General features: G+C 30.8%; 9 protein-coding genes and 5 long non-coding RNA genes across 15 annotated transcripts; 7 read left to right on the forward strand and 7 right to left on the reverse strand.

Moving 5' to 3' along the window:
* Positions 1–8,063: 8,063 nt before the first annotated feature.
* Positions 8,064–108,077, forward strand: LOC128293851 (uncharacterized). Its single transcript, XR_008283965.1, has 2 exons — positions 8,064–8,121; positions 107,733–108,077. It is a non-coding gene; the product is annotated as an uncharacterized LOC128293851 (long non-coding RNA).
* LOC108454053 (uncharacterized) lies at positions 18,228–20,592 on the reverse strand. The gene is made up of 4 exons (XR_001866661.2): positions 20,384–20,592; positions 18,985–19,493; positions 18,688–18,874; positions 18,228–18,593 (listed from the first exon to the last, which is right to left on the reverse strand). It is a non-coding gene; the product is annotated as an uncharacterized LOC108454053 (long non-coding RNA).
* LOC128293852 (uncharacterized) lies at positions 23,439–23,859 on the reverse strand. Its single transcript, XR_008283966.1, has 2 exons — positions 23,780–23,859; positions 23,439–23,654 (listed from the first exon to the last, which is right to left on the reverse strand). It is a non-coding gene; the product is annotated as an uncharacterized LOC128293852 (long non-coding RNA).
* On the forward strand, positions 23,556–25,084 carry LOC108456206 (uncharacterized). Its single transcript, XR_001866877.2, has 3 exons — positions 23,556–23,678; positions 24,010–24,442; positions 24,524–25,084. It is a non-coding gene; the product is annotated as an uncharacterized LOC108456206 (long non-coding RNA).
* Positions 26,412–29,733, reverse strand: LOC108454619 (uncharacterized). Its single transcript, XM_017753141.2, has 6 exons — positions 29,575–29,733; positions 28,381–29,029; positions 27,976–28,297; positions 27,769–27,899; positions 27,610–27,677; positions 26,412–26,854 (listed from the first exon to the last, which is right to left on the reverse strand). The coding sequence occupies exons 2-5, from the start codon at positions 28,947–28,949 to the stop codon at positions 27,632–27,634; spliced, it is 1,068 nt and encodes a 355-aa protein (XP_017608630.1). The 5' UTR covers positions 28,950–29,029; positions 29,575–29,733; the 3' UTR covers positions 26,412–26,854; positions 27,610–27,631.
* LOC108456806 (amino acid permease 6-like) lies at positions 46,892–50,736 on the forward strand. Its single transcript, XM_017755489.2, has 6 exons — positions 46,892–47,243; positions 47,320–47,553; positions 47,655–47,748; positions 47,837–48,051; positions 48,150–48,295; positions 49,905–50,736. The coding sequence occupies exons 1-6, from the start codon at positions 47,132–47,134 to the stop codon at positions 50,562–50,564; spliced, it is 1,461 nt and encodes a 486-aa protein (XP_017610978.1). The 5' UTR covers positions 46,892–47,131; the 3' UTR covers positions 50,565–50,736.
* On the reverse strand, positions 50,588–55,981 carry LOC108456805 (RNA-binding KH domain-containing protein RCF3-like). 2 transcript variants are annotated; one of them, XM_053029414.1, is made up of 9 exons: positions 55,760–55,981; positions 54,120–54,826; positions 53,484–53,915; positions 53,141–53,395; positions 52,365–52,685; positions 52,220–52,281; positions 52,018–52,129; positions 51,780–51,935; positions 50,588–51,111 (listed from the first exon to the last, which is right to left on the reverse strand). In XM_053029414.1, exons 2-8 carry the CDS (start codon positions 54,801–54,803, stop codon positions 51,792–51,794), a joined length of 2,010 nt encoding a protein of 669 aa, XP_052885374.1. In that variant the 5' UTR covers positions 54,804–54,826; positions 55,760–55,981; the 3' UTR covers positions 50,588–51,111; positions 51,780–51,791. The 2 variants fall into 2 exon arrangements, with proteins under 2 accessions (XP_052885374.1, XP_052885373.1); XM_053029413.1 differs by lacking the exon at positions 50,588–51,111 and adding an exon at positions 51,175–51,684 and having other exon boundaries at positions 55,760–55,980.
* Positions 62,838–66,014, forward strand: LOC108454783 (inositol-tetrakisphosphate 1-kinase 3-like). Its single transcript, XM_017753355.2, has 10 exons — positions 62,838–63,212; positions 63,739–63,820; positions 63,916–63,948; positions 64,463–64,583; positions 64,655–64,747; positions 64,826–64,945; positions 65,015–65,191; positions 65,276–65,331; positions 65,410–65,494; positions 65,580–66,014. The coding sequence occupies exons 1-10, from the start codon at positions 63,049–63,051 to the stop codon at positions 65,666–65,668; spliced, it is 1,020 nt and encodes a 339-aa protein (XP_017608844.1). The 5' UTR covers positions 62,838–63,048; the 3' UTR covers positions 65,669–66,014.
* Positions 72,106–72,625, reverse strand: LOC128293850 (uncharacterized). The gene is made up of 2 exons (XR_008283964.1): positions 72,497–72,625; positions 72,106–72,376 (listed from the first exon to the last, which is right to left on the reverse strand). It is a non-coding gene; the product is annotated as an uncharacterized LOC128293850 (long non-coding RNA).
* Positions 72,682–74,568, forward strand: LOC108455298 (uncharacterized). Its single transcript, XM_017753877.2, has 2 exons — positions 72,682–73,322; positions 73,467–74,568. Exons 1-2 carry the CDS (start codon positions 72,697–72,699, stop codon positions 74,191–74,193), a joined length of 1,353 nt encoding a protein of 450 aa, XP_017609366.2. The 5' UTR covers positions 72,682–72,696; the 3' UTR covers positions 74,194–74,568.
* Positions 81,234–86,778, forward strand: LOC108483943 (ergosterol biosynthetic protein 28-like). Its single transcript, XM_017787498.2, has 4 exons — positions 81,234–81,460; positions 83,652–83,858; positions 84,598–84,646; positions 86,522–86,778. The coding sequence occupies exons 1-4, from the start codon at positions 81,346–81,348 to the stop codon at positions 86,643–86,645; spliced, it is 495 nt and encodes a 164-aa protein (XP_017642987.2). The 5' UTR covers positions 81,234–81,345; the 3' UTR covers positions 86,646–86,778.
* On the reverse strand, positions 84,774–86,635 carry LOC108483941 (protein IFH1-like). Its single transcript, XM_017787496.2, has 2 exons — positions 86,497–86,635; positions 84,774–85,558 (listed from the first exon to the last, which is right to left on the reverse strand). The coding sequence occupies exon 2, from the start codon at positions 85,525–85,527 to the stop codon at positions 85,069–85,071; it is 459 nt and encodes a 152-aa protein (XP_017642985.1). The 5' UTR covers positions 85,528–85,558; positions 86,497–86,635; the 3' UTR covers positions 84,774–85,068.
* Positions 90,905–91,747, reverse strand: LOC108485827 (EPIDERMAL PATTERNING FACTOR-like protein 2). Its single transcript, XM_017789676.2, has 3 exons — positions 91,399–91,747; positions 91,272–91,303; positions 90,905–91,180 (listed from the first exon to the last, which is right to left on the reverse strand). Exons 1-3 carry the CDS (start codon positions 91,487–91,489, stop codon positions 90,935–90,937), a joined length of 369 nt encoding a protein of 122 aa, XP_017645165.1. The 5' UTR covers positions 91,490–91,747; the 3' UTR covers positions 90,905–90,934.
* Positions 108,078–110,910: 2,833 nt separating the features above from the next.
* On the forward strand, positions 110,911–115,457 carry LOC108483923 (endo-1,4-beta-xylanase 1-like). The gene is made up of 8 exons (XM_017787467.2): positions 110,911–111,397; positions 111,477–111,533; positions 111,790–112,136; positions 112,229–112,388; positions 112,485–112,828; positions 112,952–113,129; positions 113,359–113,895; positions 114,101–115,457. The coding sequence occupies exons 1-8, from the start codon at positions 111,341–111,343 to the stop codon at positions 115,214–115,216; spliced, it is 2,796 nt and encodes a 931-aa protein (XP_017642956.1). The 5' UTR covers positions 110,911–111,340; the 3' UTR covers positions 115,217–115,457.
* Positions 115,458–137,419: the final 21,962 nt, after the last annotated feature.

The raw sequence follows: 137,419 nt of genomic DNA on the forward strand, positions 1-137,419 counted from the left end.
AGCATCCACATAGCTTGCTCCAATATACCTCCCTTTAAAGGCGGTTTTGAACAATTCCCGTGTTACTTGCTCAATTGGGGTACTCTCCTTACGGTGATCCACCATCGGTATGCCTCGTCACGTAGCGGCGACACGGCTCCTTTCGACTTTTGCTCCATCGAAGCGATCTAGGTAAATCCATGATCCGATTCTGTTGCCTCCACCAATATTACGCCACATTCGGGGCCACTCCAGATACACCCCTAAATACCCTGCTCCGTTGGCTTGAGTCGCTCCGATATAGACCCCTATTCACCGTCCCAAGATTAGCTCCACCACTCTTTCTAAAACCCTTAACATGGCTTGGGATAAAGCGTCATCCCCATGACCCGATCATAAGACCCAGTCTCACATTACTTATGACACGGTGGCTCTCTCGGTGGCCTATGCCCCGAGGATGAAGATTCACTTGCACCTTTCGCGACCACGTCCGCGGCCTCGTCCACGAGCTCCTCTAGTACTCATATCGAATTATCTGATTTACGAATTTTATGAAATTAGTATAACGTTCCATTGTTTATTAAGAAAATGTCTTATGTAGATATAGCAGTTCAAGGATTTTTCGTATCATCGTAGCCTAGCTACGTCTCATTCCTACTGATTACTACTCTACCCTAGCTAAAGTCTCATAGTAGGGTCTCAAAGACTATTCATAATATCATATCAATATCATATATTGTAAGGAAAATATACTTACAGACTTGGTGTGGGGATTCAAAGTCGCCACTTCTTTCTCCGATCCATTTAAAACTCAAAAAGCCATATTTTTGCTTATAGAGGTAGAAATTTAAAAATTTTGATTTGAAAGCACCCTTATTTTGAAACTCTTGTTTAAAACATAAAAACTTGTACCATTTTAACAAATATACTCATAAAATATCTTTAAAATGAACTTTTCAAAACCATCTCCAAAAATACCCTTCTTAGGCCTAAGTTTTCAAAAAATTTTTGGACCCGATCCACAACCGAGTTGTTGCAACCTAGGCTCGATACCACTAAATGTAACACCCCAAACCGGCCAGACGTTATGGCCGAATCGACGTGCCACATTAGAGTTGAAAACCCACGCCCGTTTTAGTGTTTTAAAACCATACATTTTATTGAGTTAACAAAGTGTATGGAAGTCGGGCACCGTGTAGATATCCGAGACAGAGGAGGTGAGCCATGAAGGTCGCTTAAGTACCAAGCTCTTTAATTGGATCCAATCTAGACATGCCCACAACCATAGCCACACTTTGTTATATCGAGTTTAAATTTGTTTAAGTGGGCGTCTTTGATAAATCGATTAATCGTGGTGTTGAGATATTTTGAAAACAAGTATCATTTTGAAAACACGCCCTAAGTCTAGCCCATTTGAATAATTATTAACCAATTTTAAAGTTATTAAAATTAAAATAATTAGAAAAGAAATAAAAGGAAAGTTAAAATTGGCCTTATTACAACCCAAAAATAAATAATAATTAAAGGAAATTAAATGAAAACCAACACTTATTTAAAAGCTCAAAGATGATCACCGTGGCCACTCAATCCTCTCGGCCCAAGTCCCCACATCAAGGCTCACTGCAAGGTTAAGGAAAGGGGGTGAGTTTGGAAACTCGATGTGGAACAAGCCCCTTCGAGCCCAAAATAATAACGACTGTTGGGTCTAAGCCCAAATCCAATCTCAATCATGCCTTTGGGCAGTAGCCCTTTTCATATTTCATATTTCATAATATTGGTCAAGCCTTTTCATATTTCATATTCTTGGGTCAAGCCTTTTCATATTTCATATTCTTGGGCGAAGCCTTTCAGAAATCAGATGGCCCTTAGGCCCATTTCAATGTCACATATAATTTCAATGAAAGAATGCAACCCATTTGGGAAGACTACTCAACCCACCATCCGCTACTCTCCACCGTACCAACCAACACACCATGTGGGATTAACTCGACCCACCCCGCCAAACTCTCTCGGCAACATAGTTGCTTTATCATATAACTGGAGGCCTAGCCTCTTTTTAATAACTCGGGCAAAAGCCCTTTCAATAAGCGGGGCATAAGCCCTTTTGATAAGCAGGGCATAAGCCCTTTTCACTTCCTCCATCCATATAAAACCCAACCCAATGCATTTATGATTACCTCATGTGCATATCATACATTTCATGTGCATATCATACATACCATATTTATCAAAATCCCATGTATTAAAATCATACATAAACTCAGAGGTATAATGGTCATTTTTACCAGGGCAAAACGGTCATTTTCATGGTATAAGGGTAATCTCATAATTTTACCAAAATTAGGGTTTCCATGTTCATTAACGATTACTAACAATCCATGGGTGCAAACAGTGATTCGGTCCATTTTAGCGAAATCGAGTTATTGGGCCTAAAACCCTAATGGGCCCTACTTAGCCAATTTCGTCATCTAGGCCCATTTAGCCTATATTCCATAACGGTTTTAACAGTCTTATCATGCCATATAACAGATTTCCGTTTTCTACCAATTTTACCCAAATGGGCCGAAAGCCCAATGGGCCCCACTTGACCCTTCGAGGCCCAACTTACCAAGAACGCCAAAAATCACATTCTTACCGTTTCCATCGTTCTCGATCACCGTCTCATCGATTCTAACTAACTAGTGAGCGTTAAGCTTGCTCACAAGTCCTCGAAATGCCAGAATTTCGGTATTTCTGCTTTTCGGCATTTTATCGCTTTAAGTTATAAAAGGGTTCGTTACACACCTGATTTGCGATATTCCTTGACGAGATCTCCTATGCGATTTCTCCTATAATCAATTGTTAAATAGATTAGCTCGCAATAATTGAACCAAATTAAGAACTTTCCAATATTAACACTTACACATTCTACCACCATCCATAATGGCCTTAGGCACCTTACCTTTGTCGCGATTGATGACTAGGCCTAGCTACTCCGTGATCCAAGCTACTCCAAATCGACACTACACCTTGCTGCTCCTTCAATAAATAAACCAAAAATATTAAAAGAAGACCCCATAGAGTCTATGCCCATATTCGACCATCTCCCTAAACTTGGAGTTTGACTTTTGACCAAAGCTACACTAGGAATTGTTTAGAGTTTGAACACTTACCATAGTCTTTCTCCTCTTGAATCCGGATGCCTAAAAGGTAAGGGAATCGAACGCCAACTATTGAGAAGGAAGAAAAGGTTCTGGTCACAAAGAATCGGTACCCTATCTTCATTGATTCGACTTTTTATGACTTCGGCAAAAATAGAGATAAAGGAAAACAATGGTGAATGAAAGGAAATAGTGGGCTGATTTGAAAGAAAGAAAAGGAAGAAAATTGAGTAGAAGGGAGGTAGATTCATTGGAAAAGAAAGAGAGAAAAGCTACACACCAAAGAACAAAATCGGCACAACTAAGACCCTAATGCCAAATTACTAACCTAATACCCTCTGCCGAAAATCCCTCTCCAAACTCCCTTATTCACCAACTCTATCTCCATATCACATCCCTAAAATCTCTCCCTTATCCCTCCTTAATTTATGCATTTGACTTGATCCAACTCTCTCCTCTTACAGAATCCACTCAGGTTCCAACACTTACCCTTCCTGCACAAAAATAAATACTCCTATTTGCCAACACAGGGAATCGATCCCAGGTCTTCCCCCAACACTTACACGCCACCTTTAAAGCTCCCTAGTGGCGTCACTTAGCCACTTTGCTAGAGGATCTTTTTGTGATACACTTTACCCACAACTTAATATAAGGGCACCTAGCCAGAACCCCTAACTCCTAAGTCCAAAATTTAAAAATTCCACCAGGTTTTGGCCAACTCATGGGCCTTCCATAAGCCTATTTACATACCCAAATTATGAATTCCATCATCACCTACCAAATTTTAGAAATTTACTTAAAATATCAAGAATCGCGAAAAACCCGAAAATCAGGATGTTACATGAACTCTGAAAGAAAGAACGACAATGAATGTTCCTTCGAAGAAAAGAGTGAACAGAAAGAGGAAGAAATGTAAGCAGTGATTTAGGAAAGTAAAACCCTAAAAAAGAAAATAACAGATGCAACTGACCAGAAGAGGTGCTCCCTTCCCGTTTTACTATGCTTCATCGTTCTCCCTTCCCGTTTCACTATGCGCTTCGTTGTTCTCCTTTCTCGTTTCAACAAAGTATTTTTAATAATTTCTAAATTCTTTCCACAAGCATGGTCATCACGTGAAGCGCCAAACATCAAACAATCCTTTCATGATCATCTTTGCTTGTATTGAAATTATTCTTAACCAAATCCCAAATTTTCACAAGCTTTCAAGGCTTTCAATCCTTATTGCTGTCATGTCTTTTACTTATGCTTCCATTGGTCTTGGACTCTCCATTGCTAAAGCTGCAAGTAAACAAACAAAACCAAACCCTTTCATTCATTTAGTTTCATTATGTAAAACTTTCATGTTTATCTGATTGTTGTTTCCATGTGACATCAACATCAAGGTGGGGGAAAACATGTAAGGACAAGCTTAACTGGTGTACAAGTAGGGTTTGACGTGTCAGGCTTTAAAAAGGTTTGGAGAACTTTTTGGAGTTGTCCATTAATGCTGCCCGGCATGACTCGATTCTGGCGGAATGATACGGAACATAACTGTCAAAACCATTTTCAAATCGAGTTTTGGCAAATGAGAATCGATTTTAAAAACGAAAACGGGAGTCGCCACCAATCTTTTTAGGTGTGATTAAATCACATTTAAAACATTTTGTTTTAAAATCATTAGTTTTTGTCCACGAAATAACAGAACGGGTTCGAGAGTCGGTTACGTACGAGGAAGGATTAGCATCCTCGTAACGCCCAAAAATTGGTACCTAATTGATTATCAAATGTCTTTAATGTCGAAAAAAAAAATTTTAAGATGTAGTCCTTTTTAAAATATTTTAACTTTGAAAATTGAGATTCACTAGCATCAAAGTATTGACATTAAGTTATCCTTTTTTTGAAATTCCTATCTCGAAACAGCAAAACGCTATATCTAATAAGTTATGACATATTACTTTGAAATTCCAAGATAGTGGCTTGCATTTAGAAAACCTCTAAAAAAAAACTTAGAAGGGTACTTAATTATTCGAATTTAACGAGAAAAGTGGCAACCCAATAAGTTAAAGCACTGCTTTCTGAAAATTTCCAAACACCAAGCATTGCCTTATTTACAAAAAATCTTATTTCGAGGTAACAAATAAATGAATAAAACGAATAAAAAGACAATAACGAATAAGCTAGGAAATATTCGAGATTAAAAAACTAGTAATAAATAAATAATCATTATGTAAGACTAAAGAACGATAGTATGTGAAGATAATAATAATATTAATAGTAATATTACAAGTAACAATTTTGGAATGATGTGTGAAATTATATAAATGTATGTGAATATATAGATAAGTAAACAATATATATAGTGAGTGAAGAGTAAAAGGTAAAATAAGTGTATTTAAAGAGTAATTGGTAAAAATATAATAATAAATAATAGTAGTAATATCGTAATAGTATTAGAAATATACGATATATAATATTGAAGGTAAATACATAATATATACATATTAAAAATAATCATAATATTATAAACAACTATTAATAATACTACATAAATAGATATATAGTAGTAGCATATACATGATATAGTTAAAAATATATAGAGTAAGATAATATGGGAAATAAAAAATATATATAAACGATATAATATTAGGGCATATGCAAAACAATAAAATACAATATTAAAAGATATATATATTGTATACATAATATAATATTAAAATATTTACATGGTATATACATAATAATGTAAAAATAAACTATTAGTAATATTATAAATATATACATATAGTAGTAATAATAATATAAAGGTATTTCATATAAACAGTATGCACGTGAAAAAAAAAGAAAAGAGAAAATAATAATTACAAAAGTATGAAATCAAAATAATATGTAAAAACACATTTATTCTAAAAGAATAACTGAAACTTAATTGAGAGAAGAAACAAAATCCAAGAGATAACTTACAAGTAAAACAAATTATTGAAACAGAATTTTGGGCTAAAATTAATGCGTATAAATGTCCAAGATCTAAAATTAAAATGCCCCAAATCTTAAAATACCGCGCAAAGGGGGCAAATCGAAATAGCACACAGACTGCAGGGCCAATTTAAAATAATATAAAAAACTTAAATATGGCCCGATTGAAGGCTAGAACAAAGGAGGGGACCAATTGCGTAAATTACCCAATTAAAGGTAACATGCATGGTCCCAAGCAAAAGTGATTCCACTCCCCATGCTACTTTATTTTATTATTAATCAAAACACTCCCCATGCTATTTTGTTTCTTTGTTAATTAAAACTATTTCCCCATACTATTTTGTTTTATTGTTAATTAAAACTACTTCCTCATACTATTTTGTTTTATTATTAATTAAAACCATACTTTATTTTTTTTTTTATCATAAAAAAACTTTTAAAAAAAACAACAAAAAAGAGTTAAAACATCACCCTACCACCCTACATTCATTTTTCAAAATAGAGAAAAGGCTCTCAACTCTCTCAACCCTTCCCCTCCTCCGGTCATCGGACCAGCCATCAACCGTCACGCCGATCACCGGCCACCGTGGACGGCGGTCGAAAAATCTTCCGAGACCTTTTTTCGCTTCTCTTCTCGAGTAGAGCCCAGATTTGGGGTTAAAACGACCTAAAAACCTTCAAAAATTAATAAGCACCCTAGAACTCAAGAATCCATTCGGTTTCAGGCCACCGATCTTCGGCGGTGGCTTTCTCGATAAATCCACGATATTGAAAAGCGAACACCGGTAAGTTCCTTCCCTCTTTCCCTTTTTATATTTTTTTGCAAGTTTTTTTTGTTAAAAATATTTGTAAAATAGATAAAAAGAACGAATAGAAAGAAGATAAAAAAATAATAAATAAATAAATAAAAATAAGGACAAACACCTTTTGAACTTGTTTTCTCCTTTTGATTTCTCCCAAAAATCTCTGTAATACAACCCCCTCTAATACAATCACTTCTCTCCAAAATACAATCGATTCTCCCCCCATGGCACAAGGAACATAGGGCTTTTATATAGCCCAAAATCCAAAGAAAAAATACAAAGAATTTTATTTTTTGGTGTTTTTCTTTGCTGTCCTTTTTTTTGTCTTCTTTTGCAGGTATAGAGTGGCGGAGGCAAGTGGGTGTGCTGGTGGCAGACAACTGATAGTGGCGTAGGTGGCCAAAGTGGGGTGACGACTAGGGTTCATCACCACTTTTCTTTGCTGAAAATTGCTTAGGTTTGGGTAGTTCTAATTTGAGCTAGTTTTGGGTATTGGGTTTGGATAAGTTTAGTTATTGTAATTGGGTAGTTTTGATTTTTGGGCTGTTTAACACTGTAAATGGACTTAGAATTTGGTTATGTAGATTTTATTTTTTGCTTGTTTGCTTGGGCCAAAAATTCAGTCAAATGAACAGCATGGTTAATGGCATCACTAAGTTTTTGCGACTCATAAGCAATGTGTCACGAGCATTTAATAATGCCTTAACAAGCATGACCTGTTTGAGATCGGTAGAAGCCACTTGATCCAAAGGTTCGTCAACCACATAGTCGAACTATTAGTGAATTAATATTGATTATCAAGGATAACAAGAAGCTTAATTAAAGCAATACAATGAATTTCTCTTATTACCCACTTAACCCACAAGAAAAAGTTCCATTAAAGCCATACCACTTAAATTAAGAATTGGAAATGGATATTGTAAAACCCAAATTTTGCCCGGGACCCAATAAAACCAAACCCGAATTAAACCTAGCCTATTATCCAGTTACAAGCCCAAACCCAATTTTGGCCCAACCTAATCCCAACCCAAACACAAAAAAAAAATAAATAAATAAAAACCTTGGCCACCTACTCCACCACCTTTGTTGGCCACCCACCTTGGCCACCAACTCCACCACCCTTGGCCACCTAAACCACCCCAACCACTCCACTTGTAAAATTTGGCTATAAAAGCCATTCAAGACTTTGTTTTAGGGGGTGGGTTTTTGGTTTTTTTGGAGAATGATTGTTCTTTGTTTTGGAGGAGGTTTTTTTGGTTTTTGGAAGTGTTTTTTGTTTTTTGGAAAGAAGGTTGTTTTGTTTCTTGGAAAGGCTAGTTTTGGAGATTAATCAAAGATCAAAGCAAAAGAAGTTTCTTTTGTCTATTCTCATCTTTAGTTCTTTGTTTGTTTATTGTTTTCCTTTTAATTTTATTTTGTTTTTTATACGAAAGTAAAAATAAAAGTAAGAAGCTTACCCATATTTTCATTACCGAAAAAGGTTTTTTGAGGTCCCATCATTGTACTGTGGCAATCGATGTGACCTGTGGGGGTCCATGATCTGAAACAAAAATGGGACCAAATGGATTTAGAAAAGAGGAGAAAGAGAGTTGAGAGTTTTGTTTTATCATTTTATTATTTTTACTATTATTTATATTATTATTATTATTTCTCATGTATATATTATTATTTATATTATTATATTATATATGCCATCTTCATATTTATTTATATTATTACTATCATTATTGTTACTTCTATTATTTTTATTTCTAACTACTATTATTATATATATATATGTATTATTGTTTGTATTATTATTATTATTATCACCCTATTGTTATTACTTTACTTTTGTATTCTAATATATTATTAATATTACTCATATTTTCATTATTTTTGCTATTACTATTATTATTATATATTAGTGTATATTTTATGTATATACATATATATATTTATATATAGTATTGTTTTTATTACTTTAATTTAATATTTTATTATATTTGCTTTTTGTATTTCTATATTTATTATTATTATATAGTAGTGTGTATTTCTATTATATACATATATATATATATATATTTATATATAGTATTATTGTTTACTTTACTTTAATATTATTCTTATTATCATTATATCCAACCCAATAATAATTCTTTCATAAAGTAATATTCAGTATTTGGTAATTCGAGACAATCGTGCCCTAACTTATTGGGTTTCGATTTTTCTCCTTTAACCTAAATAACGGAATACTCTTTTAAATCGCGACATGAGTTTTGAAAATGCTTATTCTCGAGATACGATGTGTTGTGCCCTAACTTATGGGTATGGCATTTTGTTACCTCGAAATAAGATTTTTGCAAGTAAAGGCAATATTCGGTGTTTGGGAATTCGAGGAAACGTGTTTCTAACTTCTTGGGTTTCGATTTTCCTCGTTCACCTTAACTAACTGAATAACCTTTTGAAATACACGAATTTTTATATAAAAGGCAAGCTCGTTCTCGAAAATTCAAGATGTCGTGTCCTAACTTACTGGATGTGACATTTTATATTGTGAGACGAGAAGGTCCTTAACATTTGAGCATTTTCTTTACAAAGAGGGATCGTATTTTAAATTCTTTTAAGTTTTCAAATTTTCGACACTAAGACACTAATTAATCAACTAGGTACCAATTTTGGGCATATCGAGGGTGCTAATCCTTCCTCATGCGTAACCGACTCCCGAACTCATTTTCTAATTTTCGTAGACCAAAAATTATCGTTTTAGTAAATCTTAACTTTTATTAAAATGATTAACTTAAGGTGATCCGATCACACCTAAAAAGATTGGTAGCGACTCTGTTTTCATTTTTTTCTTCTCCAAGTCGATACAGTTTTTCAAAAAATGGTTACGACGACTTGACGACTCCACTGGGGACTTTTATAAGAGAGTCAAGCCACAAGTTGATTAACTTTTCTTTTTTCGAAAATTGAGAATTTGGTTTTGATATATGATCACTTCATTGCGTTTCACCCGTTTTTCGTACTGTTTTCATCATTTTATTCCTATTTTCTTTAATCGTTTCAAGTTTTTATGCATATATCTTCTCGCATTGCATTGCATGACCGTTGTGGTCACACCCTTAAGTGGGAGTGAGAAACTACGCCGTGAGGTTTTCACCTCCGTGCGGGATAGTGGATCACTTTGAATACATCCGTACCTATGGTTTCGTGAGATTTTCATCTCCGTGTAGCCATAGGGAAATGTATTCTCCTGAATTGAACTCGATTCAAATGAGCCTATAATGGGTGAGGATCGAGGAATCTGCTGGTTCAGGTACCCTTACTCTAAAACCAAACCACATATAGAGAGACCTAGGAGCCCACCCTAGGTAGAGCCACTCCGAACCCCTAGTGGTCACCCGAATTGCTATATTTGTTATTTATTTATCCTGCACTAACGTGTTTTATTTTTATTTTGTTTATAATTGCATTACATTACATTATCCTAGGAAGGAGGCGTTGATTTATATTTGATTGCTAAATAGAACAGTTTGTCATAAGAAAACAATTTTTTTGATAAAGTGGATTATAATACGGTTGTCTAAATATGATCCAAGTGAACATATGAAAGAAGACTGATAGCCCGTGAAGAAATACAAGACTTCGCTTCATTGCTTGAAGACAGAAACTGACAAAGATTATTCGAGAGCCGTCACATCTTGACCTTCTTAAAGGAGCTGACAAGTATCACAGTAATAAGTGAGCAACGAGTTGCAGCCTGGATCGAGCAAAAAAGGAGTTAATATAGACATCTCTTGGAGAATTCGTCAGACTCGACCACAAGATCCGAATATGAAGAGGAAGATAGGTGTCTTCACTTGGAATACAAGAGAAAAGCCGTATATGTAGTCCGTTTTATGTAAAAGAATTTGCTTTCTAAAAAAGTTGTTCTAATGAAATTAAATTTAGAATCAATGGCTTCTTTTTTTTTTTTTGCGTTCATGCATTTGCATTACATTACATCAAAGAAAAGAATGTGTTGATTCGAAATTCAATTCCTAAATAGAATAGTTTGTCATAAGGAAACGAATTTCTTAATAAAGTAAATTATAGTCGACCTTTGAATATAGTCCAAGTAAACACGATGAGAGAAAGTGGTAGTTCACGGAGGAATACATGATGTAATTGCGAGATTCAAGCCAACAAAGGCATGACGAGAAAATAGGAAGTCCACGAAGAAATACATGACTTGATTTAATTGCCAACGAAGATTATTCAAGAATGGCACTTTTAATGAGTATCATGGAAATAAGTAAGCAAGAGATCGAGGCTCGATTAAGCGACAAGGAACTAGTAAAGGCATCTTTTAGAGAATTTCTGAGATTCGACCATGAAGAAAAGATCGGCGTTTACAGGATATAAAAGGCAATACCGCATATGTAATCTATTTTCATGTAAAAAAATATGTTTTCTAGAAAAGTTATTCTAATGGAATTGAATTCAAGATCAACATCTTCATTTCTTTTGCATTCATTCCATACATTTGCATTACATTGCAACATTTGCATTAAACTTTCACTAAAGAACCCTGATTAAACAAAATTATTTCAGTTAATCTGGAAACCAACGAGAATCAAGCAACCGAACACAGCCACTATACCCACCGTAAAACCAAAGCAATGGACCAGAGATTAGAAAGGATAGAACAAATGCAAAGGGAGATGCAAGAACAATTACAAGCGCAGATGCAAGAGCAACTGGCTAAGATACAGCAAGATATGAGGGACCATATGTTGGAGTCCTAGAAAAGCATGATAGATCAATTAACTCGTTTATTGGCTGGCGGATTAGAAAAAGGGAAAAGCCCTTTGATCAATGCGGGAGAAGATAATGAAGATCTTACCTACCCTCCAGGTTTTACCCCACCTCATGTGCCCCTGCAAACCGAGGCACCTCTTAGAAGGCCATCTGTTACAGTGAGGCCTCAACATGGGCCAGTGGATGCTGGAATCCCTATAAATTTCCCATCTGGATTGGGAAATAATTTGAGTGATAGCTCGATCAACCCTATTACTCCTGATCTGGATTTAATAGAGAAGGAAAGAATGGCCACTGAATCCTCGAAACAATTGGAAGATCGTTGCAGGTGGTTAGATGAGAAGTTTAGGGTTTTAGAAATACGGCAATCATCGGAGGATCGATGCCAAAGACTTAAGTTTGGTTCGATTTGGTGCTTCTTCATAAATTTAAGATGCGAGTTTGAAAAGTACAACGGACTACTTGCCCAGACGCGCACATAACAATGTTTTGTAGAAGGATGATCGGCTATGTGAACAACGATCAACTATTGATCCATTGTTTTCGAGATGACCTAATGAGAGCAAGCGGCTAGGTGGTACAATCGGTTGAGCGTGCAAAGATCAGTTCATGGAGAGATCTTGCACGAGCTTTCATGCAACAAAGATAACCATGTGGTGATATGACGCCAGATAGGATCACACTACAAAATATGGAAAAGAAGCCGAGTGAGAGTTTCAGCAAGATGCACAACGATGGAGGAAATAGCGATGCAAGTCCAAACCACCTCTTTTGGAGAAAAAACGACCATGCTCTTCATTAATACTTTGAAGGCCCCATTCATCACCCATATGATTGGGAATACTACCAAAAGTTTTTCTGATATGGTAATGGCAAGCGAGATGATTGAGAATGCCATAAGAGGTGGCAAGATTGAAGTTGGAAAAACTACCAAGAGGTCAGTTCCAAAGAAAAAGGAGAATGAAGTAAACAGTATGAGCTCATACAATAGAGATCACTCAAGGTCAATAACTGTCAATCAACCAAAAGTGACTACGAGGGGGCAACAAGGTTCGACAAAGCAGGAATTAAGTGTAAGGCAAAATTTTGAAAAGCTCCAATTTACGCCAATCCCAATGTCATATAAAGAGTTATATCAAAATTTATTTGATTCACACGTGGTGTCCCCATATTATATAAAGCCGTTGTAACCCCCATACCCCAAATGTTATGATTCAAACGCTCAATGTGATTATCATGCGGGAGTATCGGGGCATTCAATAGAAAAGCTGATCGCCTTCAAGAAGGCGGTTGAAAGACTCCTCGAGATGGGGATTGTGAAGTTTGATGACACCCCTGGTACAAAGAGTCTGTTACCAAATCACGATGATAAGAGCAAATGATTAAAGGACTCTGTCAAAGATGGAAAAATAAGAAGATGATTAGTAGCATCGGATCCTGAGTAGAGAAACTTGTGAGGCATTCGTCCTTACAAACCTGGAAATATTTTGAATGATTAGTCTGTAGAGGAACCTCTTGTAGTTTTTAGAGCTAATCTAGAGTAATATTCAAAACACGCTTGTTGCTTTAAGCCTGGAAGCAATTAAACCCCTTTTGTGAAATAGGCTTGTATCCTAAGTCTTTATTTCAATAAAATGTATCTTTTTGAGCAAATATTCTTTGATTTCATCTCATACGGTACAAATAATTGTTCTTAGATTCTTTTGTTATTTGGAATTTATTTCAAATATTCATTTATTCTTCATTCATGATCATACCATACAAATAATCATCCTTAGAATCATTTATTTCTTTGGAATCTGCCTTCACGGGTCCTCGAGATATCAATGATGTGAATATATTGTCATTGACTCGAGTCTCCTTTTGAGCGAAATATGGGCCTAAAGGGATCTCAACACTCTGAAGATGATAGAGATGTAGACTACTCTCTAATTTGTTAAAGATGGTAGAGTAAGATGAAAACAGATCATCTCTTACAAAAAAACGATGAGCAGTGAGGCCTATGACAAGAGAAAGATGCAAACATCGAATCTGCATTACCACAAAGGCAAAGCGAGGCGTCATTGAGTCACTTCCTAGAATTTAAAGATTTTTGCATGATTATATCAAGATACGCACTGCTACTAAGACAGGAGGATGTTGCGAGGTTTTGAATGACATATGTTAATGGTTTTACGATGGCGGGCTAATCATGAGATTTGGGTTCTACTGGCCCACCATAGAAAGGATTGCATCAATATGTTGTAAATGCCAAATTTATAGAGAAAATTCATGTGCCCTTCATGTGGGGCATGAAGGTTATGGGCGATCTCTTTGAAAGCTTCTAACCAATACCGATTCGTTTTTGGGGTCATCGTTTACCCCGAGAAAAGGATAAAAGTTGTTTCATATGCCAATGTCACTAGGTCGACAGTCATCAAATTTCAAAAAAAGGGGTGCCAATAAAGAGTGCCAGAAAATCATGTCTAACACAGCTGTACAATGTCAAAAGGTCACAGTCTGTTTAAAGATTAGGAGTTATATGGCAAAGGCAAAGGCAAAGCCAAAAAAAAAAACACAAAAACACGAAAACAAAAAAAAACAAAAATTCTAAAAAAAAAAGAAGCAAAAAAAAGAGAGGCCAGGGCGAAACCCCGCAAATGGAGCCTTGAGACTAAAAGGGATTCGAGTTGAAAACCCAAAAATGACAGCTCAAATTTGGATCAAAATGGGGCATACATTAGTCTTGCTATGCCTGAATTAACAATGAAGAAGTATACTACATCTTGGGACATCGAAAAAGTACTCCGGATCCCCTAAACACATATTAAACTCAGAAAGGTCCTCAAGAAGTTGGTACAGAAAAGCTCAAGCTGCGATATCTGGGGCATCTAGCTTCCATTTTGCCCATTTTGAATTTGTTATCTTTGATTCTTCTCAAGATATGTCCAAATAAATTTTCTTCTTATTGCATTGCTATCTTTGATTAAATCATTCGTTTTGAGTTGATTTCATTCTTATTGCATTTGCAATCTTTGATTAATTTATCCATTTCGAGCTATGGTCATAATCAATTTCCTTCTTGTTCATTGTTTTGATCTTTTTCAAGCATTTTGCATTGAAATAATGATTAATGGACTAATAACACTTTCACAAAAGAAGTTTTGCATATTACTCTGGAAGTTTCTAAATAATACAAAAACCTGAAACAGGACTATTGTTTAGAACTCACCAAGCTTAAGGGTTGGAAATATTATCTCTTTGGACTCTTTATTGGTTGAACCAAAAGACAAGACATTTCATCAGTGATACAACCTCGACAAATGACGAGTGATGTCAACCTAAGTGTAAAAGAGGTCATTCTCGAGAAAAGAAATGATACTTTGCATTCATGTACATCGGTCATTACACCCGAGAGAATAGTGTAACATATCAAAGCGATTGAAGATGATACAAATACTATGCCTTTGAGTTGCGGCGGAATGGATGGAAGAAACCAAATGTTATTCCTCCGAAATTGCGAGAAGAGGCACAAACTTTATGTCCTAAAAGGTGCAGTGGAAGGGACTCTAAAATTACAGTGGGGCAAGCTTTCCGAGCAAAATGTGATTGTTTCTTTGACTTTTTCATCAAGAATACCGGTAGAACATGATGCCGGTAATGTCGTCGCGATAATGTCCTAATGAACAACGACGATGATACCTTAAGCCTTTTAAAAAGGGCTCATGACATTTCTACATTCATATAATAACACATCTAGTTAAGAGCATTTCATTCATTTCAATCATAGCATCCTAATTATTTGACACATTCATAACACATCTAGTTAGGAGCATTTGATTCATTTCGATCATAGCATCCTAATCATTTGACATAAGCATAGATATATGGGCCGATTCTCGGTGATGTCCCTAGAATCGGTGAATTCACAAGCCTTAAGCCCTTAAGCAATAGGGTAACAGTGAAGATTTCTGATCTTAACCCCTAGCGGTAGGGAAGCAGATCGAAGACGAAGGGTCTTAAACCCCTAATCGGTAGGGTAACAGATCAATTGCAGATCTCATCTCCTAAGCAAGAGGGAAACAGATCGAAGATGAAGATCTTAACCCTCTAGCGGAGGGAAACAGATCGAAGATGATGGGCTTTAACCCCAAGCGGTGAGGGTAACAAGCCAAATTTACAAGCCTTAACCCCAAGCGGTAGGGTAACAGTCAAGATTTCTGATCTTAACCCCTTAGCAAAGAGGGAAGCAGATCGAAGACGAAGGGTCTTAAACCCTAATCGGTAGGGTAACAGATCAATTGCGATCTTATCTCCTAGCGGTAGGGAAGCAGATCGAAGATGAAGATCTTAACCCCCAAGCGAGAGGAAAACAGATCGAAGATGATGGGCTTTAACCCCAAGCAAGTAGGGTAACAAGCCAAATTTACAAGCCTTAACCCCTAGCGGTAGGGTGGCTGGTCAAGATTTACAGATCTTAACCCCAAGCGGTAGGGAAGCAGATAAAAATAATGGGCTTTAACCCCTAAGCGGTAGGGTAACAAGTCGAATTTACAAACATTAAACCCTTAGCAAGTAGGGTAACAGTGAAGATTTACAAATCTTAACCCCCAACCAAGAGGGTAACAGGTTGAATTCTGATCTTAACCCTTAGCGGTTGGGAAATAGATCGAAGATGATGGGCCTTAAACCCCTAAGTAGTAGGATAATGAGCTAAAATTACAAATTTCTTTTTCCACGAAATGGCATTGGAGCACTAAAAGCCACATGAGATCTTCTTGAAGTTTGAAGATCTTTTCTTCTGAAATGGCGTTAGAGCGGCTAAAAGCCACAACAGATCTCCTTGAAGTTTCAGCAAACCTCTTCTTCCAGAAATGGCATTGGAGAGGCTAAAAGCCACAGCAGATCTCCTTGAAGTTTCAATGGAAGAAGATCAAAACAAGTCTTATCTCCCTGAAGTTGCAGAGAAGTAGGACCAAGATAGCAGATCGACATTCACGTGCTTACGATGAAGCGGATCGAAGATTTCGACATGGCATCCTGTGCTTATAGGGAACAAGTTGAAAACAGCAGATTTGACATCCATGTGCTTATAGGGAACAAATCGAAAATAGCAGATCTGACATTCCTGTGCTTACAGTGAAGCAGATCAAAGATTTCAGCATGGCATCCCTGTGCTTATAGGGAACAAATCGAAGATAGCGGATCGACATTCACGTGCTTACGTGAAGCGGATCAAAGATTTCGACATGGCATCCACGTGCTTATAGGGAACAAGTTGAAAGCATCGATTTTGCATCCACGTGCTTATAGGGAACAAATCAAAGATAACAGATCGACATTCACGTGCTTACGAGAAAGCGGATCAAAGATTTCGACATGGCATCCTGTGTTTATAGGGAACAAGTTGAAAACATCGTTGGCATCCACGTGCTTATAGGAACAAGTTGAAAACATCGTTGGCATCCCTGCTTATAGGGAACGAATCGAAGATAGCAAATCGACATTCTGTGTTTACTGATGAAGCGGATCAAAGATAGCAGATATCGCCTTCACGAGTTGCGGTGAAGCGATTGAAGCCGTCAAGAGGCCATTTTAAAGAAGATCAAGAACTCAAGACTCGGCGAGCCACGGCAAAATTGGTCTTTTGTAGTCTTTGCTCCATTCTCGTTACGATAATGAGCAAAGAAGGCAACTATAAGACCCAAATTTTGCCCGGGACCCAATAAAACCAAACCCGAATTAAACCTAGCCTATTATCCAGTTACAAGCCCAAACCCAATTTTGGCCCAACCTAATCCCAACCCAATAATAATTCTTTCATAAAAGTAATATTCTGTATTTGGTAATTCGAGACAATCGTGCCCTAACTTATTGGGTTTCGATTTTTCTCCTTTAACCTAAATAACGGAATACTCTTTTAAATCGCGACATGAGTTTTGAAAAATGCTTATTCTCGGAGATACGATGTGTTGTGCCCTAACTTACTAGGTATGGCATTTTGTTACCTCGAAATAAAATTTTTGCAAGTAAAGGCAATATTCGGTGTTTGGAAATTCGAGGAAACGTGCCCTAACTTACTGGGTTTCGATTTTCCTCGTTCACCTTAACTAACTGAATAACCTTTTGAAATACACGAATTTTTATATAAAAGGCAAGCTCGTTCTCGAAAATTCAAGATGTCGTGTCCTAACTTCTTGGATGTGACATTTTATATTGTGAGACGAGAAGGTCCTTAACATTTGAGCATTTTCTTTACAAAGAGGATCATATTTTAAATTCTTTCAAGTTTTCAAATTTTCGACACTAAGACACTAATTAATCAACTAGGTACCAATTTTGGGCGTGTCGAGGTGCTAATCCTTCCTCAAATGCGAATCGACTCGAACTCATTTTTGATTTTCGTAGACCAAAAATTATCGTTTTAGTAAATCTTAACTTTTATTAAAATGATTAACTTAAGGTGATCCGATCACACCTAAAAAGATTGGTGGCGACTCCTGTTTTCATTTTTTTTTTTCTTCTCCAAGTCGATACCCGTTTTTTTCAAAAAAATGGTTACGACAGATATATTAAATTCTTAAAGCTTAAATTATCAAGCCTCATGAAATTCATACAATCTACTAACCAAAACCTACAATTTCCACCAGTCCAATGAATAGACTAGATCCACAAGAAGGTAATAAACTTTGCTCTCATGCACACACATTGCACGCTAGATTCCTATTCAGGTCTCTAGAGGGACTAGTTTAATATAAAATGCCAGAATGCAGCTACATTTCAAAAGGTTTATAAGTTCAAAATAACTTGATTTCTAATCTTATGACGAAGTGGAAGCATTAGAAGAAAAAACAACAATTTCACCAAATTACCTTCGTATTGGACGACTCTTGCAGGTGTTCTTACGGGAGCGTACTCATCAGTGTCCCATCTAACAGTAAGCTTCAGTTGATACCATCTAAGCACACAAGAACCAGAAGACAATTCATGTGTATAAAACTTGAAAATAAACAGAAAAATGCAACAAAAAAAAAAAAAAAGAAGCCCCATACCCTTGCTGGAAAAGATCAAGGTTATGAAACCTATGGATGTAAATTGCAATCTCCTGGACACTAGGAAGCACAGACACGGGGAAAATCCCCTCGTACCAGTGTCGTACTGGTGTCCGACACGGCCGGATACGTACAGGACACGCCTTGAAGAGTGTCAAAAAAGGACACTCCCGGACTTTACTTTGGCCTGAATCAGAAACGGAAAAAAAAAACCCATATACAAGAATAGAACTTTAGTAAACAGATAAAAAGAACTTTAACATTTAATCGTGATAACTTATGGGATTTTTAACATACCTGATTCACTTATATGAAGATGATGATGCTGGTTTTTTTTTTTTTTTTTGCAGAGAATGAAATACAGAGCAAAGGTAAGGATGGTAAATGAGAAGGGAAAAAAGTGGTAAATGGGGAAGAAATAGTTAATGCTATGTAAGAAAAAAAAATAGTTAATGCTGTGTAAGAAAGAAAAAAAATGTCCGTATTATATGTCCGTGGCCATGCTTCAGGACACTATCCAACATTACTACCGGCTGTACTTCAGCCGGGTGAGGCTTTGCATCTGGTAACTTCTTCGCTTGTAGACTTCTAATAATCAAACCGATTAACCACCCAAGACGTCGTAACATATGTAATCAAGTATCCACAAATCTCGCATTCCCTCTTCGTTTCTCACTCGTGCATCCTCCTCAAAAACTGAATCGATACGTGTCTCATAGAAATCATCGAAAGAACAAAGCAGCCACACGTAAACACTTCACTGATCCATGTCTTCAATTCTCTTGATACCAAACAAATGCAAACAGCTGCAAACAAGGACAGAAACAAGTAAAACCATAAAAGCAAAACAAGGACTGAAACAAAGACTGGTATTTTAGCACACAGCTCAAAGTGCCAGATGGTTACAGCAAAAATAAACCAGAAATGACAAAACCCACTGAAACAAGTAAAACTATAAAAGCAAAACAGCAAAGCAAAACCATAAAAGAAGCAGACCAAACATTGTATTATGAAACGTCCTTTAATTCATGGAATTTCCAATGAAATGGTATCTTCAAATACAAATGTTAAGCAATTTATGAATCTAACTGTAACAAGTAAAAAAAAAAAGGAAAACATATCTAAGAAAAAGAAACAAAAACTCTCCTTTTGAAAGAAATCAGAAAATGAAGATGTTTAGTTAGCTTATAAATGATTGGACAAGCAGAGGACTAAAAAGGAAAAAAAAATGTTCATTTAATTTAGAAACAATAAATCAAAGACCCCAAAAATTTAAAGAAGAATCTTGCATGACCCAAATATTTATAAACTCATATTAGGAAAAAAAAAGCTTTAGAAAGGCTTCTCATTTAGTAGCAAAATAAACACAATAAAGAAAAAAAAAACTTTAGATTTAACTTATGAGAGTAAAAAAAAAAATGATTTCCCACAAATCCAACACATTAAGACAAAACTGAGAAAACCCAGAATATATGTATCCCAGATGGATTAATAGAAAAGCAGAAATTTACCAAAAACTCTTCATTTCTTTAGCAAAACACTCACATAAAACCTTACAAAAGACAGCAACAAGAAAAACCAGGTAAACATATGAACCACATTGCTCATTTTAAAACCAAAAACCCAAAACAAAAACAAAAAGACAAAGAAACTTTGATACAAACAATATATATATATATATATGTACGTTTCTTACAGGTTTATGTAGCTTGACTTGATCTGACCAGATCTTGAAACCCTCTTGTTCTTCTTCTTCTTGGGTTTTCTTTCTTTACAGTTTCTCTCTCTTCTATCTTGTTTGTGTCTAATAGCAGACAAAGTGTTGTGTGTGATTTTCCTTTTCTTTAGCTATCTCACTGATACTCTGTTTTCTTTATTTTATTTCTATGTAGTATTGAATTGTTGGTTATTTATAGGGACTGTTTATTTGTTTTTTCATTTTCATTTTAACAAAAATCAATTAACTCGGCTATTCATTTTATGTTGATTTATATATAAAATTTCATTTTATAAATTACTAATAATATTATCTAATTAGTATTATTTTATATTGATATATTATTTATTAAATAAAAATTACTTTTTAGTAATGTTAGTTTTGCAACCCATGTGACATTAAATACGTATTTTATATTGACATGACATAATTTATTTTATATGTCACTTTAATAATATTTTAAAATTTTAAAATAATTAAAAGTTAAAAAATCCACAAAAATTTAAAAAAATATGAATTGTCATTTCGCCATTATGTTTAAAAATTATATATAAATTTTAATTTGATTTAATTTTTACAAATCACGAACAATATTAATGAATTAGCACAATTTTATATTGATATATTGTATTCACAAATAATTATATTAATCCAATATGACATTTCTTTAAATATATATAAGTGAATTAAAATCGATATTTCATATATACATATAAATTCAAATTTTATGGGTATAATTACAATAAATCAAAGTTGATATATAAAATTGATATTTACACAAATTTTTAAAAAATTGCTTGAATAACAATGATTTGTGCTCATTGATTCTAATCTAGTTAACAAATTTGTAGGAAAAGTAGAAGAATAAGTAAGATGGCAGTACATTATTAAGATTAATTAATGTACTATTTGAATTAATTAATCAAATCATAGTTAGCACTAAGATATGTTCTAAATAAGTGAAAAGCCAGAAATAAACTAGATCATGCAATTCATCAATGCTTCAATATTTAATGTTTTTCATATTATAAAATACATCATCATTTACAATTTGTTTTATTATAACTGATTTTTATTTTTATTATAAAACACAATCTCATATTTTATTTTACTTTGGTAACCTTGTGGAGTCTAAACAAGGTGGGGTTTAATGGTGGTTGACACCGTAATGAAAATTGTCCAGTCTTTGTTCAGCCTCAACCTCCCCCATCTTTCTCTTGATGACTATTTGTCGGAGAGACTCACATAAAAGTGACAATTTAATTTAAAAATAATATTGAATACACAAATAATTATTTTATTTTCCTCTTTTTACTTTTTTGGGAAATATCTTTTAGCTTCTTTTTTTTTTTTTTTTATAATTTCCATCAATAGTATAACACATATATTGTGCTGAGCATGAATTTGTGAGTGAATTCGAGATGGACAAAGACAATAAACATTATTTAATGTGGTTCGATCCTTTTAATCTATGTTCATATTGTGATTTCACTAAAACTTTTTAGTAAAAGAAGCAGACCATAAATGCGCACATGGAAACATAGTTTTTAAAAGGGAAACAACCATTCCAAAAATAGTAAAGGCATAGTCTGTCATCATAACTTCAAAGTAGAATTGTAATATGATAATGCTAAAACTGCTACTAAAACACAATTATTTGCTTTAAAGGCTGCTATTTACTAACAACATTAGCATATTCAAAGTTCAAATCCTATGAAACAGAACAAAGAAACAACATATTTGAAATTATAAACAAAATTAAACTACTTTATCCAGTATAGAACTGTGCAATTGATGATCAAAATACAAAATATTTGCCTTTGTTTTTTAAATTTTTCTCTTTTGAATAATAACAACTGTAACGTTTAAAATGATATATTTATCTTATTCGGGCATAATATAAAATAGATAAACATTTAAATATAACGTATAGTATAATGATAATGCAATAATACAAAACGACTAAGTGGGGTAAAATATTAGAATAATGAATAGCAAGTAAATAAAGGAATACTACAACAATAATACAATAATAATAATCATATCATATGAATAGTAACCCAAAATAAATAAAATGAGAGATGCATGACATGGAAAGGCCAAAAATAATAAAAGAAATAGTAAAATAACAAAATAAATAAAATAAAATTAATAATGACACTAATAATAAAATGTGCCAATAAAAGCATTCGTAAAATATATATATCGATGATAATAGAATAATAATAATAAATAAAATAATACTAATAACAGTAAAGGCAAAAGAAAAGAAAAATGAAAAATGAATATACGATAAAAGAAAAATAAAGACAATTTTAAATATTAAAGAACCAAGAAGTAATAACTAAGTACATAAGTAAATAACTAAATAAAATAAAACTATAAAAAATAAAATAAAAATATATAAAAATAATAATCTAGGAAGAGCAGAAATTATATAACAAGGACTAAAATGAAACTTAAATAAAATTTTAGGGGAGAAACCGGGATAAAAACAACATATGGGACTAAATTGCAACATACGAATGAAAAGTAGGGACCAAACCGGGAAATATTCCCTGTCCTTAAGCGCAGCATTTCATCTGGCAAGTCGAAAGACTAAATTAAAAATGAACTAAAATTGAATGGCCAAATTTAAAAGAAAAAAAGAAAGAAATTAGGACTAAAATAAAATTCGCGCAAAGGAGAGAGGACTAAATTAGGAATCACTCCCTATCCCCAAAATGACGCCATTCTCAAGAGGACTACAATGAAATAAAACTAAAATTATAGGTAAATTTAAAATTTAAAAAAAAAGAAATGGGACTAAATTGCAATAGACCATAAAATCCGAAGGACCGGGAGTAAAAATAGCCCATTAGTCACGGAAACATGGGATCTAGCCACTTTCGAGTCTGATCGGATCGGGTTATATCAAAATGACGCCGTTTTGGCGTTTGAAATTGACTCCCAAAACGACGCGGTTTTGCATAGGCTATATAAATTAAAGTTTTACAAAAAAAAAATCATTTTCCTTTTATTCTTAAAAAAAAAAAGATGGCCTCTCATTTTCTCTCAAGCCTTCTCAGTCCGGCATAACTCCGGCGAAGGCTCTGGTCGCTGGGCCACCGTGACGGCCGCTGATTACAGGCGATGGCGTCGCGCCCCACGATGGCCGAAAAATAAAAAAACTTGCTTTTTTGGGGTTTTTTCGGCTTCCCTAGTTTAAAGGTATCATCTTTCATCAGAGATGATAGACCTAGGCCACTCACTGCGGCAGAATACGAGGAGTCAGGTGAGTTTTTGACCCCTTTTTCCTTATTTTATGTTTATTTTTAAAAAAAAACGCAAGTAAAAAAAAATAAAGAAGAAGAATGAAAGAATAAAAAGACCCACCTTTTTATATTTCTGATTATTTTTCTCTATTTGTATATTCGATTCTCTTTTTTTTGTATTTGATTTCTCTCTTGTGTCTCAAAATACATGGTCTGTTATGGCCTCTTTTATAGCGGAAGTTACAAGATTCTTTTTTGTTCTTTTTACTTTTGTCTGCTACTGCTCTTTTGTTTTTTCTTTGTTGTTTGTTCTGCCTTGCGTGTTTCACTGTGTATAGGATGTTGTTGCAGTAAAGAAACTATGGAGCAGAACAACAAAAGATTCTACTTCAGAAGATCAGTTGATTATAAAAAAATGCTTGAACACCGAGGTCGAGACTCTCGGAAACATAAGGCATAAAAACAGGGTCAAACTATATAGCTACTTTTCGAACTTCGATTGCCATGTATTGGTTTACGACTACATGCCGAATGGAAACCTTTGGGATGCTCTTCATAAAGGATGGTTCCATTTAGATTGGCCAAACCGACATCAAATCGCACTTGGGGTTGCACAAGGCTTAGCATACCTTCACCATGGTCTATTACCACCTATCATTCATAGAGACATCAAATCAACCAACATCCTACTTGATATCAATTACCAACCCAAAGTTGCCGATTTCGGAATAGCCAAAGTATTGCTCTACAATCATAGCAGGCACATATGGTTACTTAGCCCCTGGTAAGACACGTCATGTTATTTCAAATGTTTTTTTTTTCTTTTTGTTGTTGTTGAACTTAATGTGATTGTTGCTTATGACAGAATATGCATATTCGAATAAAGCGACAACGAAGTGCGATGTTTATAGTTTCGGGGTGGTGTTGATGGAACTAATAACAGGGAAGAAACCAGTGGATGCCGATTTCGGAGAGTATAAGAACATTGTATATTGGGTTACAACAAAGCTGGATACAAAGGAAGGGGTAATGGAGGTCATAGACAAGAACTTGTTGGGGTCATTTAAGGATGATATGATTCAAGTTCTTAGAATTGCAATGTGTTGTACATGTAAGACTACATCTTGACATCCGACAATGAATGAGGTTGTTCAATTGTTGATTTAGACAGACCCTTGCTTAATAGATCCTTACAAGTTTTCAACAAAGACCAGAGAAGCATCAAATGTCACAGAGAACCAATCAGAAGAGGTAGAATCATAACAACTTAAAGCTTTTTCTCTTTTGATTAAATTTTGCTGATTAGTGGCTTGTAGATTCTCTCTTTCCGTTTTCTTCTCTTGTAAGGACCTAAGGAATTTAAATCACTATAAACTGCTTTATGGCAACACACAGCATGTATATGAAATCATTGCATAGCTTCCAATGGCTTTGTTTTCTCTGTATGTATGTATGTATGTATTACATAACATCATCCTCCGATCTTTTGCACTTTATTATCCTTCAATGCCTTCTTTTATCTCATCAAAAGCAACACACAGATTTAGAAGGTACTATATGCTTAGATGCTAAGAATTCTATAATAGGAGTCTGGACACGATGCCCCATTTTTTCAAATTTAGACCAATTGATATGCCTCTTGCTGGATAGTACCTCATCCTCTATAGCCTTACTATATTGCCACCATAAATTAGGAAAGCAACGTAAACATTTTTTATTTTCTTCTACTCTACATTCCAAAGTCTCCAAATTTTTCAAGACATTCGTTGCATCGGTCAGCCAATCTTCTACATATTTCTCGATTACTTGAGTTTGAGTATACCTTTCAGCCGTTTCAACAGTATTTTGCACTCGAGCTTATTCTGTGATCAGACTTTGTCGTTGATCATTGAGGTCTACAAACAATTTTACGGAAACGAAACAAATGTCGAACACCCCGGTCAACTGGTGTCGCCAAGTTGTTTACTATCACTATTCCCAGACTATTAGAAGTAGAAACGAGACAAAAAGATGCAGCCATCTGAAAACGCAAATCAATGAGACATATTTAATTCAATTATTCCAAACAAAGTCCATGTTAAATATTGAGCTGGAAAAATAAATGAGGGAGGGAGAGATTATACCAAAGCCCAAAGTAATGTTGCTGCTGGGCTTAACTGAAAAGGCTCTTTTTTTTTTCTCTGGTTCATCCTACTAGCAAAACAGAAATTGAGCGCCGCCACAAACGGAGCGAGCAGAGTGGTGGTGCTGGTATTTGGTGATGGAAGTTGAGGGCAATGGTGATGGGTTTAATAATGGGTAGAGCTTCAGAAAATGATAGTAATGTGGGTGTGTTGGTTTTCGTAAAGTAATGGGTTAATGGCTATGGTGATGGTAAGGTATGAGGGTTGAAGATGATTTGAACAGTTAGACCGTGAAGGGTTTGTAGAATTTGGTTTAGCACTGTTGTGTTCGCTGATTGAAGATTGGAGACTCGTTTTCTCCTTAGCTTAATCGTGAAATTTTGGCTTATATTATTTTATACAAATCGCAAAGAGCATCTTGATTCGTTTTTACCAATTGTATACATTTAATGTTGGATTTTGCAAGTATCTAAATCTGGTTTCGGTGCTGAAAATGGTAAAAGATTGTTTTCACCATTAAGTACTGAAGTCTGATTTCAATATTTAGAGTAAGAAATTTCTATCAAATTAAACATCAAAATTAAGTACTTAATTGAGATAAAACAAAACTTAAGTATCAAATTGAAAACATTTAAAATTCAAAGGAATCCAATCCAAAATTTGTAATTACCGCATTCAAAACATAGATTGAAATAAATCCAGATATTCTTGTGGGAAGGCTAAGTTGAGAAGCAACCACTCTACCTACAACTGGGAGATGATTAGGAAAACTAAACCACTTGGAGAGCTAGGTATGCTAATCTACCAAGCCCACATTGAATTTTCAAGTATTCGAAGTGTATTTTTCTAAGTCCACCATACACCCTATACTAAAATTAGGCTAAACCACCTACCCACTATTTACATGAAATAAAATATTAGATTTTCTTTTCTAAATATAATTTTTAAAAAATCAAAAACCTAATCAACCCTTAAATATCTCTAAATTTCTAATTCGACCCCTCTTCTTTTGCTCATGCTCCAATTTAATCCTTCTCTACTTCTCTTTGAATTCCTGCATCCGAATTTCGTTCCTGACAAGATTTAAACATAAAATTCACCAATTAACAGGAATTAGTTCAAGAATAAATTGATTTGTACACGTAAAATATACAAAATAAACATGCTATCAGAAGTAAATATCAAAATCTTTTGTTTAAATGTAAAAGTGAGAAAACAATAACAGCATTATGAAAAGAAGACCCTAACTGATTGAAAGACTTCCAAAAAAAAAAAAATGTGCAGCACCAGAGATCTACATAAACAGAAATTACATCAATAACATGACAAACATGACAGGAAACTGCCACTAATCCAAAGCAACTAACATTACACTACAAATTAAATTCATACAAAGGCTCCAACATGATTTTATTATGCACTTAGACACAATAAAACATATTTGCGATTTGGGTATAAACCAAAACTTAAAAAAACAAAACAAACAAGAAGCCAGTCATATATACTGACAAAATTCATACAAAAACAAAACAAACAATAGGCCAGAATTCACCCCTACTTTCATATCTTCGTACTATACATTGAGAATCTGAAAAAAAAAAAAAAAAAGGACAAGGAACAGAAGAAAAAGCTGAATTCTTCTAAATCGGTCTACCTAACAGTGAGAACATAAATAGAAATGCTTCCACAACATCATCATGCACTGCATATGCATACAACATGATAACACCTTGAACCATAAATGTGAAATTGTACATGCACACTATATATGAGCTTACACAATATTGAGGCATCTTTAAAACTTGTTCTTTTTGTAGTTTTAACTTACTTTTCTCTGCTTTGTCTATGTGTCAGTATCGGTATTCAGAAGTCAAAGGTTTGCGAAAAACTCGTTTCCTATGTCAAAACATTAATATAACATTATTCATTTAATATGAATTACAAAAATAAATTTACAATAATTATAAAAAATTTATATATTCCTTACAGTGCTTCACGCATTTCGGGTTGATGCAAATCTTCCAAGTTGCATGCATACTTGATACAACAGTCAAATAGATCGATAAATAAATTTGGCAGGGCCTCGCTCAACTTTCTCACGATCCTAATCTTGCCAATCTACAAAAAAAAACAATTTAAGTAGAATTTTGAAACAAAACTAAATAGAATATTATCAGAAATATCGAAATCTTACTTTTCTTTCCCCGCATTCAATTGCATAATTATTGTAATGCCAGAAAACATTTGAGCAGAATCGTACAACAGCAGCAGTCCTCGAGACATTGTAACTCATTTGACTATGGTAATATACTTTATACAGCACCCGTTTGTTATACAAAGCACGTACCCAGTGAATCAAATTAGTACTTGCAAACGTAGTTAAAGCATCATTACAAGATTCAAGCTTAAATACTTCGCTCTTTAGGAGATAATCCAGACTGATAAGAAACCGATACTTATCAGCGTCCCCCCAAATAAAAGGCGAATCAAGTAAGCACCTAGGGCTCACGTTTTCCCTGTCAATGTGGACATAAACATGTAAGTAAACCTAAAAAAACTATGAAATTAAAATAAAAATACGAAAGATCAATCAACTTACAAAAATTCAGAATTGAGATAATGAAGAAAACATCTCAGTTCAGGAGACAAATTGAAACGATCATAATCTGGCTTATCTGATCCGAACGGGTAATTTATGATGACGTCCATCAATTTTTTAAGCTCTTCAATATCATCATTCATCTTGCTCTTCGGTCCATCTAAATTGGGTAAAACTTTTACCCGACATTCAGAACACTTCCTCGTAATAAACAAACATTTAATTGGGTTTTCCGTATAAATGCTTTGACAGCTACTTCTACCTGCTTTTCTAACCCAAATACAGGCAGCATCTTGAAATATCTCTACAAAATCTCTCCTAATATAACTAAACCAGCTAGCCCTACTCCTCTGTGAACGCCTACGTTCCCAATTACTCTTCTGTTTGTCAAAAAATTCCATTACATTTAAACAATCTTCAAACGCAAGCAGCCATTTCTTTTCATGATATATGATTTGATGACACCTGAGTAAGTCATCATCATTGGCATACTTAACTAAGAACTTGTACATTCTAAGAGCTGCTGTCTCATCTTCATAAGGAAGAAAAGTTGGAAGGAATTTCTTCATTTAAAAACTTTAAGACACCCTTATACGTATCTAAATTATAAACATTGATAACACAATGTGGTGCATCCATAGCTGTGGGCCTATAGCAAACCAGAAACAAAAATCACTATAGTATAATATAAATTTGTTGAACTGTTATAATAATTGTGTGTCTATTTGACTGAATAAATAAGATGTTATCATAGATAAACCCTAAACCCAATTGACTAAAATCAACATATGAATATGGCATTACTACTGAATAAATAGGACTATCATATAAATCCCATTCTAACCCTTAACAATTAACCATTTTTCTAAACACTTAAATCACATGTAAATTAGTATGAATCTCCAACACCCTACATCAATGGCAGAAAAAAAAGTTCATCGCTTTCTAATCCATGAATTACACTCCTATTCTAGGGCTAAATAGTTAACTCCAATAAAGTTGAAGAAAACTAAAATAACTGGGAATTCAAGCTTTGAGACACTTTAACACTGAATTCAAAACTTAAAATCCATGTATCTCTCATTCAAAGACTTAACCAAAGAAACAATCTTTAACAATGACTTCAATATAACGTTAAACATTAATAAAAAACAAAACGATGCATTAAGTGATTGAAGAACGAAAAGAACTCACCGATTAATCAAGAAGCAAAAACCCAAAACCAAAAATTGATTTACTGACAGCTTCGAGGACAAGTAGGATTGAATATAGAAGAAATTGAAAACAAAACAGTTTCTTCTGAATTTTTAGGGACTAGGCTTCTATTGTATTGTTTCATGAACCGTGCTCGAGCGGTTTATTCCGGGTTATGGGGCTTTTTTTGTTTTTTATTAAAGGGTGAGACCCAGCCCATAAAATAAATTATATTGGGTCACAAAATTAATATGCCCATTTTCTTGTAAGTGTAAATCTATTTTTACTTATTTAAATCCAACTTCCAAAATTAATGGAAAATAATTAAATATTAAATTTGTTGATTTCTTTTTATAATAGATATTAGAGGACTAAATTTATTATTAAGTTAATAAAAAAACCACATTAGCTTTTCATCACTCGTTTAACAACTAAAAAGGTAGTGATTAAAATATTTAATTTCTTTGTTTCTTTTATAATTTTTGACTGAGTTAATATCGATTGAGTTATGATACTAATTGAATTATAGACTTAAATATTAATATATGAGTAGGGATCCACTTATATCCCGTATATTTTTATATAATTATTATTTTAATAAAAAATTATTGAATTTATTGATATAATTGTCCTTGTCATGAAAGTAAATTTTGAATTGATTTTATATCTCTATGATATAGACCGTATGTATTAATACTTATTGAAAGGTTAAATTTTTTTTTTTGCATAAAACAAATAGTTACAAATTTTAAAATTATGTCCAATTTGACATGCATGATCTATATAAATGAAATATAAAATATGATAGTTGAATTGTTAAAATATTAACATGGAAGAAAAACGTTTTATCTGGAAGATTCGATTCTAACTTCCTTGTGCAAAAAATGGAGAAGTTGGTGAAGAAAAGAGTAAACAGAAAGGGGAACAAATGAAAGGAGTGATTTGGGAAAGTAAAACCCTCAAAAAGAAAATGACAGATGCAACTGACCAGAGAAGGTGTTCTTCCTTGCCGTTTCACTATGCTTCATTGTTCTCCCTCCCCGTTTCACTTTTGTATCTTATATAGTTTTGGGCTTTTTTAGTTTGTTTTTTAACAGGCCTAATGGCCCTTTTTTATATTGAAAAATAAAAAAAATTATATATAAATATAAAAAATATCATACAATCACTATTTTATTTCTTCACAATCTTTTCATCAATATATATATATATATATATGTATATATTTCTCTATCAACCGTATATAGTCAAAAAGATGAAGGGTGAACAAAAGTAGTGTGGATGACATCCAATAGAGAAAATCGAGGCATTAAATAGGGTAATAAATCATTATTTAAGGAAAATAATAACATGAGAAGTTTAAAATAATGACGACTCCAAAATAAAATAATAATAATGTAAATAAATATTTATATTTTACTTAAAATGATAAAGTCGAGTTTTAAAGTTATGATGTGTTTTTTATATATTTTATATAAAATATAAAAATGTAACGATAATAATTTTTACAAAAGAATGATTTTTTCTTTTTTTATAATTTTTAACTGAGGTATCAATTGACTTATGATATTAATTGAATTATAAACTTAAATATTAATATATAAGTATAGGTTCACTTATATCCCGTATATTTTTGGATGTTTAATATTTTAATAAACCAACTGTTAAATTTATTGATATAATTCTACTTCTTATAAATGTAAATTTTGAATTGATTCTATATCTCTATCATATATTAATACTTATTGAAAGTTTAAATTTATTTTTTTACATAAAACTAATTTAGTTTTACACGATATAAGTGGATCATTGCCGTTAATATAGATATAATTTGATTTTAAATTTAAATGTCGTAAATGAAAATAACATTAAAAAAATATTTTCCGTTTAAGGACCTAATCCAAAATAATTTCAAAATGAACCAAGGTCAAAGAATGTTATGAAATGAACCAACTTAAAACTTTTGCTTGCTATTCGAGACTTTTCTCATGTTATTTGTCAAAAAGTTTCACTGCCCATTCTGGACCATTTTTCAACTTATGATCTTTTATGGGTTGAAACTAAACTTTTTGATAGCTTGAAATAATATTAATAAAGGTTTTCTTAAAGTGTTTAAAATATTATTTAATATTTTAAAATAATCGATAAATATTTTAATTGAAGACCCTAATTATTTTTTACAGTGATTTCTTAAACTGTTTAATTTGACTAAATAAATAAAATGTTATCATAGTTACTCAATCGATTATGTTATAATCAACATATGAGTATGTCATTACTACTGAATAAATAAGGCTATCGTACAATGTAAATAGATACAACCATTTGGATCAAAATAAAACTAAGTCTTTATTAAAATAAAGAAGAAACCGTGCTGATTAGCAAGCAGAAAAATTGTACAAAGAATATTACTCAATCGAGTTCTCTTCTTTTCTCCCTGGAAGCCTATGCCAGTGCCCTAGTAGTGTCTTATAGAGTCACTGTCCATTTTGTTTGAAAGAAGTATCTTTCTTTAATCTGTCCCTGCTCCTAATGATAAACTATTTTCCATGAGAGATTCTTTCTTTTTTACTTCTAAACTGACTCTCTCTAAGCCAGCTCGTTCAAGTGCTTACGATATGGTGACAGTTAGATCGTGAAAGTACCTTGGATGATGGTCTTCTTGGTGATGGTGATGCCTACTTGACTGGATAAATAAGATGACTATATTATAATCAACATATGAGTATGGCATTACTATTAAATAAATAAGACTATTGTATAATCATATAATGTATATAGATGCAATCATCTTAATATAAAAAAACTACTAACAAAACAGAAATTGTACTAATTAGCAAGCAGGAAAACTGTTTGATTGAATAAATAAGATGTTATCATAGGTGCTCAATTTATTATATCATAATCAACGTATGGCATTACTATTGAATAAATAAGACTATCGTATAATGTAAATATCTAAGCCAACTCATTTCAAGTGCTTTCATTCGCCGCAACAAAAAATATGGTGATGGTAAGGTCATGAAACTTTCGATGATGGTGATGGTGATTGTTGAAAGCCAATGCAACTTCTAGATAAAAACTAAGCTTACCATTTAAGAGATATTTTTTTTGGAAGATTTTAGAATATATATAAAATAAAGAAATAGGGTATTATCTAGAAGACTAGATATTATACATAACATTCTAGTTATTAGATATTTGTGAAATTAATGGTAAGGATGTTGACATCTGTCAATAATCCAATGGTCACTAAACTCTATAAATAGGGATCAAAGCTTTCATTCATGTGATGATGAAAAAGAGAGAAGTGTGTATCATATTGTAATTGTATCATGTATTAATAAAAGTGTTCTCTTATCTTGTAATTATAAGCCTCGATTAAGCCTTAGGTTTTTAAACACTTAATGAACAAACACTTAATCTGGTATTCCATGAAAATGCATTTACAACTCTTTTTTACCACATTTTCTAGCCTAAATACGAGCAACATTTTGAAATATCTTTACAAAATCTCTTCTAATATAACTAAACCAATTAGCCATACTCCTCTTTGAACGCCTAGGTTTCCTCTCACTCTTCTATTTGTCAAAAAATCCATTACGTTTTTAGAATATTTGAATGCAAGCAACCACTTGTTTTCATGGCATACGAATTGATGACACTTGAGTAAGTCATCATCATTGTAATGCTTAGCTAGAAATTTGTACATCTGCAAAGTTCCCGTCTTGTCTGTATAAGAAAGAAAAGTTCTTTGCTTGAAAACTTTAAAACCCCCTGATACGTATATGAATCATGTTCCTTGATAACACAATGCGATTCTTCCATAGTTGTGGGCCTGCAGCAAATCAAAACAAAAGTGACTATCGTATAATGTAAATTGATTGAACTATTATATAATTGTGTGCCTATCAATAAATAAGATGTTATTATAGATGCTCAATTGAGTATGTTATAATCAACCTATGAGTATGGTATTACTACTGAATAAAAAAAATTATTATATGATCGTATAATGTAAATAGATGTAACCATCTGAATCACAATAAAACTAAGTTTTGATTAGGAAATGAGAATATCAACAACAATTTGATTATATTTTATGATATATATTCAATATAATAATATTTATTATATTTTAATATAATTTTAAGTTTATTTTATTAACTAAATCAATATTTGTTTATAAACAATGGCGTTAAAGGTTTATAGGTTTGAGAATGGAGGCCATTCTCCAATGTGCCCCTTTTTCTAAAGATGTCATGCTTTAGAAATATATGTTTATTATTTATTTATTTATTTTACAGTCAACATAATATCTAACTTTAGCATATAAAATTTCATCTACTTTAAAATATGCCCAATTTGAAAGTATTTTTTACTTTATATGTTGAAAAACGTGAATGTTTATAAAAGTTATTATAAAAAAGTCTTGGTCAGTATTTATTCTTTTAATGAATTTATAAAATACGAAAGATTAATTATTTAGCTTCATTCGATAAATAATTTAAGGAAAAAATATGGATTATAACATTATCATATGTCTTTTAATTATATACTAGCCTTTATGTTCTTGCTTAGGATTTATAATTTTTCATTAATTTATTCCATTATTAATATTTTAATTATGAAAATTTCATTTTAAATATATGATTTAAATAATAATGTAAAAAATGTTAAAATGAATATTAAATGAAACTCTAGATAAACTTACAAAAATTTATTTTAATATATATTTAAAATTTTATAAACAAATTATATATATACCATAACAATTTAATATTTCAGTGACATATTTAAGAATTTTCCATTTGTTAGTATAAAAAAGTTACATTTACTTATTAATTAAATAAAAATTAATTAAGGATTTGAATCAATTAATTCAAAAATAAAATTCTCTATCATGTATTAATTATATAATAAATATATTTTTAAATAATATTATGATTTGTTTCATTTCCTACTTAAAAAATATGATGCTCTACGTATACCTTGTTTTAACGTAAAAGGACTAATTTTTAATAGTAGAAATAGATAAAAATTTTAACAAAATGATCAGTTTATTATTTCATCTAACGTTACAATGACTAATTTGTCTATTTTTTTAATAGAATGGGCAAATTATAATTTGACTCATAATACAACGACTCCGTGATACTTTTACCACACATTTTACCGTTTACCTTTTTTTCTTTAGTGATTAAATTTTAAAATATATATTCACTACTTTTTTGGTTAAATTATTTAGTGGATTCTTAGGCTAAAAAAAAAATAGTTTTTTTAATAATAAATGTGAGTAATTTAGCCAGCCTTTGTATATTTAATTTTGAAGTTTTGAGAAAAAATTAGACAACTTGAAAATGCTAATTAAAATATACAAAGATTAAATTCATGTACAAACAGTTTTTTATTTTATTTTATTTTATATTAAAATTTAATGTTGTTTGTAATTTTATCTAGGTTAAAATATGTCATAACTTCTTGTATTTTTAGAAGATCTAAAATTTAGTCTCTATACTTTTCAAATTTCAAAATTCAGGCTTAACTATTAATATTGCTAATTTTTATGTTAAATTAAGGTTAATTATAATGTCATTTTGTTAATTACATAGCTATCAAGTAAGTATTTTTATATTTCAAAATTTTACATCGACCAATTTAAAAAAATAATAGAATTAACAATTGGACATGAATTTTGAAATTTGAAAAGTATAGGAATTAAATTTTGAGAATAAAATATAAAGTCTAAATTTTAAATTTCCAAAAGTATAGGGACTTGTGATGTATTTTAACCTTTTATCTATTTACTTCAAAATTAAATGCATAAGGACCAAAATGGTTAACTTTTATAATAGAATGACTAATTTACTTTTAGCCCTATAATACAATAACTCACCAAGTAATTGAACCCAATTTTTAAAAACTTGAAATTCTTAAAATGTACTGTGATAACATTAAAAAAAATCAAATCAAAAGCAAAATCTTTTTTCATGTGCCAAAATCATAATATAAGCTTTTCTCATGTGCTAAAAATAAAGAAAAACTTGTCAGAAATTAATGTTTTTAAGTACAAATGTCTAGATTTGTCTGAAACTCATGTTGTTTAAAGTACATCTTCACATATGTTGCACATCAATTGATAAAATTATATTTTGTTTTAAAAAATCGATATTCACATCATTCTATCATTAAATTCCGTGATAAAATGAAATCTCACCGATCATCTAAATGAAAATCGATATAAAATCGCACAAGTGTTTGATAACAAAATTTCTCAGATTAGTTTGGAATTAGGTCTAAAGCTAATTGGTTCCTATCTCTGCGAAAAAAGATATGCCAAAAAGATGCAGTTCCAAGCACCAAAGGTCGAGGACAAATGTGATAAAATCATAAAACAAACATGGTTTAATTCTTCTCTCAATCCCTGAACTCTTTTGAACTTTTGAAATTTAATTCCTATGCTTTTCATTTTCAGGATTGATTTGGTAATTAATGTTTAATTGATAATGTTATTAATGGGCATTCGTTAAATTTGAATATATGACATTTTAGGTTAAAATATGACATTGTAATGAACTTAGATCTAACAAAATAATTTTAATAATGTTAATAATTAGACATTAATTTCGAAATTTGAAAAATAGAGAGACTAAATTTCAAATTTACAAATCGTACAAGGATTTATAACATAATTTAACTGACATTTAACATTCAAAGTTCCAAATTTAAAAAAAAAAATCGAATTGATAATACATATTCAAATTTACAAAAGTCATTTAACAAAACAAGTGGTTAGAAGTAATGGTAAGGTACACTGCACTCCCAAAGGGAGAATGTAGGTTCAAACCTTGGAAACAATATTGTTAGGAGGGACAGCCACGAACTCCGAACATGAACATTCTTAAATCAAACAAATAGAATGACTACCTTCCCATAAGCATAGGGATTGAATTTCAAAAGTTTAAAGAATAAAGGGACTAGAACCACAATTAGCCCAATTAATAAATTAAGCACAAAATTAAAGCAAAAAAGAATCTGAATAAATTGGTCCCTTGTTTTTTTTTTTTTCTCCATTTCATATTATATTCGCACATTAAAAGAAATTAAATACAATATCATGTAGAACTAGCTATTCAAATTAAAATGAATGATTATGAGCAAAAGATTCTTATTGGATAGTTAGTGGTTCAGTCTAAAGGGTCCTCCACATGAGAATCTGTTCTTCCACAGTATTTTCCTTTTCAAGTACAGTTTTATCAATATCCAAATTTATTCATTTTTTAATGGATAAAATAATTTTATTTATGTTATCAAAAAGAATAATAGGGCTTTTGCCATCGTCTTTTATCTCCTTCATCCTTCCACAATATCAATGCCTATTCGGAAGTCATGTTTTAATTATCCACGCAAACTAGGGATGGCAAAAAATTCTTCAATTTAATGGAATTTCTTTTTGAAAATTGTGTTTGTGAGAGTTTTTTAATTTTGATTTGGTCTGATCTTATAAGAGTATTTTTTTATTAAAAAAATCAAGTTTTAGGTGCGACGGGAAGGACTTAGGTAAATTCATGTCGTTTCGCTTTGATATAGTAATGTTTTTTTAAGAAGTCATTTAAACACCAATTTAATTGAAAAGAAAATTAAAGAAAATATTTAGAAGAAAATAGATTTTATTATAAGGTTATATATGTTTGTCAAGTAAGTGGTTAGGTTGGGTTGTTTAAGATTCTTTTGGTGTTTGTATGATATTTGGTGTTGGTATTGATTATATATATATATATATATATTTATAATGTGGGTGTCACATAATTTAATTTATTAAAATATCTCTCTTTTTATTTTTTGGGTTTATTGAAATTGTTTTCCGGTTACATAGTTACAACAAGCTATATCAATTGAAAGAGTGAAAAACTTGAGATAGACACGAAAGTTGATTGTGCAGCAAAAAAGCTTCTTACATTCCCACGATCTTACTCAATGAATAATACATTATCAATTAACAGTTACAAACAAATGTCTTCTCTTTGAAAGTTTAGTTACAAACAATATGAACAATTGCACTAAAATAACTTCATCACAATTAATAGAATAAGTGATCTCAATCATGTACTAAGTGTGACCATCTCTCTTTTTCTCTGTACTTAAAGAAAATTTTATCATGTTAAAAGGTCTTCAAAAGAATCCTTATTTAAGAACAATTTGCATTAAAATAAGTTCCTCACGATGATATAATGAATAGAATAAGTGCTCTCAATCTTGTACTAAGTATGATCATATCTTTCTTTCTCTTAAAAGAAATTTTATCACGTTAAAGGTCTTTAAAAGACCCTTTTGTTTTTTTAACAATTTGCTTACAACAATTTGCACTAAAATAAGTTCCTCACCGTGAATAAAATAAGTACTCTCAATCTTATACTAAGTCTTATCATATCTCTCCTCTTAAGAAAAATTTATCACATAAAATGTCTTTAGAAGAGTCTTTATTTGATTTAACTTCTTCAAAATCAATATCTTTTTAAATAAGGTAAATGTATCACACATATTCTCCTCGTTGCTACAATAGCAATACCACCAATTGAGCTAAGGCTCAAATGACCAACTAAAACTCTTAAAAACTATTTCTACTTAATTCGATCTCTTCAATTTACTACTCAAAATTTTCCAGAAAACTGTAACTATTATTCAAATTACAGAGATAAAAACATACCAACAAATAAGGCAACTTGCACAATGTCCATTTGCAACTAAAGTTGCATATGAGATGTATAACCGGCACTAACAATTTTATAGCTATTGTTTAAGTCTTAGTTTACATTAATCCCAAGTTCAAACCTAGAAATCCCTTCTTAAAAAAATTGCTTTTTATATTTTTACTTAAATTTATACACACTTTTTATATTTTTTATCACATTTTCTTAACTTTATAAGACATCGCGTACAAACTTAATTTAAGTTTTGTAAAAATAAATATAATATAAAACATTATGTAAAATTTCGTAATAGATTAAGACAAGTCAGTGTCGAGAACTATAGCATTTAAAGATATATATATAAAGATCAAATCATATCAAATTAAGACAATACGATACAAGAAAAAACCGATAACTAGCCCTATAGACATCTAAGATAAAATCTCCTATCTTAATACATTGATATCTTGGACACACCCTATTGACCTAGACAATGTAGATCAACTTTGTACAACTAGATTGACATAAAGTAGATGTGAACTAGAATTGAAAGAAAACAGAAAAGCAAAAATGTTTGATGACAAAAAACTTTGAGTGAGATCCTGTCATTGCAAAAATCAGGTCCCTTTGTTACAATTATTCACATAATAAAATATAAGTTATAATGTTGCTTGGAAAATTCAGTTTCCTCCTTTTGTTCTTTAATTTACATATGACCACACACCATTTCACATCTTTATACTTGAAAATGTGAAAATTCATATGATAGAATTTTGAAATAGGTGTTTTATATGAATATAATTAACTTTATATGTTTTTAATTTTTTTTTTTAAAAAGTAGTGAGTGTTTAAGGATAAAGTTATCAACGGTAAAGGTATTATGCAAATATTTGTATTAGGAGTCAGATTATATTTTGTTTATTTTATTAAAAAAAGAACAAGTTAGTTCTTATATGTTAGATCAAAGAGCAAATGGGTCCTTATGTTAAAATTTTCATCCATTTCTACTGTTGAAAATTGGTTCCTATAAGTCAGCATGAGGTACTCGTGGCAAATCATCTGTAACTATCTGATTATTTTGTTTGCTACCCATTTTTTAGTAAAAGGGGGCAAAATTCAATGTGACTCCCAGTATAAAGGCCTCCATGATACTTTTATCAATTACACAAAAGTTTACAAGTATAAATACATGTTTGAGTAATCACTTGGTGTAGAATCAAACTGTTATAACACAAATTAACTGAAAACCGAAACAAAAAATCAAACTGTTACAAAACAAACTAAAAATTAAATCAGTCTAAACTACGAACTAACTGATTGAACTAAAACCTACACATAGTAATCGCCTGAAACCTCATTCATTTTAATTTAACTTAATAAATCTCAAACCTATATATTTAAAACCCAATACCTATGCCTTTACTAACTCAACCAAGAGTTGATTGGCATCATTAACATTACATCACGAACTAGATTAAATTATTATCATTTTGGGTCATCTGAAATGGAGCTTTAAAATGTTAATTATTATATTACTATAAAGGTACCCACAGGATATTTTTCATGGTTAGGACAAAAATGATGATCTGTCGGAAAGGGCCAAAGTAAAATAATAAAAATAATAATGAGATTCGATCCATCGGGTTAATCGATTGAAACAAAAGCAAAAAAGCTGATTAAAAATCCATAAAACCTGAAGTATTTTGAAATTATTTTTACAAAGTTGGATCTTTTTAAAGTTATGTTTTGGTTTATTTACATAATTGTTTTATATATAAAAGGGTTGATAATGCCTGATGTCCTTACACTATGGTTGATATTTTAAATTAATCTATATAAATTTTAAAACATTTAAATTAAGTCATCATCGTATCAATTAGGTTTTTTTTGTTAGCGTAGCCATCAGGTTAGGTATTAAATATTAGTACAGATCTGATGTGGAACATATTTTAAAACATATTAATAAAATGTTTAAGACATCTTTACCTATTGCATGAATAATTTAGACCTTTTGTAATAAACATAGTTACATGTAAAATCTAAGTTGTCCATATAATAGATACAACCGTGCTCAAATTTTATTTCTGTGTTTCAAATATGTTCCTATCATACTCGAGCTAGCAGTTAATGTCCTCGTTAACAACTTGGTTAATGGAAGCATCTGATTGATATGATATACTTGGAGGACTAAATTAGAATGTTAGAAAACTTAAAGAACAATTTAAAATTGGCATAATGTCAAATTTGGCCATTAACCTTTCAATTATTTTAATCCATTAAACAAAAAAATTAATCTATTCAACTTTTGAGTTGACCAATCTTAGCCATTATATTTTTTGAATTTTAAAATTTCATCCCTAACTCAAATAATATCAATTTAATCCATTTGGTTAAATTTTGTTATTAGTTATTATTTTAGTCCATATTATTTTTGAATTTTGAAATCTTGGTCTTAACTCAAACAACAACAATGAAATCCATTAATTAGCTTTTTTTAGTAATATGTGGAAATAGAAAGTTGACATGGTATAACACGTGTAATAATATGTTTGCCCTATAAGATTTTGGAAATAGTAAAATTTAACAACTACCATTTGTTATTATTGAAATTTCAGAATTAGAAATGCAAAAAAATTAAAAATGACCAAATTAAAGTATAAAAACTAATTCCACAACTTATACACAGTACAAGGACTAATAATATAATTTAACACTTTAAATATGGTTACACACCTTTGAGTTGATCAGAAAGTTTAAATGTTTGAATACCAATTAAAAAATTAAGCCATAGTTTAGAGGATTTGGTGAAATTAACCTTAAATATGATCAAACCGTATGATTAAACTAGTTTAATCTTGTTGAGCAGTTGAGGGAGACCAATTATTTCTGCTAACTCAACCAGTATCATGTCTTCTAAGTACTAATTTATATGTCATAAATTTGGAGTTCAAACTCAACCCAAAACGAGACATTCACGTCTACTTGATAGGTGATCGTAGACCCATGTATGATCCTCTTTGTGAATCAAGCTGCTCATAATAAGTTAGCTTAGGAACAAAACCAATCATTATTGAAGGTTCCATCAGCTGCCCCGTAAAAATTCAATTTTCAATTAGGTTTTTACCAGCTTTGGTGATAACCATTAGGGTTAGATACAAAGGTGCGCTAGCTAACTAGCTCATTGCCGTCGCAATCCAGAAATGGTACGTCTCTCACTTAAAAAGAGGACCCATCGTTTTCATTTACATAAAACCCCCCCATAAATTTGTTTGGTATTTGATTAGATCCACACATTATTATTATTCGACACCCACATTTATTGGTCTTTGTCATCTAATATTTGTCCTTGTGCCTGTGACTTGCCATTTGTTGAAGGGACCTTCGAAAAGACAAATTTGTCGAATTATTGCAAATGGTGAGAAGAACTGAGAAGCTGTCTTGGTGATTTATCATGTGTCTTTCGATAATTGTTGAATTTTGCCAACATTATATGCATATATGTATGTGATGCGAGAAATATGACGGTCCATTATTACATTCCATGAACCAAAGTTTGTAGCAAATTTTAATTAAATGTACAATTTAGTAGTCAAAGTAAGACTCAAAATTTCAACAATTAGTGAAGGCGTCACTTAGTCAACCCTTTTCATCATCATTATCGTGTCGAGTTTCAATGTACCGTAATTGCATTAAACTCGAATTTGATAAAGCTAATCATAATTTTTTATTAAAATTAAATTATATTATATTTTATTAAATAATGAAATAGTAATTTGATTGTTTTTTAAAATTTAAGCGGATTGTATTAATAAAGCTGGTATGATTAGCGAAATAATTAAGTAAATAGAGATTAATTTTGATCTAATATATAATGATCGAGTTATCTATTTTTGAGTAGATGTAATAAAATACAATTTAACTCTTAGTACATTGATTTTTATAGTACTTTTACCCATTTAACTCTTTTTTTTTATTTACTTACTTTAATATTTGTGTAACATCACGATTCTTAATCTTTAATTTATTTTTTGACACAATGCCTAAAACTACTTATAACATCTCTCTAATCCTTAAATAACAGGATAATGTACTTTAATGCACTGAAACTTACATTCTCTTATTGTAACAATAATACTAATATCAACAGAACTAAAATTCAATCAACACCATTTAACTTTTATTAAATTTAGAATCAAATTGAACTGATGAATCATAAGTAAATTCATAAACTTAAATCCGAGATTTTATTTAAAAATATTAAACACCTTATTACGCCACCTAACACATTTGATTATTGAAAGTCAAATTCAAAACTTAAATAATCAGCCACTTTCCATTTCGTTTCAAATACTACTCTGCTCTAAATAATTGAACTTAAAGTGATTCCGTGAGCAAAAAATGTTTAATTTTGAATTTAGTCCCCCAGTGATGTGGATTTTTCTTTTATTGTCATTCTGTCATAACCCAACAAAATTTAAATTCTGTTGAACCGATAATAAATTTTATATATCAGTTGAATGTTTTAAGAGTTAAAAATATTATAAAAATAAAAAAATTAAATTTTAAATTTCAACATAATAAAAGAATTAAAATAAAAATAAACCAAAAAATAAGATACGATAAAATAAAGTTTAATATAACAAAAAAATTTATAAAATAAGTTGATAATCAATTGAGATATTAATAGAAAACAACGTTGAATTGAATTTTAATAAAAATAAACAATTAATTAAGCTCTTGAAATTATGTTTCCGTTGAAGCCCTTGTCGTCATTTATTTTGAGCTAATTAGAACGATGGTGTGGTAGCTAACATGAGAGTTAAGTTGGAAATTGAGCTAACTTTTTTTTTTTAATATCAAGTTTCTATATCTTTTGACATTATAAAAAAATACTAACAATGTATGCCAATAATGTATGCCAAATAAATATATACAAATATATCTATATCTAAACTTTAATTTTTCTGACTTCATTCTAAATGTAAAATAAAAATTTTAAAAATTATAATATGCCACATCATCAGCCCAGTCAATACAAAGTTAACAGCGTCCAAGCCTTCAATGAAAACATAATTCCGAAAACTTTACTGATTGCTTATTTTCAATTAAGGACTCAGTTGATTATCAAATTATTTTATAGGGACTTTTCCATATATTAAACCCTAAGATAAAATAAGAAAAAAACAGCGTCGTCCCTCACACGTGTGAACACAAAGAAAGACAAAATGATGACCTTTTGTTTGAAAAATGTTGTCGTAAGCCCCCAAAAAAACTCTTTTAAATTTAATTACATTGACCGTTAACATTAACCAATATGCGGCTACCGGTAACCCTTTTTTTTGGGATAATTATTTAAAGACCCCTGGCATTTTTTTTAAATAATCTCATTATAGATTTTGATTATTTTTTTTTTACAGAATGTCTAAAACTATCTATAGCCGCTCCCCAACTCATAAATAGGAGGACAATGCGCTTTAGCACACTCAATCTCACGTCCTCTTGTATTGACAATAATGTTCATACTAATTGAATTTATACTCGATTAAGACCCCTAATATTATTTTTCAAACAACATATAATAATTATAAGTCAAAAGAAAGTATTATTAGTTTCAAACAACATATAATACAAAATTCCACTAATTTCTTACTTCATAATATTTAATATTAATATTTTTGAATTTTAGTACAAATATTTTTCAACCTTGTTTGCTTGAAGTAAAATTGAAGTCGGTTTGAATCAAGTCAATAATAACAGCCTGTCCTTTTTCTTATTAATTCATTTTTTTTTCAAAATATTGTCCACTTGAAGAACATTTGCTTTCTTTTTCGTTTTATATTATTTATTTATTTATTATTGAATCAATAATTCAACTGATTAAATTATATATATATATATATATATGTTAAGTTTGACCATCAATCTGATTTTTATTAAGGGAATATAATTTTGATCCTTGAACTTGATAATTAAATTTATTTTGGTACCTATACCATTTTTGTCCACATTGTCACTTGAGTTTGACAATTAAGTCCATTTTATCTTCCAAACTTGAAAAATTATAAATGTTTGATTATGTGGCACTTTCGTCACTTGAAAATTTAAAAATTTATATAATTTTTTAGGTGATGACATGGTACAATCTCAAAGTATCACATCCGGTATTTTCATTGGTTTGACCATCACAAAAACAATTAAAAATTCATAGAACTCTAAAAAATTAAGAATAAAAAAAAACATTAAACTGATTTAACCTATTCAATTGCTGATTTTTGTCCCAATTTCAAGTAATTTCTGATTCAACCAATTCAACTCATCTATTTCGACTGTTATACAAATTAATTTTCAGTCCAATTGATCCAATCGACTAATCCTATCAAGTTCTAGTAACACTAACCACACCACTAAATTTTGACAGAATCCAAATTCAAAGACTAAAATAAATCTAGCTGCTAAATTCAAGGGTCAAAATCTATATTATACCTTTTATTGATTATAACATCTCACCAATAATCATAGCGTATGGTTTTAATTAATGTGTTTTGACCATAGGTTTATTAGATGGGGATGTCTCTTAATGTCTCCTCCACCCTTTTGTTTTAAATTGATCAACACTTCATTTAAATGGAAATACCATATGTCATATAACTAAAGGTTGTCCAAATTCCCAACCATCATGGACAAATCTATTGCCTCATCCTACTTTATAACTTACTACAATATTCAAATTCTCATTTAGTACACCTTATCTTAGATTCAACCAAATTCCCAAACCTTAATCAATATTATTAAGAACTAGAGGTATAAATTTTTAAAAATTAAAATATAAATTTATTTTATTTTCAGAGAATGATAATCAAAAGCCAATAAAATTATTTGTCCTTATTAGAATCGTCCCTAAATACAGTCTGACATGAATACAGTTTGTTTGTCCTCAAACAAATTTTTGAAGGCACTAAAATTAAACTATAAGCTTTTTTATGGTAGCCTCCCTAGCTTCCCCTAAATATGATACTTATATATAGCCTTTATTACAATGGTTTGCGGTGGAGCTAAAAGGTTGCCAAATTCCATGGCTCGGTAGCATTCATTGGAAAAAAGAGGCTAACATTAATTAAAGTAATTGGATCCAATGTATATGAAAATAAATTAAAAGAAAAAGGCAATATCTTTCACTCCCTCCAACATTGGGACCAAGACCACTCCTTTGACAACAATAAGAATTTTGATAATAGTTGTATATGTTATTGTTCCCCATAACTTATAACGTGAAAGAAAGATTCACATATTGTAATTATAAATGATAAAACTCGAATTTAAATTGTTATTATTGAGTTAGACTCAACTTATTCATTTTATTTGTTAAGAAAAAGACTCACACATGGTATTTATTGTTTCAGTCTATCTAATTCGAAGTATCAGTTTTTACCAATATGTTAATGAAATATTATTTTCTTCATCTATAAAATTTAAACTCGATATTTTATTTAAAGGGTATTAAACTTATTATCATACGATCCATAAAGTGGTGATATTCTGAAACTTTCTAGTAAGAACGGAATGTTTTTGATTGAACACAAAATAGGTTTAAAACATTGAATTATAAAACTTGCTATATTTATATAGATCACTTGGAAGGTGTAGGCTAAAAGGCTTAAAGAAAAAAACTTGATGAAAGCATATATCCATTAGAACCGTTCATTTCAGCACTTAAAGGCATAAAAAATTTTGAACTTTGCTTGCATCTGATACCTCTCATCAAATCATCCATCACATGTGGAGGGGTCGAAATCAAATTATTTTTTTCTTCTTAATTTCGTGTGTTTTTCATTGTCTTTGTGGGTAAAGTTGGCACTACTCTAAACCCAACATTTTGCAACAACAAAAAAAAAAAAAAAAATTGGGTGTCACAATGGATGGTTACCATGTATTACGGATTTTCCACATAAACTTTAAAGTGTGTGGGTTCTTGAGTCTTGTAGATAGAGAAAATAATGATGAATCTTCTGATTATAATACATTCATAATGTAGATGAAAAATTAATTTATGGAAAGAACACATTTATAAAAGAGTTTATATAAATAACAATTAAGGTTTTGGTTGAATGAATGATACAATTTACTTCGAAACTTGAGGGTATTCACGTCTTTTCTCAATTGAGTTGGTACCTAATTGATCCGTGACTCCAACTCAGTCGGAAACAATTTACTTTGAAAAGTGAGTACTTTTGTCTTTTTTTCAACTAAATTTATACTCAATTAATATATAATACCAATTCAATAAAGGTTTTATAATAAGGATAGACACAATTCACTTTAAAAATTGAGGTATTTTCATCTTTATAAAATAACGAAAAACTTTATAAAGAGAAAATATTTTATTTCTTTTAACTGAATTGATACCCAATTAAATCGAAACACTAACCTAATAAAAAATTTATAAACATATAAATATAATTTATTTTAAAAATAAAAATTATTTTATTTTATTTTATTTTAAATTGAATTGGTACCTAATTTACTCAAAAAAAAAAAGATAAATTTAAAAATCTAACTGGATTAAGGAATTTTTAAAGAGTGGGGGACCCCAAAAACCATGACCATCAATTGTGCAAGATAAAAAACACTGCCAATAATTCTCATCCCCCAGTCAGTAGTCTCCAACCAAGCCTATATATGCACACGGATCATACCTATGTATGCTTATCATCTTCTTAAGAAGCCCTTCAGAAAAATAACCCAGTTTTTGTTTCCCATTTTCATTGTACATTTAACGACCCTTTCCTTCAACATATATATAATACATATATACACACACACTCTTCTCGTCATTATAAACAAACCCCAGCTTTAAGGCAGAGAGATATATGGCCAGAGAGATGCAAAAGAACACCATGTTCATTGAACAAAACACTGGCGACTATGAAAATGGTGACCTTCAAAAGAATTTGGATGATGATGGTCGAGAAAAAAGAACTGGTATATAAATTTTTCTATCTTTTTTTTTTTATGTTCTTTATTTATTATTTTGATGTGACTTTTTATGGGTTTGAAGGGACTTGGGTTACTGCAAGTGCTCATATTATCACAGCTGTGATTGGGTCTGGAGTATTATCACTGGCATGGGCGATTGCTCAGCTAGGTTGGGTGGTTGGACCGGCGGTTCTTATAGCTTTCTCCTTCATCACCTACTTCACTTCAACCCTTCTTGCTGATTGTTATAGAGCTCCTGATCCTGTTCATGGAAAAAGAAACTATACTTACATGGATGTTGTTAGAGCTTATTTAGGTACATATTATATCATCACCATTAATATTTATCTCTTTTAAGCTCAATTAAATCCCAAAATGAATCTGGGTTTTTCCCTTTTTTTTGGTTTGTTTTTGAAGGAGGAAGAAAGGTTCAGCTTTGTGGATTAGCTCAATATGCAAATCTTCTTGGTGTAACCATTGGTTATACAATTACAGCATCAATTAGTATGGTGTAAGTAAAAAAATTTTGAAAGTTTGGAAAGTGTTTGAAAAAATTCCACAGTGACCATGATTTTTATATTTGTTTTTGTAAATTTCAGGGCTGTGAAAAGGTCAAATTGTTTCCACAAGCATGGTCATCACGTGAAGTGCCAAACATCAAACAATCCTTTCATGATTATCTTTGCTTGTATTCAAATTGTTCTTAGCCAAATCCCAAATTTTCACAAGCTTTCATGGCTTTCAATCCTTGCTGCTGTCATGTCTTTTACTTATGCTTCCATTGGTCTTGGACTCTCCATTGCTAAAGCTGCAAGTAAACAAACAAAACCAAACCCTTTCATTCATTTAGTTTCATTATGTAAAACTTTCATGTTTATCTGATTGTTGTTTCCGTGTGACATCAACATCAAGGTGGTGGAGAACACGTAAGGACAAGCTTAACTGGTGTACAAGTAGGGGTTGACGTGTCAGGCTCTGAAAAGGTTTGGAGAACATTCCAAGCTATTGGGGACATTGCCTTTGCTTATGCTTACTCCACCGTCCTCATTGAGATTCAGGCAAGTATATACACGCACATATATGACTTATTAACTCTATGCAACTAGTTATATGCATTCATAGTGCTGGTATGTAGGTGGCAATGTTCAAGCATATTGCTTTTAACACACGTATGTATACATATTTATTTATTTAGATACAAGTAACATGGAAGTACTGTGGGAATCGGTCTTTTTTTTTAAGTTCTATTCCGTAAAAATTAGCATAACTGATAATATAAATAAATAGTGAAATAGAAGAATTAGTTTTTAAAAATAAAAATAAATAAAAATTTTAATAAAATAATTAATTTATTATTTAATCTAATATATAGAAACTATCTTCCTCACTTTTTAAGTATAAAACTTAAAATACAATTCAAATTCAGTACAAGGATTTCATGATATTTTAACCTATTTAGGTATATAATTAAGTGCTGATGCATGGATGTTGAAATGTGTGCCTGATAATGTCAAACGTCGGCATGAAATCACGGTGGTTGAAAAAATAATAATTCATGGTGGGGGTCTCTCATTTTCCAATTCTTATACATGAATTGAGACCCTATCAAAAAAATAATTGCTTGTTAGGTACTTGTGGTATTGATTTTTATAATGTTTTTCATGTCTGTTTTGAAAACTTACAAACATCATGTGAAGTTATCATACGTGTAAGAATCTAAAAAGATTTTATATATAATAATAAAACAAACTGAAATGAAAAGGAAAACTTGAACCTTTCCTTTCGGTGATGGTCCTCTGTGGGGCCAATTTGTAGTAGGAACTAGAAATTGCAAGTTGTATTTTTCAGCTTCAATTTTCAGAAATGGAGGCTTATGAATAATTATTATCATATTTATTTTGGTATAAAAAGTTTTTTATATATTTAATAAAGGGTAGAAATTAGTAGGTTTATAGAGATCCTATATATTAGGAGTCGGATTGTATTTTATCTCTTTTACTCAAAAAATAAATAAATTAATCTTTATACGTAACATCTAAAAGCAAACAGTTAAAAATTCTATACATTTTTACTGTTAAATGTTGGTGTGGTTGATGGAACAACTAAACAATGACACTTGGCATGCCACGTGTTCCCTCATATTAGTATGGAATGATTAATTCAAGCAAAATAGATGAAATTTTTAATAAAAGAAATTAAAGAAATTTTTTACATGGATGGACTAATTCAAACAACTAAATAATAAAACGCCATCACTTAATGGTAGAATAGTCTAATGTATGAAGATTAATTTATCTAATTTTTGAATAAAAGAAACCAAACCACAGAATTCTTTATAATACTTTTAGGAATAGGAACACTGTAAAATGTAAAAAGAATCATTTCTTTTTGTTACTGTAGGGCTATATGAAGATTCCTATGGACCATCCATATATATGGTGGACCTTAAAACTAGAACCACTGATTCCATTGGCTTTTTGTATGTAATCTTTCTTTTTGTGTTCTTTGTGAGTCATCAAAAATTATCATCAAACTATTAGAAAAAGATTGTGACATCGAATCTACATGAAGTGTTTCGAATTCTTCTGTCCCATCTCATAAAATGAAGGAACTACTTCTCCATATGCAGCCTCTCTAAAACTACTTTTTTTCGTTTTGTAATTTCAGGATACAATAAAAGCGAGTCCACCAGAAAATAAGTCAATGAAGAGAGCGAGTGGTGTCGGTGTCACGACCACCACTTTATTCTATGTACTTTGTGGCATTGTTGGATACGCAGCATTCGGAAACGATGCACCAGGAAATTTCCTTACAGGGTTCGGTTTCTACGAACCCTTTTGGTTAATCGACTTCGCCAACGTCTGTATTGCTGTCCACCTTATTGGTGCATACCAAGTTTTTGCCCAACCGTTATTTGGGTTCGTCGAAAGCCTGTGCGCCAGACATTATCCCGACAACAAGTTCATAACCCGCGAACACGCTATGGATGTTCCGTTCTGCGGCATTTACTATCTCAACTTCTTCAGATTAGTATGGAGGACAGCGTACGTTATAGTAACAGCCGTGCTAGCAATGATATTCCCTTTCTTCAACGATTTCTTGGGTTTGATCGGAGCTGGTTCGTTTTGGCCATTAACAGTTTACTTCCCGATCGAGATGCACATTGCGCAAGCAAAAATACCAAAGTATTCATTCAGGTGGGTATGGTTGAAAATACTAAGCTGGGTTTGCTTGATAATATCACTTATAGCAGCAGCTGGATCTGTTGAAGGACTAATTCAAAGCCTTAAGACATATAAGCCATTTCAGACTCGGAATGAGGAGTAATCCTTGCTTAAAGGTTAGGTTTATGAAATACTTAACATTGTTCAATAAGACAGAGTTTGCAGTAAATGTAATTTATTGTTGTCTTCACTTATGTATTCCATACGCAAATCTGCTTGTTGTAGTGTGGTTCCTTTTGAAAGAGAATAGAGTAACCAATTTTAATTTGATACAATTTGATCCGTTTATTTCTATAATGTAATTAGTTATTCCGAATATTGGCATGAATTTTCATCATATTGAAATAAAGTTCTCTTTTTTTGACTGGAATAATTAACAGTGTTATCTATTTAAATTAACTATTAACATTATACGGATTAAATTATACCAAATTAAAATAAAGGCACTCAATCCCAAATTCAAACATAATAAAAGGACCAAAACCATAATTTAATCTTTTAAAGCACCATTCAAAGTCAATTATGGAGGAAATGTTAAAATATGTCATAACTCCTTATACTCTTCAAAACCGTATTTTAACTTTCATGTTTGTTTGCTAAGTAAAGAAAGTTCTTTTAAGAACACAAATTAAACACACGATGGTAGCATCCTACAAACAAAGAGTTGCAAACATCATTCCGTTGTAATCAACAACATAAGCACACATTTAAGATTATTTCCTTAAAAAGGAACTTTGATAAATACAAGGATCAAAATGCACAAAATTCATAGTTTAAGTACTTTTTATCATCACAGGACAAAACAGTAATTTCCAATAAAGGATTCAGACTCAATGGCCGATGATCAAATTAGCCATGCTTTGTGTTAGAGCAGAATCATTGGCAAACACTCAACGATTAAAAATAGTTATCAAGGTAAAAATCAAAGTGCCAACTATTACGAATTCAAACAAAACAAGCAATAATGCTCGATGATGCACCGGAATGTTACTAAAATATATTACGCATTCACGGTATGTTAAATAAAAAATCGGGTTTCCTTTCTCGACTGTCAAAGAACATAAGTACAAACAGATCAGCTAGTAAAATTCTTCAAGTGAGATTGAAAAGGAATGTCATTTCCCTAAGCCAATTTTAAAATAAGATTCGGCATTCTCACAAAAACGGTTAAATAGGAATCCCGACAATGTCCAACCAGCATGATCATCGGATTATGCGATGAGCTTTTAGAACAAGGACCGGATATCAAATCAGTAATCATAACTTGTAGTAAGTGATGAGGTAGAATCAACCATCGAATATAACTGAAGATGATTACCTTATTATTAATTCAAGTAGATTCGGTCTCACTCATCACAAATGCCTGTATTAAAGACTGAGCTGCATGCGTTTGTTCGGGTGTTCCAGATATTGTAATTGCAGTTTCAGTTGCTGCAGGCTTGGGTTCGGTAATTGTAATTTTCGCATCAGAAATCTGTGCATTGGTTTTAAAGATAAGCTCTTTTTTTTTTGGCTGCATGTTAAGTAAAAACGAAGTACCGGATTCATTAACATACCTGACGTATCTGTTTTAAACATGCGCCATCTTCTCCATAAATTATAGGAACAAGGGAACGAGGAACAACAACTTCAATAGTTGTGCTTGTGATAACAGCCGGTTGGCTTCCTCTACATAGCCATAACAAAACAGAGATGTTGCCATTAGAGGACACGTTGTAAACTAATACATTACTAACAGAAAAAGTTATATTTGTTTACCCTCCAAAACCGGAAATTCTTCGGTGGGGTGGTCCAGAGAAATCTGGCATGCCTAAATATCCCTACAAACAAAAACAGAGAACGTAAAATAAATTAATATCTAAAACAAAATTGTCCCATAATTTCATTTTTCTATAAGTTTTACCTGAGGACCCCATGGTTTTCTTTCGGATGTATGAGGAGGCATGCCTGGTCGATGAATATTGCGCATAAAAGGAGGCTCATGTGGGTGAAAACCACCATGTGGAGGTGGTCCACCAAAAGCATCAAAATGATGAAAAGGACCTAATCCCGGAGGTGAAAATTCTCTCCTTCCCATAAACGAAGGGAATGGGAGTCCTTGGTCCATGAAACCGGGATTCGAAGGATGGTTAATAGAAGGAAACATATCACGAAAGAAATGATGTCGCAGCCTAGATGTTATTTGCATAATAGCATCTCGAACAGTTTCATGATCACCATTAATCTACGATAACAAAATAAAGAATCAAAGAGAGTAAAAGAACAGCTCCAAAATTTCCAATTTTTAAATCTTAAGAGAAGGTATAAGTACCATGGAGGCCCCTGTACTAGGAGATAGGTTGCATTTTGCCCCCTTTACTAAAAAAATAAGCAAATTAGTCCCTGTACGTTAAATCTAAAAGCAAATTGATCCTTACTGTTAAAATTTTCATCGGTTTGTACTGTTATAGACCAGGTAGTAACACATGATGTGCCACATTTACCTCATTTTGACTTACAAGGATTAGTTTTTAACAATAGAAATTGATGAAAATTTCAACACAAGGATCTATTTGCTCTTTAATCTGACATATAGGGATTAATTTACCCATTTTTTAGTAGATGGGACAAAATGCAATCTGGCTCCTAGTATAAGGACCATTATGATACTTTACCCTTAGGAGAAACACGGAAGCTAACCTGAACAACTTCTTCACCTTCGGAAGCACACTTTGGAACCTGATCCTTTCCCAATATTCGAATATGAGCCCCAGATGACTTCCTCATTTCAGCTATAATGGCACCACCTTTGCCAAGGAGACAACCAATTTGATTCGATGATACAAGAAGCCTAACCATCATAGTCTTGTCCTTGCTATCAGGCATAGCCCTAAATAACCTACCGAGTACACGAAGAACTGCATCTTGTGCAGGTGATATCCTATCATCTGGGTGCTGAATTTATTGATTAATCATCAGTCCAATAAGAAAACCACAATGCTAATAACTTAAAATAATCATGCAATTGAAGACTAAATCATACCGCCGGACTAGATACGATAATTACGCGGTCCTCACAATCAGGAATAGCTTCCACAACTTTGATATCACAGCCTGTTTCTTGCTTAAGAGTCTTAATTATTGCTCCGCCCTTTCCAATGACAGCACCAACTTTGTCATCATGACACAATAACCGGAATGTTAGCATTTCCAGAGAAGGCATCATTCTTCCAGGCATATGAGGGGGAAGAGGTGAATGATGCTCAACATCCCGAGGTCCTGCAGCAAAGGGTGCTCCCTGAGAACTTAAAGAATGGTTTGGTGGTGGGTGGACTTCAGGCCTAGGACCAAAAGAATGGGATGACTGGCCGGTTGTGTTGAGAGGGAACGAGTCATGATCCCGAGGTGGATTTTCTATTAGCTGTTGAGAAACAGATTGAAGAGCTTTCCGAACTGCATCAAACTCCCCAGTAATCTGTAGCAAAACCGCAGAGTATAAAGTCCAAGTAAAAGTCCGTAATAAGTTACCATGATACCTAATGTGCATATTTAATCATATGGTAAAACATAATATAGTAGAAACAGCACTATAACAATGCTCAAATCTCAAAAAATTGCTCACAGACTGTGTTAGGTATTTGTTTTTAATAAGCATAATATAGAATAAAACCTAAGGTACCTGAACTAATTCATAGGAAGCTGAAGCACACGCGGGAAGTTTGTCTCTGGGAAGAATTCGAATTTGTGCCCCACTGTCGGCAGACATTTGCTTAATTACACTGCCACCTTTACCAAAAAGGCAGCCAACTTGACTAGAAAGAACAAGCAACCTTAAAACCATTGTGAAAGACTTAACAGTTTCGGTTTCTTTATCAACTCCATCTGAATTTCGCTCTGTTTCAGCCATTCTTTCAAAAACAAGTAACAAAGCCTCCTGCACGCGGGAATTTTCATTTACAGATTTTAAAGCCTTAGCATTGTTGTTTTCATCATTTCCTTTTTCTTCATCACTCCGATTGCCTGCATCAGCTCCGTCACCACCATCCTCCTTTCCTTGCACTGTACCAACTTCAGTATCTTTATCAGAAGATCCAGAACCCATGATGGCAATTACTATCTCATCACAACCAGGGATAGCCTCCTCGATTTTGACATTTGCACCAGTTTCTTGAAGAATTTGTGATATTAAAGTGCCATCTTTGCCAATGACACTAGCAGATTTAGCTTCCGGACATAGTACACGGAAAACAATACCACCGGATGAAATTTTAGATTGGTCTGACTTTTGCAACTTTCTTTTCCCATTCAGCTCTGAAGGGTTCCTATCGTGTGGTCTCTTAGAAGGCGTCAATGGAGCAGACATTGTTGAGGGGTTAATTCAACTACCTATTTCATTCAAATGCCAATAAGAATTCGACAAAACAAAAACATGATCAGAGTTACCAAAACACCCATGTCGAGAATATCTCAAAATCATCAATTCCTCATTGTAGGTCCACAGCGGCAACAAAAACGTGATGGGAAAAAGCCACAGGTCTGTTTTCTTTTCCCATTACTCGACTAAAATAACAATAACATCACCTAAACCCAAAGTTCACCTTAAAAGAGAAAATCAAATGCATAAAAAGGAAAATGAACCAGCAATCTCAAAATTTTTCCATATAAAGAAACGAAATCAAATATTTATAATCTTAAATGCCCAAATTTAATGTGCAAAAAAAAGAATTAAAACTTTTAAGTTGACCAAAATGTAGTAAAAGATCAAAATACAATTATAAACTTCTGATTTGAGAATACAACTTATCATGTGCTTATTAAGCTTTCTCCTATAGCTCGACTATCTTTCTTCGACATTGCATCGTTCCGGTTCTTTTTAATGCTAACAATCAATCTAGCTGTAAATAATTTAAGCTGAAAATTAAAGTTACAAAGCTTGAGTCTTGAGAAATAGGATCAATCCCATTCTGACCCTTAACAATTACCCATTTTTCTAAACACTTAAATCACATGTAGATTAGTATGAATCTCCAACACCCTACATCAATGGCAGAAAAAAAAGTTGATCGCTTTCTAATCCATGAATTACACTCCTATTCTAGGGCTAAATAGTTAACTCCAGTAAAGTTGAAGAACCTTTAAATAACTGGGAATTCAAGCTTTTGAGACACTAACACTGAATTCGAAACTTAAAATCCATGTATTCTCTCATTCAAATAATTAACCAAAAAAACAATCTTTAACAATGACTTAAATATAACATTAAACATTAATAAAAAACAAAACGATGCATTAAGTGATTCAAGAACGAAAAGAACTCACCGATTAATCAAGAAGCAAAAACCCAAAACCAAAAATTGATTTACTGACAGCCTCGAGGACAAGTAGGATTGAATATAGAAGAGATTGAAAAAAAAAATAGTTTCTTTCGAATTTTTAGGGACTAGGTTTCTATTGTATTGTTTCATGAACCGTGTTCGAGCGGTTTATTCCGGGCCTTTTTTCGTTTTTTATTAAAGGGTGAGACCCAGCCCATAAAATGAATATGCCCATTTTCTTGTAAGTTTAAACGTAATTTTACTTATGTAAATCCAACTTCCAAAATTAATGGAAAATAATTAAATATTAAATTTGTTGATTTCTTTTTATATTTAAGATCAAATTTATAAAAATATATAAATATTAGAAAACTAAATTTATTATTAATTTAATAAAAATCCACATTAACTTTTCATTACTCGTTTAACAACAACTAAAAAGCGGAGTGATTAAAATATTTAATTTCGAAATTTTAAGTGATTAAATTAAAACTAATAGTTAAGTAATCAAAGGCATAATTGAGGGACTATTGTTGTAGTTTATTAAAAAAAACCGAAAAGGCACTTGTCCACGATAGATTCTATTAACAGCAATTGAAAAATCCTCCTTATTAACGTCAAATTAGATCCTCCCATAAGTTTCTTCTAAGCAACCTTAGTTGCCTCAAGGCTATCGGTCTAAATTAATATGTGGTCATAGCCTCGATCAACTAAAATACCTAAACCATTCAAAATGTCCCAAAGTTCATGCTCCAACACTGAATAATATTTTGGTCTTCTTTTTATGTCATTTTGCAACATTTTGTTTTACTGGTTTACAAGGTTTCCTCATCTTATTCAATAGAAGTTTTTGCCCTTGGAATAATATTTTTGCTTTCATAATTTCACAACCATAGATAGATATACTACAATTGTTAGAAACACAATGTTAAATTTAGCTCCTAACTTTTACTTGTTTTATCATTTTAACCCTTTCTTTTTTTTTACATTTTGGCCCTAATTTTTCAAATTTTAGTTAAATTTTCTTTTAGATGAAAATTTTGATTACATTATTAAAATTTTATCAACATTGATATGATAACTTACATGTCAATTCATGTGTACTTTAGAAAATCCATAAAATCATTAAAAATATCTACGTTAATAATGAAGTAAAATAGACCATTACACGGGCTGTCATCTCAACATCATTAAAATTTTATTAATTTAGATACTTTAACTTCCCAAAAGGTAATTGAAATGAATTTTAAATGTTGAGGGCTAAAGTGATAAAAAACACAACGAAAGCAAAATAAGGATCAAATTCATCATTATGTCTTTTTTTTTAATTATATATATTTAGGTTAAAATATATTTCTAAGTCCTTGTATTTTTATATTTGAACGTAATTCCTCTATTTTATTTTTAAGAATATTTTTTTTACTTTTTAAATTTTAAAATTTAAATTCTACTTATTTACTTATTTAATAATCATATAATAAATATAATATTTGTAATAAATTTGAATTTAACGATAAATTCTAAATATACTATATATATATATATATATATAACATTACATCAATTATTTCCATGTCAGTTCTCACAAACAAACAAATAATAAGGAAATTACCTGGAAACTACTTGGATGCAACTCTCACTCTCTACTCTCTCTTTTTTTTTCATATACTAATTTAATTGTGCATAATACATTAAATTTTAATCATAAAATTGCTCAACTTGATTTATCCTTCCATTCATATCAATTTTTATATATATATATATATATATATATATATATGTATATTTATAAATCATGGTTTGAGAATAAACATTTTTAATATATTAGAAAATGAAAGGTATAAAAGAAATGAACAAAATTGATTCCATAAGTCCCTCCCATTTAGTGGCAACTTGGGTTTGAAATTTTGTTGTATCTCAAATTTAAATATAAACATAGAAAATAATACATATATCATATTAATACTAAATTACGAAACATTTATAATGCCGGTGAAAAACACCCTTATAATAATATAGCTTACTTTGTATGTAAAAGGGTATTTTAGTAGTTCTCAATTAAATTAGTGCCTGGTTCACTCATGACTGGATCTGTTCATGGGTCGAGTCACCTGTCTAGGCCTGAAGACTTACCCAAAATTTTGAGATGATTTGAACAAAAATATTAGGCTTGAAAATTGGACTCGGGCAAAAAAAAAAATTTAGGACTGTTTAAAATATGGGTTGGACTCGAGCTTGAACATTCAAGATTCAAGCCCGACCCAGCCTAACCCATTTTAAGGTTATAATATTTATATAATATTTTTTATATATTATGAAAATTAGAACATATTAAAAAATAAACTTATATTAAATATATAATAAATACTACTACAATGTAAATATTAAAATAATGTTAAGATGACTATATAAAAATTTCAATAAATAAAAATGTATAAAATTATTAAATATTAGTATAAAATAATATAAATATTTTTTTTTAAAAATAATATGGGCGGACTTAAAATGTGTTTGGGTTAGTCTTTTACAAATATGGGCGGATTTGAGTAAAATTTTAGGCCCAAATTTCGGGTCAAGCCGGGCTTGGGCAAGCATAACATATGTTAATATTATGCTTAGGCTCGGCTTGCCCCATGAATACCTCTACTCGTGACATCAACTCAATTATCGACTTAATAAAAAATTTCTATGATTGATTCTTATTGGTTTTATGTAAATATATAAAAGATAAAAATACCTTTATATAACTTACTTCATATGTAAAAGGATATTTTGATCATTTTAATTAAATTAATACTCAATTAACTCGTAACATTAACTCAATTAACAACATAATATACAAAATAGTAAAACAGTAATTCACCTAGATAAAAAATAGAATAAGTCACATATATGGAGTAAGATATTTATTAATGATTGAATCATGTGGAAAAGACAACTAAGGTGAAATTACTTAGAATATGTGTCTCATATTTTCCAAAAAATAATAATTAAAAAAAATAAGGTGAAAAAGAAGTTTAATGTGGTCCAATTTTTTCCCCTTATTTTTGTATTATATGATGATGTATTTTAGTAAACGTGACATTTTATAATGCTAAAACAACCATCCCATCATTTTCAAAGGTTTTGCCTCATTTTACTTGGAAATTGATTGAAACAATCAAATATTTTTTTTTGCTATTTTTGGGTACAAATCTCCTATTCTTTTTTATTGCAATTCAACCCTTTTAATGTGTGTTTTTTAAATTCATCATGACATTGATGGGTTTTTTTTCTTCTCTAAAATGATTATTTTAAGAAATATATATATATATATATATATATAAAATTAGATAGATTAAATAATATTGAACAGTAAGTATCATTAATTACATTAGATTGTAGCACACGCGGTATGGTTGAAATGGTAAAATAAAATTGTTTGAAATATAATATCGTAAGTTTAAATACCATTATATATAAATACAAGTTAAAAAATGAATGAAAATATTATTTATTATATTATTCTTTTGAAATTAAAATAATATTTTATTTTATTTTTAAATTTTCAGAATATATTATTAAATTTTAAATTATAGTTTCACTATAACACTTCTACCATCATAAAAAAAGTATATTTTTACCGATATTTCAATAATATAAAATTATGACTTGCTTTGCTACTACAAAATAAATGTCTTAATATTTAATTATTATTTTATTCAATTTAGTAACTAAAAATAAAAGAAATATTATTATTTTATTTAAATTTATAATTATAATTTAATATTTTATTATTAAATAACTTAAAATATTTTAATTATATTCAACATTGAATAATATTATTTTATATTAATTACATAAAATAAATATATTATTTAATAACTAAATAAAATATTTAACATTAAATATGTGTAAATTTATATATTTTATAATAATAAAAAACAATTTTATTGTTTTAATAATTTATTTTTATAAATTTTAAAAATTAAACTAAAATTTTAAAAATTAAAATATATTTTTAATTTTATTAATTTAAAATTTTATAAATTACAAATTAGTCTGAATTAAATTCACCAGGAAAGTTGACAAAATATATAAATAAAATATAATTCATTCCACGTCATGAATCATATGATTCTACCCCAAAACTCCATCCATATTTGTTAATAAATACTATAAAAAATTATTATTTTATCGTATCTGTAAAAGGCTTCCATATCTAATGCTTATCCAATGGTCAATAGGTGTATAACATCTTGATTTCTTCAATCCCACAAATATTAAAATATAATTATGGATTGAATCGGATCGAGATTCGACTTTTCGAGTCAATCTAATTTAATTCAAAATTTTATTTTATTATTTTAATAATAATAACATATCAAAATATATTTTAATTAATATTTATAGAATTTATAATTAAATTTTAATTTAAATATTTTTATTATTTATATTTAAATTCCGGTCAAATTAAATAAATCTAAAATATAAAAATTATTGTTTAAATCCGACGTTAAATTTAAATTGAGCCGAATAAATTACTCAATTAGTCTAACCAGCATTATAAATCAATGGGTTGAGAAATAAGTTTGCTGGCTCCTCATTAGGTTGATTTATATGCATTATTTTCATTTATTATTTATTCTTTGTTTTGGTTATAGTTGTCAAAGCCACTTCCATCAATTTTCAACTAGCTTTTATATGATATATATATATATATATATATATATTATTTGTGTTTTAAGTTTTTAATATAGCTTTCAGATTATGTTATTCTAAAATTTTATCACACGTGTAAGTGCATGAGAATTATAGATTTAAAATATAGATATATGTTTAAAAATAACATATAATAAATAATAAAATGTAAAATTTGAATTAATAATAATAACATGTATGCAATATGTATGAAATTAAAATAAAAACCAATCTAACTTGTGAGTAAAAGAAATTTGAAATAGATAAATAAATCATTTTAAAATATTAAATCTACTCAAATTATTTATCATGGCATTGTTATTTTTCTATAGGACGTCAATAAGATATCAAGATAAAATTCAATATTAAAAATATATTTTTAAAAATTAAATATCGAATTGACTTGCGACACCAACGCAATCAATGACATCAGTTCAATCGAGGGTTTTATTAATAGTATAGATATATAAATTTGGTGAGAAAAATATTTTAAACTAAAAGTTAACCTTTTAAAATTTATTTAAGATTATCCTTGGTCAAGCAACAAATAACTTGTTTATAGTTCCATTAAATACTGCTTCAATTATAAAGTATGTTAATTTTAGTTATTTTATTTAAAAACTATATAAAAGTATGAAAAGAATAAAAAAAAAACTAATGAAGGGTATAATAGTAATTTTAAACCGATTGAGTACTTGGTTAACAGTTTGACCATTAAAGGCGCTAACATGACAAACATGGCAACACAATTTTATTAATAGAAGGGCCTAATTGATTTTTTTTGTCATTAATGACTCAATAGAGTGTTTTTTTAAGTACTCAATTGATTTTTAAAATTTTTGCTAAATACTTTTTAACCCTTAAGCAATTAACTAATAATATATTATGTTATTTTTAAGTAGAATTTCTAAAAGATACACTAATAGAAATTAAGTATTGAGTCTTTACTGCTAAGTTTTTATAAGTGATGAATTTATAATAGAAATTTGTTTGGTAAATTAATAAATATAAATACGGAATATAATTATATTGTTTGATAAAAAATATTATTTGTTTTTAATTTCAATATTATTGTTTTGGATAGTTTTAGATGAATGACAAATATGGTAATTTGAACATTTCATTAAAAAAGATAATTTATTTCAAATATTTAATAAAATAAAATCGATTTAATATTTTCTACATTAAGTAATAAGTAGCTACCTACCTACTTATTTCATTGAACATTTTTCATCGAGATTTTTATATTAAATGAAAAATTAAATTGATTATCAAACAAATTTATTTAAAATAAAATTTTAATAATTTATCACACACCCTAAATTTATTAATCTTATATTAACATGCTATCATATTAATTAACATTACTTTTATTATCATCCATTAATAATACTAATAAAATTGTTACTCTAATATCGATTTCATAATATAATTAACAATAGTAAAAATACAAGAGAAATGTAAAACCCTAATAGTAGCATGATTAACGTAACTTGAATCCAGATTAAATTTAATTCATACTGCTAATATACAGGTTAAAAAATACTCAGATTTTCAAATGATTGATTTAATCAATCAAATCACTGTTCTTATCAAATCCTGGGTTTTTTTTTTTCATCAAAAGAATTTAAAAGAACATAGATAGCACACGTGTTCTATCCGTTTATATTTTCATCATATTCTTATCTTTTATGGAAATTAATATTTTTTTAAAATAAAAATTAAAATTAAAAATATAAATAAAAATAATATTTATACATGAGGTTATTATAAATCAAACCTTATCCATGAACTTATTATAACTCTTTGGATGACCACAAAATACACATTATTTCATTTTAGGAATTTAAACTTTTATTATAATTTTATTATTTTTAATTATTTATTCAATAATCATGTAACGAAAAAGTAAGGCTACAATCAATATTAATTTAATATTAAGACATGTTAATAATTGGACTTGTATTTTTAAATTTAAAAATAAAATAATTAAATTATAATTATATGAAAAATATAGGGACTTATAGCATATTTTAACTTTTTTATTAAATTTGAAAGGTTTAAATGTGTTGTTAGTTTATATACTTGTATAGAATTTTAGGTTTGGTCCTTATAATTTAAAAATTAAAATTGCTTGAATTTATCGAAATTTATCAATTTAACGTGTTTATTTTAATTAATCATATATTAAATTGATAAATTTTTATAAAAAAAAGGAAAGAGGATGATCTAATTTTAACTTTTAAGTACAATGACTAAATATTAAATTTTGTAAAAGTACAAGGATTAATAGAAAATTTTAACCAATTTGAAAAAAAAGGTCGGTCCAAAATTTTACATTATTTAGAAAACTAAAATTAAATGATTTGCCACGTCATAAGTCACCCTTACATATCAAAATCAAAATCCAATGATCAGATAACCAAATCAAACACGCGTCAATACCGTAAGCCAAAAGGCAAGCGAAACATACAAACAAAACTTCGTAAACAAAACGCCTATTTATACAGTACGCCCCTCCGATTTCCCATTTTACACCTATATTACATATCCCCCTCTTCATTGGCATTTTTTTTCTCTTTATTGTAAGCTCTGAATTTCTCTTTCACCCACATGAGGCTGAACGACGAGAACGACGAAGAAGGAGGACCGAAAACGATGTCGCACTGCTCCATCGGACACTTACAACAAGAGAAAAGCTTTGTTATTGTTGGATACGCTCTTACTTCTAAGAAAGTTGAGAGCTTTTTAAAGCCAAAACTCGAAGGTTTAGCCAGGTGAATAAAGCTTGGGTTTTTAGTTTTTTTCCCCTCTTTTTGCTATTTGAAGGCTTTAGCCATATTGGGTTTTGATTTTTTTTTCTGGGTTGATTGGTTTTTGGAATCTAATCTGTGGATTCTAAGAGTGGGAATATGCTCTGCAGTTTGATGTCGTTTTCGTTTTATGGTAAAAAAAGGGAATATATATTGAATAATATTACATCAAACATAGTAGTAATCAGTGAGTCAAAGTTTTTTTTTTTATATTTAAATTTTATGGTATTAATTTGAGATATTTATATGTTAATAGTATCTTATTTGGACTTATTTGATTGTTTTTAATATTATAGGGATTAAATTGGTCCATTTAATAAAAGGGGATTTACTTGATACAGTCCCTATAATACAAGCACCTCCTAGATTCTAACCTTTTTTCTGTTAGCTTGATAAGGGGAGAAGCTTGAATTTTATGGTTGATATGAAGCCCTTTTTTGCTGTTTCTATCTTTTTGTATAACTTTGTATACATGTTGAAAATGGTACAGGAATAAAGGGATATTGTTTGTTGCAATCGATCAAAACAGACCTCTTTCAGATCAAGGTCCTTTTGATATAGTATTGCACAAGGTTAGCATATATATATATATTTGAATCATCTTAAACAAGCACCCTAATGCCTTCAAGGTCTTGCACTTAATGTCATCCATTTTTTTTTAATGCAGTTGACCGGAAAAGAATGGCGCCAAATTCTCGAGGTTGGTCTGAATTCTAGATCATATCATTTTTTTTTCTCATTAGAATGATGGATGTCCTGGAATGATCATGTATGAAGATGATTTTGTTTGTGTTTAAAACTCATTAATGGCTAACTATATAAATTAGGTCAAGACCTTAAGCACCTTATGTTTTTTTTGTAGGAGTGTTTTGCGAGTGTTGAGGTCTAGTCGTTGTGAACTTTTTGTATGCTGAGCCTGTATCGGTGTTTAGGGGCGAAGCAGGCCAAAGATGAATCATAAATTCTTGGGGGCCAAAGTGTAATGATAAAAATTTTATCATTATACTAACTTACAATTTCATAAACTTCAAAGGGACTAAAAGGCATATTTACCATTGTGTTTTTTTTTTTTGGGGGAAGGCCACTACCTACCCCTTGTCTACTCCCCTGTCGGTGTTTCCTTATATGGCTGCTGTCTCAAGGGCTCTTTATTTGCTAGTTACACATTAGTGTCGGAACAATTCAGCTGACATTCTTTTCCCTCTTAACTACAGGAATATAGACGAACACATCCCGAAGTCACGGTTCTCGATCCTCCGGATGCTATACAACATTTACACAATCGTCAATCGATGTTACAATGTGTTGCAGATATGAATTTATCTGACACTTACGGTAATTTGTGCTAAACTTTTTGTCGACATTCACATGCTGATGTAAATTAATATTGATGTTTTACCATGCAGGAAAAGTTGGTGTTCCTCGACAGTTAGTCATTAAAAGAGATTCGTCATCCATTCCCGATGCTGTAACCAAAGCTGGGTTGATACTACCCCTTGGTATGTACCTTTTCAGCTTTGCTCCTATTTTTTGAGGCAATTCTTTATTATCAAAACTTACGTATTTATCTTTTTCAGTTGCGAAACCATTGGTTGCCGATGGAAGTGCAAAGTCACATGAACTATCACTTGCTTACGATGAATACTCTCTTCAAAAACTTGAACCACCGCTCGTTCTTCAAGAGTTTGTTAACCACGGTAAGCAATGGCAATTTTTATATGGACTTATGACTGCAGTACTGTTTTCTAACTTTAATGTCCGTGTAGGAGGTGTACTTTTCAAGGTTTATATCGTTGGAGAAGCCATAAAAGTAGTGAGGCGGTTCTCTTTACCTGACGTAACTAAGAGAGAACTCTCGAAAAATGCCGGTGTTTTCCGTTTTCCACGTGTTTCGTGCGCCGCAGCATCCGCGGATGATGCCGATTTGGACCCGAGTGTGGCTGGTATTTTGTCTCACTGAATACCCTTTCATCTTTGCTACTTTTACGTTGGTATTTCTTAACATACGCAATTCCTTCTATTTGCAGAGCTTCCTCCTCGCCCATTACTCGAAAGACTAGCCAAAGAACTTCGTCGACGACTGGTAGTTTTCTAACATAATCCGATCCTATGGATTACTTTTGATACCTTTCTATATAATCTTTTCTTTGGTTATATACAGGGTCTTCGGTTATTTAACCTAGATATTATCCGGGAACATGGAAGGAGGGATCATTTTTACGTCATCGACATCAACTACTTTCCCGGCAAGTGAAACTTCTATATTATATAAGCATCATGCTCTCATTTTGTTTCTGACTCGAACTGCAATTTTCTGTGGAAATATTACAGGGTACGGGAAAATGCCTGGGTACGAACATATATTTACGGACTTCCTGTTAAGCCTCGTGCAAAGCCGATACAAGAAAAGATCGGTATAGTAAGTAAACTCTTGGAAACCTTAAAGAATCGAAATGTTAAAAAAGGGATGGCACCTAATGGTGTTTCAGAATCATTGATCATGAATGGAAAGCATTGAATGATGATTCCTGTTAGAAACTGGAAGAGGATGCCATTTTGGAAGGTGTAAAAGATCCCAACATGTAAATCATCGGAGCCGGTCGGCTTCTCCGGTTCCAGGTTTTATGATGTAAAAAAGAAAACAGGTGTATTTGTTGATAGGCATTTGATGTATTTGTTAATACACATTGTTTTGTTCATTGTAACATATTTGTCTTGTAGAGGCAGTTAAGAGCAGTTGATTACATGTTTTTTTCTTCTTCAAAATTCGAGCATCTTTAATACTTGACGATTTAATCATTTATTCTAATCTCAAATAGTTCAAGTAATTTAGTTTTTATTTTGAATTAAACTCGAAATTTGAAAGAATCTGAATCAAGTTTTGAGTTAGATCTTCGAGTCTTGATTCAACTGATATCATAAAATCGAAAAATTAAAATTAATTAATTAAATAATCAAAACAAATTTGAGTGGAAATTTACACATATACCTTATTCAAATTATTTGATCAGATTTACGTCATATTTAGTTCGAGATATTTAAGTTTTAATTTTAAATTGTTTGATTAAATTGTTAATTTTTGTAATTAAATCAAATTGAATTGAGTTTGAATTTAAATTGATCAGATTAAAATTTTAAATTTGATTTAGGTTAACTCAAGTTTGAGTTTATAATTATCATTTTTTGGGCTCGGGTTTTGCATTTTCACTTTTGGTTTTACCTTTGTACTGGGCCTTAATTTTCATTTTGTTTAACGAGATTCAAGTACTTTGGGCCTCTAAGTTCATTTTCAATTTCTTTTTGTTAGTACTTTGGGCCTCTAAGTTATCATTTTCAAATTCTTTTTGTTAGGGGTCTCACTAATCTGTATTGGGTACTTAAGTCTTGATGTTTGATGGGTTTTTGTGAAATATTGTGTAATTTTGAACAGTAGGACCATCAAGTAGGGGAATGCACATATCAAAGACCGCTTGAAAGCCTTGCTGGTCTATATGTGGTATCTATAATAAATGAGGTGTGATGCTGGAGTTGTTTATCGTCTTGTTGGAAAGATAGAGGTTAGAAAGACGTAAATTTCTTTTGTCACATGGAGAAACAATTATAACAATAGAATATGCCCATTTATTAATTGGCTTTTTGGTCAATGGGCATGTGGTAATCAAAGCTAGTAACATTGGTGTAAACAACAAGTGCTATCGATTGTCGGGTACTGTTTCATTTAAGAATGAGGACAAGAACGAATTACATGGAAATCATATGAAAAACACATAGTTGGAAAAAGCTTGTCAAATCAACCTTCCACCACATTCAACTATGGAGGAGATGAATCGATATGTCAAAGTTTTGAATGCTTTGGATGGATCAATATGACAACAATGTTCATATTAAGTATCTTTTGTTGAAAAATATATGGAAGGTGTGCGTGATGGAATTTTAAAAATTTTAATGTATTTAAGTTCGCTTTCGTAAGTTGATTCCTTTTGAATTAAATTATTATATAAAAACGTGTAAAACATATAGTGAACCGAGATATGACACTAACAAAATAGTTTCTTTATATAAATTGAATTAAAATAATAATTTACACAAATATAGAATAAATGAATGCATCATACAAACACAAAATATAGAATAAACCACATATTTAGAATATGGATGTATGCAGGGCATAATGTTAATTTCAGTCCCCATTGTTTACATCTTTTTGTTAATTTAACTTATATATATTTTAGTTAAATTTAGCACTTAGTTTTTTAAAATAATTTGAATTTGACCATAAACCTTTTAAAAATTTTGAATTTGATCATCAATTTTTTTTAAAAAAAAGTCGAATTATTGTTTTGTTAATAGGAATACTGACTAAGAAGTCAATTTCAAATATGACAGCTTGCATGACAATTCACATGTACTGCTATCTTCTTCTTTTTCAAAACTTCTTATCATTTTTATTTTACAGTTTTTATGTTATTTTGTTAATGTGATATATAAAACAAACTGTGTCATATCAACATAAAGCATACATAGATTGTTGCACAGGTTTTTTTGAACAATCTCATTATAAGTTTCGATCATATCTGTTTTTTTAAACACAATACCTAAAATTTCTTATAACCTCTCCTCAACCCATAAATAAGAGATTAATGCATTTTAGTGTACTCGAACTCACATCCTTCTGCATTAACAATAATATCTATACCAAATAAGTTAGACTCAATCGACTTATTATTATTATTGAAAGATGCCAAATGTTGAAGCAAGAACTTTTAAATGTAATGTATTATGTACAACTATAAAGCTAGTTGGGTTAATTGTGAATTATATAGATCCACTATATTTAATGAAATCATTATTTGATTTAAATTCATCATTATGGGTTCCCCAACCATATTAATACCTTACCTTATGTCCCATCCCTTAATTAATTCATATATTTTATGTTTCTTTCAATTAGGGACAACAATGTAATATAACATGGGCGAAGTTAGAATAATTTTTTAGAGGGTTAACTGAAATTTTAATTTTTATATTCTATATTTTTATAATTTTTAAAGGATTAAACTATATTTTTATAATTTTAGAGGGCTAAAGTACAATTTTATCTTTATTAATTTAAAAATTTTAAAAAATTTAAAGAGCCTAAATAACAATTTTCCATTTCAGAGGAAGCCGGAGCCCTGCCAGTCCCTTAGATTCGGCTCTATAACATAATAAATCTTTGACATATGTTAAACATACATTGGTTATTGCTTTTATTTATTTATTTATATATCACAAGTATTTAAGTATAATCTATGTGTAATTATGAAACAAAAGTTGCATATTTTCATAACATTTATTTAATTACTTGTAAAAGTATAAAACATAATTTAATGACTTATAGAAACTTTATTTAAATTGTTGATTGAGCTTTAGCTCAATTGGCATAGGTATTGTTGTCAATATAAAAAGACGTGAGTTCGAGTACACTAAAACGCATTATTTTCCTATTTAGTTGTTAAAGTGCAATTTCGTTATATATTAATTTATAATTTCTCAATTTATAAAAGAACTCAATTGATTTTTTTAAGAGGCCAAAGCCTCGACTACCTCAAATTTGTAGGTAAATATTTAATTAATGAAAATTTATATTTACATGTATTATTAAAAAATTATGAATATAATTTCAATATTTTAATTTAATTATTTTATAAATTTAAAATGTAATTTAATATAAAATATTATCTTTTATGTTTAAACATATTTAAAGAAATAAAATTTTCTTATGTGTTATGGAGAGTACAAAACTAGTATATAATATATTTTTAACCTATTCGTTTATTATCTCACGAGCATGGGAGAAGAAATGCTACATATTAGAGGTGTTCATCAATGAGTAATTTAATTTGAGTTTTTATTTTTAACTTTATATTGGTCCGATTTGGTTTGCTTTACTATTTATTAATAATAAAAATATAAAAATATAAAATTATTTTTATACTTAAAATCAAACTGAAATATATTTTTATTATTTTAAAATAGAAAATGAGTTTTTAAATAAACTAGGGTTGAACTTTTTTTTTTACAAATGGATTCTGACCCATTTTGATCCATAAACATCTCAATAGTGTATCCATAGGGTAGATAAAGGTGTTGGTCTCACTTTGGTTAATTTAATATATAAAAAATTTACATACTGATACTAACAAATGGTTGGTTGTCTTGATGAGGCACATTGTACTGATAAGGGCAGACTCAAATTCAAACATTGAAAAATAATATTTAGATATAAATTTTAAACATAAATTATAAAATGAATATGGAGTAAAAAATATATTTTTGATTTTTTAAAATTAATAAAATTTATATCTAACTGTAATAAAAAATTTATGGTTGCCCTTTATAGGTCCCTCCTTTCCAAAAATAATAGAAAAATGAATTGTTTTGCCCACTGTCAAATTTATGATTTAACCTAGGAGTAGGAGACTTCATAACCCAAATTTTATTACTCCCAGGATGTACTTGAAAAAAAATGAAAAATTTCTTTTACAAAGGGAATGATTTAGGATGGTCTAAAAATTGAAAAAGATAAAATTGAATGACATTTTATATATTTAAAAAATTATTTACATTATATATTTGTTATGATATAATTAGAAATGATAGAACTTAAATCATTTGATGAATTTGGAATCGATTTATTTTGAATTGAGTAGAATTCTTTCTTTTGAAAAATAGACAAAGGGTGAGGTGATCTTTTTTGTTTTTTAATAGCGTGTATAAAATGGTTTTGATAATTGTTTATCCAATCCCGCCTTACTTAGTAATATAAAATTATTATTTTATTATATATATATAATAATTAAAAGATAAAAATAAAATAATGTATAAATATTTACTAGAATTTAAAATTTTCCTAAAAAATGAAGATAAATAAAAATAAGATGAGATGAGATTTGATGATTAAGCATGAGATATGTAATTTTATTGAATACTATTAAAGGAAAATCATTTGTAAGATAAGATGAGATTAGTGAATACTAAAATTGGGAAGATGACATGGGCAATGACAGATAGAGAACAACTCCCAACGCCCACGTGTCCGCACCATGAAATACTCCCTCTAAAATCAGCAATTAATAATCTCATCCAATAACCAGTAGATAAAATCAACCCCACCCAATTCCAGATCAGACGAACCCAAATCTTTCTATCAAAAACCCGGGTCCCAACTCATGAATCATAATCAAAAGTAATATTACGTTACGTAAATTAAATCTTAATTTTATTGGTATAAATATTTTTATTAATATTGGAAAACGTGATTTTAGATGTACTAAATTACATTATCATAATAGGATTAATAAAAAATTATACAGAAAACTCACTCTTTTTACCAAAAGGTAGAAACAAATGAGTTATTGATTGAAATTAACGGAAGTTTAAGTTTAACCCTAATTATATATATGGGTTTTTTAGATTTATTTTGGATTTAAATTTATTTTTATAGATTTTACCTAAAAATATGAAAAATATAAAAAACATTTTGTTATTTTATAAAAAAATTGTTTTTAATTATTTATTAATTAAATTAGTGTTCAATTGATTTATAACACAAATTCAATTAAATATTTAAATATAATATATAGTGAAGTATCTGAATTTAACATTTTATATTTACTTGGTACTTAAATAATTAATTTTTTGTGAATTTTTTATAACGAGTGACTTTAAATAAGTTTATCAACAATTAAATTAGTAATTTTAATGATTAATATTCTATATTTATATTTTCATAATATATTATAAGTTCTACTCATATCTATTTTTTTTATGTAAATCTTAAAATTACTCTTAACTTCTTTTTAACTTATAAACAAAATGATAAAGTGATTCAATACACTTAAACTTACGTCATTTTATATTAACAATAATATCAATATAAATCAAATTAATATTCATTCGATAAATTTGTTAATAAATTTAATCCCACTCAAGCATTTTGTTTTTGCATAGAAGAAGTGAGATTCCACGTAGGTGGTGAGAAATGAAAAGAGAAAGGAAGGATATTTTCGTCATACGACTTAAAAAATATGGAGCCTACAATTTTAGTTGGTCAGGTGAAAGGGATAGAGAGAGAAAGAGAAGGAGCTCCCCCACCTCATAAGATATTACGCTTTGGGAAAAATTCAAGAAAGGTCCCTATACTATACATTTTTGACAAATTTAATTTCTTTATTATAATTTCATCATTTTTAGTCCTATAATTCGGAATGTATATTTTTAATCAACAGATTAATTTCTTTTGTGAATTCCATCAAATAATCTAAGGTCCTTATTTTAAAACATATGTGACAGTCATATAGATATATATCTTGGTATTTCATGTATAATTGTACAATTATTTACCACTTTTTTTTTTTTAATATAAAAAATCCAAATATGCAAAAACTAAAGCTGAGCAAAAAAATAAAAAATTGACTCAATCGAGGTATTTAGAAGTTTTATAAAATACAAATTAAAAATTGTAGTTAATTTAAATTGAATTAAATTCTATTTTTATTTAATTTGTAATTCATTTTATTTTTATGCTATAAATATATATTATATTTAAAATAGTGAAAATAACTTAAAATTCTACATAAATTTAAAAAATCTCATATAACATTTATTGATTATTTTTATTTACTTGAAAATACTTTAAAGCTTTGCCAAATAATATTTAAAAGCATTAAAACAAAATTTATTTTTTCAAAATAAAGTCTAAAAATTCAAAATTAATATAGAAAATCGAGAACTAAACTGAACCAAATTATTATGGATGATTCAAAAATTCAAAAATCCAACCAAACAAAGCGAATATAACCCTTACAAAAAAAAAGTCAAAGAATATATATCATGTCATTACATGTTTAAAAAATAAATCATGTTAAATTATTTCACAGAATTCATGAAAAATAACATGGGGACTGAAAATAAATTTTTCGAAAATAGAAATGATCAAATTATAGTAGAGAGACTAAATCTAAAATAAATGCATAAAACAAGGACTTTATATGAAATTTGACCTTACCGTCAGCTTCCGTTCCATCCATTCTGGCAATTGACTCCAGCCTGTTGCCAGCTATCATCCATCTTCCCCAATCTGCCCCCTGTTTTTCCAAAAACTCATCTTTTAATCTCAAAAAAAAAATGTCACAAACCCTAAAAACAGAATTAAGAGAGATTTTAGAAGAAAACAACCAGACAACAATGAAGGCTATTTGGCTTACCACTGTTCCCATTTCCACTTTTCGAAACCCCATTCCCTTCTCGACTTCCCATGTAACCTCCATGCACAGTCTTCCATTTTCGCTTCAAGCTTAAAACCCTCTCTTTTCAATTTTTATCTGTGCGACAAGTATATAGAACTAATCATAGATTCAAGAGTGCGGGTTTTGACGAAGAAGGGCAAGAGCAAAGAGAAAAAAGAATGGACCCTTGCCCTTTCGTACGGCTTACAGTGGGGAATCTGGCATTGAAAGTACCAGTTGCGTCTAAACCGGCTCGGTCCGTTGTTCATCCATCGTGGTCGCCGTGTTTTTGCAAGATTAAGCTTAACAATTTCCCTTTACAAACCGCTGTTGTTCCGTACATTCCGTCGGAGAATCATTTCCCCGATAACCAACCACCATCTATTGCCGCTACTTTCCACCTGAGCAAAGCAGATATCGATAAACTCGCTGCGAAGTCGATATTTTCCGCTAAGCTTTCCCTTAAGATCGCTGTCTATACCGGTCGGAGCGGCGCTACTTGCGGGGTTAACTCCGGTCGTTTGTTAGGGAGAGTGTCGGTGCCTTTGGATCTGACGGGAACTGATTCTAGGGCTTGTGTTTTCCACAATGGCTGGATTTCAGTCGGGAAAGAAGGTAATAAAAATTCCTCCGCTCGGTTTCACTTGAATGTTAAAGCGGAACCCGACCGGAGATTCGTTTTTCAGTTCGACGGCGAGCCGGAATGTAGTCCTCAAGTGTTTCAGATCCGTGGAAATATCCGGCAACCCGTTTTCACTTGCAAGTTCAGTTTTCGAAATACCGGTGACCGGAATCAAAGATCTAGGTTAGTTACTAATTTTTGAATGCCAGACAGTACGGTACAGCAAAGTTAAAAAGTTTTAAAAAATGACAACTTTTTAACTTTTTACTGTTGAGTTAGTTTGTGATTTGCTTGTGGAGTAATTTTTTTCAGTTAAAAATCGTACAGGCCGTTACAGTCAGAGCCAAGTAGTTCTTGGAGTTGGTTAAGCTCGTTTGGGAGCGAAAGGGAAAGGCCAGGGAAAGAGCGAAAAGGATGGTCAATAACAGTCCACGACTTATCCGGCTCACCTGTAGCCGCCGCTTCAATGGTCACACCTTTCGTGGCTTCACCCGGTTCGGACCGAGTCAGCCGTTCTAATCCCGGTTCATGGCTTATTCTCCGTCCAGGAGATGGCACCTGGAAACCCTGGGGCCGTCTCGAAGCTTGGCGTGAACGTGGTTCTTCCGATGGACTCGGTTACCGCTTCGAGCTCATTCCCGACATGAGCGCATCGGCGGCTATCGTCTTGGCCGAATCAACGCTTAGCTCGAAGAAAGGCGGGAAGTTCGTCATCGACCTCGGCAGCAACAGTGGCGGAGGAGCTTCAAACTGGCGGAACACGCCGGTGAACGCGACGTCTCCGGCTTGTAGCCCGAGAAGCAGCGGGGATTACGGGTACGGACTATGGCCATTTTGCCTTTACAGAGGATTCGTAATGTCGGCTCGCGTGGAAGGAGAAGGCAAGTGTAGCAAACCCTGCGTGGAAGTTAGCGTGCAGCACGTGAACTGTACGGAAGATGCAGCTGCTTACGTGGCGTTAGCAGCTGCCGTTGATTTAAGTATCGATGCATGCCGGCTTTTCTCTCAACGGTTGAGAAAAGAGCTCAGTAATCCCCACGACATAGTTGTCTAATCCCCATTCCCTTTTTTTCCCTTAATGGATAGGTTTTAGTTTCCATGGTGGAAAGCAAGAGGTTTTTTACTTTTTTTAATTTACCTTTTTCCTTAAAAGAGATTTTTACTATTTAACCAAAAAAGCTTCAGTAATTTCCTCTTTTTTACCTCTAACTTTAAAAAAAAAAAAAACTGTACAGTGAAGTCAAGGGAAGCACGCTTTGTTTTTTTAACTGTGTGGCTTTTTTTTTTTTTTTTTTAATTATTATGGAAAAAACTATGTTTGTATTTGAACTAGAGTGTAAGGATAGATGATGTGCTGTAATGTCAATTTGTAGTTGGCGATTTTGTTTTATATATAATCTATGCTCTAATCCTGGTTTTATTTTTTTAATGATTGTTTATTTGTCTTTGATTACAAAACAAGGGCCAATGGTGGGAGTGCACGTTACTGCTGTTTTACTATATTATAATTGAAGAATGGGTGATGTGTGCTGTAATCCGCTTTCATTAGTGTGTAGGCATAGAGAAGAGAGGTAGAGTTTTAAGAGTTGCTAATAGGGGGCAGGGATACGTACAGAACATTTTTGTGGAGGGTCCAAATGAGATTTTGACAGTGTATTAATTTATGTTTTTCCAATTTCTATATGGGTTTTAAAGTAATTCTATCATTTTTGGGGTTAAGGCTAGCCACTAGGGATATGGTGGAATTGGATAGGGTGAATGTTGCCGAATCACTATAATATTCATGGGATAGTGGGATGCATCCATCCTATTCTATCTCATTCTAATTTAATTTTGTTATTAATATTTTTAAAATCAAATTAAATATTTTTAAACATGAAATGTATTATTTTTATAGTACATTATTACAGTTTTATTATTATAATAATTATATATACAAGAGTAAAATGATACAGGGTAGGGGAAACAATTATTTTAACCTTTTCATTTTCACTATTCAAAAATAGTTCATTGTGTGTTTTGATTTGTATGGAGTGATGGTTAAAATGATTGGCATGAGTTTTACCTCTTATATTATATCACAAAAAGGAAATTAGAAAGCATGCTATGTTTCACTAAAATCATGGTTTTGTTATGACTTAAATCATTCTCATTTTAGGGTCTAAAGGGGTGTTTTAAGAGCAGAGGTTTCTTAGGAAGGCTGGATAGGTGTATATATATGTGTAATATGAAGGTAAGAGCTGAAAATGGAAAGTGGTAGGACCTGGATTTGGTGGCACCTGCCTGCCTACTTACAAATGGGTCCGATTGAGTTTTTTTTTTTTTTTGTGGACCAATATGAGGACCATGACCTTACCCTTCAAAACTTGAAACAGGGGAAGGGACGTCAAAGGAGGTCAGAGAAGCATGTGGATGCTATGCTCTGCACGACACACTGGCACTGCACATAAAATGGTTCAAAGTCCTTTCTAGTGTGTAAAACCAAATGGTCAAAAAGGGTTTTGTTATATATTTAATAAAAATATGAGGGGGGTAGAGTGTTATGTGCGTGGGAAAGGGGGTGAGAGAGAAATAAGATTAATAGAGTAAATGAAAAGTGTCAGCCTTTGTTGGAAAGTGAAAGGGTTGTTAAGTTAAACAATGGTAGCGTGGTGGGGGTGAAAGCCCAAAAAAACGTTGGTGAGAGCGTGGTGGGGATGAGCATCACTATCACATGACGTGGTGTGGTACCATGGGGGAGAATTGGGAACCAGTGGTCCACCCCACCCTACATCCAGCACACTGTTTTCGCCTATGAAATTTGGAGCTCCTTAACATGCTCTTTTGCCTCACTCCTCCGCCCACAAATGGTTTATGTTCCAAGTTTCCACCTCATTTTAGTAATTTCAATGGAAAAGAATTGGTTTTTCTTTTTTTTGGAGTCTCAACTTCGAATATTACTTCTACATTTCGGTTTCATCCTTGAGTTAGTGTTTGAGCTCAATAATTATTCTCACAGTTGAGTTTGAATATTTTTGGGTTGAAGCTAGTTTTTGATATTATTTTAAAAATTCTAAAATTTAAGTTTTAATATGAGAATAATTATTAAGTTTAAGAATTAATTTAAACAAGACAAAATTTAAACTCTAATGTGAGGACAAATTTAAGGATGACAATGGAGCGAGACAAAAGCGAATGTTATAAAATTCACCACTGCTCCACAGTTAGCATCCTCTATTCCACCACCCGTCTCACTCTCATAATTGAGTTGGTACTTAGTTAACTAGTGATACCAACTCAATTAAATATTTAAAAATTTAATATATAGTATAAATAAGTATATATGTCTAATTTATAACCATAACTGTGTAATTTTTAAAAAAAACTTCACTCCGAATTGATAATTTTATAATAAAAAAAACTCTAATTTAATCACACCACCAATGAAGCTTTGATCTTATTGGTAAAAGTTAAGATCCTAGGTCATTGAATATCCGCTTTGAGTCTCACTATACATAATTACCATGTGCGGACTTTCTATCTCACCATATATAATTATTATGAGTGATTTGTATTAACTTGATTCTATTTTATAGTTGCTAAAATATATATATATATATATATATATATATATAATTGCAATATACTTATAATTGCACTATAGTCAGACTTTCTATAACTACTTACTTTGATAATGTCTTTTCATTTATAACATCAACAATTAAAAACTACAAAATATATTTTTTATTAAATTAATTTTCTATAACATATTCATATTTTAAAAATGTATAACAACTCCCTCTATGTAATATTTAAAATTTTAAGAGATTATTATAAAAGATTAATATTTATATTTGTTAACTCCCTTAACTCCAATTTAATTACTTTTTGGGTGTTTTTTATTTATTTTCTCCAAGGATTTTAATATGGCTAGTGGGAATTAGTGAGGATTGAATTTGACCATTTTAGGATTTATGAAATTATTTATTCATTTATTATGGTGTAAATGATGGTTTACATTTTTTTTAGCACATTCATATCTTATATCTACTAATGATATTATCAATTATTTTTTTCAAGTTGCAATCATGACTTTACCAATGGAGCATGCACCCATCATTGCTGCTTCAATCCACATTATTTAACCACTATTTCTCATTTTCATGAAATTGTTGTTACTTTCTGTTTGTTTATACACTATTATTTGGTATATTGTGACTAAAAACTAAAAATTAAGTTAAAACGGTAGATTTAATTTTAATTCGATCAGTATAAATATTATTATAAATATAAGAAGATATGAGTTTGATTGTCTTTGAAACATATTATCCTCTTATTTATGGGTTAAGAAAATGTTATTGGTAGTTTTAAGTATTATGTCAAGCAAGATAGATATGATTAAAACCTATAAAAATTATTAAAAATTAAATTAAAAACAAAAATAAATAAAACACCTATTATTATTCTAATTTTGTTTTTGTTTTTGTTTTATTTTCAATGATAATACCTAATAATAATAATCCTTAGTTTATGATTATAAATAAAAATATCTTTAATGAATTTTAAAACACAACATATACTAAGAAATGGAATGAATAATTCGATTATTAAAAAATATATAATGATAAATTTAATTTTAATATCTACATTTTTTATCAATTTGGTCATTATTATTTTTATTAAATGTAGTTATTAATCTCTCAAAATATTTAAATTGCTCTTCTTTAACAAGAATGTTGATTAAAATATTAAATTTTTAACGATATTGGTATGACAACTTGTGTGGTGATTCACATGCAGTTCATGCTAATATGACACTATTTGTCTTATATGTCACGGTAAAAACTAATTTAAAATTATAAAAATATTCAAAAAATAAAAACAAATGCAGAATTCAAAATAAAAAAAATATTCATAAAAATTAAAAAAAATAGCATGACGTACACGTGAATTGCTATGTAGGCTGCCATGTTAAAAAAAGTTTAACATTTTAGTTAGCATTTCTATTAAAAGAGCAACATATTGATTCCTTTTAAAAAATGTTAATGGTCAAGTTTAATTCTTTTTAAAATGTTGATGACCTTATTTAACTAAAAAATAATATATAAAATATATATTTTTAAAATTTTAAGCGATGACGTGATACAATATCAAAATATCATATCATGATACATTAAAAAAATACCATATTTCTAGACTAATATGTACCAAAAATAACTAAGTACCAATAAGAAAAATTATCAAATTTAGGGATCAAATAATACATTAACCCTTTTCATAAAAGAACATTCTAGAGAAAACCAGATGGATAGAAATAAAGAAATTGGGACATTATATGTTTAGATGTCTCATTCATAATATTTGGTGAAAAATCATAATCAAAATATTATGTTTGGGTCGTCGGATATTCCTAATCTTATTTCATTTTCCCCATTATAGCTTTGTAGACCCCAAAATAAATATCAACTAATGACGTTAGTAATGACGTTTAGTCATTATGTACCCAAATTGTCCTTTTGAGGTTTTCTCCTTTGTTATATATATATATATTTTTAATTTTTTAAAATATTTATCAAAATTTTAAAGCCATTTCATATCGAAGACGAGGATCGAAGCCTTGACTAATGGTTAATATAGAAAAGACTTTTACTATTTCATTTAATTCCCATAACTAAATTTTAAAATGTCTTAATAAAATTTTAAAGGTTTTTTTTTTTTGTTAGCTTGAGGTTAAATGCTAACTCGTGTTTTAGATGGAGTATATTTATAATACAAAGACTAAATTTTTAAATAATTATGTATTTAGTGTATGAACAATTTAGATTTAACGCGTTGAAAAATAGTTTTATTATTATTATTTTTCAAAATGCTAGCATTCATTACGAAAAAACTGTTAATAAGTTTGAAGGTTGGGTACCTAAGTCAATAGACAAGTCTTATATAAAGAAAGTTAAGCAATCCAATCACAAGTCATAATACAATTCCTAGAAGTGACTAAAAAAGAAATGTCCGCCATGAAAACCGGAGGATTCCCAAGGGTAGTCGATGCATAGCTTGTCGTCAAATTCCAAGATACCTCGTTGCATGATGATCGTGGATTAGCTTAGAGCCAAGCGTCAATGCATAGACTTTAGCCGCCAATTCCGAAGAGGAATATATTAGTGCGCTGGCGCCAACAATTACACTTCTAAGATGGTTGCGAACAAAAGCCACTATTCTAGCTTTGGATGAAGCAGAAGAGAACGTTGCATCACAGTTAATATGTACTTTGCCAAGCGTCAATGCATAAGGCTTTAGCCACCAACACCAAAAAGGAATATATTAGCGTGATGGCTCCAATAATTACACTTCTAAGATGGTTGCGTACAAGAGCCACTATTCCCGCTTTGGATGAAGCAAATTAAAGACAACGCTACATCACAGTTAATATGTACTGCACCTTCTGGTGGAAGGAGGATCCAAGTTGAGTCTCGAGAGGATGGAATCAGAGTCAGAGGTTGATTTTTTGATAGAAAGGAGGAGTAACTTTGGAGTGCTTCATTCCACACTTGGATTGGTCCTTTGGTTTTCCTTTGATAATGAATTGAAACCCACCATTGGGCAAAAGATGGAAACCTCACTGGATTAAGATCATAATGGAAGGGTGAAGCTTGCTAAGTTGCTCGGGTTGGAGGATCAAAGGAGAGAATGTGCTCTAACAAATCTGAATGGTCGTTGCATTTAGTGGCAAAGCCAAAGGGGCAGGCAAGGTCTATCTTGGTTAAATAAGAAATTTTTCCTTTAGTCCTCCTAAAATATAAATAATTTAAATGGGTAAACTATTAAAATAATAACTTTTGTTTGATTCAGGTTATATTTTAGTCACTTATGTTTGAAATGTTACGTTTTAGTCACTTATGTTATCATGTTGTAGCATTTTAGTCACTGAGCCGTTAATTTCTATTAACGGTGTAACGGTAAGTTGACTTGGCACGTTTCAATTGAAAATTTTAAGTTAAATTCCATAACTGGTCCCTATATTTTTTTTTTATTTTGAGCAAATTATTATTTTTCTTTTTTTTTCTTTATTTTTCATTCTCTTCTACTTCTCCCCCTGTTTTCTTTTAACGTAGTTTTTCTAAATTTTCTATTTGTTAAAACTAGTTCACAAGCTCACCTCACTCGAAAGAATTAAATTATTCAAAAAATAAAAGTATAAAGACTAATTTTAACAAATGAAAAACATAGAAAAACTACGTTAAAATAAATTGAGAATGGAAGAGATTGAAAAAAAAGAAAAAAATGAAAGCTAAAAGAACGTAAAGAAAAAAATTAATTTGATCAAAATAAAAAAATAAGGGAACCAATTGTATAAATTAACTTAAAATTTTTGTTTGAAATGATTATTTAACGTGCCACATATTACACTGTTAACGACAATTAATGACTTAGTGACTAAAATGTTACAACATCATAACGTGATTAAAACGTAACATTTCAAACATAAGTAACTAAAATGTAAATTGAGCTAAATAAAAAATTTAACCAATTTAAATTAAGTTTTTAACTTTTGAATAAATGGAAAATTTTCATTTCTAGTCCCCTTAAAATATAGATAATGTGATTTAAGCATTTTAATGAAAAAAATTTAACATTGGTCCCTAAATCTTTTTTATAATTTTATCTTGACCCCTAAATAAAATTTATGACTTTGTCCTGCCTACGTCTTGGGTAGGAGGCCGAGAAACTTCGATGTCTCGCTACAAGATTTTCGTTGGGGAGCACTTTTAGGCTCCAAATTGTGCCCCATTCTTTTTTCTTTTCTTTTTTTTTACCTACAATTAGAGCATGAGACATATTTCGCGGAATTGTCATGAGATAGACGAAGAAAGTGATTACCCGATTGGATGATAACATGGTCATGTTTCGTGTAGTATCAAATAAGAGAATATTCTTAAAATTTTATTTTCGTATTTTACATATGCCAAATGCTAAGCTGATTCAATGACCTGATTGATAAAATATTAATATTTTAAGGATTAAAAAAAAAATTTGAAGTTTAGACTAATTTAAAATCTAATCAGTAGTTTAGAGACCTCTAATATAATTACTCCATGCTATAAATATACTGATTTTCCCGTGTTGAACTGCTATTAGTAAAAAAAAAAAGCCAATTAGCTCAGTCACCATCCAAAAAGTGTGTAACTTTGAACTGGATCTACAAAATCCAGTTGAAGTGTTAAAGAAGATGAAAGCATTGGGGTGGTGGTTAATGCTTGTGGGTTCACTTCGATTAGCCTCCGTTTGGTTCGGCTTCTTCGATATCTGGGCTCTTCGTCTCGCTGTTTTCTCCAGCACTTCCAGTAAAACTTTCTTTCTCTGTTTTCTTCATTTTATTAAATATTTCCTTTTTGATGTTTGGTTTTCTGTGAATTTGATGATACATTTTACGAAATGGTCACTAACTCCGACAATAACAAATCTTTTTAATTTTTAAACAAAAGGAAGAAACTTTGTTTTTGTAAGCCATGGAGAGACAATGTGCTGTTCTTGTGTGCGTGCCAAGTGTTTGTTTGTCTGTTTAAGTTAGATAAAGGTAGCTTCAAATACCCAGATTAAAAAATATGGGGAAAAAAAGTGTAATTTGGAATCCCAGTGTTTAGAGATTTTGATGATTCTTATAGGGAAAAATGGGAAAAAAAATTAGTTAATGTGCCAATTTGGTATTTAGCTTAAATTAATGTAATATGTTTGCTTCTTTGAATCTATTATATAAGATTTTTTAGTTCTTTCTTCTAGGGGTGTATTGGATTTGTTGGTTTTTTATTCGATTTATCGTTTTATTTGCATTGAATTTGAGATTCTTGCTTGATAGTCCAATGCTGATTATGGATCTTGAAATTTGTCTTGGTTGATGAGAAGGAATGAGGGTTGAGGAGAGTGCAAGATTCATATTTGTACCTTAGTCAAAGTAGCAAAACCAAGAATGATATGGATTTGAAATGTATTAATTCGTAAAAATGTGGACAAATCTAGAATTATAAGGGAATGGTGGATGAATTTGGTAAGCATGCAATGGATTTTGGTGGCGCCATTGTCCAAGAAAGATTTTAGATGTATGAAATGGAGTAAACAAACATAAAAGAGATTTGGGGTATCTGAGAATTTTATTGTAGCTTCAATTATGGTTCTTTTAAGTGCATGTATAAGCTCTTAGTTGAAGAGAAGACGATGTTGGCAGCAAAGGGGTCACTGGTGGTTTCAAAGAAGGAAATTTAGTGATGAGGATGCAAAGTTTGATTCAAGTTTGAACACATGGTGGAACTATTAAATCATGGATCTTTAAAAGGAATCGGTTTGGCGCAGAAGGTTTCTGAGCTCAAGAAAGATGTGGAAATTTGGATTTTGACTAATGTCAGAAAAGTTAATACTTGGAGTATAATGTGAAAATGTTCTTGGTCCTTTAATGGTCTTTAGGGGCATGCATGTACGGTTTTCACTTTCAATTGTATGATATGTTATAGCTAAAGGGAAAAAGATGGAGGGTTACCTAAAATTTAAGTTAATACAAAGCACTTCTTATGGAAGCATGTCATTAATGGCTTGAGCAGGATCTTTTGTGCATGTAATGCAATGGGGAAACTATTTTAGGGATAAAAGGGTTTTTCATGAAAAAAACCCTAAAGCTATGTTTTGATGATATATTTTACCTTCCCAAGTTAATTCGGTAAAAATACCTTGGGGGCCCTTGTACTAGGTGTCAAATTGTATTTTGCCCCCTCTACTAAAAAAATGGGCAAATTAGTCCCTGTACATTATATCAAAGAGCAAACTGGTTCTTTCTATTAGAAAATTCATTCATTTTTACTATTAAAAATCAGTATGGCTAACAGAATAATCAAATAGTAATTTGTGGCATGCCATATGTGTCTCATGCTGACATACAAATACTAGTTTTTAACGATAGAAATGGATAAAATTTTTAACAGAAGGGCCAATTTACTCTTTGATCTAATGTTTAAGGATTAATTTGCCTACTTTTTTAGTAGAGAGGGCAAAATGCAACCAATTCCTAGTACAAGAGCCTCCATGGTACTTTTACCAATTATTTCTTATTGATGATATCAAGTATATGTTTCAAACAAAATAAAGGAGTTTGGAATTGAAATCCTCTAAATAGGTAGCTTTACTTTTGCTGCTAAAAAGCTCTAAATTCTTTTAAATTTCTTCAACTTCATATCTGGAGGGAGTGAACAGAACATATGATTATCTAACCGTGAGATATCAAAATTAGTCAGCTATGGCATCATTGCATCGATATGTTTCCTTATACATTCTGTTCCTATTAATAAAATTGCTAACTCTCTTGCAGTATGTACAAGCGAAAGCAGTTTCATTTCTTTTTTGGCTAATAGAACAGCCTTTGCAAATAATGTAACAATAAGCTGTTCTGCTTTTCTGTCTCAGGGTTCAATTAGTTTCTTGTTGAGGAATAGTAAGTTTTTTGAGATCTTGATAATTGGTTTTCCATTTTGTTTCTAATGATATATGCAGTGACTGAAGTTCATGGGAGGACATTTGGAGTTTGGACACTTTTGACTTGTACTCTCTGCTTCGTATGCGCATTCAACTTAGAAAACAAGCCACTATACTTGGTGACATTTTTGTCATTCATCTATGCCTTTGGTCACTTTTTGACTGAATACCTTTTCTATCACACAATGGCCCTCTCAAATTTGACAACTGTTGGCATATTTGCAGGTATATTGTTCATGAGACTTATGAGAGTAAACATGCCAAGGCACTGCTTTTACATAAAGTTTTTGGTAAAAGTATCATGGAGGCCCTAGTATTAGGAGTTAGATTGCATTTTATCCCCTCTACTCAAAAAATGGGCAAATTAGTTCCTGTACATTAAATAAACAAGCAAACTGGTCATTTATGTAAAAATTTTCATCTATTTATCTTATTAAAAACTAGCGTAGTTGACGAAATAACCAAACAATGATACGTGACATGTATCTCATGATAATATACAGGGACGGATTTTTAACAATAGAAATGGATGAAAATTTTAATAGAAGGACCAGTTTCCTCTTTAATCTAATATACATGGACTAGTTTGTCAATTTTATGAGTAGAGGGGGCAAAATGCAATCCCGAAGGGGCCTCCATAGTACATCTACCAAAGTTTTTCCATTTAAGTTGCTGAAAATTTTCCTTTATAAAACAGACTTGAAATGATAAAATATATGTTTGCCAAAGATCTCATATTTTTTATACTTATTGGCATGAACATCTTTAGCAGAAATCTCAATTTGCCTTAATGATATTTTTTCTTCATTTTAGAATTATTTTGGTTCATCAAACACGATGATTTGGTTTAAAATATTTTGGGTAATCATTTGCCACGGGACTCTGACTACTATACAACTAAGCGGAAGTTGCCATTTTTGCCTTATAACTAATTATGTTTTCTTTTTTCTATTCTGGAAATCAGGGACATCGATTATATGGATGCTTTTACAGTGGAATGCACATCAACAGAGGCATGTTAAGCATCCCTGAACCTGAATTTATATTCACTTTTAGTTACTTATGGACATTGATTTTATGTTCTCGATCAATACTTACTGATAAAGAGCTGTTTAAAAACTAGATTGATACATGCATTGATTCTTATAAGGATGCATGCATTGAACTGATACTGTTACAAGTTATATAATCTTTTTTGATACAACTCCAAATATGGTTTGTTTTCTTCCTGATTATATAATCTTTGACATATTTCTTTAACAGTGATGAGTTAATGCAAAAACACTTTGTACAGTTCCTATAAAGAATCTAAAGACCCAATTCTTACAACACCTAGTTTCCCACTCGGTGTTAGTGATAGAGCTAAGATGGTAAGCCACCAAGTTTCTCAATAACACCTCTTTGCTCATCATCTTCATCAATCTTGTGCTGCTCGTCAACTTCTCATGGATTGATCTTCCAATAAACTCAAATCTTCAAGTTGGTTTTCCTTATCTTTATCTTCTTCATCAATGAAATCCTCAACTTCCTCACTTTCTTCCCCTTCCGTTTTCTCTTGATCATGTCCGTCGATCTCATCGTCCCCACCCCCTCTTCCATCATCTTCACTTTCCTCGACTTTACCTTCCTCCACCTCTTCTTCCATTTCTTCATTGATATCCGCAGATGATGACCCTTCCCCTTGAGGATCAAGGTCTTTCCTCCCAAGTTTTACGATTGCATGGCTGTGCTCGGTTGTCACCGTTTGGAAAATCCCACTTCCCTTGTTATTGTAACTGTTCCTAGCTTGGTTGAACAACCAAATGCAAAGTGCAACCAAGGCACATATTTGAAGCACATGTTTTACTTTGAACCCTTTATACCTCTGGTTTCTACTAGGTGCTTGCTTTAGCATGGTGAACCCCTTGAATTACAAACCTTAATATCTGTCAAAGAACGATCAACAATTAGATAAAGACACTACAAAACTCTATATGTTTAATCCCCTATTGTTCATAACAAGAAATTTAACTTTTGATACACAAAATGTTTGTTCTTTTTTCTATAGGGTTTAACAACTATGATAGGGTAAAAGGTTCACAAGGGAAGCATGAATAGGGCTAGGGGATGTCATGGTTTTGACAAAAAAGATTAATTTCAAAAGGGTAGATTGTTGCCTCACTCTAAAAAGAAAGATCTCATTTCATTAATGAAACCTTATCTCCACATGAAATGTGGCTAATTGGTATTTGTGAACTAAATTACTCATTGTCGAGACTTGTTTGGAATAATGGTTAAAGCTTCTCTTTAGCACTTGAATGACACAATTTCAAACATTATCATTTCCTTTGTCGCCCCCTAATATTGTAATGATAAGTTTCATGCTCTACATTCAAAGGATCTATTTGAAAACTTTTGTTTTCAAATTGGAAGATACACACTTAAATGTGCTCTTGAAACAACTACTTAGAAATTATTACAACAGCAATAATGCCAATTAAGCTAGTAGTTCATTGGCTAGCTCATTTTATTTTTAGTAATATGAATATTCAAAGAAACATCTTTGAATTAAAACCTAACTAGGGAAGTGTAACTCCCTTTTCTCTATGGGGGCCATAATGAAAACAACAGTGAAAAAACCATGGTAAACCCTTTTTTTCTCAGACAAATCCTCCTCAGAATTCAACTTAAAATCAGACAAAACCCATTTAAATTTGAGGCAGAAAACTCATAAAACATACTACAGGTCAGAGAATAAAGGTGAGAAAAAGAAAAGATACCCTCTAGAAAAGGCAGATCCTTATATATATATATAAATAAAAACTTGTAAAGGAGTAAAAAACGATATATTTTTTATGTAACCTGGAATCTTGGGTTCACTTACGTCCAAGAAAAATGTGTACTTCCAGTTTCAAAAGGCAGCAGCAGCAGCAGCGGCAGCAACAGCAACAGTCATATTTTCTAAAACAAATCTTTGTCCAAGGAAATGGTAAGATAGGAAGAGTGTGGAGGGCACGATGGATTAGCCATTGAAACAACTACTTTTGGGGTTTAGGGTTTTAAAGTTTAGCTTATCAAAGAGAGACAAAAGGGATGAGGAGTGAAGGCTGAAAACACACACTGAAACAGAGAAACTATCACATGGATGTCAATTGTTTCATTCATTGGCCTTACCTTCATGTGTGGGTATGGTTTGGTGGTGTGGGGTTTCATCATATTCATGACTATTGATAAGTATATATTATCTTGGTAAAAGTATTTTGCAGGTTCTATGCTAGGAGTTAAATTATATTTTGCTTTTTTTATTTTAAAAAATGGATAAATTAATCTTTGTATGTTTGATTAGAGAGTAAACTAGTTTTTTATAAAATCCTGTTTTAACTGTTAAAAATTGGTCTTGCACATTAATATACATGGTACACGACGTAGCATTATCTGATTATTCCATCAATTATATCATCTTTTAATAATACAAACGGATAAAATTTTAATAAGAAGGACCAGTTTACTCTTTGATTTAATTTATAGGGACTAATTTACTCATTTATTAAGTAAAGAAAATAAAATTTAATCTGACTCGTAATATAGGGTTGTTTAATATTTTTACCATATATATTATATAACATATGAGTGTCGGTGACACATTCCAAAATTCCCTAATCCACATAGGAAACATCACTGTAGATCAATAATGCTAGCATTCATTGAAAAGTACAATATATATATTCCCAGTAATCCAAAATTTACTGCTATGGGGTGAAAATTAATGCAACTTTTATCAAAATCTTAGAGGTAATATGGTTGCAGGCGAAAGGGCATGAAATGAACAGAGTGGTGGTGCCTTTTTTTTTTTCAACTGAGAACCTCAGTGAAATCTCCTTTTCTTTATGTCAATGGTGGGGCTCTACTGCCATGCACCAGAAAATTTTAAAAAAAGGGAACTTTTTAACTAAAGTTTGAGCTTTTGCCTCTCAAGGTGTAAATCAAGTTAATGGTAATTGTGCATAAATATAAATTCAAAAGTTTGAAATAACCTAAGTTGAATTTTGTACTAAGAGTTTAATCAGATTAAAGACTATACCAGTCATTTATATTAAAAATTTTATTTATTTCTATTATTAAAAACTGGTGTAGCTGGTAAAATAAACTTGTACTCCATGTTGACATATATGAACTAATTTTTAACAGTAAAAGTGAATGAATTTTTAATAGGATCAATTTGCTTTTTAGTCTGATGTACAATGATTAATTTGCTCATATTTTAGTAAAGGAGACAAAATAAAATCTAACTGTTAGTACAGTTGTCTTCATAATTCTTTTACCAGTGACATAACATATCATGATGAGTTTAAAGATTATACAGAATTTTGGTGGGAAATTTGATTGCTTGATTGGGAAGTGTTAGCTAAAGTTGAGTATCCGATCAAATCGAGTTAAAAAATTTCAAGTTAGTTGAGTTGATGGATCCTATTTTATCATCTTAACTCGATTTGAATTTTTCTCTAATTGAGTTGAGTGAAATAGATTCAAGCCAAGTTGAAGAAATTTTTTTCGAGTTAAATTTTAAAAAATGGACCGACCATATTGGAATCTTGTTGACAATATGATTAAATTCCAAGTTAAAGAATATAAATATCATGTATATTTAAAAACTCTTTTAAAACAAGGTAAGACCAAAAAAAAGAAGATAATTTGTGTGATAAACTTGATTTGATAATTTATTTGTTTAAGGCCTCAAATTTATTATTTTAAATTTTTTAAAAAATTATAATTTAGCATTTATATATTTAGTATTTTTTTAAAATTTTTTAATACATTTTTATAACTACCAGACACCCATGGGGTATTTATATAAATTTATTATTCAAGTTAATCGTATTTTTCGAGCTATAAAATTTAACTCAATTTTAACTAAAAAAGTTAATTACTTATTGAGTTAGATTCTTAAAGGCCGAATAACTTTCCTACAATGGTGACTGATCAATTACGGATATATGGCCAATTCTCTCTCAATAGTCTCGGTGCTACTTTATAATTGTCCCTTCGTATAATTTGAACAACTTAATTAATTTGAAATTCAAAAAAAAGGTCGCAATCAAAAATGTGGAAACATGTGTTTTTTTTATTTTTATGAATGACAAATTTCTCATCACAACATCAAGTTACAGTTTAGGTATTGTCACCAGTCATCTCTGATATGAAAAAAAAAAAAAAAGCCAGGAAAAGTGTGTAAAAAATGGATTTGAATGAGTTAATGCAAAGTTCCCATCCAATATTTACCAATTCTCATCCATGGACTAAATGAGTAATGAATGAAAATGATGAGTCGTTTTTTACAAAAAAAAAAAAAAAAAAAAGAAAAAACAAAAGAATGAACATGATAAGTCCTTCACTAGTCTCTATACAGATCTTTTTTAAGGACCATGTTAAAATGCTGCATTTTCTTTTTGGCAATTTTTGCATTTATATTTTACAAGAAATATATATATATATATATATATTTGCATTACAGTGATAATATACAACAATGAAAATTCAACTATTAATAAGAAAAGCATGATCCATGGTGGTCGGTTTCGCATTAATTCCCATTGTAATAGTTGGGGTGTACCATTTTAATGTTAAACTGTAACAAGTAATATTCTTTTCTGCATTAATGAAAATTTTGGTCTGTATTGGCCGCATCAGTTCATTCTAGTTAATTTTTATTACTCTGATTAAAATATGATACGTCGATCGATGCATGAATAATATTAAAAAATATAGAAAAAATTAATTGTTTATTGTTATGCTGAAGATTTAATTGGAACAAAGACCATTAAAAAAAAGGCTACACCGAAATAAAAAGTTTAATTTTATGTAAAGTATACAAATTAAGATATAATAAAAAAACTACTCACCCGATTATCAAGGAAAATTTTTTCATTTCCCTTCCGCTTTTTAGTCAAAAAAGAGAAAGGAGCTACTAGAACATACTAGTTCCAGTTGAAAAACAGTGCGCCCACTGGTACTAATTACCTTGCTATGATCGCTACCATTTATTCAAGGTTTATTAAGAAATTGGACTCTAAATTATGTTCTAATTTAAGGTGATTTTGGATGGATGATTGATACAGCTCGTTTAACTTACTTTTTGTCTTGCACTACAGTATCTAATTTCACTACTATTGCTTTTTTTACACTAACCACAATTAAATGCACCATCCATCCAAACCCATCCTTAATTTAATTGGCATCAACATAGTTGTCCGAGGACATAGGTTTGAGTGCGCTGAAGCGCATTATCCTCTTATTAGAACAAAGACTAATATTCATGATGCTACACTTATACGAAATGAAGTAAATAAATAAATAAATAACAAAAAAACCTTTTTCAGATTAAATGAAAGATAAAGGTTAAATTCTGCTATTAGTCCTTATACTTTACAAAAGTTGTGGACTTAACCCATGTACTTTAATTTGATCAATTTTAGTTCTTACCCTTTTCGAATTAGTTAAATTTAGTTATTGTATTTTTCAAATTTTAAAATTTTAGTCCTAACCCAAAATAGTAGTACTTAAATCCGTTTGATTAAACTAAATTACTAGTCCTGTACTATGTATATAATTGTAGATTTAGTCAATATTCTCCAATCACATCATTCTAAGTCCTCTAAACTTTTCAAAATTTGAAATTTTAGACTTAATGCAATAGTATTTCGGGTAATTTGTGGAAATAACAAACTGAAATAGTGTTGCACATAAAATAATATGTCTGACGCATCAGTAAATAACATAACTTAATGAATTTAAAGACAAGCATATGATCATTAGGCTTCAACCCGATTATTCTATTCCACCTCTTAGAACAAAAAGAACTTAAATCAAGGAGAGAATTGAAATTTCAAAAAATTGAAAAGCACAGGATTAAAAAAATATCAAATTAAATCCACAATATTAGTAAAGTTCAAGGACTAATAGAAAAATATAACCAAAAATAAATGATGAAGGGTCGTTAGGGATTTATCCCTTCGAGGCAACCCTGTCTGAAAAAAAAATCTGCAGCAAAAACAGGTTCTCAGCTTTCTCTACTGATGTTTTACAGACAGGAAAAAAAAAATTCTTGTAACAGACGAAATCACCCATGTCGTCATTTGCCATTATTAATGAAAGAAAATTTTAACTGTAACAAAAGAAAAATACTGTGCATTGTTGAAAAACACATATGGCTACCATGCTAGAGAAAATCCAAGTTAAAAAAAACGACAAAAAGTACTAATTTTTATCCACAAAAAAACAAAACAAAAACTGGGTTTTAATTACTTGAATATGAAGAAATTAATTCAAGGATTGAAAATCATGTTCCCACATTTACATTTCCAACACATTGGTTTATAGTTTGACATATCATTGCCTTTAGAATAAGCAATTGGAAATATTACAATAGCTGTGTTTTGTACTGATCGTGTTGTGATTGGAACTTGAATTGCTTCACATTGTGGACATGAACTGCATCTTTTTTGACACTTTGGTGGTCTTGATCCTATTAGATTCCTCATCATTAATGCCTTGTCTTGTTCATTCCCTATCTGTTTTAGAAAATTTCTGTCATTTCTGTTTGGATACCGAGAAAATAAAAAAAGAAAGAAAAGAAAAAGAACTGAGTTCATGAATATATACCTCATTAGCAACTTTGATGGAAAGTGATCTTCCTGGAAATGGAGTGAAATATAAAAATTTTAAGACATGAATATAAATTGGGTTTCTTTTTTTCCTTTTTTGAGAATAAAAGGAACAAAGATTTTACCTTGAGCAGCCATGAATGTAGCCATGAGGAACAGCAAGGAAATAATGAAGTGTCTGTGTTTATTACTTGAAGAACTGTTCATTTTGGTCATTAAGAGAGATTTTTAAAGAGGAGAGATATGGGATATTAATGAAGACCTCAAAACAAGGAAATCTAATATAGGTGGCATTGGCAATGGAAACAAACAAAAGAAAAGATGAATCTGTGTAATGCGATATATATATGTCCGAAGGATGGAACGTGGAAGGGCAAAAAGGAGGACTGTAATGAGGGCTAAAAGCAAACTGGAGGGGAGGGGGTGTGGGAGAGGACTTCAACCTCGTTTCATGAGCCACCAAATAAACAAAACTAAGGTGAAAAAAATGAAAATGGCGAGACAAATGAAAATGGTGTAAGTGAAAACAAAAGGGATAATTCAATATTTAGTCTCTGAATTTGATAACTTTTTTAAATTTGGCCTCTGAATTTTTTTGGTTCACAATAGTCTTTAAATTCGGTAATTTTTCTCAATTTTGGTCATTTTTAGTGGTGGATCTCGGGATTAAGTTCTGAAGGTTGATTAAAATTTTCAAAAATTTTAAAAGTTTAATGAGAATTTTTTTTAAAAAAAAATTAGGGGGTTAAATTAAAGTGTTTAAAAATTTTATGAGATTGATGAGAATTTCCAAAAAAGAGAGAGGAGATTTTAATTAAATTTTGCAAAAACGGAATAATGAGATTTTTCAAAAATTTGGAGGGCCAAATTAAAATTTTTAAAAAAATTCAAGGGAGTAAATAAAATTTCCAAATATTTTGGTCTTTAGGCACCATTACCATCCAACCCTAGTTCTTGTAATGATGTGGTACTTCAAAATTGTACCATGTCAAAGTTTAGAAAAAAATTATATTTTTAGGTTGAATATATAATTTAGTATCTGAGTTTGACATTTTTTTTTCTATTATGGTACCTGAGTTTGAAAAATTCACTAGTAACACTAAATTTATTCTATTAACAAAATCATGAAAACTTCAAACCTAATAACATTAGCAATTAACTTTCATCAAATCAATCTTAAAACCCAAATTAAACACCAAAAGATTAACACCATTACCTTTGGGTACTAAAATATATAACTTTTGTCAAATGCAAATATCAAATTTGACTAAAAAATAACGTAGGTACCACATTAAAAAAAGTATCAAACTTAGATACCAAATGATAAATTAAGTCTAATTTTTTGTAATAATGTAAAATAATATTAGAGTGCTACGTTATCACATAAACTAAAATTGGGAAAAGTTATCAATTTTTAGGACTAGTATAAGAAAAGTCATCATGTGGTCCAAAAGAAGTTTAGGGACCAAATTAAAATATATATATCAAAATTAAGGACTAAATGGTATTTTATCCCAAAACAAAAACAGTAACAAGAAATATCCTTTTACAAACCAAATGACAAAAAATAAGGAGTTTTAACCAAATGGGGTTTATGTAATGCAATGTTTTCCCTATTCTTTTCAATCTGCCACGTTTACATTCCAGAAAGCACTTTGGGTTTTTTGGATTCTGATTCAGTTGACAGAGTCGGTGACTCGTGAGTCTTCACCAGTTCCACTCCAACATGCCCAAAGGCAAAACCGCCTCTTCAACCATTAATCCCTACTGAACTAGTTTTAAAATTCGTAACCAGATTTATCTCTTAATAAGCGGATTAGTTATTGAAAAAATAGGGTTATTTGTGGTTGCTTTACACACATTCCTATAAGCAGCAGTAAGGTCGCCCATTGTTCTTGGGACTGAAGCTCCCTGTCTTTAACACAGAAAAAAAACACTATCTGTATGTGTTCTGCAATAATCCTAACTGCTTATGCCTACCAATTACACCACTGTTTTATGAAACCATTTCTTCATCCAAAAACATAAAAACTAATATCCTTTTATGTTTTAGTGTTTTTTCAATGTTGTTACACAATGAGATTCAGCTCCATATTCAGAAATTTTAGGGACTGGTTCTTATGTAGGAGAATATGGGCCAGGTAAAAATATCATGAAAGTTTTGTATTAGAAATCAAATTATATTTTACTTAAATAGATAAATAAATCTTCGTACTTTAGATCAAAGAATAAATTAAAAATTTCATTAATTTTTACTATTGAAATTAATCATTGTACATTAATGTATACTGAATCACGTCACATATCACTATCTAATTATTCTTTTAGCCATGTAAACTTGTAATAATATAAATGGAGAGGCTTACTCTTATTTTGGCCCTTGATTCCACTTTTGATACTTAAGGTAAAATTATTTTTATGTACCTAATTCATGAATGTACATTATAGTATTTATGTATGTTTATAGTTCATACCACAAATTAATTCATTAATTAATGTATAGAAACTATTAATTGTGATGGTAAAAGTATTATTGATACCTTTATATTAAAAAGTTAAATTAAATTTATTTATTTACTAAAAAATAATAAATTAATTTTTGTACGATATATCAAAGAAGAAATTGTTCCTTTATGTTATAAAATTCATCCATCTTTACTGTTAAAAAAACGGGCGTAGCTGACGGAATAACTAGACAAATACACGTGACGTGCCATGTGTACCTTGTGCCAACATACAAAAATAAGTTTTGAACAGTAGAAATAGATAAAATTTTTAACAAAAAAATCAGTTTGCACTTTGATCTACGTTCAAAGATTAATTTATCCATCTTTTTAATAAAAAAGGACAAAATACAATCTGACTTTTAATACAAAAATCTTCAAATAAATTTACGCTAACAAACTCATAACTCAAATAATAACAAGACAAAGCTTATAATTCGGGTTGGAAATTTTTGCCATAAAAAAGTTTTGAGAACAAATTTTCATGCAAACTTTCCATAAATTAAATGTATGGTACGTTCAATATTTTAACCTCAAAAATGTCATTTTTGTAGCTCTTTTTTTTTTTTGAACTCTGAATTCTGATACTGAAACCCTTTTTGATTATTTCTCCATTATTGCATACAGTAACATCAGCATCTATCTACATTATTGATCACCAGCTTTATGGTTTACGTGCATTATACAGCACTCAGACAGCAGTAACAATGGCAGCGAGACCTTGGGCCAAAGTCCAGCCCCCACATAACTATCGTTTACAACACTAGTAGGTATCCTACCCATAAGTCTATCCATAATTGTGTGTCTCTATAAACACACACACATATATATGTACATATATGAGATTCTACCTTCTGCTATGTGTTAATGGCTACTGGCTAGGAGCCTTTTGAATACCATTTAAATTAGAAATTAGATGGATTCATAGAGCAATTAGTGTCGTATAATAAAAGAAAGTCAAAATCACTAAGTCCAAACTTGAATGACGTCTTAGTTTTTATAAGATTAAAGTTTAGTATAAGTCCTTATATCGTTTCAAAAAGTTTATTTTAATTTCTTTATTATTTAAAGGAACATTTTAATCTTTGTACGTTTGTAAAGTTGACATTTTAGTCGCTACATGTTAATTTTGTTATTGATGGAATTGTATGATTTAACGATTATTGACATGATATTAAATCAAATTAAAAAGCTTACTAGTCTTGAAAACAAATGGAATAACATGACTTAATGATGGCTGATGTGAACCAAATTACAAATAACCGCATGTACCAACATGATATACATCCTCATTTCTCTTATGTCGAAGTTTTAGCTCTTCATCACTTTAATTTGTTAATGAATTTTCTATTTTGAGGGGAAAAATGGTAAAAATTCCATAGTAATACTTAGGTTAAAATATGTTGTTAGTACTTAGATAAATTTTGAGATTTAATCATTGTTCTTAAAAAGTTAGAAATTATTTCTTTTTACTTTCTTGATATAATTTGTCAATTTAACATGTTAATTTGGCTAGCCTCATGTGAAAATGCATATAATTGACGAGAAATAAACATGTTATGTTTGGCAAATTTTAATTGAAATTCTTAACGCTGATAACGATAAGCTAATAAAAGAATGAATTTACATTTTAACTCTCATAATAATATATAATTTAATCTCGACCCTTTAAAAAAAAAAATTTGACTTCACCCTTACTTGACTTGTTAGTATTGGAGTATGGCCTTATTTATAAACTAGCACAACGATCCTTTGTATACATTACAAGATTAATACAACTTAGTTTTAGCTGAAAACTATTGAAGTAACTGAAATTTGGTATAAATTTAAGATCAAAACAACAGATACAAGTTAGAATTAGTCGAGACAAACCATATCACAATAAAATATACCAAAATTTTAATTGAAACAGAACTTAAATTATTTGGTATCGATTTAAAACCAAAACAAAAATTATGCAGCTAATTTTGTCTTGTCTTATATAATAAACTTTTCCATCAACAAAAAAAAAAAAAAAAAAAAGGGTTGTTGGCATTGACAACTTGACGTGTGAACAATATCTTCTTCTTCTTCTTGTATTTTAATCTCATTATGATTTGCTTTTTTTAATACAATATTTAAAATTATCCATAGCCTCTCCTCAACACTTAAATAGAAGGATAATGCGCTTCAGCGCACTTAAACTCACGTCTTCTTACACTAACAATAATACCAATATTAATCGAATTAATATCTTTTAAGTCTACGAAATTGGTCGGAAATGAAAAAGCCAATCCTGTCTTATTATAAAAAACTTTTAAAGTCGTTAAAAGGAAGCTGGTGCCGTAATTTAGTAATGCCGATACGTTTTCTTTTTGAGGGTTTATCCGAATTTGGTTAAAAAGCCATTGCAAAGGTCAATTAGACCATCATTCATGGGGATGCTTCTTTGTTCTTTGCCACACGCTATGCCCTAATTTCATTCAATCATCTAATCATTCTTATGAATTATGAGTGCATTTTGAACTTCAAAATCTTCTGATCCAGATTTTAAATTAGTCTTAAAAATAAAAGTATTTGTACCATGTCAATTAAGTCATTCAATCGATTGTGTTAATGTTTGAATGTTTACCACATAAATGACTTTGATTAACATGTTAAAATAAAAAGAATAGTCCTTGATCAATTTTCAAGGCATAAAGATAACTTTAGTCCCTAATGTTTATTCATTTTATCATTTTGGCCCTCAACTTTTAAAATTTAGTCAATTTGCTTACTTTTTGACAGAAAAATTGATTGAACAGTTAAAATTTTAATGGCATTAATGTGACAGTTCACGTGACATTTTATATGTACTTCACTGTTAACATGGATAAATTTTTTAAAAGTTTTTATGAACTTTTTTGGAATTTGTTGATTTTTAAAATATTATTTATTTATTTTGAATTTTTATGAATTATACATACATTACCACATTAATGGCCACATCAATGCCGTTAAAATTTTAACATTTCAATTAGTTTTTCCATCCAAAAACAAGTAATTTAACTAAAATTTAAAAGGTTAAGGGTCAAAATGACCCCCCAAAAAATAAAGGCCAAAAAAAAAAAAAGTAAATGTTAGGGGAGATATTTATCTTTATGCTTTTTTTTTTAACACATTAGTTCAAAATAGACATGTTCAAGGACTGAGTTAATCGTCCAAGCTCGAAAGGTTGATCAAAACTTGTAAGGGTTCAGACAAAAATACTAGGCTTAAGCAAAAAATATTAGGTCTACTTAAAATATAGAATAGGGTTGGGTTTGAAAATTCAAGTCTCCAGCTCAGCCCATTTTCTAATATATCATAGTGAGTTATTTTTATATATTAGTAATTTATAGCACATAAAAATTAAATTTATAATAATAAATAATATTAAAATATAAACAATAAAAAATTTAAATTCAAAAAATTCAAAAAATATAGGCTGGTCTAAAATGGGCTTGACTTATCTATTTATAATTATGGGTGGGCTTGAATAAAATTTTAAGCATATATCTCGAGTTGGGTTAGTCTTGGATAAGTATAAAATATATTAATATCATATTTAAACCTAACCCAACCCGACTTATGAACACCTCTAAATCAAATATATCTCATTCACATTGTAAGACCCAAATTTTGCCCGGGACCCAATAAAACCAAACCCGAATTAAACCTAGCCTATTATCCAGTTACAAGCCCAAACCCAATTTTGGCCCAACCTAATCCCAACCCAAACACAAAAAAAATAAATAAATAAATAAATAAAAACCTTGGCCACCTACTCCACCACCTTGGCCACCAACTCCACCACCCTTGGCCACCTAAACCACCCCAACCACTCCACTTGTAAAATTTGGCTATAAAAGCCATTCAAGACTTTGATTTTATAGGGGTTTTGTTTTTTGGAGAAGGATTGTTCTTTGTTTTGGAGGAGGTTTTTTGTTTTTGGAGATGTTTTTTGTTTTTGGAAAGAAGGTTATTTTGTTTCTTGGAAAGGCTAGTTTTGGAGATTAATCAAAGATCAAAGCAAAAGAGATTTCTTTTGTCTATTCTTATCTTTAGTTCTTTGTTTGTTTATTGTTTTCCTTTCAATTTTATTTTGTTTTTTATCTGAAAGTAAAAATAAAAGTAAGAAGCTTACCCATATTTTCATTACGAGAAAAGGTTTTTTGAGGTCCGTCATTGTGTGCTGGTGGCGATGATGTGCCCGTGGGGGTCCATGACCGAAACAAAGCAGACCAACTACGGATTTAGAAAAGAGGAGAAAGAGAGTTGAGAGCTTGTTTTATTATTTTATTATTTTTACTATTATTTATATTATTATTATTATTTCTCATGTATATATTATTATTTATATTATTATTATATTATATATTATTATTTATATTATTATTATATTATATATGCCTCTCCATATTTATTTATATTATTACTATCATTATTGTTACTTTTATTATTTTTTATTTCTAACTACTATTATTATATATATATGTATTATTGTTTGTATTATTATTATTATTATCACCCTATTGTTATTACTTTACTTTTGTATTCTAATATATTATTAATATTACTCATATTTTCATTATTTTTGCTATCACTATTACTATTATATATTAGTGTATATTTTATGTATATATATATATATATATTTATATTTATATATAGTATTGTTTTTATTACTTTAATTTAATATTTTTATTATATTTGCTTTTTGTATTTCTATATTTATTATTATTATATAGTAGTGTGTATTTCTATTATATACATATATATATATTTATATATAGTATTATTGTTTACTTTACTTTAATATTATTCTTATTATCATTATATCCAACCCAATAATAATTCTTTCATAAAAGTAATATTCCGTATTTGGTAATTCGAGACAATCGTGCCCTAACTTATTGGGTTTCAATTTTTCTCCTTTAACCTAAATAACGGAATACTCTTTTAAATCGCAACATGAGTTTTGAAAAATGCTTATTCTCGGAGATACGAGGTGTTGTGTCCTAACTTACTGGGTATGGCATTTTGTTACGTCGAAATAAGATTTTTGCAAGTAAAGGCAATATTCGGTGTTTGGGAATTCGAGGAAACGTGCCTTAACTTACTGGGTTTCGATTTTCCTCGTTCACCTTAACTAACTGAATAACCTTTTGAAATACACGAATTTTTATATAAAAGGCAAGCTCGTTCTCGAAAATTCAAGATGTCATGTCCTAACTTACTGGATGTGACATTTTATATTGTGAGACGAGAAGGTCCTTAACATTTGAGCATTTTCTTTACATAGAGAGATCGTATTTTAAATTCTTTCAAGTTTTCAAATTTTCGACACTAAGACACTAATTAATCAACTAGGTACCAATTTTGGGCGTGTCGAGGGTGCTAATCCTTCCTCGTATGCGTAACCGACTCGAACTCATTTTCTGATTTTCGTAGACCAAAAATTATCGTTTTAGTAAATCTTAACTTTTATTAAAATGATTAACTTAAGGTGATCCGATCACACCTAAAAAGATTGGTGGCGACTCCTGTTTTCATTTTTTTTCTCCAAGTCGATACCCGTTTTTTTCAAAAAATGGTTACGACGACTTGGCGACTCAATCGGGAGTTTTATAAGAGAGTCAAGCCACAAGTTGATTAACTTTTGTCTTTTTTCGAAATTTGAGAATTTGGTTTTGATATACGATCACTTCATTGCGTTTCACCCGTTTTTCGTACTGTTTTCATCATTTTATTCCTATTTTCTTTAATCGTTTCAAGTTTTTATGCATATATCTTCTCGCATTGCATTGCATGACCGTTGTGGTCACACCCTTAAGTGGGAGTGAAAAACTACGCCTTCGTGAGGTTTTTACCTCCGTGCAGGATAGTGGATCACTTTCGGAATACATCCGTACCTATGGTTTCGTGAGATTTTCATCTCCGTGTAGCCATAGGGAAATGTATTCTCCTGAATTGAACTCGATTCAAATGAGCCTATAATGGGTGAGGATCGAGGAATCTGCTGGTTCAGGTACCCTTACTCTAGAACCAAACCACATATAGAGAGACCTAGGAGCCCACTCTAAGAAGAGCCACTCCGAACCCCTAGTGGTCACCCGAATTGCTTTATTTGTTATTTATTTATCCTATACTAACGTGTTTTATTTTTGTTTTGTTTATAATTGCATTACATTACATCATCCTAAGAAGGAGGTGTTGATTCATATTTGATTGCTAAATAGAACAGTTTGTCATAAGAAAACGAATTTTTTGATAAAGTGGATTATAATACGGCTGTCTAAATATGATCCAAGTGAACACATGAAAGAAGACTGATAGCTCGTGAAGAAATACAAGACTTCGCTTCATTGCCTGAAGACAGAAACTGACAAAAATTATTCGAGAGCCGTCACATCTTGACCTTCTTAAAGGAGTTGACAAGTACCACAGTAATAAGTGAGCAACGAGTCGCAGCCTGGATCGAGTAAAAAAGGAGTTAATATAAACATCTCTTGGAGAATTCGTCAGACTCGACCACAAGATCCGGATATGAAGAGGAAGATAGGTGTCTTCACTTGGAATACAAGAGAAAAGCCGTATATGTAGTCCGTTTTATGTAAAAGAATTTGCTTTCTAGAAAAGTTGTTCTAATGAAATTAAATTTAAAATCAATGCCTTCCTTTTTTTTGCGTTCATGCATTTGCATTACATTACATCAAAGAAAAGAATGTGTTGATTCGAAATTCAATTCCTAAATAGAATAGTTTGTCATAAGGAAACGAATTTCTTGATAAAGTAGATTATAGTGCGATCGCCTGAATATAGTCCAAGTAAACACGATGAGAGAAAGCTGGTAGTTCACGGAGGAATACATGATGTAATTGCCAGAGATTCAAGCCAACAAAGACATGACGAGAGAAAGCTGGAAGTCCATGAAGGAATACATGACTTGATTTAATTGCCAACGAAGATTATTCAAAAGCCGACACTTTTGATGAGTATCATGGAGATAAGTGAGCAAGAGATCGAGGCTCAGATTAAGCAGTAAGGAACTAGTAAAGGCATCTTTTAGAGAATTTACAGGATTCGACCATGAAGAAAAGATCAGCGTTTACTTGGGATATGAAGGGCAATACCGCATATGTAATCTATTTTCATGTAAAGAAATATGTTTTCTAGAAAAGTTATTCTAATGGAATTGAATTCAAGATCAACATCTTCCTTTCTTTTGTATTCATTCCATACATTTGCATTACATTGCAACATTTGCATTAAACTTTCACTAAAGAACCCTGATTAAACAAAATTATTTCAGTTAATCTAGAAACCAACGAGAATCAAGCAACCGAACACAGCCACTATACCCGCCGTAAAACCAAAGCAATGGACCAGAGATTAGAAAGGATAGAACAAATGCAAAGGGAGATGCAAGAACAATTACAAGAGCAGATGCAAGAGCAACTGGCTAAGATATAGCAAGATATGAGGGACCATATGTTAGAGTCCCAGAAAAGCATGATGGATCAATTAACTCGTCTATTGGCTGGCGGATTAGAAAAGGGGAAAAGCCCTTTGATCAATGCGGGAGAAGATAATGAAGATCCTACCTACCCTCCGGGTTTTACCCCATCTCATGTGCCCCTGCAAACCGAGGCACCTCCTAGAAGGCCATCTGTCACAGTGAGGCCTCAACATGGGCCAGTGGATGCTGGAATCCCCATAAATTTCCCATCTGGGTTGGGAAATAATTTGGGTGATAGCTCAGTCAACCCTATTACTCCTGATCTGGATTTAATAGAGAAGGAAAGAATGGCCACTGAATCCTCGAAACAATTGGAAGATCGTTGCAGGTGGTCAGAGGAGAAGTTTAGGGTTTTAGAAGGCGCTGGCAATCATCAGGGGATCGATGCCAAAGACTTAAGTTTGGTTCCAGATTTGGTGCTTCCTCATAAATTTAAGATGCCAGAGTTTGAAAAGTACAACGGGACTACTTGCCCAGAGGCGCACATAACAATGTTTTGTAGAAGGATGACTGGCTATGTGAACAACGATCAACTATTGATCCATTATTTTCAAGACAGCCTAATGGGAGCAGCGGCTAGGTGGTACAATCAGTTGAGCCGTGCAAAGATCGGTTCATGAAGAGATCTTGCACAGGCTTTCATGCAACAGTATAACCATGTGACTGATATGATGCCATATAGGATCACACTACAAAACATGGAAAAGAAGCCGAATGAGAGTTTCAGGCAGTATGCACAACGGTGGAGGGAAATAGCAATGCAAGTCCAGCCACCTCTTTTGGAGAAGGAAACGACCATGCTCTTAATTAATACTTTGAAGGCCCCATTCATCACCCCATATGATTGGGAATACTACCAAAAGTTTTTCTAATATGGTAATGGCAGGCGAGATGATTGAGAATGCCATAAGAGGTGGCAAGATTGAAGTTGGAGAAACTACCAAGAGGTCAGTTTCAAAGAAAAAGGAGAATGAAGTGAACAGTATGAGCTCATACAATAGAGATCACTCAAGGTTAATAACTGTCAATCAACCAAATGTGACTACGAGGGGGCAACAAGGTTCGACAAAGTAGGAATCAAGTGTAAGGCAAAATTTTGAAAAGCTCCAATTTACGCCAATCCCAATGTCATATAAGGAGTTATATCAAAGTTTATTTGATTCACACGTGGTGTCCCCATATTATATAAAGTCAATGCAACCCCATACCCCAAATGGTATGATTCAAACGCTCAATGTGATTATCATGCGGGAGTATCGGGCATTCAATAGAAAATCAGATCGCCTTCAAGAAGACGGTTGAAAGACTCCTCGAGATGGGGATTGTGAAGTTTGATGACACCCCTGGTACAAAGAGTCCGTTACCAAATCACGATGATAAGAGCAAATGATTAAAGGACTCTGTCAAAGATGGAAAAAATAAGAAGAGGATTAGTAGCATCGGATCCTGAGTAGAGAAACTTGTGAGGCATTCGCCCTTACAAACCTGGAAATGTTTTGAATGATTAGTCTGTAGAGGAACCTCTTGTAGTTTTTAGAGCTAATCTAGAGTAATATTCAAAACACGATTGTTGCTTTAAGCCTGGAAGCAATTAAACCCCTTTTGTGAAATAGGCTTGTATCCTAAGTCTTTATTTCAATAAAATGCATCTTTTTGAGCAAATATTCTTTGATTTCATCTCATACGGTACAAATAATTGTTCTTAGATTCTTTTGTTCTTTGGAATTTATTTCAAATATTCATTTATTCTTCATTCATGATCATACCATACAAATAATCATCCTTAGAATCATTTATTTCTTTGGAATCTGCCTTCAGCGGGTCCTCAGATATCAATGATGTGAGTAACGTTGTCATTGACTCCGAGTCTCCTTTTGAGCGAAATATGAGCCTAAAGGGATCTCAACACTCTGAAGATGATAGAGATGTAGACTACTCTCTAATTTGTTAGGGATGGTAGAGTAAGATGAAAACAGATCCTCTCTTACAAAAAGACAGTAGACAGTAGGCCTATGACAAGAGAAAGATGCAAACATCGGAATCTGCATTACCACAAAGGCAAAGCGAGACGTCATTGAGTCACTTCCTAGAATTTAAAGATTTTTTGCATTATTATATCAAGATATGCCCGCTACTAAGACAGGGAGGATGTTGCGAGGTTTTGAATGACATATGCTAATGGTTTTACGATGGCGGGCTAATCATGAGATTTGGGTTCTTTGGCCCACCATAGAAAGGATTGCATCAGTATCTTGTAAATGCCAAATTTATAGAGAAAATTCATGTGCCCCTTCATGTGGGGCATGGAGGTTATGGGCCAATCTCTTTGAAAGCTTCTAACCAATACCGATTCGCCTTTGGGGTCATCGTTTACCCCGAGAAAAGGATAAAAGTTGTTTCATATGCCAATGTCACTAGGTCGACAGTCATCAAATTTCAAAAAAAGGGGTGCCAATAAAGAGTGCCAGAAAATCATGTCTAACACAGCTGTACAATGTCAAAAGGTCACAGTCTGTTTAAAGATTAGGAGTTATATGGCAAAGGCAAAGGCAAAGACAAAGGCAAAGGCAAAGGCAAAAAAAAAAAACACAAAAACACGAAAACACAAAAAAAAACAAAAATTTCTAACAAAAAAGAAGCGGAAAAAAGAGAGGCCAGGGCGAAACCCCGCAAATGGAGCCTTAAGACTAAAAGGGATTCGAGTTGAAAACCCGAAAATGGCAGCTCAAATTTGGATCAAAGTAGGGCATACATTAGTCTTGCTATGCCTGAATTAATAATGAAGAAGTATGCTACGTCTTGGGGCATCGAAAAAGTACTCCGGATCCCCTAAACACATATTAAACTCAGAAAGGTCCTCAAAAAGTTGGTACAGAAAAGCTCAGGCTGCGATATCTGGGGCATCTAGCTTCCATTTTGCCCATTTTGAATTTGTTATCTTTGATTCTTCTCAAGATATGTCAAAATAAATTTTCTTCTTATTGCATTGCTATCTTTGATTAAATCATTCGTTTTGAGTTGATTTCATTCTTATTGCATTTGCAATCTTTGATTAATTTATCCATTTCAAGCTATGCTTATAATCAATTTCCTTCTTGTTCATTGTTTTGATCTTTTTCAAGCATTTTGCATTGAAATAATGATTAATGGACTAATAACACTTTCACAAAAGAAGTTTTGCATATTACTCTGGAAGTTTCTAAATAATACAAAATCCTGAAACAGGACTATTGTTTAGAACTCACCAAGCTTAAGGGTTGGAAATATTATCTCTTTGGACTCTTTATTGGTTGAACCAAAAGGCAAGACATTTCATCAGTGATACAACCTCGACAAATGACGAGTGATGTCAACCTAAGTGTAAAAGAGAGTCATTCTCGAGAAAAGAAATGATACTTTGCATTCATGAACATCTGGTCATTACACCCAGGGAATAGTGTAACAGATCAAACTGATTGAAGATGATACAAATACTATGCCTTTGAGTTGCAGCGGAATGGATGGAAGAAACCAAATGTTATTCCTCTGAAATTGCAGTAGGAGGCATAAACTTTATGTCTTAAAAGGTACAGTAGAAGGGACTCTAAAATTACAGTGGGGCAACCTTTCCGAGCAAAATGTGATTGTTTCTTTGACTTTTCTGTCAAGAATACCAGCCGAACAATATGACAGCGTAATACGTCAGCGATAATGTCCTAATGAACAACGCACGATGATACCTTAAGCCTTTTTAAAAAGGGCTCATGACATTTCTACATTCATATAATAACACATCTAGTTAGGAGCATTTGATTCATTTCAATCATAGCATCCTAATTATTTGACACATTCATAACACATCTAGTTAGGAGCATTTGATTCATTTCGATCATAGCATCCTAATCATTTGACATAAGCATAGATATATGGAACTGATTCTACAGGTGATATCCCTAGAATTAGTGAATTCACAAGCCTTAAACCCCTAAGCAATAGGGTAACAGTTTGAAGATTTCTGATCTTAACCCTTAAGAGGGAAACAGATCGAAGACGAAGGGTCTTAAACCCTAATCGGTAGGGTAACAGATCAATTGCAGATCTTATCTCCTAAGCAGAGTGAAACAGATCGAAGATGAAGATCTTAACCCCTAGCGGTAGGGAAACAGATCGAAGATGAAGATCTTAACCCTAGCGAAGAGGGAAACAGATCGAAGATGATGGGCTTTAACCCCTAGCGCAGAGGGTAACAAGCGAATTTACAAGCCTTAAACCCTAAGCGGTAGGGTAACCGGTGAAGATTTAGATCTTAACCCCCTAAGTAGTAGGGAAACAGATAAAAAATAATGGGCTTTAACCCCCTAAGCAGTAGGGTAACAAGCCGAATTTACAAGTCTTAAACCCCTAAGCAGTAGGGTAACAGGCTGAAGATTTACAAATCTTAACCTCCTAAGCAGTAGGGTAACAAGCCGAATTTACAAGCCTTAAACCCCTAAGCAGTAGGGTAACAGGCTGAAGATTTACAAATCTTAACCCCCTAACCAGTAGGGTAACAGGTTGAATTTACAGATCTTAACCCCTTAAGCAGTTAGAAAATAGATCGAAGATGATGGGCCTTAAACCCCTAAGTAGTAGGGTAACAGGCTGGAAATTACAAATTTCTTTTTCCCTGAAATGGCATTGGAGCTGCTAAAAGCCACAGCAGATCTCCTTGAAGTTTCAGAGGATCTTTTCTTCCTGAAATGGCATTGGAGCGGCTAAAAGCCACAACAGATCTCCTTGAAGTTTCAGCAAACCTCTTCTTCCAGAAATGGTATTGGAGAGGCTAAAAGCCAAAGCAGATCTCCTTGAAGTTTCAGTGGAAGAAGATCAAAACAAGTCTTATCTCCCTGAAGTTGCAGAGGAGCAGACCGAAGATAGCAGATCTGACATTCCTGTGTTTCTGATGAAGCAGATCCAAGATTTCAACATGACATCCACGTGCTTATAGGGAACAAGTTGAAAATAGCGATTTGGCATCCACGTGCTTATAGGGAACAAATCGAAGATAGCGAGATCGACATTCACGTGCTTACGAGTGAAGCGGATCAAAGATTTCAACATGGCATCCCCTGCTTATAGGGAACAAGTTGAAAACATCGATTTGGCATCCCCTGTGCTTATAGGGAACAAATCGAATATAGCAGATCGACATTCACTGTGCTTACGGTGAAGCGGATCAAAGATTTCAACATGGCATCCCCTGCTTATAGGGAACAAGTTGAAAACATCGTTGGCATCCTTGTGCTTATAGGAACAGATCGAAGACAAGCAGATCGACATTCCTGTGCTTACAGTGAAGCAGATCAAAGATTTCAGCATGGCATCCCTGTGCTTATAGGGAACAAGTTGAAAATAGCAGATTTGGCATCCCTGTGCTTATAGGGAACAAATCGAAGATAGCAGATCTGACATTCCTGTGCTTACAGTGAAGCAGATCAAAGATTTCAGCATGGCATCCCTGTGCTTATAGGGAACAAGTTGAAAACATCAGATTTGGCATCCCTGTGCTTATAGGGAACAGATCGAAGATAGCAGATCTGACATTCCTGTGCTTATAGTGAAGCAGATCAAAGATTTCAGCATGGCATCCCTGTGCTTATAGGGAACAAGTTAAAAACATCAGATTTGGCATCCCTGTGCTTATAGGGAACAAATCGAAGATAGCAAATCTGACATTCCTGTGCTTACAGTAAAGCAGATCAAAGATTTCAGCATGGCATCCTTGTGCTTATAGGGAACAAGTTGAAAACAACAGATTTGGCATCCCTGTGCTTATAGGGAACGGATCGAAGATAGCAGATCTGACATTCTTGTGCTTACAGTGAAGTAGATCGAAGATTTCAGCATGACATCCCTGTGCTTATAGGGAACAAGTTGAAAACAGCAGATTTGGCATCCCTGTGCTTATAGGGAACGGATCGAAGATAGAAAATCTGACATTCCTGTGCTTACAGTTGAAACAGATCAAAGATAGCGGATATCGCCTTCCTGAGTTGCAGTGAAGCAGATTGAAGCCGTCAAGAGGCCATTTTAAAGAAGATCAAGAACTCAAGACTCGGCGAGCCCTGGCAAAATTGGCAAAATGGAGCAAAGAGGGGCAGCTGTAAGACCCAAATTTTGCCCGGGACCCAATAAAACCAAACCCGAATTAAGCCTAGCCTATTATCCAATTACAAGCCCAAACCCAATTTTGGCCCAACCTAATCCCAACCCAAACACAAAAAAATAAATAAATAAATAAATAAAAACCTTGGCCACCTACTCCACCACCTTGGCCACCAACTCCACCACCCTTGGCCACCTAAACCACCCCAACCACTCCACTTGTAAAATTTGGCTATAAAAGCCATTCAAGACTTTGATTTTATAGGGGGTTTTTGTTTTTTTTGGAGAAGGATTGTTCTTTGTTTTGGAGGAGGTTTTTTTTATTTTTTGGAGGTGTTTTTTTGTTTTTTGGAAAGAAGGTTATTTTTGTTTCTTGGAAAGGCTAGTTTTTGGAGATTAATCAAAGATCAAAGCAAAAGAGGTTTCTTTTGTCTATTCTTATCTTTAGTTCTTTGTTTGTTTGTTGTTTTCCTTTCAATTTTATTTTGTTTTTTTTATACGAAAGTAAAAATAAAAGTAAGAAGCTTACCCATATTTTCATTACCGAAAAAGGTTTTTTTTGAGGTCCGGCCGCCGTGTACGGTGGCGTCGATGGTGGCCCGTGGGGGTCCATGACCGAAACAAAGCCGGACCAACGGCCGGATTTAGAAAAGAGGGAGAAAGAGAGTTGAGAGCTTCGTTTTATTATTTTATTATTTTTACTATTATTTATATTATTATTATTATTATTATTTCTCATGTATATATTATTATTTATATTATTATTATATTATATATGCCCTCTCCATATTTATTTATATTATTATTATCATTATTGTTACTTTTATTATTTTTATTTCTAACTACTATTATTATATATATATATGTATTATTGTTTGTATTATTATTATTATTATTACCCTATTGTTATTACTTTACTTTTGTATTCTAATATATTATTAATATTACTCATATTTTTATTATTTTTGCTATCACTATTACTATTATATATTAGTGTATATTTTTATGTATATATATATATTTATATTTATATATAGTATTGTTTTTATTACTTTAATTTAATATTTTTATTATATTTGCTTTTTTATTTCTATATTTATTATTATTATATAGTAGTGTGTATTTCTATTATATACATATATATATATATATATATTTATATATAGTATTATTGTTTACTTTACTTTAATTTTATTCTTATTATCATTATATCCAACCCAATAATAATTCTTTCATAAAAGTAATATTCCGTATTTGGTAATTCGAGACAATCGTGCCCTAACTTATTGGGTTTCGATTTTTCTCCTTTAACCTAAATAACGGAATACTCTTTTAAATCATAACATGACTTTTGAAAATGCTTATTCTCGAGATACGAGGTGTTGTGCCCTAACTTACTGGGTATGGCATTTTGTTACCTCGAAATAAGATTTTTGCAAGTAAAGGCAATATTCGGTGTTTGGGAATTCGAGGAACGTGCCTAACTTACTGGGTTTCGATTTTCCTCGTTCACCTTAACTAACTGAAAAACCTTTTGAAATACACGAATTTTTATATAAAAGGCAAGCTCGTTCTCGAAAATTCAAGATGTCATGTCCTAACTTACTGGATGTGACATTTTATATTGTGAGACGAGAAGGTTCTTAACATTTAAGCATTTTCTTTACAAAGAGGATCGTATTTTAAATTCTTTCAAGTTTTCAAATTTTCGACACTAAGACACTAATTAATCAACTAGGTACCAATTTTGGGCGATCGAGGGTGCTAATCCTTCCTCGTATGCGTAATCGACTCGAACTCATTTTTGATTTTCGAGACCAAAAATTATCGTTTTAGTAAATCTTAACTTTTATTAAAATGATTAACTTAAGGTGATCCGATCACACCTAAAAAGATTGGTGGCGACTCCTGTTTTCATTTTTTTTCTCCAAGTCGATACCCGTTTTTTTCAAAAAAATGGTTACGACACACATATTCTAAAAATTTTATATATCATAGTCGAATTGATATTTAACATCTAAATTGAAAACTAAATTAATGGAAATACTTTATTGTTATAGTATTGATATTTTAAGACTCAATTTAAAAAAAATCAAAATTTGTTGATAGTTTGAAATAAAACCTTGTGCTTTGTTGTGATGGACACTATTGTAAATAAAATTGTTAAAAATATTGGTATTATTTTGTTAAATTAAAATGTTTAAGAATTGAATCCATATTTAATGAATTTATTAATATAAAATATTTTCTCTCCTAAATTTATGTATCTATATTATTAATAAAATTATTGGTGAGTTGGTGTCGGTTGACTTTTTATATTAAAATAAATTATATTATTCGAGAGTATTTTAATATTTTTAACTTAAAAAATAAAAATATGTTTAAGATGGGATTTGAATCATATCAATTACAATGAAACATTTAAAGTGTACCGCTTAATTAAAATTTTATTTTAATTTATTTATACATTTTAACTTTGTTATGCACACTATATTACTTCCATTATTCGACAATTTATGTTATTTTTAGACACACTTATATTCTAAATGTGCGGTTTCTACATGCACGTATGATAGTATTTTTAATTGTTATTATTGTTTTGTAAATTGATTTCCGCATATAAAATAGTTTACTTTATTGTTATCAAAAGGAAAACACAACTTTATTTTTAATAATAATAACCTTGAAAGACATTATTGAATAAAACTGTTACGAAACTCGAATATGAAAAATAATATTAAGATTTTAAAATAAATAAATATATGTTATCTTCTCCTTTTGTGAATGCATTTAAAATTCTAAGGTAAATCCTAAGACAATAACTATAAAAAAAGCGTTTCTTTATTCAAAAAAATTAGGTTAAAATATATTTTAAATCCTTATACTTTTCTTACATTCGAATTTAGCCTCTTTATTTTTTATTTTAAGGAATGTAGTCCCTATACTTTTCAGAATATAAAATTGTAAGTCCAATTATTAATAATGTTAAATTTTTTCTTATTACATGAATATCAAATGAGTATTTTTTTATTTAACAATTTGACTTGAAATTTGAAATTTAAAAATAGAGAGAAAATAAAAGTAAAATGATTAAATTTCAAATGAACAAAAAGAACATATCCTTAAATCATATTTTAACCTTTTTATTATCTTTTAAATTTTCTAACAAAATAACTAGATTTTTTGTTTATTTTATTTTGGGTAAACTACACTATTAGTTAATAAACTATAGTTATGTTTTTATTTTGGTCACTTAACTAAAAAAGTTACAATTTAATCACTAAATTATTTAAAAAATTATTTAAATCACTAAATTATTTTTAAAAATTATTTTCTGATAACTTATTAAGGATTTTTTTTAAAAAATTTTTGCTAGCAAATTTCAAACAATAATTAAAAATAAGGCGAATCAATAATTATTGATAAGTAGATCTAATAACTTAAATCAAAACTTTAAATTTCAGAAATGAAAAAATCAATGGTTTAAACTTTGAAACTCAAAATCATTGGACAACAACATAATAATCGAATAAAAGTCGGTGAAATCCCATCTTCCCCACCTAATTTCTCAAGCATCAAAAAGCATTTCCCTTATAATCAAAGATTCCATTTTTATTCAATAAAAAACATTAAAATCAATGAACAGAACAAAACCACTTCCTATTTCCTTTAAAACCTTCTACTCCAATTCACCATGCAAATTGCAATGTTACCCAGTCTGCAAGACAAAGAAAGACCATAAAAAAAACCAGACAAAACTGAAGTGATTCACTTGTCAACGGGCCCTATACTGTTTTTTTTTTTTTTTTTCTGACCGAAGAGTAAAGTGGTTCGATAACTTTGATTGGTCGAGTTACTTAGGTCCCGCCCTTTTCTTAGACTCCACTTTCAAAGGGTTTTGAATCACCAGCGCCTCTATAAATGAAGGGTCTTCCCATTTGCTGCTTCATTAGTCGACAACATAAGCATCCCTTCAAGGTTTTTCTCTATAATTTTCAATTGTTTTTATTTGATTCTCATTTCATCTCATTTCCCCTTTTTTGGTGTTTGTTATTAGAGATCCGAAGAAACCATGGAGAACCCACAATTGATGTCTAACAATGGCTGCTCTGAGGTGGGTTTCTTTTGTTCTTTTTGTTTTTGGCTTAAAAAGGTGTCCATTTTTCATATTATTCTTCTTGATTTTGGCTTTAAAATGAGGCTAATTGGCTAGAAGTATGTTCAAATTCGTGCCTGTTTGCGTACATTGACCAGATTTTAATAATAGAAATGGATGAAACTTTAAACAAAAGGACTGGTTTGCTGTTTAATGATTAATTGTGTGGCTTGGAAGTATTTTTCATGTTGATTCTTTTATTTTCTTTTGGCAGAATTTGAACCAAGCTGCTAATATAATAGTGAATCATGATTTTTCCAATGGACTGCACTCTTGGCATACAAATTGTTGCAACGGCTTTGTTGTTTCGGCCGAGTGTGGTGACCGAGGCAAACCGTCGTCATCATCGAGGTCTGGTGGTAATTATGCAGTTGTCACGAATCGAACCAAATGTTGGCAGGGTTTGGAACAAGATATCACGAGCAGAGTTTTGCCGGGTTCTACGTACTTGGTTTCTGCTTGTGTTGGAGTGTCAGGACCACTTTCAGGGTCTACTGATGTGTTGGCGACTTTGAAGCTTGAAAACCATGGCTCGGCTACTAGCTATATGTTAATTGGAAAGTAATGGTTCTTTGACTTTTATTGCATTACATTTCTTTGTATGTAAGACTCAAAGAGGAACCTTTTTGCTTAATGATATTTTTTGATTGTAGAACCTCTGTGTCAAAGGAGAAGTGGGAAATTGTTGAAGGTACGTTCTCGTTATTGGCCGTGCCTGAACGGCTTGTATTTTATCTGGAAGGGCCTTCTCCCGGTGTTGAGTTGCTTATCGATTCGGTGGTTATTAGCTGTCCTAGTTCAAGCAAATCCGAGGTAAAATCCATTATGTTATGTTCATTTTCATCATTTTCATCCATTGTCTTACGTGACCTAGTTTGATATTTTTGGCATTGTTTTTTATTTTGAAAGAGTGCAAGCATAGGAGCTGGAGACGATAACATCATCATAAACCCGAAATTCGAAGATGGCCTCAATAACTGGTCCGGAAGAGGCTGCAAGGTTGCTTTACATGATTCTATGGCAGATGGGAAGATAGTTCCGCAATCCGGGAAAGCTTTTGCTTCTGCAACTGAGCGTACGCAGAACTGGAATGGAATCCAGCAGGAGATCACTGGAAGAGTGCAACGAAAGCTTGCTTATAGTGTAGCAGCTGTAGTACGGATATTTGGTAACAATGTCACTACCGCTACTGTACAAGCCACACTATGGGTCCAAACACCAGGTCGCAATGATCAGTACGTCGGAATTGCCAAGTAAGTTCTTTATTTGTTCCAATTGGTTTGTGTGGAATCTGTGAAGCTTTAACCTTTGGTTGCCCGTGTTTACCTGTGGTGTTCATGTTTGCGTCTTGACCATTTTTTCTTTTGATCTAAAAGTGTGCAGGCAACCGACAAGGATTGGGTGCAATTGCAAGGAAAGTTCCTTCTAAATGGTTCCCCATCGAGAGTAGTCATCTATTTAGAAGGTCCACCTTCTGGTACCGACCTTCTCGTCAATTCCTTAGTCGTAAAGCATGCTGAGAAAATCCCTCCTTCACCTGCGCCAGTTATTGAGGTGAGTTCTATAATTTCATTGTGGAATCCGGTATTGCTTTTAATATAGTACTTGTGTCCAGCACATATTTGGATATTAGTGCGGAGTATGATCCTCCAAACATACAGAAAAACTTACAAAACATTGAACATATATGTATTGGGCATATACCACCATCCGACACTCACCTCCTAGTCCGGGTGACATATACTTATGGGACAGTTTACTGATATGTTTTTACTTTTTGTAGAATCCTGATTTCGGAGCTAATATAATTACAAATAGCCAACTGGATGACAGTACGAATGGATGGTTTCCTCTTGGCAACTGCAATTTGAGTGTCGGGTCAGGCTCGCCACATATACTCCCTCCAATGGCCAGAGCTTCCCTTGGCGTTCATGAACCTTTAAGTGGCCGTTATATCCATGTGAAAAACCGCACGCAAACTTGGATGGGCCCAGCTCAGATGATCACCGATAAGGTGAAACTTTTCTTGACATACCAAGTATCAGCTTGGGTTCGAATTGGTTCCGGAGCAAATGGTCCTCAAAACGTAAACGTTGCTCTCGGTGTGGACAACCAGTGGGTTAATGGTGGACAAGTTGAGATTAACGATGATAGATGGCACGAAATTGGTGGTTCCTTTAGAATCGAGAAGCAACCATCCAAGGTTATGGTTTATATCCAAGGTCCAGGTGCAGGTGTCGATTTAATGGTCGCTGGAGTTCAGATTTTCCCAGTTAATCGAGAAGCAAGGTTCAAATATCTGAGGCATCAAGCTGATAAGGTACTCAGGTTTCTTAGTATTTACTTATATCAAAATACACAGACCATATAAAAAACAGAAATCGAATTTTTTTGAACCCTATATGAGCAGAGAATTTGTTACCATTTATCATGAAAAAGTGAGAAACTAACAGATAAACGTATCTTCGAACTATTAGTCCTAGCTGATATTTTACTTGTAATGAATGTCTTTGGCTCGAATACAGATCCGAAAGCGTGACGTTGTCCTCAAATTCTCGGGAGCTGGTTCTAGCGGTTTGTCGGGGACCAATGTGAAAGTCGTGCAAACACAAAACAGTTTTCCTATTGGGTCGTGCATGAGCAGAACGAATATAGACAACGAAGATTTCGTTAATTTCTTTGTGAAAAACTTCAACTGGGCAGTGTTCGGGAATGAATTGAAGTGGTATTGGACCGAACCGCAACAAGGAAACTTAAACTACAAAGATGCCGATGATATGGTGGCTTTGTGCCAAAAACACAACGTAGAAACCCGAGGTCATTGTATCTTCTGGGAAGTACAAGCCACGGTCCAACAATGGATTCAAGCATTAAACAAAGACGACTTAATGAAAGCTGTTCAAAACCGTTTAACCAACCTTCTCACCCGTTACAAAGGTAAGTTCAAACACTACGATGTGAACAATGAGATGTTGCACGGATCGTATTATCAAGACAGATTAGGCAAAGATATACGAGCAAACATGTTTAAGACTGCAAATCAGCTTGATCCATCTGCCACATTATTCGTGAATGATTATCATGTTGAAGACGGTTGTGACACTAGATCATGCCCTGAAAGGTATATTGAACACATTCTTGATTTGCAAGAACAAGGTGCACCCGTTGGAGGAATTGGAATTCAAGGACATATAGATAACCCTGTAGGACCAGTTGTGTGTACTGCTCTTGATAAGTTAGGCATTCTCGGCCTTCCTATCTGGTTTACGGAGCTCGATGTGTCTTCAATCAACGAACACGTGAGAGGGGAAGATTTAGAAGTTATGCTTAGAGAAGCTTTCGCACATCCGGCCGTGGAGGGTGTAATGCTGTGGGGATTTTGGGAACTGTTCATGAGCCGGGATAACGCACACTTGGTGAATGCCGAAGGCGAAGTTAATGAAACCGGTAAAAGGTTTCTTGCTCTTAAACACGAGTGGTTGTCTCATGCTCGTGGACAAGTAGATGTAAAAGGACAATTCAATTTCCGAGGCTTTCATGGGAAGTACGCCGTGGAAATCGATACTCCCTCTAAGAAGATCGTGAAAACTTTTGTCGTCGACAAGGGTGATACGCCACTGGTTGTTCCCGTTGAATTATAAATTCCCTACAAACCTAACAAAGGAGGTAATGAGATCTCTCCTCATGGATCATCCATTATTTCCATAAAAGCATACACACACACGTATTTGCGTACATACGTGTATATATACACACACATCATACAAATGCTTGTGATTATCAAATGCATGGGTTGTCTGTTTGCAAAAGTTTGATTGTATCCATTGTAACATAAAATGGTGAAGAAATAAAAGCATGTTTCTTTTTCAGTTATTTAACCAACTCTATCTCCAATGCCAGTTAATTCTGCTACTATATATAGTATGTATATATAAGGTTAAACTCTGTTATTAGTCCCTGTACTTTACGAAAGTTATGGATTTAATCTCTATACCTTTTAGAATTTGAAATTTTAGTCCAGACCCAAACAATAACAATTAATTTGCTTGGTTGAATTCAATTACTAATCTTGTATTATGTGTACAGTTGTAGATTTGATTCATATTCCCCAATTGAATCGTTCTAAGTCTCTATACTTTACGAATTTTGAAACTTCAATATTGATACAAACAATAATCATAATCTATTAATTGAATTTTTAACGAGTAATATACAAAAATAATAAGCAGACATGTTTTATGCATCAATTTTTTTGGAAATAGCAAAATTTAATGAATTTAAAATTATTGTTTAATGAAGACTAAAATTTTAAAATTAAGAAAGTACAAGGACTAAAAACAATTAAAGTATAGGGATTTAATATACAGTTTTTACAAAGTACGAAGACTAGTAATCAAATTTAACATATATATATATAAATAAAGAACCCACAATAGCCCAATTCTATCATTGTTCAAGCTGCAACATGTTTAAAGAAGGCCCAAAGGTTCAGACGTAATCAGAAGTACTAGGTTTTGGCGATTAAATTCTATCATTGTTCAAGCTGCAACATGTCTAAAGAAGGCCCAAATGTTCAGACATAAACAGTAGTACTAGGTTTTAGTGATTAAGAGAAGTGACAAAATAGTTGTGGTCGAGACATCGATTTTGAGTTTAATTTTTGAATAATTTTTATCTTTTATTATTTGAAAATAGAAAAAAAAATGTTTGGTGGGAGAAATGAAAGTTCTTAGCCTAATTTGTACCATTTTCTTTTATTGGATTCTACCACCAAGTACAAAAAAATTTAACTTTGGCTATTAGTCCCTATACTATGTTCATGTTTTTGATATAGTTCTTTTACTTTAATTTAATTATTTTTAGTCTTTATATTTTTGAATTTTAAAATTATAGTCTTGACTCAAGATAACTATTAAATTTATTGACTTAAATTATGTTATTTTCAAAATCGGATACTATAAACATTATCGATGTGTAATGTCATGTTAACTTGCTATTTTCACATATTACTAACAAAAAATCAGTTAATGAATTTAATAATTACAAAAGTATAGGGACTAAGAATGATCCAATTGCAGAATATGGACTAAATCTATAAATTTACATATAGTAATTATAGTTTGGATCAGGATTGAAATTTCAAAATTAAAAAAGTGTAGAGACTAAAATTGACTAATTGAAGAGTACAAAGACTAAAATTAACCAAATTAAAATACAAAGATTAAATCCACAACTTACACAAAATACAAGGACTAATAACAAAATTTACCTATTTCCCCTCCAAATCAAAACACAGTTTTAAACCCACAATAATTCCAACTTAAATAGAGTAAAAATCAACATCATGTTTTTCTTCCCAAATAGGTATCATTTATTAATGATTTTCTCTTGTCAACAGTACAAATATTGAACTTTTGGGCATATACGAGAAAACAGCAAATTTACTATGATTAATTAGACAAAAAAGGACCCCCCCAATTGCAATTTTACCATCCAATTTATGCCCCTCTCACATCAAATTGATAACTCTCACCATCTACTTTCCTACTAGACTACCACCATTAATTATTGTTATTGTACTACACATTACTATCCAAAAGTTACCCGTCGGTTCACATTAAAAGACACTCTTTTTACATAATTTTATGATTTTACATGGTGCTCTAATGAAATTTCTCCACATCAAATCACGTACAAACTTCATTATAGTCATATATATTAATTTTTTTAGGTGACCAATGATTTCAACACTCACCCATGTTTTGTCCACCTTGAGTTGATTTAAAAGTGGAATTGTCTTTTTGGTGTATTGTGTTAGATTGAATTGGATTAATTTAGGTTAAATCAATTTTTTTTAGTTATTTCGAATTCAAATTAATTATGGGTTTAATTTATTTTTGTATTTTTTTATATTCATTTTATTGTTTTTGTTCAGAGTTTGTGATTGTTCATTTCAACAGTATTATCTTCAACGTTCAAGCTTACCTTCTCTCATTTAGAATGTACCATGTCTTACCATTATTAGGTTTAAATTATTTTACATTGAAGTCATTTAACCTTACTTAGATGGGTTTTTCATCAAATTACTTCTTTGGGTCATTATAAATTCAGATAATTTTTCGACTTTGAGGTGAACAAATTTGATGTTTTAAAACCTTTTTTTTATACTCAATTTAGTTGGAATAAATTTAAGGTTAAAATATGTCATAATTTCTTATATTGTTCACAAGATTGAAGTTTAGTCTCTATACTTTTATTTTTAAAATTTATTTTTATTTTCAAATCTTAAAATTCAAGTTCAACTATTAACACTTTTAAAATTATTTCGTTAAATACAAGTTCACTACAATGCTATTTTTTAGTCTACTAATTTTTTTAGTTCAAGTTAGTTTCAATTACTTTTTAGGTCATTTAAAATTCAAATAATTTTCGAGCTTGAATAGAACAAAATTGATTTTTTTTACTTTTATAATCAATTTAGATGAAATAAGTTTAAGGTTAAAATATGTCATAAATTTTATACTCTTCATAAATTTAAACTTTTCAAATTTCAAAATTTAAGTCAAACTATTAAAATTATATTATTATACAATTTACATACCTTTAACAGAAACAAATCAACGTGACAAATACCATGACTTAAACCCATAATAACGTAAGCTATGGAGTGAACATCTTAATCAACACACCAATCATTTAAATCTAAATTGAATAGATTAAATTTATGAATTTTTACCATTGATTTTGATTAATTGAATTTAATTCAAAAATTAAGTGTTGGGTTTTGTGAATTAATGAGATTGTAAAGTGGGTTATGATAGGTTAGGGGGTGTGTTTGATTAGACCCAAAAATAGTGTCATCCCCCTGTTACTAAATACTTGGCTCCAATGGACCCCATTTTCCCACATGGGTGTGTGTAGTGTAGGTTACCATCTCCTTCCCTAGCGCACGTTAGTCTCTTCCCCTTTTGTAAAAAGAATCCTACTTTCTTCAATCCTCATGGATTAATGGGAAAAAAATGGGTGTCTGTCAAATTTTATAAAAAAAAACGGAGTTTACAGTTTTGATGTGATTGGATATTGCAGACTCCACAAAGTATGTTAAGAATAGTGGTAAAAATTTTGATATTTTTAAATTATGGGTTTGAATTTTGTGAATAATAAAAAAGAATATTATTATTTTAAAAATTGAATAAATGATTAAATTAATTAAATTATTGAATCTAAATTTAATTAAGAATTTTTTTTAAAATAATCCAAAATTAGGTAAAAAACATATTTTATTGCTTAAGCATTAATTTAATTGACATTATTATTATTGTAATAGTGAGAATGTGAATTGAATACAATAACGGATTTTGATATTAAGATTTAAGTGTAATAGTGAGAATGTGAATTCAAACACAAAATAACAAGTCTTGGAGTTAAGATTTAAGGGGTTTAACTAAAATTTTCAAAAATTAAAGGATTTAATGAGAATTGATAAAAATTTTAGTAGCTAATTATTTTTTTTCCAAATTTTTTAGGGCCCAGCTAAATTTATGAGTCTAAATTTTATTTAAAAAATTTTGCTTGGGCAAGGCATCCCTAGGCCCTCATTATCATTCACAGTTAATTTAAGGGTATGGAAAATATTATAATAAAATAAAAATTATATAAAATAAAATATATTTTTAAAAAGTAAATATTTAGTATATTGGTAGTATATATTTTTATTTCTTAAGCAGTTTTAAAATTTTGACATATGTCCTTTTTTTTAAATATATATTTTATTATTTTACTATACGGACACTTATCAATTTCTTAACCCCGCTTGTAGTGTTTAAAAGTTTCATAGCAGTGTACCAAATAAGTTCTGATTTTTGACTATTCATAATTATATATTATCAACTAAATTGATTAAACTACCGATTCAACAATAACTGAATAAGAGAATAAAAATAAAAATCTAAAAGGTAATAAACTTAAAATTATAACTTGAGCAATAAAATGAGCCAAAACTACAAAAACCGAAAATGGATTGAATCTTACTTTTCATTTGTGAGTTATTGTAACAACGAAGATGTGAGTTTAAATATATTTAATTATATAACATATTTTAAAATTAATTTATACTTTTTTGTTAATTTAATTCAAAATTTTCTCAATTCATAATTATATAACAATATAACATCGATCAAACTGATCTAATTTTTATTCTTAATTCAACTGATGAATCTAATTCGATTTTGATAATATTAAACTTATCTTTCATCTAGATACGTTAGACTTTAAATTTAATCAAAATGAATACAGAAAGATATAAATAATAAAAGAAGAATTTGGCAAAGGGAGGTGGGACTGGCGGAGGAGTGCATCGGGAAACAGCTCCCGCGCTGCTTTCGCGCGCCACTCACAGAAAGGAGAGGCAGTAAATGGGACCCAAAGGAGCAGAGCAGGGGGCCGAGTAGGTGAGAGACTGAGTGAGACTCGGAGTGATCTCACAGTTTGTTCAGCTTTGAGCTTAATTAACTGGTAGTTGTGAGTTAAATGTGTCAGTATTACATTCAAAAAAAACTTGACTCAGTGAAAGACTCAAGATTGAAGGCTGACTGAGTTACTGTTGTTTTTTGAGAAGCTTTTATTTATTTATTTATTTTTTTAATTCTTTTAGAAAGAAAGAAAAAGGGAAGTGAAGTGAAGTATTTCTGTCTTGCTCTTATGTCTTGTCTCTGTTATTTGCTGTCTCCTGTCTTTTCTGTTTTCAACTCTATTTGCCTAACTTTTTAACTTATATTTTTAATAAAGTGAATGTTTATGGATATAAAAAAGTTTAATATATTTTAGGATTTTAATATTTTTAAATATATAATTATATTAATAAATATAAATTTCGAAAAAGTATTATAAATATTTTATTCATGAATAAATAATGTATATTTATTTCAGGGTAAATTTAAAAAATGTCATTTTCAAAAATTATTAGGAATATGAGTTGATTTTTCGATATTTAAAAAATAAATCGATTTTAATAATATAATTAAATGTTAGTAATCTTTGTTCAAACTAATAATTTATTAAAAAATAATAGCTGAATAAACTAATAATTTATTAATAAAAATCATTAAACACGTCCTATTGGATATGTTCCATTTCTTGAAGCAAATAAAATAATATATAATAAATTCAAAAATGTAATTGTGGACATGTACATAATAACTGTAAAAAGTTAGTCATAATAATTCTTTTCACCACCAAAAGTGAAAAATGAAGATAAACAAGAGAATAACAAAATTATGAAGAGAATCCTTCAATGAATTGAGAAAATTTATGTTATAAAAAGTTATTGGTCACGTATTTATTATAATATAAACATTTTGTTAAACTCTATTAATATTCTATCAAACAAAATGAAAATTATACGGAAACTAATAATATAATTGATGTTGAACCAAATTTGACATATAAAATGATAACTCACATGATTTGTATGATATAACACTATTAGAAACAGACAATATCATTAAGATAATGATTAAAGAATTTATTATTTTATCAAATATAGATATCAATAAAAAATTCATCAATATCTATATGTATCATGCCGATAAATCATAATAATATTTCGAGTTACATTTGATTTTTAAAATAATTTTACATTTTATTAACTAAACAATAAAATTTTTATATTCCAACTCAATAAATTAAAACAAAGAATACATTATTCTCTTCAACTCGTTGGAACTAATTAGTCAAATCAAGGAATACTTGTGTGCCATTATTAGAATTGCCATTTGCCAAGAATGGCAAAAGCATATTCAAAAGGGATTAGGAGAAAATTTGTAAAGATTGAGTGGGTATTATATTATAGGATATTATTGTTTGGATAATAAAAGTATATATGCATATGTTTGGATTTGCTGTGACTAATGCCTATTGACATCACCAATTTAATTATTGTGTTATTACTATTATGATCATGATAAGCATTCAAAAATTAGTCAAAAGTGCGGTGAATCGAATTAATGGTAAAATCGAAGTTTTGAAATTTTCGAGGTTTTAATTTAAATAATAAATTATGTTTGAATTGTTTTATTTAATTTGATAAATTAAAAATTTAGTGTTAAAAATTTAAATCTGAAGTTTAATTAATAAATTTTATTTGATAAATTACTTAAAATTAAATTTGGAATACAAAAAAAAGATAATTTCTCAAAATATAACAGCGATCCTTTTTTTCCTTGTTAAAGAATCCAAATTAATTTGATTAATAGACGTAAAGGTAGAATGTTGATCTAATAAAGCAAAATGACAGTTGCAATTACATTATTTTAAATAAAATGTTATTTCCGATTGAATTTTAACTTAATTGGTATAAGTATTATTGTTAATACAGGAGGAAGTGGATTTAAGTGTGCGAAGTATATTATCCTGCTATTTATGAGTTAGGGAGGAATTATAAATAATTTTAAACATTTTGTCGAAAAAAACAAACACAATCAGATTATTAAATAAAATTCAATTTTTAATTTTTATTTAAAAATGTTAATTTAACAGTTGACATGACAAATTTTAATATTACTATTGATTATGTTAATTATGTCTACTATCGAATCTAATTGTATGTGTTGTATATGATTCCACGTTATGGAACATTTTTCAAAATTAGAAAGAAAAAAGAAGCACCCAAATTGAAAAAGTTTATCGCTTTGGATTCTTGTAATTAAATCTTAATTGGTTGATTAAGCAAGTGTTAAAGATAATGCTAAGCCATAATTATTAGCTAATTATATTTCAGTCTATATAATTAATGGTTAAGGTAGAGATTTTGAGTGATGAATGTGTAATTAGGATATACATATTAACGTGTAATTGTGTTGTATTTTGTGTTAATTTATGTCTTTTGTACACATATTTTATTTATAATTAGTATGATATACTCATGCTTTGTGTTAGGTTGATTTTTTGTTTATGTCAAATTATGGAGTAAAAATTTGAAGAGTAAATATATTTTAAGCAAAGTTTTTAGAACCAAAATGTTGATCAAATTGGTCAAACCACTTGTTCGTATGGTTCGATTAAATGAATCATTAAAAACATAAAAATAAAAATATTTTAAAAAATAAAAAATGGGTTCAATTGATTTTTTAGTCTAGTTCTACCAGCTCGTACCAGTTTGTAAGTCAATAAGCTTGCTGTCTCTCACTGGATTGGCACCTCGACCGATTCAATCGGTTCAAACAACCATGACTTTAAATCTCTATACTTTGTACATTTAGAATTTAATCTCTCAACTTTTTGAATTTAAAAATCCGCTTTCAAATTATATATAATCATGTAATATTTTAATTAAAAAAACTAACGATATTAACTAGGGGTGAGTCCAGGGGTGAAGCCAGAACATCTTTACGGGGGGCCACATGAAATTTTTAATTTTTACAGTCTATATCTTTATAATTTTTAAAGGATTAAATCAAATTTTGATAATTTTAGGGGGGCCAAAGTACAATTTTACATTTACTAATTTAATTTTTTTTAAAAAATTAAGGGCTTAAATAACAAATTTACATTTTAGGGGGGTCAGGGCCCATACCAGCCGCCCTCTAGATTCGCCACTGGGTAAGTATTCAATTGAGTCGAGTCAAATCGAGTCAAAAAATTTCGAGTTAGTTGAGCTGACGAATCTTATTTTAACAATTGAACTCAATTTGAATTTTTTTAATCAAGTCGAAACGAGTCAAAAAAAATTTGAATTGAGTTGAGTCGAGTTAACGAATCTTATTATTTATACTTAATGTTGCATTTACATTGGCCGATTATTTAACTAGTAGACGAAGTACAAGCTTTTAGATTAATTTTGAGTAAAAGAAAAAGGGAAAGTGGGGCAATTCGGGAAGGAAAGTAAGACTACTAGGTAAACATTTATCAAAACGATATAGTTTTACATTTTCCTATTTTGATTTTCGAATAACTCGAATTAAGTGTGAGTGTTTGGTCGAACCAAGTGAAATTGTTCTAGTTAAATTAGAAAAATTAATAATGTCAAATTAGAATCTTGTTACAATATAACTAGTTCCATGTTAGAGCACATAAATTTGAAACCATATAGATTCGAAAACTTTTTAAAGCATAATAATAATAATAATGATATTTTGGTATGATAAACTTGAATCATTAATCACTTATTTAGATTCCAAAATTATTATTTTATAAATTTTATAAATTTTAAACTTTTTATATATATTTTAGATTTTTTAAATTTATAATTTTTTAAGAATACAAATTTTAGAATTTTTATAAATATTTTGAATTTTTGAAAATTATTTTGACTATTTTGTAATTTTGTTAAGAGAGAGACCAATTTGCTCATTTTCAAAATTGATAAGGACCAAAAGGTATTTATACTAATCTGTTATTCGAATGATTTGAATTATTCGAATTGTAAAAATTCATCTCGACTCGAACTCGAAATTGGAAATTTCTTATTTAAGTTGACTCGAATAATTCGAATAACTTGATTCAATTAACTCAAAATTTAAATTTTTTTCGATTTTTTCGAATTGAATCGAATTTTGCTCACCCTTTTAAAATTATTAACTATTTGAATTAATTAATAAAATTATAAAAATAAGATGAAAGTACATGTCTAATCTGATTGGTTGAGTGAAGGAATTAATTTGAGTTTGCTGAATATAAAATAAAAATAAAATATTTGAAATTATCGAAGTGGGCTCTTAAGATCAACCGAAAGATAAACTATGCTCACATAAAATATAAATTCATCAAAGTAGGTGTATTGTTTTGGTAGTAATATATATTGGTGTATTTTTAAGTGTCATTTATCAAGACTTAGTATAGCTCACCACATGTTTAATAATATAATTTTGAAGAGTTTGTGCTTTCTTTTAATTTCGAGATTTTATATTTCATTTTTCTCATATTGAAATCTTTAAAGTATTGTTTATACTTACCTACACAGGTCGTATTGAGTGAAAGCACCTTATTCACTTCTATTATTGAAAAAATTGAAGAGTTTATGCTTGGTGGGCTTTTAACTCATGTATTATAGCATTGGATAAAATGGATTTTTAATTTTTGCGAGTGTTTAAATAATCGTAAGTGAGAACGTTGAATTATAGAGTGAGTTCACTTTAAGTACACGAATTGCGTAAATATCATTCGGGTTCGTATACTTTTGTTGGAAATATATTCTTTAATATTTTATTCGTAACATTCTAGTGCAACAACGTTACAAGTAGATGGTTTTACTAATAAAATTATATATACAAGTAAATATACCTCAATTGCATATGCATAGATATATTTATATACAAATAAAATTTTAAAATTATTTTTAAGTTGAATAAATTCTTCTAATGTTTTAAATAAGAATCAATTTTAGAGAAAAAATCAAATTTAAACTCCAAAAATAATATTATTAAAAAAACAATCATCAACATCGAAAAAATTAAATTTTTTTACGTACCGACTAATACGGATACGATTGTGAATGTGAAAATGCCATGACAACAAGATTGTCAACAAAAAAATTGCCTTTTTTGCTTGATTTCCGGAGGGAAACAAAGGAATGTTAGTCAATTATTTCAATCAAAGTTAGCTTAGCCCTCTCTCTCTTGCAAATGAATTATAACACTCTCACAAACATTGGCGGTTGATTGGTCACTTCACTTGTTCAATCAAATATATATCAGAAATGATGAACCTTGTTTTTCTATTTAAAATTGTTGTGTTATGTAAAGATCAAACCATGTTAACAATCTTTTTTAAATTAGGGTTTACCACAAAACTCATTTTTTTAACACACTAATTAAGCTTTATTTGTATATGGGTGACATGACAGCAACAGCTCATTTTGGATTGATGATTTGATTGCCAAAAAGGCAAGAGCACCAATAATTGATGACAAGTGAACTGTAGATGATGAGCTTCAAAGCACCCCCTTACCAGTTTCTCAAAAATGATGGTATCAAGCTCATCATCATTATAGAGAACTTTGCCACCAAACTGAACTGATGATCACATTAAAGTAATCTTTCACAAATCCCATTTTATTAAATTAACTATTTTTAAACTTTTTAATGGTAATATCAATGAGATTTTATTATAATGATTTTTATAAATCAATAGTTATGGTGTTTAAACTTATGTTTCCCAATCCAAATCTAGGTTGTTTTTCTTGCTTAACCCTAAATAGGAAAAGAAGAGTGATGGTTCATAGATTTAGTAATAAATTAGTTTTTCTTTTGAGGATAAATATTAAATATATATAAACTTTTATTTAATGTGTAATTTTATATATAAAATTTAATTTAGTGTAATTATATATATATAATTTGAATCGTGGTTCGTATGTATACATGAAAATTTAATTTGATTTTAATGTATACATTTAAAGAAATTAACACATACATTTATTTCAATATTGAATAAATATAATTGTTTGTGTATACCATATATCAACGTAAGATAGTGCTAATCCAATAATGTTGTAAGTAATTTGTGAAAATTGAATCAGATCAAAATTTATATACAAAATCATATATGGCATTGTATATTAGATTAAAATTTAGTATAATTTTAATATTTATCCCGTTCTTTATGAACAAATTAATTTTTATATATATTTAAAGTAAATATGTAAAATTATAAATGACGGTAATATTTAATATTAAAAGTTAATGACATAAAAAGTGAGAATTTAGTCATTTTGGTTTTAAAAATATACTGAATTTTGACGTCTAAAATTTTACTTATTTGCTTCAATTAAATGTACGTGAATTGTCGATCAAGTTTTAATTTGATTGATATGAGTATTGTTATCAATGTACAAGGACGAGAGTTTGAGTGCGCTAAAGTACATTATCATCCTATTTAAATTATGGTTCTAATTCTAAATTGAATTTTGAATTTCAAAATGTTCCAATTGAATTTTCAAAATATTAATATTATATCAACTGAGGTTATTTCATTAACTTTGGCGTTAAATGTTGGTTTAAATCTAACAAAGAATATATTAAAACATATTGCTCAAAATGTAAATGTGTATATGCCTACTACACGAACATTTTGGATCTAAATATTAAAAAAAGGAAATACCTCCCATAGATTTTATTGACACAATTTTTTCTACAACAAGCCTAATCTAAATTTTCCATGAGATTGGTATAAACGTGTTTGCAATTAATCTTTGTCTTTTAAATATGATCGGTATCAAATCTAAATTGATATTTACCAATTAAACAAACGAATAGATTAATGTAATGACCTAATTGATACAAAGAGATCAACACACGTGTTCCTTTAAAAATCTTAAAGATAAATTTACAAGTTTAAACGTAGATTATATACTAATATCAAGTTTAAACATAGATTGTATACTAGTATCTAATTATAATATTTAAACAACTTAAAAAGAACAAACACCTTAAGAACAAGGTGTGGAGGGATATAAGTATGGTGGTTCACACCTTAAGGGGTTTAGAGAGCCACTAAAGATTGTGGTGATTCATATTGTATTTGAGTGAGTGCTAAACTTGTAAAATTGATCTTGCTCCTCCTCTTTACTACGGAAAAGAGAGTATTTATAAGAGAAGGTCTCGAAGTAGGTCCTTGGACAATTTCTTAGACGAATAAGAGCTTACAAATAATACCTCTTTAGATGCTTTGCATACCATGCTCTAGGGATGGGTTGATCATTAAGGCTTACGAGTTTGTATGCTTTATATCTGATCTTTCAAATAACTTTGAAAAGCCATTCCCAATCTTCAACCAAATTTCCTCTTTGGCCAATAGGGATGCTTGCTTCCATGTTGCATATAACCATATCACAGTCCTGAAACTATTGATTATGTACCTTGACATTGTAATACCTGGCTATTTGTGGGGATTGAACAACTAGTTTTGGTAAGACTATTTCTCTAGGACATTCAAATTGGTGAGCTAAATGAGTTATAGTTTTTCGTTCAAGTTCTTACATACGGTATCAATTGTTATAACAATTAAATTATATAAAGTATAGAGTAATTTTAAGATAGTGGTTCACATTGTAAATTATGTAAAAAGCAGCTGATGATGATAATTTAAAGGTGTTGATATAATATCTTAACAAAATATTGGTTTATAGATTGATCTTGTTTCCTTTACTCGATCCCCCAAAAAAAGTATTCATACGAGGATGAGGACTTGGAGTGTACCCTTCTTATAATAATTTTCTTCTTGGAGTGTACATAGAATGTCGCTATATTTAGAGTTAGTGAACTTGGAAAGTTAGAAACATTTAATGAAATTAGATCTCATCTTACGGTAATCCTTGATGATGCTGTGACGAAGCTTAATGACATGATGATGCTCTTTTTGTGGTCGCGAGGGATGCTTGAGCATAAAGGAGAACAACAAAATTAATAAATATATATATATATATATTTGAATAATTTTATTATAAGTTTTGATTGTATTTGTTTTTTTACACAATATTTAAAATTATTGATAGCCCCTCCTCAACCTATAAATAGGAGAAGAATGCGCTTCAGCACACATAAACCCATATATCCTCCTATATTGGCAACAATATAATTACTAATTAAGCAAAGACTCGTAAAAAATCTATTCTTAATTCAAAACAAACTTCAAGTTCTACATCTATTTGGTATTGAGAACCATTAAGACAACAGTAAACCGTAATTTCAATTTATATACGTATGATTCTCACCCACACTTCGTATTGAGTTGAAAAAATATGTTTTGTTAATTATAGAGTAAATATTTAAAGGTTGCAATATACTTTAAATTCTTGTACTATTCATATATTTTAAAATTTAATCTTCATACTTTTATTTTTAAAATTCACATAACATTTGAATCGGAATAAAGTACTTAGACCAACTAATGACATTATAAGAATTAATGTACCAAAATATTTCAAAATTGAAATATACAGATTAAATTTTAAATATAACCTAAGTATAAGGATGAAAACTAAAATTAAAAATCTAGCGAGTAATTTAAAATCTAAATTCATGAAAGTTTGGAAATAGCAGTTAAGTGAGAGGTGGTGCATAGGGAAGAGGCGAAGAACAGCACCGTGACTGTAATTTAGTGAATGACAAATGAATAATGGGGTACCCTGCAAGGTTTCTGCTGGAGTTTTAGACATGTCCAATCGTCTTCAGAAATATTTTTCATTTTCCTTTAATTATTTATAAATTTACATTATTTTAATAATAAAAGAGCAGGCAAAGCAAAATACCATAACCAAATTCACAGCAATCTGTTTGATCAATTTTCGGCCCCCACCTCTCATAGCGCGCGACTCTCGGGAGCGGAGGCTGTTGCCTCTTCTGGGTCACTGTTTGTCTCTTTCATATTTTTCATATAGGTATAATAATAAATTAACTGGTCATTATTTATATATTTCGTCAATTTTAATTTTTTCAAAAAATTTAATTAAAATATTGAGTAAACATATAAAATAAATAATGTCATGTTAACATGATAATACAAATTGTCATGTTCATATTATTAAAAATTTAATGTTTTAATCAACAATAACAGTAAAGTTTATCATTATGCATTTCTAATATAATATTATAAATATTATATATAATACGTTCAACAGTATTCAAAATATATCTTCTTATATTAATAATAATATATATATCAATCAAGTTAAAACTCCTACTATTATTAAATATATCAAATTTAGTATAAATTTTATTGGAATTTTATATGCGCGGATTAAATTTAATTTACATAACTCAAATCACACGTGCTTTGCTGCCAAAATGGTAAGAAAAAAACAGCACAATTTTTGTGTGTGTGTCAGACTGAAGGGTTGGAGTTGGCAGTGACCTTTTTACTGTTTATAGTTGAAAAATATTGGTTTCGTACCATTAACAATTATATGAATCTTCCATCTCCTTCTTCCTCAATTCCTATGAATGAGATTAGTGAGGATAATTATTTTATTAACCTCTAATAAAATAAAATAAAAATTCAAAAATTAAATTAAAATGACTCAATAAATCTTTTTTAATATTATCTTTAAAATTCAAACTCTTATTTTCACGTGTAACATACCATACCATTGTATCAGTATTTATATAGGTAACAAATCTTTTTATTTATATAATTTGTCGTATATCCCATTATATAAGAAAAAATTATTATTGATAAAGTGATAAAAACAAATATTTTTATTAATTAAAATTTGTCAATTTTTCAATTAAATCGATGTTTAATTAATTTATGGTACCGATTTAATTATTTTATGTTTAATTAAATTTTATAATAATATTATTACTGTCTTTTGTATTTTTTTTCTTTGTTATTTATATAAAATTTAGATTTTATGAATTAATGAAAATGGAAGCCATAAATATACAACTTTGGCATGCCACTGTAGAGTAATTTGAGTGATTGATATTTGAATGCAAATAGTTATGAATTTAATTATTAATTAGCTATTTTATTCTATTTTGTCAAATTTCATTATTAGTCCTTATATAATGTATAAATTATGAATTTAGTCTTTAAATTTTTATTTTTTGTCAAAATTTTTAATTTTATACTTTTAAAGTTTAAAATATCAGTCGTGACCCAATTCATAGCGGTTAATTATGTTAGGTTGTGTAAATTATAAATTTAATTTTTATCCTCTGACCTAATTTTTAAATCTTTATAATTTTCGAATTTAGAATATAAACCCTTCAAAACTTAATGCAAACTTCTGCAAAATAAATTAAAAAAAATAGTAAAGTTTGACTGTTATTAGATTGAATATTCTTTTATGCTTTGGTGGGTAACCCACCTAATAAGGAATATAAAAATAGAAAAAGGAAACCAAAAACAAGATGATATATTGCATTGTTTCAGATTTAGTAGACACAAAGCATGATAGATTTTGGTAGGATATGAATAATATAAAATAATGAGTTGTTTGTTATTATATATTGTTCTAGATTTTTAGCTGTTGATTTGTGCTATAATTAATCTATTAAAATAATGAACTCTCCAAATAAGGAAATAAGTGGAAATCATGTGCCTTACATTTTTCAATCTTAAATGATGTCAGTCTCATGATTATGAGAAGTAAAATTTGATTTGATTAAAAAATTAAAAATTTAAATTTTGAGTTAATTTTGATTAATTTTTAATTTTTAATTTTTTATTTATGTCAATTTTAAAAATGAGTAAATTAGTCTCTCTTTTAATAAAAATTATAAAAAAATTTAAAATATTTATAAAAATTCTATTTTAATTTATAATGATTTTAAATTTTGTAAATAATATATAATGAAAGTTAAAATTTTAAAAAATTCTCGATAATAATTTTGGGACCTAAATAAGTTAATTAATTATTCAAGTTTATCGTAATAAAGTATCTTATTTTTATTTTATTTTTTGAAAATGTTTTAAATATATACAGATTTCAAATTTATGTGATCTAATATGAAATTACTTATCTTGTAACAATATTTCAATTTAATTATTTCAATTTAATAAGTTCAAAATTTTAATTTAACTTGAATCATTTAACTTGATTTTATTTGACTTTCACTCGACTCAATTTGAAAAAAAATCTAATCGAGTTAAAATGATGAAATAAGACTCGTCAACTAGAAATTTTTACACTTGATTTGATCGAACGCTCGCCCCTACTATTATTTGGTACTCTCCAAGAGACAAATAAACTTAATATTCTCTAATGATGGCTTTGTAGATGGAAAAGAAATTCTTATTTAATTTGAAGTAGAATATAGGAGAGGTAAATTTAGGTTAGGGTGGTTGACGGGTTGACTCTTTTATTAGAAGTTTTTAAAATATTATTTTTTGAGTAATTGATCGGATATTCAAAACAATGGAAGTATTATATCTGAAGTGTTTATGCTTAATTTTAATCTCAAGTTAAGTCTCCCTTCTTCAAGTAAAAATGCTAAAAACATTTTTTTGGTGGATGTAGGCACTTCTAACAAACTCTTTGAACCTTTTTGAGCTCTCTTCCAAGTAGAGAGACAAAACTCGAGACTAAACTAAGCATAGACACTTTTGGCACAATATCTTCATTGTTTGAGAGTTTGATCGGGTTACTTAGAGAATCACACTTCAAAGACTTTTTTCAATAAAAGAGCCAACCCCTCAACGACGGTTAAATTATTAATGTAAATTAAGTCTTTTAATCCTTAATTAAATAGTGAGATTGCATTTTTCACTTCTCTAAAAATTAATAATTTAATTATCTTTTAGCACAAAATTTTATAATATGTTCTTTATTTTCACTGCCATTATAGAAAAAAAAAGTCAAAGCTTGAGTTGATATAATAAGCTTTGATTCGTACCATTTCTTTTTGTTGTTTATGTAAACGGCCATCACGTCAATTATCAAATTGATGAATAAATAATTGCTTTAAATTTTAAAAAAAATTGTTATTTTCATGCCTTAATTAGGCATTATTGAGGTTTGATTAATTATAAAGTTACGTTATTTAATCTTTTGATTAAACTAGTCTGATTAGTTTCACCGACAAACTTAAAATACTATATTTTTATAAAATAAGTTGTATTATTACAAACATATTTTTATCTTTTTATCCTTTATATAGAATTAATAAAAAATTATGATTTTTAAAATTTTAAATTTACCATTTCAATCAAGATTTTATTTGATTTTTATATGAGCTTTTAATAAATTTTTTTTGCATAATCTTTTTCACCCACATTATATGTGCTATGAAATTTTTAAAGAGAGTTAGAATTGAATTATAATATTTTTACGAGGTCAAAGTGTAATTTTATCTTGTATTAACTTACAATTTCATCATTTTTGAAATGACTAAATATAAATCTTTTCATTTGGAGATGGCAAAGTATATTTTATGTACATTGACTTTTATTTTTTATTTTCATTTACTACGAGATTGAAAGGCATTTATTTTTATTTTAGGAGGACTAAAGTCCTTATCTACCCTTCTAGAATTGGGGTGTGGGATATCACATTCATTACCGAAGTAATGACAATCATTCACAATCATTTATGTGAGTTAATGATTTGTTTTAAACAAGTTATAAATTCAATAAGATATACAAGTATTACTGGGGTTGCTATTCGTAGACTGAAACCAACTTATTATGTTACCGTGCGATCTCTACTTGCTTGCGAACTAAACTACACAATCCACCTATAAGGATGAGTTAAAGGAATTTCATAATCATGGAATATTAACCAAATGTCAATCAATATTATAAGACGTTCTTACAGTTTTAGACCCACGTCATATCCTGTAGTTCAATTAAATAACAAATTTTAACCCTGAGTTTCAATTTTACCATTCACTCTAGATATACGAGTGTCTTCATCTAGGAGAGATAAGTTACATTTAAGGATTTCTTATAATTATATTATATGGATAAGTCACGTGCGGAGAATTTTGATTTTTTTTCGTGAATTATCGGTTAATGAACTTTTACGTATAATTTCACCTATACGAACTTGAATCTGTGGCGAAGTTTTGGCGGACTTAAACATGTGGATTCACACCTTACGAACCTATACCTGAAGATGGTTGTTACGGATACGTAATTGTACACATGCTTGAAAATAAATGTCCTGTGGATTATCTTAGTTTGTAAATTTGAGGATAAATTCTGTGGACTTGTATTCACGGATTCATGCTTGGCAGAAACATGCAAGTAGATTCATTCTTATTAAGAAATCTTACTGACTCGTGCTAGGTAACCTTCATTATGGACCTTGATTTAATAGGGGTCTTTGCGAACTTATGCTTGAAATAGTCCCTATGGACTTATACGTGGAATAGTCATTGCAGACTCGTGTTTGAAAGATAGTCTCAGCGGGCTCTTACATGAAGATTCATATATATTGATTCATATAAGTTGAATTCATGCTTGGTGGGTTAGGACAGGACAAATCATTCTATGCGGATTCAAACGTGTGGCTTCAAGAAACAAATAGTCATGTGAATTCTTATACGGCGGAGCCCAACGTATAGCCTTAGCATGTAAACTTGAAGTTACATTTGAAGGGTCGTCATAACTTGAAACATGAGGACAATTCCAACGGACTGCCATAACTTGTGTATGCCTATGGTGATAAAGAATGAGAAGGATGAATGCGAAAGTGAATCGTAAAGTTTGTTAAAGTCGCGGATTTGACTTACTGCTCTAGACGTTCGGAAATAAATTTGGATTTTGACACAACCTGAAACGAAATTGAATCAAAGTCAGATAAAACAATTAAAATAAATAACTAAAATAAAATAATAAATCAAATATTAAGGAAGCGAATAAAGAAGATAAATGGAAAGATAAAACGTGACATGTAGAAGTCCTAAGAAGCCTTGGAAATATGAAAAATCTACAACCCTCTTCAAACGGCTCTAATTTCCCTTCCAAGATAGAAACCTTAGCAAGAAAAAGTTTGAATATGATCCTCACAATCTAAAAAGATTGTTAAAACTCTTCTAAAAGAAATTCAAGAGAAATTATTGAAAAAGAAAAACCCTGAGAGAATTTAAGTTTTAAACTAAACTTTATTGTTAACATAAAATTCTGAAATAACTTAAAATACTTAATAGTTATCAAAAATTAGGAATAAAATAATAAGAGCTAATAAATACAATATTAGGCTCGTATATAATAAAAATTAAGCCTAAAACTCGAACCCAATATGATTTAAACTCAAATTAAAACCCAGACATTCGTAATTCCCATCATAATCTTGTTCAAAAATTCTGCTCGCGCAGTCTTCACTAAAACAGTCATAACTTGAGATCCCAAACTTAATATCGAGTGATTCAAAATGCGTTTCGAAGCTAAGAGCTAGATTTTCAAACAACATGAAGAATCTCAATCCAGAAATGTCAAGATCCCATCCAAAAAGTTGTCGCAAGTATGTTGATTTCCCAAGCTTGAAAATTGGCAGTTTTGGTGATTGGAATTAAATAATTTTCACCTCATCTGTGCATGTATCCTATGGCCATGGGACATACATACATACATAAGGCTCAAAGCTTTAGACTTCGTAGTGTCTCATACTTGAGAAAAGCCCTTGCAAGGTCATCACATACTTGTGTGCATATATCTCCTTATAGTCCAACTTAACCTCCGTAAAGCCAAAGAACATGCATATACATTCTCTGTACCCATCAATCGAACCTCTGCAAAGCAAAATAACAAGTGGCACAAAGTGCACAACATGACATCTCCTTATTCTTTCATCCATCGTTACATTCCTCCCTACTCCACATATCATTCATTTTCACTAAAATAACATATAGCAAACATTCAACGATTCCCACACTCAGCTATACATAAAAATTACTAGCACAAAACAGAGCATACCAAACATTTCACCACAGTCTCTAATACACATTACAATCAGTGGATCGTTCAACAAAACAATATAATCAATAATAATTTACCCAGTAAACATCTCATCAATACCACAAGCTTATGCCCTCAACCAGACATGCATATACATACCAACGCTTAACACGAATCATCATACAGGAAATATCTCACAGCAGAGCCACATCTTGACGTCAGATGAACATGCAACATAATTTTTCCAAGAAACCACAGTCCAAACCACCATACTAAACATGCAAAACAAAAACTAAAGGTTTGAGTTCAGGAACTCACCAACAAGCATTCCTAGAAGCCAATATCACCTTCCCCTACTTAGTTTCTCCTTTGCCGCTTGATCCTCTTCCTTTTCTATTAGTAGGTTGCCAAAATCTCCATTTCTCGAACCAAAACGTTCATTTCCACCCATATGCAGACTGTTCCCTTAATCCTTTTTCTATTGTTTACAAAACAACCTAGAGAAGAAATGGAAGAAAAGTAGTGAATGTAAGTGTTAGGATTTTAACCCGATTAAGTAACGAACAAGAAAATAGCAGAATAAATTGAGAAATTGAACACACAAATTTAACGTGGAAAAACCCCTCCAAAGAAGATAAAAAACCACAGGCAAAGATAATTTTACTATAATGGCAAAAGAACGAAGAGTACAAAAGATGGAAACAAAAACTAAACCTCGAAAACTCGAAAACAAAGAACCCACAAAACGTAAACATAAAATTCTCTAAATGTGTTATGAGTTCTAATCTCTAATGGGTGTGTTTTCTAATATTGTAAAAGAGCTATTTATAGGCTAAATTCATAAATCAAATAATAATAAAATAATCTAAACTAATAGTGTTTGATTGAAACAAGTAAATAGAGTTTAACTGAAAGATTGTTTTTCAAATTTGACTGAAAATAGGAGTCATATTTAACAAATCTCCACCTTGACTCATATTTCCACAACGCCATCTTTGCCAAAGCCTACCACGAGGCTATCTTGAACTATGTAGGGAATTAACTGAGTTGAATTTGTGCTTAGAAACTGGAAGACTTCTAGCCTTCGACTTGTACACTGCCAAAACAAAACTAACCCCAGTCTGATTTTCACGAACACAGTGCCCTAACTTTTCAAAACCTGCATCCAAAAGAGAACCTCTCTTCAACGAAACAGTCATACCTTTTTCCATCCTATGACCAAGTTGCCTCCGCTCCAAACAAGTTGACTTCAACTCCGTAAAGGACGAGGGACGTCCGATTTCACCGGTCACTGTATAACTTTCCAGAATATAATGACTGCCGGTTCTTTTACCTTTTAACAAAATGAGAACTCCACGAGATACTTTAATACCGCTCGACTCGATGTTGATTTTGCATCATTTCAAGTTTAAAATACTTAAGGAGATGAGATTCTTTCGTTAATTAGGTACATAGCTGACATCTGAGAGTGTCCTAATCGTCTCATCGTGCATCTTAATTTTAACAGTACCAATACCAATTACCTTACTAGATGGATCGTTTCCCATGCGCACAACTCCACCTTCAATCGAACTATATGTGGAGAACCATTTTCTATTGGGACACATGTGGAAAGAACATCTTGAATCTAGGATCCACTCGGACGTGAGCTTGGTGTTATCATTTGTTGACACTAACAAGAAATCATCCCCATTTTCATCGGCCAAATTAGCACCAGCTACATCTTCCTCATTACTCTCAGCAGTTTTTTTTTATTTCGCAGTTTAGAACAATCTGCTTTGACGTGACCTAACTTTTTACAATAGCGACACCTTTTATCTCGTTTCTTTGATGCTACCAAAACGAAAGCTTGCCTATCTGTCTTGCTATCCAAATGAAGCTCATTGTCGAGTTTGTCTCTACTCAACAAATGACCCTTCACATCTTCGAACGAGAGTTTGTGTCTGCCATAAATCAGGGTCTTCCTGAAAGACTTGTATGATAGGGGTAAAAAGCACAATAATAGCATAGCCTAATCTTCATCGTCAATATGAACCTCAACATTCTTTAAATCATTTAAAAGAGTAATGAATTGACTGATGTGATCTCTAAGAAGCCCACCTTTGTTCATGCGAAACGTAAATAGACGTTGTTTCAACACTAAACGGTTAGCCAGAGACTTAGTCGCATAAAGAGTTTCTAACCTTTTCCACAATGCAGATGAGGTCTTCTCCATCAATACCTCCTACAATATCGTATTCGTGAGGCACAACTGGATTGCAGATAAAGCCTTTTCATCAAGCTCTTCTTATTCTGTTTTATTTTGATTCTCAGGCTTTTTCCCGATAACAACCTTTTTCAAGCCTGATTGAACTAGAATTACCATCATCCGAACTTGGCACAGATTGAAATTTGTCTCACCATCAAACTTCTCAATTTCAAACCTTATTGTTGCCATCTCTGAATGGGCTGATCTATGAAAATTGAACTAGCTCTGATACCACTTGTTAGGATTTTAACCCGATTAA

This window comes from Gossypium arboreum, chromosome 6 (genome assembly GCF_025698485.1).
Source record: "Gossypium arboreum isolate Shixiya-1 chromosome 6, ASM2569848v2, whole genome shotgun sequence".
NCBI lineage: Eukaryota > Viridiplantae > Streptophyta > Magnoliopsida > Malvales > Malvaceae > Gossypium > Gossypium arboreum.

Excerpts from the sequence above, each read along its gene's own strand:
- LOC108483943 (XM_017787498.2), top strand. The coding sequence starts at position 81,346 with ATGAAAGCATTGGGGTGGTGGTTAATGCTTGTGGGTTCACTTCGATTA. Across the intron at positions 83,859-84,597 it reads AACTGTTGGCATATTTGCAG|GGACATCGATTATATGGATG; the intron begins GTATATTGTTCA and ends TCTGGAAATCAG. Across the intron at positions 84,647-86,521 it reads TGGAATGCACATCAACAGAG|TTTCAAAAGGCAGCAGCAGC; the intron begins GCATGTTAAGCA and ends GTGTACTTCCAG.
- LOC108485827 (XM_017789676.2), bottom strand. The coding sequence starts at position 91,489 with ATGACCAAAATGAACAGTTCTTCAAGTAATAAACACAGACACTTCATT. Across the intron at positions 91,304-91,398 it reads TACATTCATGGCTGCTCAAG|GAAGATCACTTTCCATCAAA; the intron begins GTAAAATCTTTG and ends CTCCATTTCCAG. Across the intron at positions 91,181-91,271 it reads CCATCAAAGTTGCTAATGAG|ATAGGGAATGAACAAGACAA; the intron begins GTATATATTCAT and ends TTTCTAAAACAG.
- LOC108454619 (XM_017753141.2), bottom strand. The coding sequence starts at position 28,949 with ATGAAGAAATTCCTTCCAACTTTTCTTCCTTATGAAGATGAGACAGCA. Across the intron at positions 28,298-28,380 it reads TATCTCAATTCTGAATTTTT|GGAAAACGTGAGCCCTAGGT; the intron begins GTAAGTTGATTG and ends CCACATTGACAG. Across the intron at positions 27,900-27,975 it reads TTGAATGCGGGGAAAGAAAA|ATTGGCAAGATTAGGATCGT; the intron begins GTAAGATTTCGA and ends TTTTTTTTGTAG.
- LOC108483923 (XM_017787467.2), top strand. The coding sequence starts at position 111,341 with ATGAAGGGTCTTCCCATTTGCTGCTTCATTAGTCGACAACATAAGCAT. Across the intron at positions 112,389-112,484 it reads CTAGTTCAAGCAAATCCGAG|AGTGCAAGCATAGGAGCTGG; the intron begins GTAAAATCCATT and ends TTATTTTGAAAG. Across the intron at positions 113,130-113,358 it reads CACCTGCGCCAGTTATTGAG|AATCCTGATTTCGGAGCTAA; the intron begins GTGAGTTCTATA and ends TACTTTTTGTAG.
- LOC108456805 (XM_053029414.1), bottom strand. The coding sequence starts at position 54,803 with ATGTCTGCTCCATTGACGCCTTCTAAGAGACCACACGATAGGAACCCT. Across the intron at positions 53,916-54,119 it reads CTTCCTATGAATTAGTTCAG|ATTACTGGGGAGTTTGATGC; the intron begins GTACCTTAGGTT and ends GTTTTGCTACAG. Across the intron at positions 51,936-52,017 it reads GTTTAAAACAGATACGTCAG|ATTTCTGATGCGAAAATTAC; the intron begins GTATGTTAATGA and ends ACCAATGCACAG.
- LOC108483941 (XM_017787496.2), bottom strand. The coding sequence starts at position 85,527 with ATGCTAAAGCAAGCACCTAGTAGAAACCAGAGGTATAAAGGGTTCAAA.
- LOC108454783 (XM_017753355.2), top strand. The coding sequence starts at position 63,049 with ATGAGGCTGAACGACGAGAACGACGAAGAAGGAGGACCGAAAACGATG. Across the intron at positions 63,821-63,915 it reads TTGATATAGTATTGCACAAG|TTGACCGGAAAAGAATGGCG; the intron begins GTTAGCATATAT and ends TTTTTAATGCAG. Across the intron at positions 65,192-65,275 it reads TTTGGACCCGAGTGTGGCTG|AGCTTCCTCCTCGCCCATTA; the intron begins GTATTTTGTCTC and ends TTCTATTTGCAG.
- LOC108455298 (XM_017753877.2), top strand. The coding sequence starts at position 72,697 with ATGGACCCTTGCCCTTTCGTACGGCTTACAGTGGGGAATCTGGCATTG. Across the intron at positions 73,323-73,466 it reads GACCGGAATCAAAGATCTAG|GCCGTTACAGTCAGAGCCAA; the intron begins GTTAGTTACTAA and ends AAAATCGTACAG.
- LOC108456806 (XM_017755489.2), top strand. The coding sequence starts at position 47,132 with ATGGCCAGAGAGATGCAAAAGAACACCATGTTCATTGAACAAAACACT. Across the intron at positions 47,554-47,654 it reads TGTTGTTAGAGCTTATTTAG|GAGGAAGAAAGGTTCAGCTT; the intron begins GTACATATTATA and ends TTGTTTTTGAAG. Across the intron at positions 47,749-47,836 it reads ACAGCATCAATTAGTATGGT|GGCTGTGAAAAGGTCAAATT; the intron begins GTAAGTAAAAAA and ends TGTAAATTTCAG.